Consider the following 144,179-nt stretch of genomic DNA (forward strand, 5'->3'; position numbering starts at 1 on the left):
GGAGCATGGCCAAAGGCCATGCTCCCAAACCAAGTTTGTACATTGTAAAATGACAAGGCACAGTGGTTCCAATATGCTGTGGTGTTTCTAGCCAGGACCCAGACTCTTGACTGCATGCCTAAAGGCCATGCACCCAAGACTGAAGTCATAAGCAGTGGAGTTACAAGTGAATATGGGTGTGGTGTAATGCGCTAGTTGTGTGGGCGCCCTAGTGTCTTGCCTGCATGGCTGCAGACGATGGTCTGAAAAATAAATGTATAAGTAGCTAATTTACAAGGACCATGGTTTTGATATGCAGCGATAGTTGTGGCTAGGACCTATACTCCTTGTACCTTGTTCGTAAAGCGTAGATGGTAGGTTACATACCGAAGATGCAAGGGACAGCCTACAGGCACTGCAGCATCTTAGTACCATAGATTAGACATGTAGATTTGCATGTGTAGAAAATGACTGCCAATATACTTACTCCTTACTTTGTTCAGAATCCACATACAATTTTAAATGGTTATCGTACTTGGCGGAAGTATCCATTTTTCCATTTCTGTGATAAAAGAAACAGGTATGTTAGTCTTTGCATTTTTTTAAAATTTTCTACATTGCTTAATAGACAGTTTACCTTTTTTTTTACCCTCATATTTAGTTTACAAACCAGTGTACTGTGCAAAAAAAATCCTTGTCGGATTAAAAAAAACCTTAATTTACTATGGTACTAACTACTTCCTTGTTTCCTTTGAGTGTTTCCTTCATTTTTCTGATTAATGTTATGTTTGCTGCCTTCCTGCCGATTTTTGCCAACAGTTAGATACCTGTAGGCGTATTCTACCTGTGCTTTGTTCCCAACGATCTGTGATATTCAGTTATTTGTGTCATTCTTACATCCTCTTGGGTAGTTAGATACCTGTTGGCGTGTTCCAACTGTTTGTAATCTTTCACATAATTTTTTTTAAAAATCTTGAAGTACACATTATTTTGTAAATTTTGGCTTTAAGAACATTAAATACGCATTTGTAAGATTATCTGGCAATCTTTGCTTTAGAGTAATGGTGCTATCATTACATTCAAACCATCCACAATTCCTTTTAATGTATGCAGTGTAGTGACCTGCATTGGTTGTAGCTCCTGCATGATAGATTATACCTACTGTTGTAAAGGTTCTCTGTCCAAGTGACACTTGACTGTGTGTGAATGCAGTCAGTTTGCAGTTGTTTTTGGTGCCATCTGCATTATAACGTAGAAGCATAAGTATTATGTAGGCACTATGAGATTGTATCAGTAAGGTGGAGCGATTGTCTGAATTGCAAATAGTACATAATCTGCCATGGTTTGCAGTTTGTACAAGTTGCCGAAATGGAATGCTCTCACAATTTGGTATGGAAACATACACAAATCGCTCATTTGGGATTTCTTCCTGTATCACTTTGCTACAGAGAGTGCATGTATGTTTCCACATGTACGAAATCTTGAATATTTAATTTACAGATATGCTTTTGTTTTCCAATACTAATAGTATGTACATTAAAAAATTCTTGTGGATCTTCTTGTGAGTTCATAGTGAATCTCACAATTCCAGCACAGTTGTCCAATTGTTGCCTTACTCCATGAACACTGTATGTGTTGTCAGGATTGCTTGTTGCATTTCTATGCAGCACTAACATTTGCAAACACAATTGGTCTGTACTGTGCAGGTAAATATTGTTAACAATTGGTGGCAATTGAAATAGAATATTCATTGCTACATTTGCATAGCAATTTACCCCACTTTCATTTGTAAATTTAAATGGTCCAGCAAGTTCTGTATCTAAGTGAATTTTTCGGAATTTCTGTTGCTTCTTTGCCGACGTCCCTGGTTTACATTCCCTAATAGGTTCTTCTATGTTTGCGGTAATTGATGAAACTTTAGCTTCTTTTCTTTTCTTTCCGGAATTTGCTGTTAGATTCTGTTGCATTTCTGTTTCATTTAGTTTTCTTTTACCACGTTTTACTTTATCTGGAAAAAGGTATTGTTTCAGATGAGGGGTGTACAGTGAATGCAATCTATTGTATTCTAGAATGCAAGCAGTATCAACTTTGACTTTACTTGCATCAAAGTTCATTACCAATAGATCGTCAAGTGTACGTGAGCGTGATAACGCTACGTAGCTCATGCCTTCCTTAAAGACTGTGTTTACTATATCTATCAATGCTTTGTCTAGGGTAAGACCTTGGGATTTATGAATGGTAACTGCATATGCAAGAGTTAGAGAAAATTGCTCACTACGTACATACATATCTTTGAAGAGAAGGAATCGAGCAATTGAGTGCCCTATCCTTTTCACTTCTGAAACTTTATCAAAGTGAATATTGACAAACTGAATGTTGCTATCACGTGGGTATGATTGAAAGCCAACAACTGTGCTGAGTGCTCCATTAACTAGCCCTTGCTCTATGTCAAGGTTACGTTTAAGCATTACTCTACAATTTAAGGATCATTTCAATATTTTTTCCAACCCAGCTGAGTTGGAGATTGAATTGTCTAAACAATTTAGTCTTGTTGTGGCTTGCTCACACATGGGTACTGTCATATCATGTACGTCTAGTTTGTCTGTGGTGCTAATTTCCAGTATTCGTTGCATTTCTTTATTTAACATTGTTTCATTGAATTTGAAACAGCTTGCAAGAGTTGGCATTAAGGCCATACAATTGACATTTTTGTGTGGTATTTGTCCCATAACATCAGTTGCACATGCACTGTTGCCATAAAGTGTATGTATGTTCCGGTCTTTCAATACAACTTGTGCTTCTTGTGATAATACACCAATTCTAATACTTTTTAAGATGTTGGCATAAGTGAGATCTGCAGATTGCCGCATGTTCTCAGTTAATTCTCTATATTGGAAATGTTGCCAAAGGTTAACATTACCTATGCTACCAACAGTTTTCCGGCAGAGTTTGTGGCCTAAGGTTTTCAAAATCGGTTCATCTTTCACTGGTGTCAATTGTAGAAGATCTCCGAAAATGATAATGTGTTTCCCTGCAAAGAGTTCTTCGTTGTTACTTTTAAGTACTTCTTGCAATCTGAGATGAATCAAAGCCAACATTAGGTTGGAGACCATGCTCACTTCATCTATTAGTAGCATTTTCATTTGTTTCAATACTCTGCGTAATTCCATTGCAGCTTCTGCAGAAAGTTTGTAGTAGTCTATTTTGATGCTCTACTGGAAGCAGTAGTAATCGGTGTAAAGTGACACCGCCTATGTTGTAGGCAGCTACACCTGTGGGGGCCATTACAACAGCTGACAGTTTGTTGTTTGTCAATTGTTGAAGGAACTTGCTGATGATTTTGATTAAGAATGTTTTCCCTGATCCAGCTTCACCACTGACGTACAGCACTATAGGTTTGTAATTTTGGCAGGTACATTGTTTATTTTCGTGTTGTACACCATGTACAATTTGTTTTGTTACGTCTTCAAAAATGGTGTGCTGATCGTTAAGTTTTGCTTGTTGTACAGTTAACTCTTCTGTATCTTCTTGATACTGATACATGGTGTTGTCTACTTTTGACATAGCTACTTCAGCCTCATTTGCTATTAGTGGTTGTCCTAGTGGTTCTTGACTTCCTGTTATAGAAGGTTGACTACTGTCGTAAGATCCCTTATCTAGTTGGGCCTGAAGTTCTTCTTCCTGTTGCTGCTCATTGTGTAACATTGTTTTGTACTGCGTAAAGTTCACATTGGTGATAGCGCTTTCATTTGCTTTGAACACATCTTCATAGCATTCATAGTTATCTAGTATGTCTTCCTCTTTTCTCCATGGTTTAAAAAGTTGTAACAGAGACATGTAATATAGTTCTTTCTGTTGAGGAGTTTTTAATGACAATTTTACATGATTAATTAAGTTTCGTTTGGTAAGTATCACTAAACTCTCTTCACAATTGGTCACTCTTTATCTACGTTTGCTTTCATCGGGTTTTACATTATTTTTGTATGCAAAGTTTTGAGGTATGTGGTATGGACACATGCTTTCCAGAGTGCTACTCCTGTTTGGATAGTATGTGTCTAGTAAATTGTTTTTTTATGATGTCTTGGCTGTTGGGATCATTTATGGCATTTGTTTCTATGTCCTCAAATGATTTTAGCACTTTCTAGATTTTGTAGGACCAAGACTGAGCCATACTATGTTGTCTGATTTTCCATACAAAGCAGTAACGGTTAAACAATCTGCTGCTTCATAGGTGCCACATTCTCCATGAGAGAGCATTTTTATGCCTAAGCTGTACAATTCCTGTGATAATGTTTTGTCTGATGCTATGTCATCCCAGAGGTCTTGAAGCTATGTTTTTTCTGCTTTTGCTAAGTAGGCTGTAACATATCGTGCAACAGCAGTTGAATTGTCTGCAATGTACTGCACATCTATGTTTGCATTCCATAAGAGGGCAATGATTGCATTGTAATCATTTATATATTTTGATTCTTCCCTTCTTTTTATGTAATCCGTGTTCTTAGGTGATTTACCTTTAACACTATGTCGAACTGAAGACATGAAGTTGCTTACTTCACCTGTTTCTGTAACTGGTCTAGGGAAACCAAAGCGGCATTTGGTGTAGTATACACCTTTGTTTTTGTATTTGCAGTGACAATATTTGCCACATTTGTGTCTTTGTAATTGTAAAATCTGCCCATGCAGGTCACTATGTCTCTGTTGAGAAGGGATTTCACAAGTGACATATTTCTGGATAAACTGCAAAACAGTGCTATCACTGTTGTGACCAGATGTTGGTGCAACTTTGATCCATAACAGCATGTGAATATGTGGTGCTCCTCTCGCTTGATATTCTTTTCTCCAAAAGAAGTGTTGCACTTCTCCAAGGGGAGGTACAGTTTTATTGCAAATAAAGTGTAGCTTGGCAATGAAACGATGATGGAAATATCTTGACACATTAACTGGATCTAGAGAGCAAAGTTCTCCAGGTGTTAATATATCTATGTTGTTTTTGTTGCTGTTTGCTATGCGTAGGAACTCATGTAAATCTTCCCATGCATATTCGGCACAATTTAGCATTACAAACCAAGTCGGTGGTCCAAGCTTTCTGATCATACAACGCACGTCTCTGTGCCGTCAGAACCAGTATTCCTTTGTACCACGCATGTTTGCAAACAAATTTGTTATACTTGATTGTAAAACCTCATCTTTTTCCTGTACTTTTTGCATTAACTGCGTAGCTGACATATTTTGAAAGTAGGTACCAGATTTAAGAATGTGTGCAACTCTGTAACATAGTGTTGCTAATTCACTTTCAAAGAGTAGGTGGAATATGTATTCCACATTTTGTCTAAATCTGGGATCTTGCGAATACATTTGTAATGAATGCTATTCTGATGCCCCAATCTGAGTGGGTCTATCATCATATCTTCCACCTTTGCCAGTAGGAAATAGCAGTGGAAAATGACATGCTTCTATACTTTTTTCCCATATACTTATTGGTGACCCTTTGGTTTGTCACATTTGGTAAGCTTCTAGTGCATTGTCTGTGCTTTCATTGGAATGCAATGGATGAATTGTGTAATGGTCCAAAAGAGTGGATACTGCAGCAGGATCCAGAAGTTCGAATTGTCCAGTTTCTGATGGCTCTTGAATTATTTCAGTTGTTTCCCTTAAGCTTTCATCAATATTTATTTCCTTGTAGTGCTCATTATTGTCTTTTAGATATTGCAATGCTTGTCTAACTTTGTGTAAATCCACTAATTGTTGCCAAATTGTGTTGTCCTTTGTTGGTACTCCATTTACCAAGACTATTAAAGAATGCTCTATTGAACGTTCCACTCCTAGAGTGTGTACATTTTCCGTTAGATCTAATGGCAAATAAACTACTTTGCCACAAATGCCTTTCACCAATTCAGAGGAAGGTAATGTTGCTGTTTTTGGATGAAGGCGTATAATTGCTTGAAATGGGTGAACTGTTTGAATTATTATGCTCTCATACAAATTGAGCTGTTACAGACTTTTTTGGTCATGGAAACAATTCCAAAATATTTGTAATAGTACGTGAAGGAGTGTGATTGTTGTCTAATTTTGTAGTACAGTACCTGCAACATATTAGGCGTTTAGTAAGTTCATATTTGCTTTCTGCTAAAAGGTAGAGAGCTAATTCAAACCATTTAGGATCTTCATTGTCTTCTATTTTGTATGCTATGTCCACATTTTTTGTGTTCCTTTTGTAAAACGTTCTGCTGCAACACACACACACATGGTTTGGTACTTCAGCCGATGACCTTTTAAATTTTACTATTTCTTTTCTGTATGCGTGTAATAGAAGGTTGCTATGTGCAGGATTGTTGCTACTATGTTCTAAAACTGTTGCATTTTGTAAGTGGCTCTCACTTCCAAAATACTTTCTCTGAATACGGTCAATTTCTTCTTGTAAATATTTGGGTGTACCATGCAGAAGAGTGGTATTTAATTTGCCAAAAATATCCTTTTGATATGATGGAAGGTGCTTTTGCAAATAGGCCCAGAAATGCAGGCTAATGAATGTCCTTTTAGTGCTGTGTATTTCTGCACTCGACAAATATTCATATTTTACAGCACTTTCATTTTACTTTTGTCTTTATCTTTTACATATTGATTGAGGAACAGACATAAAGGTTTGAACGCTTTGTTTGGAATGGTACACATTGATGTGCACGGCCATTTGTATACTGTACGGTGTGGTTCTGCTGACTCGAGAGGTAATTCCGAGTTTTCAGGGAATACATTTGTAAGCAGTGTTTCTTGTTCCATGATGGTAGTATTGATTTTCTCATACCCTCGTCCACTGCTATGGATGGCAATTGTGTTTGTTTGATTTTGCTTGTATGCTTCTTGATTAAAACATGGTCCTGTGGTTGTTGTGTGACTCCATTCACCACCACAAATATTTAAGAACTTATTTTTGTTCACATTCCGTTTATTGCTGTGTTTCTTTTGTAGTTTAGTACTTAGTTTTGCTAGTGCTTTCATCCTATTTAACACTAATATAAACAACTTCCTTTTGAGAAGGATTGCACTGTCCACAAGAGCTTGTAGGATTAACTTTCTACAGTAGGTTTTAAGGGGTGAGGATGATTTTGGTCCTCTTCTTAGAAGATTCTGAAGGACTCTGTGACAAAACATTTTTGATAAAATACTTTTTTTAGTAGGTGTTCTTGTTACACTGTCAGGATTATTAGGAGCATTTTTAGCTGTACTGGTAGACATTTTTTTGACAACATTTTTGTGTTTTGTGACACATTTTGATGGAGGAGGTAAAGTTTCAGTAGTTGAGACTTCCTTTGTTTTCCTAACCAACTGCATAAGCTGCTTTGTTCCAACATTCTATACAAACTCTACAACAGGGGGATGCTTACATTGGGCACTTTTATTTTTTTTATTTTTTTTTCTTTACTTTTGCATTCCTTTCCATGGAGTTGCTTTTTGGTAGGCATTCTTTGGTGTCTTTTGAAAAAAGGTCTGTTGCCAATGTCTGTGTGCTGTCTGCATGTGTGCATGCGTCTGATGGGGAAGCTCTTTATCATGGTGTGTCGATGTGCATTGGATTCTTGCAATGATTTGGTAAGGCTACTTTATTGTTTGTATACTACTACAATGTGCTTCAGATGAGAGTACAAAGTGGGGTACTGTGACGAGAACCATTATTAATAAACGAAATGCCATAAACTTGCAACAGCAACTTCTAACCTTCTAAGGATTACGTATGTTATTTGAGTTCCAAACACACATGGATTTGTGAGCCATTCTGCCTGTTATTCTTTGTTCAATAAATGTATATTTGTAGGTAGAATGGTTTAGAAATCAATGTTTACTTTGGAGCCCAAAATAAACAAATAACCCACACAGGCTCTTTGAGGAGTAGTTACAATATAAAGGTAGTACTGTACTTACTTTTTTTGCAAAATAACCAGGTTTCTTCGGATATGTCGTCTGCAGTGTAGATGCTGTTGATTCTCAGGAGAGTAGTCTTCACTGTGGTGCAAAAAAACAAAATCAATTACTTTGTGTGTTTACAGCAGTGATGATACTGCATACATTAATTGTGCTTCTTTCGTCACAGCATTCTATTTTCATATTTCAACACAGTGCATGTGTGCATTTCACTTCAGTCTGTGCAGTCTTTGCATGGTATTTGCAATATGGTACTTGAAAGTCCCTCAACATTGCTAACAATTTTAAGTTTATGGAAATGCCTTGTTTTTTACACATAGTATTATGTATAGGAGAGAGGTTTGTAAGCGATAGGTCACAGTAGTAGATGTGGAAAAATGTTCTACTTGCAAATCAAAAGTACGATGCAGAGAAATCGGGAGACCCTCAGAGGGAGGTGTCACCACAGCAATCGGGAGTGCTTACTTTTCTCATACGATTACATTGCAAGTAGCATTATTGTAGCCTGCACACAGTACACAACTCCGACATTTTCACATACAAAATTGAGTTCCGCCCTAAAGAGGCATGCTTGCATTGTATGTATAGGTTATGCGGAAGACAGTAAGCAGTCGTGCGGTTTGTCAATGATAAATCGGACATCTTGCAGGGGGAGTGTTGGTATGTATTGCCTATGCACATTTAGCGGCATTAATTTGTCTAAATGAAATCATAACCGTTGCTCATGATCTCTGATTACAATATACATACCTGTATTCTATACTCATGCATGTGTGCATGCATGGTGCTGTACGTAGAAATTCACAATACTTGCACAGTAGCTTGTGAAGTAGGTGCTTTACAATGATATGCGACTTCCATTCAGAATCATCGACAGTAATTTTGAAGTGCGCAATGTTGATGACAGAGTTAGAATTAGCGATGTTCAATGTGATTGGTGGATGGTTGTGTGACTGCTTAGTTGTGTCCAATGAGGGACTCGACTTGCTTCCGCTGTGGAAAGGGTGGAAGGACTGGGTAAGAGTTACGTGCCGCACGTAGGCAACACTTGTCCGCGGGTAGGGCGTGTCACATACGGGTTTCTACAGCAAATCCTGCATGGAAAGGGGACTGTAGGCATCAGCCAATCAGATGTTCATATTACTCTTTTGTGTCGAAAGACAGTGTGTACACTGAAGATGGCAGAGGTGGAGAGGGTCAGGGTTTTAGTGCTTGGAGACATTTTTGTGCATGGCTTACAACACTATGTTAAGAGTAAGCATGTGGCACACCATTTCGATGTGAGAGGAGTGGAGGTGCTGTGGAGTACTGACACGGATGCCAATGCTGTGGCAATTCTGCAAGTTTGCAGAGACATGCGTACAATGACCACTCCTCATGTGGAAATTTTGCGCCACGGTGCTTCCCATTTGGGATACCTGAGTTCACGTACTTTGTTGGAAGATTTGGCACAGTTGGTTGAAGCACTCATGACCATCTTCCCAACAACGAAAGTAATTTTTTCTGCTTTACTCCCTAGAGTAAAATGGGACAACAATTCTGTTTTCTGTCCAGATCAAAGTATTGGGAGGTGTATCATCAATCGCGGCATGCGTGCATTCATGTTACGAGCTGGTATGTTTTTCTGCAGCCACGATAACATTGCTTCAAGCAATGCAGATTATTTTGAAGCAGATGGTGTTGCGCTATCTTCTTTGGGAAATGCAATGTTCTTTTGGAACGTAAGGCTTGCTTTAGAGAAGGTCCTGTAATGGTTGTAGGAGTAAAGTAAGGGCAAAAAATAGAAAAAAATAAATAAAATAACAGATGTCTGTACGGTATCTGGCCAAAAAAAAAACACCTCTTTTCAGAGCCCACCTTAAGGGGGAAAAAGGGGAATACCACTTTAATGTACCATCGTCCCGCTCTGATCCTATACATGTCCGCGAACATGGTGGTACTTTGCAGCCAGCGCATATCACCAACGGGGATTCAGGGGTGGAGACGCATGCAAATGAGAATGAGCGGAGCTAGGGATTGGTCCATAAAGTTCAGTAGGTGTGTTCTGAATGGCGCACTTTAGTAAGACCATCTTCTCCCTGACAGGAGACTACACAGCCATGGCTTTCCATGCTCGAAAACAGATTATCTGGATTTTGGGAGACTCATGGATACATTCTTTAAAGGTGCATGCAGAATGCTGCAGTTTATCTACAGATCTCGGATTTCCTCATGTGGAAGTGTACTGGCATGGCGTGCGTGGCATGAGGTGGCTGGACTTGGTACCTCTCTGTGTTACTTTACTGACAGAGCGTCCTCCAGATATACTTATCATTCATTGCGGAGGAAACAGTTTAGGCCATGTCTCTGGAATTTCTTTGCAATTTGCAATGAAGGAAGGACTTGCGAAGCTCATGGACATGTTTCCAAATTGTCAAATACTCTTTTCCCGTATTGCACACAGACAAATATGGCTGCGTTCTTCTGCTTTTGGTCCACAAATGGAGAAAGCGAGACGCAATGTGAATAAGGCTGTTTGTGCCTTTTTAAGAGATGATGGCATGTCCTCCTTCCTTAATGAAAACATTTTGTTTCGCAGCTCTTTCATTTTCCGCAGAGATGGAGTCCACCTCACATATGCTGGCAATCAGATTTTTCTTCGCAATGAACAAAATGCATTGCAACCTCTTTTGAATTCACACTAACCTATCCGACAATCCATTTTCTCCAATCCACAGTTTTTGACCCACACAACACACCACCGAAAGGCTCTTTTCAGAGCAACCACTTACTCCCAGCGTACACTTCATTGTGTTTGCTCCGCTTGCACCCTCCCTTTTTTTCCCTACGACTGTCTGAGACCTTTTCTGTAATTTTTGTTGTTTTCACATTTATTGCTTCACAGCACATGACACACTAGGAGTAGAGGTCAAAGGAGGGTAAGGAAGGGACACCAGCCACGGGGATAAGAAAGGGCAAGTGAACAGAGAAAGATATAGGGTGAGCTTTATTTAGGTAAGGAGCAGATCTTCTGGTGCTCTGTGACCGTAGCCTCAAAAGCACTTTGAAAACTCTCCCCCTGCAGAGTACTGCGTCACAATAATTACACACTATTGTCACCTTTGAAAGGTAAGGGTCAACAGCATTGCAAATGGCTTGTGAGGCAGCTGGAGGGAGGCGCTCCCCCACAGGAGTGCCTCTTGTGGTGGGAGGATCAGACACGGAGGATGCTGTTGAGGAACTCAATCGACTACGCTCTTCACATGGCACCACCTTGCGAATGTCCGCAGAGTGGAACGAAGTGAGGTGTTGCTTCATGGTTGTCGTACCAAAGCTGTACAAACCAAGTCTCCTGCGACTCAGCATCACCTCGCACTGGTTACACTTCACCAGGTTTGCACGTGCTTTTGGTATGTTCCCATAAACGGAAAACAACCGCCACACCAACGACTCCCGGCGAGTGCTCCTAGTGCCGAGTTCCTCCACTTCATTCTCTTCCTCCTCTTCCTCCTCTTCTTCCTTGCTCTCTACATCCTCACCCATATATCTCTCTGCAGGCCCTTGGGGAGGTGGTGGTGGTGGCGGGTTTGGGGGTGGTGCAGAGGCTAATGAACCAACAGCAGCCTTGGAAGCCATACCGATTAGTTTCCTTTTGGTCACTACAGCAGTAAAGGCAGTACACCTCAATCTGCTATAGCTAGAAGGACAATGAAGATGAGATCAGGCATGTGTCCATTTGCAGGGGTGAGGGGTGTGCCTCGTGACCGTCTTCATCATTGCAAAGCGGTACAAAAATGTTACACACCAAGTCCTCAGGTCAGCTATTGTCTGGGATATGTGAAATTATATTTTTACACTCTACAATACTTTGCCTTGTGTCTACAAGTTCTTTTGGACTGTTGCGGAAGCACACAAACTACGCAAATTAGTCCACACGCTCAGCGTGGGTGTGGTCACATAATGACGTCCTGAACACATCCGTGTCAGAAATGGGAGTCCGCTGGACACCAAATGCAGAGTACCAAACGTGCACATGCGCGCAAGTGTCCTACGGACAGCGTTTGGGTTCTCAAACTAATTCAAAGTGCGACACAAGTGAGACGGACAGTTAGGGACAGGCGCGATGTTTGCTATACTTATGGTTGTACTCGCATGTGCATACATGATATGTTCACTGTACGGACAGTTCCAGTGTCCTTAGGACAACTCCATTTTGTTTGCCTATGAACTTGCCGGCCACCGCGCCTGTTCTACGGACGGCACCATTTTGGCTGCGCCCGATACGGACAGGCATACTGTCCTTCAAACCCTCCCATTTTGCTCATTTACAGCCATCCCGGACATCTGGTGTGTTCTACGAACATGTTTCATCTCGTTTACAAGCGGTACGGAAAGGTATAATGTCCTTAGGACGCCCCTTTCCGTTTATGTACGCACAACTTCAACAGATGGTGCGGTCAAACATCAAATCCATCTTGCTTGACATTAGTAAGGGTAGGTGTACTGCCTTTACAGCACCCACATTCCATTCCTTACGGATAGGTCGAACAGGCCGCTGTTCGCAAACATTTTACGTCTTTTAAAATAAAAATGTTTTACTCACACTCTTTCACTACAACTACTGTACAAAAACACACACACACACACACACACTTCAATCCAAAGAAATAGCGGGGGAAGCAGACACTGACACAAATATGGGGGAATTAGGATTCAACACGGGCTGGTTATGAGGAGAAGATTTGTGAGGGGAAGAAGGGATGGATATTTCGTCAAAACGTCTATTTTCCTCTTCAAGGTTTGGGGAAGGTTCACTACGGAATGGAGAAGCGGGGCAGGTATAGGTGGGGCAATGGTAACGAACTTTTCCTCTCACACAGTCCTTCAAAAACTCCCGTAAACTTTTAAAATTCTCGTTCAGTATGTCCATTTTCAGCTCAATCCTTTTTATCCTATCTTCTTCTGTCTCGTTTGATGCCCTGTCTTCTTTTCTTTCCTGGAGTGTTCAAAAAAAGATATACATATGTCAAATGCCTATAAAATACTGGTCATTATTTGGCATATGCAGAGCAATGTGTACCATTACTGTTGCTGTCTTCAGATATTTCCCCAAGCGGAAAATACTCCTCCAGCCACTCCAAAGTACTAGCCATTTCTGAGTCAAAACAACAGAAAGAAATTATTTCGCCACCACATACCAAAAAAAAAAAACACATATACAAAAAAATGACCTCCACTCACTCTTTTGATGTAATCTCCCTTCTTCCTACTGCGTCCGTCCATTGTTGTTCCAGGCTGCCGAGTTTCTGTGAAGTGATTACGATGGAGGAATCCTTTTTTTTATGGTACCATCCATTTCATTCTACATGCTTATTAAATGTGTCCTTTTCTTTTCATATGTACAGGTTTCCATATTTATTTATTACTACTTATAATATCTTTATGTCCTTCTTCTACGTTGTACACTTTTTGTGTAAAACAATAGTACATTTTCAGATACCCCCCACCTCTTTGAGTAATGTTGATCCTCTCCGCCCCCTCCGCAAACAGGCGCTCAGTCCGTCCCTTTCTATTATCAAGAGAGAGGGAGTTCTGTATGTGCTATGTTAAATGTATATCAAGTACGTAGATCATACTACTTATCTTCCAAAATCACATCATCACATATTGTAGTGTATATTCCACACAAATCCTTCATTGACACACTGTCATGATTAAGTTCCCCTTCCAAAAACCTCTACAATTCACTACAAAAAAACATTGTTGAGGGGACGGTATGGTTAAGTTGCCCTCCCAAAAACCTGTACAATTCACTACAAAAAAAACTTTGTTGAGGGGACGTTATGGTTAAGTTACCCTACCAAAAACCTTTATGGTTCAGATTAAAACCGAAAAACCCCTGAAATTCGACAGTTATGGTAACCTAAGCACCCAAACCTGCCACCGCCCCTGTGCACTGCTAACACTAACACCCAGACCATGAAAGATGTCATCTCAAATGTCACTGATGACATCACTGATGACATCACATGTTCAGTCCCTTTGTTTTCGTTCCTTGCCATATTACACTGCCACGATAGTGGCAGTGTAGTTATGGTTAAGTTGGTGTTTCCATAGGAAGAGCACTTTTTGGGTGGCTTATAACTTCGCCCACTCTGGACGAATCCTCACCAAACTTTGCAAAAAAAGTATATGGCCCACTCTGAAAAGTTTGGTGAGGATTCGTCCAGGGGGGGAAAAGTTATAGGGGGGGGTCCCAAAATGTCTGTTTTTTCCCATAGACTGAATGGGAAAAAAAATTTGCTCACGCCTACAGCCCAAACCGCTGGACGGATTTTCACCAAATTTGGACCAGGAGCAGGGCTTGGTCCCAAAAACGTGCTTTTGCATATTTGGTGAAAATCCGTCCAGTAGTTTTTTTTAAATTGACCAAAAAGTAGGTAAAAAAAATTAGTAATATCTGTGTTCGCTTTGCGGACACACTTCCCTGTTCGCTCCGCGGACAGGACAGTGATTGGGCAAGCAGCTTGCGTGATGTGTGCGGACATCTGACGTGCTCTCTCATTGGATGCGGTGAAAGCGTGCAGTGCGTCTGGCTTCAGAGACGCCCGCCATATTTCTTTCCCGCATGAGAGGCTTTGTCAGGTCAGCAGGAGTGTGTCTGTCTCCTGTTCCTCCCACTCATGCCCCGTGTGTCCTTTCTGTCCCCCCACCCCCGCTCATGCCCCGTGTGTCCTTCCTGTCCCCCCACCCCCACTCATGCTCCGTGTCTCCCCTGTTCCTCCAGCTCCCTGCTCACGCCATCACACACGGTGGCCAGCGGAGGGCCGAGGAGCGGGATCTGCCTCATGAACTCATGTCCGTGTTTTTGTTCGTCTCCTGACATACAAACCCCTCCACTCCCCTCTCATGCGCCGTGTGTCTCGCTCCCTCCCCCCCACCCCCGCTCATGCCACGTGTGTCTCTCTCCCTCCCCCCACCCCCCGCTTATGCCCTGTGTGTCTCTCCCTTCCCCCCACCCCCTGCTCATGCCCTGTGTGTCTCTCTCCCTCCCCCCCACCCCCCGCTCATGCCCCGTGTGTCTCTCTCCCTCCCCCCCACCCCCGCTCATGCCCATGTGTCTCTCTCCCTCCCCCCACCCACGCTCATGCCCCATGTGTTTCTCCCCTCCCCCCCACCCCCCAATCATGCCCCGTGTGTCTCTTCCCTTCCCCCATCTCCCGCTCATGCCCCGTGTGTCTCTCTCCCTCCCTCCCACACCCCCGCTCAAGCCCCGTGGTTCTCTTCCCTCCCCCCACCCCCCGCTCATGCCCCGTGTGTCTCTCTCCTTGCCTCCACCCCCTGCTCATGCCCGGTGTGTCTCTCCCCCTCCCCCCTACCCCGCCGCTCATGCCCCGTGTGTCTCTCTCCTCCCCCCACCCCCTGCTCATGCCCCGTGTGTCGCTCCCCCCCCACACCCCGCTCATGCCCCGTGTGTCTCTTCCCTCCCCCCCACCCCCCACTCATGCCCCGTGTGTCTCTTGTGTCTCTTCCCTCCCCCCCACCCCTGCTCATGCCCCATGTGTCTCTCTCCCTCCCCCCCACCCCCCGCTCATGCCCCGTGTCTCCCTCCCTCCCATCCACCTCCCGCTCATGCCCCGTGTGTCTCTCTCCCTCCCCCCCACCCCCCGCTCATGCCCCGTGTGTCTCTTCCCTCCCCCCACCCCCTGTTCATGCCCTGTGTGTCTCTTCCCTCCCCACCACCCCCCGCTCATGCCCCGTGTGTCTCTTCCCTCCCCCCACCCTAGATCATGCCCCGTGTGTCTCTTCCCTCCCCCCCACCCCCCGCTCATGCCGCGTGTGTCTCTTCGTTGCCCCTACCCCCGCTTATGCCCCGCGTGTCTCTACCCTCCCCCCCGCCCCCCGCTCATGCCCCGTGTGTCTCTCCCCCCCACCCCCGCTCATGCCCCGTGTGTCTCTCCCTCCCCCCACCCCCCGCTCATGCCCTGTGTCTCTCTTCCTCCCCCCACCCCCCGCTCATGCCCCATGTGTCTCTTCCCTCCCCTCCACCCCCGCTCATGCCCCGTGAGTCTCTTTCCTCCCCCTGCCCCCCTCTCATGCCCCGTGTGTCTCTTCCCACCCCCCACCCCTGGCTCATGCCCCGTGTGTCTCTTCCCTCCCCTCCACCCCCTGCTCATGCCCCGTGTGTCTCTCGACCTCCCCCCCACCCCCGCTCATGCCCCGTGTGTCTCTCCCCTCCCCCACCCCCGCTCATGCCCCATATGTCTCTCCCCTCTCCCACCCCCCGCTCATGCCCCGTGTGTCTCCCCCCACCCCCCCACCCCCTGCTCATGCCCCGTGTGTCTCTCCCCGACCCCCCAGCCCCCGCTCATGCCCCGTGTGTCTCTCCCTTCCCCCACCCCCTGCTCATGCCCCATGCCCGTGTCTCTCCCCCTCCTCCCACCCCCCGCTCATGCCTTGTGTTTGTCTCCTGTTGCCCCCCACCCCCCGCTCATGCCCTGTGTCTGTCTCCTGTTGCACCCCACCCCCGCTCATGCCCCGTGTCTGTCTCTGTTGTTTCCCCCCACCCCACCCCCTGCTCATGCCCCGTGTCTGTCTCCTGTTCCCCCCACACCCCTGCTCATGCCCCGTGTCTGTCTCCTGTTCCCCCCAGCCCCCGCTCATGCCCTGTGTCTCTCCTGTTGCCCCTGCTCATGCCCTGTGTCTGTCTCCAGTTTCCCCCCCACCCCCTGCTCATGCCCCGTGTCTGTTTCCTGTTCTCCCCATCCCCTGCTCATGCCCCGTGTCTGTCTCCTGTTGCCCCCCACCCCCCGCTCATGCCCCATGTCTGTCTCCCCCAGCCCCTGCTCATGCCCCGTGTCTGTCTTCTGTTCTCCCTGCTCATGCCCCGTGTCTGTCTACTGTTCTCCCCACCCCCGCTCATGCAGCGTATCTGTCTCCTCTTCCCCCCACCCCCGTTCATGCCCTGTGTCTGTCTCCTGTTCCCCCCACCCCCCGCTCATGCCCCGTGTCTGTCTCCTGTTCCCCCCACCCCCCGCTCATGCCCCGTGTCTGTCTCCTGTTCCCCCCACCCGCTCATGCCCAGTGTCTGTCTCCTGTTCCCCCACCTGCTCATGCCCTGTGTCTCTCTCTTGTTGCCCCCCACCACCCCGCTCATGCCCTGTGTCTGTCTCCTGTCCTCCCCACGCCCAGCTCATGCCCCGTGTCTGTCTCCTGTTGCCACCCTCCCCCCGCTCATGTCCCGTGTCTCTCCTGTTGAACCCGCTCATGCCCTGTGTCTGTCTCCTGTTGACCCCCACCCCATGCTCATGCCCCGTGTCTGTCTTCTGTTCCCCCACCCCCCGCTCATGCCCCGTGTCTCTCCTGTTGCCCCCGCTCATGCCCTGTGTCTGTCTCCTGTTGCCCCCCCACCCCCCGCTCATGCCCCGTGTCTGTTTCCTGTTCTCCCCACCCCCTGCTCATGCCCCGTGTCTGTCTCCTGTTGCCCCCCACGCCCCGCTCATGCCCCATGTCTGTCTCCCCCCAGCCCCCGCTCATGCCCCGTGTCTGTCTTCTGTTCTCCCTGCTCATGCCCCGTGTCTGTCTACTGTTCCCCCCACCCCCCGCTCATGCCCGTGTCTGTCTCCTGTTGCCCCCATGCCCCCTGCTCATGCCTCGTTTCTGTCTCCTGTTCTCCCCACCCCCGTTCATGCCCTGAGTCTGTCTCCTGTTCCCCCCACCCCCCGCTCATGCCCTGTGTCTGTCTCCTGTTCCACCCCACCCCCCGCTCATGCCCCGTGTCTGTCTCCTGTTCCCCCCACCCGCTCATGCCCAGTGTCTGTCTCCTGTTCCCGCCACCTGCTCATGCCTTGTGTCTCTCTCTTGTTGCCCCCACCCCCCAGCTCATGCCCTGTGTCTGTCTCCTGTTCTCCCCATGCCCAGCTCATGCCCCGTGTCTGTCTCCAGTTCCTCCCACCCCCCGCTCATGCCCCGTGTCTGTCTCCTGTTGCCGCCCTCCCCCCGCTCATGCCCCATGTCTGTCTCCTGTTCTCCCCACCCCCCGCTCATGCCCCGTGTCTGTTGTTCCCCCCACGCCCCGCTCATGCCTCGTGTCTGTCTCCTGTTCCCCCACCCCCTGCTCATGCCCCGTGTCTGTCTCCTGTTCCCCCCACACCCCGCTCATGCCCCGTGTCTGTCTCCTGTTGCCCCCCTCCCCCGCTCATGCCCCGTGTCTGTCTCCTGTTGCCCCCACCCCCGCTCATGCCGTGTCTGTCTGTGTTGTTCCCCCCACCCCCTGCTCATGCCCCGTGTCTGTCTCCTGTTCCCCCCAACCCCTGCATCTCTCTACTGTTGCCCCCCAAACCCCGCTCATGCCCCGTGTTTGTCTCCTGTACCCCTCCACCCCCCGCTCATGCCCTGTGTCTGTCTCCTGTTCCCCCCACCCGCTCATGCCCCGTGTCTCTCTCCTGTTGCCCCCCCACTCATGCCCCGTGTCTGTCTCCTGTTCCCCCCACCCGCTCATGCCCCGTGTCTCTCCTGTACCCTCCCACCCCCCGCTCATGCCCCGTGTCTGTCTCCTGTTCCCCCACCCGCTCATGCCCCGTATCTCGCTCCTGTTGCCCCCCACCCCCTGCTCATGCCCCATGTCTGTCTCCTGTACCCCCCACCCACCGCTCATGCCCTGTGTCTGTCTCCTGTTGCCCCCCACTGTTGTCCCGTGTCTGTCTCCTGTACCCCCCCACCCCTCGCTCATGCCCCGTGTCTCTCTCCTGTTGCCCCCCCAACCCCCGCTCATGCCCCGTGTCTGTCTCCTATTGCCCCCCACCCCCCCACTCATGCCACGTGTCTGTCTCCTGTTATCCCCACCCCCCGCTCATGCCCCGTATCTGTCTCCTGTTCCCCCACCCCTCACCCCCCGCTCATGCCCCATGTCTGTCTCATGTTCGCCCCACCCCCCCGCTCATGCCCCGTGTCTCTCTCCTGTTGGCCCCACCCCCCGCTCATGCCCCGTGTCTGTCTCCTGTTGCCCCCCACCCCCTGCTCATGCCCCGTGTCTCTCACTGTTGGAACAGGGCAGACACGGGGCATGAGCGGGGGTGGGGGCCCCACCTTGCCCTACCCCCGCTCATGCCCCGTGTCTCTCCTGTTCCCCCCACCCGCTCATGCCCCGTATCTCTCTCCTGTTGCCCCCCACCCCCTGCTCATGCCCCGTGTCTGTCTCCTGTACCCCCCCACCCATGCCCCGTGTCTGTCTCCTGTACCCCCCACCCCTCGCTCATGCCCCCTGTCTCTCTCCTGTTGCCCCTCACCCACCGCTCATGCCCAGTGTCTGTCTCCTATTGCCCCCGACCCCCCGCTCATGCTCCAAATCTGTCTCCTGTTATCCCCACCCCCGCTCAAGCCCCGTATCTGTCTCCTGTTCTGCCACCTCCCACCCCCCGCTCATGCCCTGTGTCTATCTCCTATTCTCCCCACCCCCCGCTCATGCCCCGTGTCTCTCTCCTGTTGGCCCCACCCCCCCGCTCATGCCCCGTGTCTGTCTCCTGTTGCCCCCCACCCCCCGCTCATGCCCCGTGTCTCTCTCCTGTTGCCCCCCACCCCCCACTCATGCCCCATGTCTGTCTCCTGTACCCCCCACCCCCGCTCATGCCCCGTGTCTCTCTCCTGTTGCCCCCCACCACCGCTCATGCCCCGTGTCTTCCTCTGTCCCCCCTCCTATGATGCCCCTTATTGACCTCTTGTTCCCCCCACCCCCCGCTCATGCCCCGTGTCTCCATTCTTCCCCCCCACCCCCCGCTCATGCCCCGTGTCTGCACTGTTGGAACAGGGCAGACACAGGGCATGAGCGGGGGTGGGGGCCCCACCTTGCCCTACCCCTGCTCATGTCCTGTGTCTCTCCTGTTCACCCCCACCCCCGCTCATGCTCAGTGTCTGGCTCCCTCCTTTTCCCCACGCTCATGGCCCGTGTCTCCCCTGTTCACCCCCCCACCCGCTCATGCCCCGTGTCTGTCTCCTGTTCCCCCACCCGCTCATGCCCCGTGTCTGTCTCCTGTTCTCCCCACCCCCCGCTCATGCCCCGTGTCTGTCTCCTGTTCCTCCCACCCCCCGCTCATGCCCCGTGTCTGTCTCCTGTTGCCCCCCACACCCCTGCTCATGCCCCGTGTCTATCTCCTGTTGCCCCCCACCCCCTGCTCATGCCCCGTGTCTGTCTCCTGTTGCCCCCCACCCCCCGCTCATGTCCCGTGTCTGTCTCCTGTAGCCCCCCACCCCCCGCTCATGCACCGTGTCTGTCTCTGTTGTTCCCCCACCCCCCGCTCATGCCCTGTGTCTGTCTCCTGTTCCCCCCACCCCCGGCGTCTCTCTCATGTTGCTGCCCACCCCCGCTCATGCCCCGTGTCTGTCTCCTGTACCCCCCCAACCCCCGCTCATGCCCCGCGTCTGTCTCCTGTTCCCCCCACCCGCTCATGCCCCGTGTCTCTCTCCTGTTGCCCCCCACTCATGCCCCGTGTCTGTCTCCTGTTCCCCCATCCGCTCATGCCCCGTATCTCTCCTGTTGCCCCCACCCCCCTGCTCATGCCCCGTGTCTGTCTCCTGTACCCCCCCACCCCCCGCTCATGCCCCGTGTCTCTCTCCTGTTGCCCCCCACGCCCCGCTCATGCCACGTGTCTGTCTCCTGTTGCCCCCCCACACCCCCGCTCATGCCCCGTGTCTGTCTCCTGTTCTCCCCACACCCTGCTCATGGCCGTATCTGTCTCCTGTTCCCCCCACCCCCCGCTCATGCCCCGTGTCTGTCTCCTGTTCTCCCCACCCCCCGCTCATGCCCCGTGTCTGTCTCCTGTTCTCCCCACCCCCCGCTCATGCCCCGTGTCTCTCTCCTGTTCTCCCCACCCCCTGCTAATGCCCCGTGTCTCTCTCCTGTTGCCACCCACCCCCCACTCATGCCCGTGTCTGTCTCCTGTTGCCCCCCACCCCCGCTCATGCCCCGTGTCTCTCTCCTGTTGCCCCCACACCCCGCTCATGCCCCATGTCTGTCTCCTGTACCCCCACCCCCTGCTCATGCCCCGTGTCTCTCTCCTGTTGCCCCCCACCACCGCTCATGCCCCGTGTCTTCCTCTTGTCCCCCCTCCTATGATGCCCCTTGTTGACCTCTTGTTCCCCCACCCCTCACTCATGCCCCGTGTCTTCCTCCTGTCCCCCCCACTCCTCGCTTATGCCCTGTGTCTTCCTCCTGTTCCCTCCCACCCCCTGCTCATGCCCCGTGTCTTCCTCTTGTCCCCCCTCCTATGATGCCCCTTGTTGACCTCTTGTTCCACCCACCCCCGCTCATGCCCCATGTCTCCCTTCTTCTCCCCCACTCCCCGCTCATGCCCCGTGTCTGCACTGTTGGAACAGGGCAGACACGGGGCATGAGCGGGGTAGGGGGCCCCACCTTGCCCTACCCCCGCTCATGACCCGTGTCTGTCTCCCTCCTTTTCCCCCTGCTCATGGCCCGTGTCTCCCCTGTTCACCACCACCCCCCGCTCATGCCCCGTGTCTCCCTTCTCCCCGTCCACCCCCCACTCATGCCCCATGTCTCCATTCTTTCCCGCTCATGCCCAGTGTCTCCCTTCTCCCCCCCACCCCCCGCTCATGCCCCGTGTCTCCCTTCTTTCTCGCTCATGCCCCGTGTCGCTCTCCCGGTCCTCCCGACCCCCCGCCAATGCCCTGTTGTGTTCTCTTTATACACCCTGCCTTCCCTTTCCCTGGTCCCCATCTTGGTAAAAGATTTTCCTTCCTACACCGGGACACCTGCCTGCGGCATCCCGGTTTGAGAAGAAAAATCTTTTTTTTACCACCCCGGGTTCCCACTTTGAGAACCTAGGATGCTAGTGGTTTGAAAAGGACGTTATGGTTACATTGCACTAATAAAAAACTATGAAATTCAGTTAAAAAAAATGTGTTAAAGTGACTTTATGGTTAAGTTGCACTAATAAAAACCTATGAAATTCAGTAAAAAAACTTTGTTAAAGGGACGTTATGGTTAAGTTTCGCTACTAAATACCTACGAAATTCAGTAAAAAAACTTTGTTAAAGGGACGTTATGGTTAAGTTGCGCTAATAAAAACCTATGAAATTCAGTAAAAAAACGTTGTTAAAGGGACGTTATGGTTAAGTTGCGCTACTAAAAACCTATGAAATTCAGTGAAAAAACTTTGTTAAAGGGACGTTATGGTTACAAGTAAAACTGAAAAACCCTTGAAATTCGCCAGTTATGGTAAGCTAAGCAACCATAACTTGCGCCACCACCGTGCACTGCTAAGACTAACACCCAGGACATCAAAGATGACATCACAAATGTCATTGATGACATCACTGATGACATCACATGTGCATGTACTTTTCATGAAATTTGTGTACAAGGGATTCTTATTATAATGTTGCGAAAAAAGTGTCAAGGATCATTGCAATAAATATCATACCCTAAATAGTGCATTGAACGATGCATTGATATAAATAGCATTCTATTATGGGGTTCTATCTAGTATACTAAGCTACTAATGCAGAAACATAGCATTGTGTGCAGCGTACAAGATGAAGGTATAATATTCGTAATGATAATATGTTGAATAATGAAATGTAATTGTTTTCTTAATAGATTTTTGTGTACTGTGAAATATGTAATAATTAGCTAATAAAACCCATATATTACATAATTGCATTACTATAGACAAAACACAAAGAGACAAGAACACATACCAATATACATATACATAGGGTAAATAGCAGCTTTGAAACAGAGCAATCATTTATTTGCATGAAAATAATGCTGTCTTTAAATCTTGTTTCTTCCCCTATGTATATGTTTCATATGATGTGACTGGACTCTAAGGGAATTACTATGAGATCCTACTTGTAGGATACGTCTACAAATAAAATACAATTTTTAGTTTCTGACTGTTACTGAAGAAAACCATGTGGCCTAGATATGTCAGCAAAAGAAAAAAGAGTGAGCCAGACATGTGATGTCATCAGTGATGTCATCAATGACATTTGTGATGTCATCTTTGATGTCGTGGGTGTTAGTCTTAGCAGTGCACGGTGGTGGCGCGAGTTATGGTTGCTTAGCTTACCATAACTGGCGAATTTCAAGGGTTTTTCGGTTTTACTTGGAACCATAATGTCCCTTTAACAAAGTTTTTTCACTGTATATATATATGTACATTCTGTAAAAAAAACTTCATTAAAGGAATGTTATACTTCACAGCGAAACCAAAAAAACACTGCTCATTCCCCCATTATGGTAAGCTAAGCAAACATAACTCACACCATCTACGCGCATTAATGATGTTTGTGATGTCATCTTTGATGTCCTGGGTGTTAGTCTTCGCAATGCGCGTAGATGTTGCAAGGGACTGAACATGTGATGTCATCAGTGATGTCATCAGTGACATTTGAGATGACATCTTTCATGGTCTGGATGTTAGTGTTAGCAGTGCACAGGGGCGGTGGTAGGTTTGGGGGCCTAGGTTACCATAACTGTCGAATTTCAGGGGTTTTTCGGTTTTAATTTGAACCATAATGGGGAGGTTAACATTCATTTTTTTAGTGAACTGCACAGGTCTTTGGTAGGGTAACTTAACCATAACGTCCCCTCAACAAAGTTTTTCTTGTAGTATATATATATATATATATATATATATATATATATATATATATATATATATATATATGTTTTGAATGCTTGTGTTTTAAAATGACTGTCAGTAATCTGGAACCATTATGTTGTATTCTTTTTAATGTACTCTTCCCGTCTTCCCGGTTGTTGGGCAGTAATGCACTGTGTTTTAAAGTCTGTTGCGAATATTTGCAGACGTGCAATCAGATCTAATGCCAAGCAGATTTACATTTAAAATCCTGACATGAGCTCGATATTTGGCAATGTAGCCATCATTAAATCACTGTGGCGGTGTGCCTGCATCAGGGAAGTGTAGGTCGTGTTGATGGATGAAAAAGTCTCTACCTGAGCGGAGCAAAGGTAAATTGGAAGCTCTATTGCTTTTGCTGGCATGGCCGCATGACTGTCGCGTTAGGGTGAGGAGTGAATTACTCCCCTGTCTCTTTCACTTTGCGTGGGGTTTGGTGATCTGCCAATGAGAGCAGATCTGCCTACACGACGCCCACTGATCAGTGAATCACATAATGGGTTTGTGGCCTACAGTCTGGAAAAGAAATGTATTGAAAAGAGGCAATTTCTCCCCAAAAAATAACAGCATTCGTGGATTGGCAAAGAAGAGGTCATAAGGATTTTTATCACGGCAACAGCAGAAGCAAATTGTATTTTGTACATCATCTTGCCGTCTGAAAAGCCTTATTAGCTCAAGAATTGTGTAAAAAAAGTACTAGTGGAGTTGATTCTTAATTATGCTGCAGGTTTGGGGAAACATTCTGAGTTTGTCGGAATTACCGTCACCGTCTGAATACTGTCTTGGAACTGGTGGTAAATATTCCACATTCTGAGGTGGTCTTATTCCCCATTTTGGAGTCCCAAAGGACTCCATTAGTGTGTGGCAGAATTACCGCCGGTGGTAATTCAAACAGTGGTATTTCTACCATTTTTTGGAGGTAAAGTGCTGGAGGTTTTCCTCCACTTTACCTCCAAAGTTGGAATTTCGCAGTATGGTAAAAATGGCAGTAATTCTGTTACTGTCACTTTTTCAAAACATGGCAAACCTCAGAATGATCTTTACCAGACAGTTTACCAATAAAGGTCTCCTTTTGAAGTTTCAAATATGCACAGTAGTGTAAAATAAAACCTGAACAAAAGTAACAGAAGTGTTCAGGCTCTGCTCCCAGCTCACCAATGACAGAGATGTACATCGATGGGGCTTAGATTATATTTTTCACTTTAACCTTGATACATTTGGGTGCAATTTTACCAATGTGATAGGTGCCTTGTTATATTGATTGGCATTTTCATTATTATTGTTTATATTATTACATATATTTATAGTGCTAGCCTGGCTCGGGAGCAACAGAATGCTGTCCAGGTCATAAGCAGATATAAGCCACTGTGGGGTCCTCGTAGCACTGTGCGTTTATCCTGGAACACTGAAGGCCGGAGGGTAGGTATTTGAGTGCAAGAGTGGGTGGCATAGTGTGTGGCGCCAGATATGTTTTACGATAATGCTGTACAATGGGCCTCATTCTAAGTTGGCCGGTCGATAAAAAAGTGCCGGTATTCGTGGATACTGGCACTTTACCGGACCGACCGACTATGGGTTTGCTGCTGGGGCACCTGGGTTACCTCCAGATAAAAGCTGAAGGTGAACCAGCCGCCATTCTGGCAAAAAAAGCACTCGTTACCTGCACCGGCAATGCCAGTGCCAGTAATGTTGGCAAATCCCCTCATGGAGTCCTATGGGACTCCATGAATGGAGATTTACACCATCACTCTGGTACTCGGAATCGGGGTGCCGGAACAGTATCTAAATTTGCTGGTATCCTGGGGGCTCTACCACCAGGATACCAGCAAACTCAGAATAAGGCCTACTGTCTTCTAAATGCAAGGTGCAGCAGTATACCTGCAGAAGGGTTTAAGGCAGCTCATAGGTTATGCTTGTCATGTTTAGTGCTTGTTCTCTGGCATTGAAGATGGTGAAAAATTGGCAGTAGTAGCGGAATGTCTTCGACTGGTTTGACCAATGAAATTCATGGACATCAGCGGCAATGGATTGACCAAAGGTATTCTCAAGGGTCTGTATGTGGGAATACTCATGTTTCGAAGTGCTTTCCAGATGAGGAGGTTCTATAGATGACTGATATGTGGGGAAATGTCTTCTCTGTGAAAAGAACAGTGAGCTAAAGACTTGGTTGAGACTCTCCCAGCGGCCATCCACCCAAGAACAAGCCAAGTTACCAGGGGACTCCAGACGTGGACCCCTTGCTCACTGCTCTTAGAGAGACACAGCTTCACCTCACTGATGATGCCCAACTAGGCTGAAACACGTGTATGGGGTTGCTGTGGTACTCTTGTTCAGAAAGGAATTGCCTAGCATTTCGGTGCTGGACTGACCCTGGGCAGGACAAAGACTGATATGTGGGGAAATTTCTTCTGTGTGAAAAGAACAGTGAGCTAAGGACTTGGTTGAGACTCTCCCAGGGGCCATCCACCCAAGAACAAGCCAATGGGCTGTGCTCGTGCTGGTAGAGAGTGTCCCAGACCCCCCCCTTGTTTTGGTTCTATAGATGATGCTTCAAAAATGGCAGAGAGTTCCAGAGCCTTACATATTTGTTTGAAAAGATAGAACTGTTCAGGCAGGATTTTGAAAATCTGGAGCTATTGATCAAACTTGGTATCTTGAGCAAAAGCTGTGCTTCAGTACTTGCACAATATAGACTGCAGTAACCAGTGGCGTCAGATAAAATTTGGGGGCACCCCTGCGAGCCATGCTGAGGGCCCCCCACCAACTCAGCAACAAATCATGGGTTGTGCCACACTCTGGGCCGGCCTAGATTACCACGCTTGTGCAATACACACAAATGTGCTGCTGCAGGGGTACAACACACACTGCACTCGGAGAAAGATATAAGTATGTTTATTAATACATTATACAAAACATTTTTTGCGAAAAATTGGCTAAAAGGCCACAGTGTTTGCAGTTGTTTTGTAGGATACCACCAATCCAAAAATGTTATACATGCAAGTCACAAACAGTGGACAGGAACATTAATGCGTTAATTAATCTAATGCTTTGCTATTAAAAATGCCATGCCACAATGAAAACATGCCCAACTGGCTGCACAATGTAGACCAATCTAGCCATGTAATAACATATTACAGTAAAGCATGCCAGGCCACATTTAGACATAACTAGACTGGTTGCACCAAAATGGCAATCGAAACAATAACTCTTATAATGGTTATTTTATCACAGTAGCCCAGAAAAATATACAATGCTGCAGTAGGAAATGACTAGACTGACAGCATCCAAATGCAGGTAATTATACTTAGCAGGACTGCTTTATCAGAGATGCCTAGTTAAAAAAAAGTCAAGCCAAACTAAAAGATGACTAGACTGACTGTACCAAAATGCCTCTCTAGCCACTAATACCACATTGAATGCCTGTTTAGCATGGACATGGTTCACCATTTTGATTTATCGCACAATCCTCATCCCACTCCTCCCCCCCACAAACCCCAGCTTCCTCCCACCACCTGTCCCAACCAGCAAAATCAGCTTCTTGGCCCAGAATTACCTCCAGGTCCCCTTTCCTTGTCCCAGTGCTTACTTATGAGGCTCCTTGCCTCATCGGTAAGTACTGTGTTTAGGAAGAGTGAGACTCGAAATAATGAAGATTACAGGTAACTAAGCCATGCATTACCTCCATGTCCCTCTACCTCATCCCAGTTCTTGTGTATGAGTCAACGTGCCTATACACAAGTACTGGGACAAGGAAGAATAGGGCTATGAGTAATGAAGAGTACCAATAAGTAACCAAGGGATTAATCACAAGTAGTGGCATAACAACATTGAGGTGACAGGGCTTCAGCCCTACCCCCTAAACCCCTCTTCTGAAATATTGGGCTATGTTGACTTGACCTCGCTGACTTACAGAGCCTTTGCCAGACAGAACAGATGATAAATGGCACCTGGGTTTCACTGTTAACAAAGGCCCAGCAATTACTAATGTAAAGCATGTAAGTGTTAGTACCTGCATTCAAATGCATACATCTTCAGGCAATTGAAATCTTAATGTGGGTTTAGTACTTGCATGCAAGGGAAGTGATTGAAAGGGTAAAGAGGGGACAGGAGACCGCTTATTCTCACAACAGGCCATAAGGGGGTGCTTTCAGACTTAAGGGAGAGAGTTAACTGCTTCTAACATTGATATTGCACTAGAATAGTCTCATGAGAATGCATAAATCAGTTAGCCCCTCCACCACCACCCCTGTGAAGTTAGCACCTACCCCAAAATGTGAAGGGTTAGCACCCCCCCCCCCCAATTTAGTTTTTGTTACGCCCCTGAACACAGGCACACACACCATTCACACACATGCACACCCAGCCACCCATACAATTAAGTGTGCACCCTTTCACCATATAGGCACAGTCATATATCCACCCATAAATTTAAGAGTGCACCCTTTCATCATGCACTCAACACACACACCCAGCCACCCATACATTTAATTGTGAACTCTTTCACCATAAACTCACACAGGCAGCCACCTATACATTTAAGTGTGTACCCTTGCAGCACACACACATGGACACGTGAGCCCCATTACTTACTCCAACTTCATAAACGAGAGCCCTATTACTTACTCTGACTTCATAAAGAAATAATTTCTGTTAAGGACCAAACCATAAAGGAAATGATTTATTTATGAAGGCAGAGTGGCTTCAAAAATAAACTATTTCTTTTTGATGTCATAGATCTCCCCACATCACATTACATGGAGTCCTCCAGCCTAGAGGCTTCCATGTGATGGGGTGGGGGGAGCCCTCGGACTTCAAAAATAAATAGCTTTTTTATTTAGTTACTCTGCCTTCAAAAAGAAATTATTTCTGTTATACTTTTTCATTTTTTAGTCCAAGGGCGTCCCTCCTCCCACGACATGAGGTGGTGGAGCCCTCCGTACCAGAGGGGCTGTGGACTCCAGTTGCACCAGTGGCAGTAACTTTGTTCTGATTACCAAGAGTGCTCAAGGAGTGATGAATAGAGCAGTGAGGGAGGTGGAATGAGAAACTGGAACATATTTATTTGTATTTTATTTTTTCCACGTTTTCATATACAGAGTGGTCTTGCCCTACATTACTTCTGAAAGCAGAATGGAGAAAACTGTGTGTGGCTACATTTAGAAATGTTCTGGCAATGAGATTTACATACAAATTGTGGTAGAAATAATAAAAAATGTGGCTTAAAGAAACATCTGAAAATATTCGGACGGAACCCACAAAACATCGTCCTAAATAAGCAATAAACACTGATGGCGGGTCCATTACCAGGCCATGTAAAGCCCTGGGCCAGTTTGCTCAGGCTTTAACGATAGCCCTCACCAGGAGGAGTTTATACCTATTAGTACCCTTGCACGTTGTACCAGGATATTCGTATTTCTCTTTTCAAGTTGAGAAACAGCATGTTTGCCGTTTCTCAACTTGAAAAAAACTACAAAACAAGATTGGCCACCATGGATCAGGCAGAATGTCACTACATGTCGTCGGGGATGCTCCGGGCCCGGTGCCAGGGATGGACTCAGGAGCACCAGGTAAGTGAAGTGGGGGTGAGAGAGACCAAAATATGTGGAACAGGGGGTTGGTGGTATGGGTATGTGGGGGACCACAGGAGCCACTTATCTTAGATGCAGTGGGGTAACATGGCGGTCTCCATCTCCCAGGAGGCACCAGTTAGTAAAGTCCATGCTCGGAGCCTCCTGGCTGGCTGGGAGGCCGCCACTCCCCCAGCGGGTTACTAATGGTAGATAAAACACCCGAAATGTGTTTCAAAATGCATATTCGTAGTTGTGGTTAAGTTTGTTTCCCCATAGGAGGAGCATTTTTTGGGCAGCTTATAATATTGGTGCTATTTGAGACTCTGCATGCAACTTTACCAACAAAATAATGACACAAATCATTTTGGAAAGTTTGGTGTTGGTTCATCAAGGGAGGGCAACGTTATAGGAGGGTCCTAAAACCTACAAAATCCGATTCACCTTAATGGGGAAAACAATTTCTGTCTCCCTTACAGCTCAACCACCTGACAGATTGTCAATGAACGTATGCAAGGAGCATTAGCCTTTTCCAGAATGTGTGTTTTTGCAAATTTGGTGTTTATCTGTAACATGGATTTTTTTAAATGGCCAAAAAATAGTTACAACAATTGTTAAATCTGGACCTATTAGATTGGGTTCATAACATTAGCAAACATCGCGTTCAGGTGCTAATTGGTCAATCGAGAAATGTGAGGTACGTCAAATATTATGAACACTGAGCATCAAATGGATAATAAAAGTGGTATTAGATTTCTAGCTATTGGCCAAATGTCATTAAGAGGTGGCAACAAGGAACACCACTTCAGAAAGGTGGAGGCCAGATACATCTGAAAACTGAGATCAACAACACAAGGGTTGAATACTAATAGCGAATTGGATGTTTGCTGTAATTATTGCAAGTGCTGAACCACACCATGTTTCAATGATCAGAGAGGAACATGAGAGAATGTAAATGATGCAACATTTGTAAACAAAATTACTTGTTAGATTAATTTGGATTTTAATTTTGGCTCACATATAATTTACACTATCATTTCGACTGGCTAGGTGTTCAACTTGCAAATCAATTGCTAATTTGTGAAGGTTACACTTACATTGCATAGAACACATTAGTTATTGGGCCTCAATACAAGTAGAGTGGTGTGGGTAAAAGGCAGCTGTATTATCATATAATACTGCTGCATTACTGCATCGCCAAACTATGATTTTGGCAGAAAGTTGGAGGATGCACTTTCAGGTATTACCTGGAGTTAAATCCACTGGCTTCCTGCTAAGTTTCATGGGAATTACTGGCGGTGGAATTGCCGCTGCAGTAATTCCATCAAAATCCCTCATGGAGTCCTATGGACTCTAATAAAATTCGGACTAACACTGCCTACCGTCACTTGTAATCCAGCGGTAATACCGCCGGACCAAGTGGTGGTAAGGTTAATACATGTTGGTGGTATCTCAGTGGATTTACCGTTGAGTTACCACCAAACTAGTAATGCAGCCCATTGAGTCATTGGGACCTTTGGATATACATCATATATATGGACACAAGTTAACATTTCACCAATTATTTTCGCATGGGCAATTGAGGATAATGCGGATATGAGTGTATGTGTCATGCGAGTATCTTTTAAATGCATCAACAAATTCTTATTTTTTCAGCATGTCTCCTTTAATTGTGCAGATACTATGAAGCTAGGGAAACATGAGCTGTTTAGCCACTTCTGCTGAATTGTTTGAATACATCTTAATAGAGAATTGTGCCCTATTTCTAGCTAAGGGCTAATATTTTTGAACTGATTTTATTATGGACGACATCGTAAACATCATGCATGTACACATGATGGCGTCAGGAATAATCTACCTGTTTGTCCATATACTTTTTGATTTAGTGGAGCTACAAGTATTAACAAGAAGGCCTACTTGGTTACATAAGTGCTTGTGAGGCCATCCAAACATGCATGTTACATCGCCCCATGTAATGGGGTGTGGCTCATTTAGTTCCAAAGAGTGCTTGCAAATAAATACAGATTGCCAACCCCATTTTACAGGTCAGCAGCCATATACAATGCAGAAGTCAGATTAAGTGGCATAGACATGATTGCATAACCACATGTTGCAGGGTAGCCACAGCATAAAGAGGCGAGGTCAAAGTAGGTGGCACAAAGCATGTTGCCTACCCCATTTTAGAGGGTGGAAGTAGCAGGAAAGTGAAAATGTCAGATTGGGTGGCACAAGACATGTTGAGTGGCCCCATGTTGAAGGGCTGTATCAGCATACAGATGCGAGGTCAAAATAGATGGCACAAATGTGTTGCCTACCCCCTCATGCAGGGTGACAGCACCAATCAATGCAGAAGTCAGATTAAGAGGCACAGACATGTTGAGCGGCCTCAAGTTGCAGGGCTGCATCAGCATACAGATGCAGAGTCAAAATAAGAGGCACAAATGTGTTGCCAACCCCCATCTTGCATGGTGGCAGCATAGGGTACAACCCCCCATCTTGCAGGGCGGACAGTTTGGGCGGGTGTGGCTAGGACAAGATGATAAAGAGAGGGGGAGGAGAGGTGGGAGGTGGGGTGAAGGAGGCGAGCTGGGGCAACATCTGGTGACCAATAGTTGGGGGGGTAACAACACACATACGGGATATCAGGGGGGTGGGGAAGAACACTCACAGCGAACAGCGACAAGCAGGGTGTGGGGAGACAACAAGCATCATACAGGCGACCAAGGGGGAGGTGGAGGCATAAATAACATACAGGCGACCGGGGGTGGGGAGGAGACAACAAGCATCATAGAGGTGACCCGGGCGGAGGAGGGAGACAACAAGCATAATGCAGGCTACCCGGGGGAGGGGCGAGACAACAAGCATCATACAGGTGACTAAGGGGCTGGGGGAGACAACACCCATAATAAAGGTAACCAGCGGGGTGTGGGAGGCATACATAATATACGGGTGACCAAGGGGTCAGGGGTGCAAGCAACACACTACTTCTCTTTGAACAAGGACCAACTGTAGCAAGCATACATAGCAATTACAATACATTTGACCCAGCATGGTCGATTATGATCGTGCAAAGCATTGTAGTGCGTCGGTAATATTGTCAATGAGGCATTCTGTGTGTAACCTAAGTTACAATAGTCTGGCTTCTCGTGATGGAAGAAAGTTATTGAGAGGTTAATCTTACGCTGTGAAGTATGATCAGCAGGGATTGCAGTGTCAGGTGAATGATCAAAGGGGAGGCATCAGGCAGGCACCGGCATCCTGGTAAGACAAGAAAGACAGGGCCCTTCCTCAGGGCCCTTCTCCTAAGGTTCTGCGTCGCCTCCCGGCTCCGTTGCTTCTGGGGATTTGTTGCCCTATGCAGCCAATTAGAAGGCTGCATGGTGCAGGGCCTCTCCAGGCAGCGCAGTAGGGCCAGGCAAGATCGAAAAGCCTGTGGCCATGTTTGGCAAGGTTACTGGGCCACTGGGGCCTCTGGTCATGGAGGCAGTTTCTGTAACCCGATGGTATGGGGGCACAACCTCCTGCTTGGGCAAACATCAGGAAAAGATAAGGCTTTATGCCATGTGGCGTGATGACATGAAGCTGAAAACGGCATTCCATTTAAGCAGCACACCAACTACAAGTCTTGGTAAGCAATGCACAGGCAATCATTTGCCGTTAAATTGTAGCAAGAGTCAACATGTTTATGCAGTTACAGCCGTTAGATGTATTTCATTCCCCTTTCTTTTTTTGTGAGAAACTAATTGGTGAAACACTGAATGACGTCACACACTACCTTTGGTATTTCATTAATATTGAAACATGTTTCCAAAGTGAGGTTTAACTTTGCATGCATTCATATCATATAGCATTACAGTTTGTTTCCTTTATAATTTTGAGCATTATAAGGAGTCCCTTCCATGCATTTCCTTTGTTCTCCTATATTACCCTGAGTATAAGAATGGACTACAATATAATAGCTTCGGTACCATTTTGTGACATTTAAACAAATGTGTCCTCGTTCTGTTACCTATGGGAAAACATTTGTTTATTAAAGCCTGTTTATAGATGAATCTCTTATTTTTACTCATGCATTTTTATTGTTTATTTTGTCATAGCATGTGTTGCTGTTTGTGTGTCAATTTTATGAAATGTTTCTTAATTTCTCTCTCTCTCTCTCTCTCTCTCTCTCTCTTTCTCGCTCTCTCTCTCTGTATCTCTCTCACTTCTTTCCTCCTCATTCATGTTTCTTATTTTGATGTTTTTCTATTAATTATCCTTGAAGAAGCTTGTTTGGTATAAACTCGTGGTCATAGAGTCAGCTACCTATGTTGTATGGCTATTTATGTGATGTTGTCAAACGATTTGGGCTGAATGAATCCTTGTTGACCTTACTAACTGCATGAAATGCTCATTTGAATTGTATGCATTTTTTTAGCAAAAGGCTATACAAATCTTTTCTATACAAGTTACATTTATTTACATAATCTCTAATATACCGCTCATCATTTGTAGAATTAGCGCGTGATATGTTGTTATGTTATTTAATTTATTTAGCACCAAAGCCCGTAGGAATCCAGGCGCTGTACAGATAGAGACCTCATATATAGGCGAAACTTTCATTCAAACAATCTAGTTTTTAGCAGTTTTCTGGATACCAAGAGATATTCTTCTTTACGAAGGCACTCTGGCAGGTTGTTCCAGATCTTTGCTGCTGAAATGGAAACACCCGGCCATTTCCTTGTGTTTTCTTTATTCGGTCAACTTTGAGTTAGGAAGCCTGGGCTGTTCTGAGGTTTCTGCGTGGTTTATAGGTACTTACCTTTTCTTTAAGATACTGAGTGTCCTAGCCATATACACATTTGTGGCAAACTGTAAGAACTTTAAAATCTATTCGTGCAGAGACGGGTAGCCAATACAACTCTTTTTGTGGAGCAGAGCTATGCTCATTTTGGCCATTTGATGAATTACTCTAACAGCTGCATTTTGGACTATCTGCAGGTTTTTTATATTTTCCTTATTAGCTCCACTAAGTAGGGCATTGCAGTAGTCCAATCGTGGGAGTATTATAGCTTTAACCAATTTAGTCCAATTTTCCTTGGTAACTAGTGAAGCTACCTGCGTAAAGACTCTTAGTTGATAGTACTCCTAACGATTGCCTCTACATGGGCCCTGGCATCCAGACTTGCCTCCATTCTGGTTGCCTTCGATATTGAAATTTTCAAATTTGTGCCCTAAACTCTCCCTAGAGTGATTGAACCATAGATCATAAGTTCCATCTTAGTTGCATTTAAGCACAACCACTTTTGTGGCATCCAGTTTTGTATACACTGGTATGCTTTAGTTTAATTTGTTTTGATCTATTTCATGATTTCCACTGAACTCCACCAGGATTTGAAAATCATCAGCGTAGTTTGTGAAAAAGAACCCAAGTTCTTCCAGTTTTCTGCATAAAGGGACTGTATAAATATTAAAAAACAGGGGGGATAGGCAGGCTCCCTGAGGGACTCCACAAAGAATGGTTTCTATGTCTGATGCAGAGTCCCCCCAGATTATTCTTGACTTGCGTCACTCGAGAAATTATTTTATCCAACTAATAGCATTTTCAGATAGGCCACCCACCAAGCTCAATCTGTGTAAAAATATTTTTATGATCTGCAGATCAAAAGCTGCCGAAAAGTCTAATAATACCAACATTCCCGAGCTGCTTTTCTCCAACTTAGTAAGCATTTGTGTCTGGAGATCCAACACTGCGCTCTCAGTCTCATGTTTGCATCTAAAACCTGACTGTTTCTTGTGCAAAATGGCAGCAGTTTCTAGTTGGAGCTGAAGCGGTGGTGGTAGCTTTGTCTATACATTTCAATAAAAATAAGGTGTTGGTGATGGGGCGTAAGTTTGCTGCATCCTTAGGATCTAGGCCTTCCTTTTTTTAAAAGCGGGGTCAATGCCACTTGTTTAAAAGCTTGTGGGATTTTACCTAAGTTAAAAGTGGCATTTGGGAATCTACATAAAAATGGGGCAAAAATGTCTTTGTGTTCGAAAAGTATTGATAGTATCAGCAATAGTCATCCTAGAGAACCTGAAAGCCTCTTTTGAGGATCTCAGGCTTTGATTGTCGATTGTATTTTCCTTGCAAATAGCTTCTTCCATGTCTCCATTACTGCCTGCTTCAATTATTTTCTGTTTGTCCAGTTCTTCCTTAATCTTAGTTTTGGCATGTATGAGCTTCTGTGCAAAGGCTTTTTTGGACATGGTCACAGTCTATTTTTGTGGGATTGAGAGCTTTTGGCTTCTCCCAGGATCTGAATAATTTAAATAATTATTTGGTTTGGTTTTCTGCTGAGCCAATACAATCATTGAAGTATTTTCTTTTTGCTTCAATTATTTTTTCTTTATACTCTCTTTCCCTGGTTTTCAATAATATTTTATTTTCGGGCGTACTGTGTTTGATCCATATGTGTTCTGCCTGCCTTTGGCTGGCTTTTAGGAGGGCTAAGGCTGGGGAGAACTACTTTTGGTTGTTGGGGGTGTCTCTGACTTTACGCGTTTTTAGCAGAGCCAGTGCATCCAACATAATCTTTAGGTCATCATTATATCGGGTAAATAGTGCATCTGGATCATCAGAATCTTTTGATTCCATCATCACTTTATTTATAAAGTTTGTCAATTCAATGGCCGTGATCGTCCAATAATTCCTACATTGAATTTCACGTGGAATTATGTGCTGTGATTTAATGGGTTTGGGAAGTTGAAAATGGCAGGATATGGTTAAATGGTCCGAACATATGCATGGATTTGTAACAACCTCTGTCTGTGTAGCATTACTACATCCTAACCAATCCAGGACATTGCTCTTGACATGTGTTGGCTCTGTGTTATAGATTGTAATATTTTCATTTTTTAAATATTTTTCTAACTCTAGGGCTTTCTTGTCCTTTGGGTTACCCTTCCAGAGGTTAAATCTCCTAATAGTATAATGGCAGTATTTGCTTAGTGTAAAGGGGACAGCACACTTATAAGGTTTTCATTAAAGTTTCCTGGGTCTCCTGGTGGTCTGTAGATCAATAAGAAATGTATGCTAAAGTTGAAATTAAGTGTCAGTTTAGCATGCATCATTTCGCCGTCTTCACAGTTTATGTTGACCTCGTAGATGCCTAGTTCCTCCTTACAAATAAAGGCGATTCCACCACCTAATCAACTTTCCCTGTGTTTGCCCATAAACACATATCCAGGTGGAGTTACTTGGTCGATGGTAGGCTCGTGTGCATCCGAAAACCAGGTTTCGGTAATATACATGATGTGGACCTTATGTTCAAGAGTAAAGTCGTGGACATCCACTGTGTGTTTTACAAGAGATCTGGTGTTTAGTAAGGTTATATTCAAGTGTGAGACTGTGAGTCTTGTAGATATCAGACTTTTTGCTGCTAACGGTAATTTAGATATTCTATCAATTTTATATGGATCATGTAGCTGCATGTTACTTACTGCTATAGTTTGGTCGCAACATACAATGGGGTTGCTTTCAGTTGCAAAAATAGGCATATCGGGCTGCACAGTATTTGCGGCCCTTTGTTGTGTGTGCACTTGTTTTTTCCTCTTTAGATAGAGCAGTTGGTTGTGAGCCTCCCAGACTACTGTCATCTGACCCAATATATGTGCTCATGCTCCCCCTTATTTTGGTTTCAATCACAGGGGACCCGCTGCAGCCCAACCTGGTGCATAGGGTACTGGTCGTATCTAGATGCTGGAGTCTTGAGGAATCATGAGTGGAAATTTGAATGTTAGTGTCATCACGGTTAAAAAATTGCACGCAGGATTCTTCCAAAGACATGGTGTTTGCTAAGGACTTACTTCTGGCCTCCTCGATGGCCCTGAAAACTTCCTTGAGTCCCATGGTACAAGGAAAGGGTATAGCCACTGGCTGCACCCGCACGTACATCCGCACGGACTGCCACAGACTGGCTTGTTCCGTTAGCGCCAACGGTTTAGGGCCTGGGGCGGAATTTCAGTTGTCTAAAGAACTACAACTCCCAAGCAAATTGCAGTTCTTCCATGACTCGGTTATGTGCCGGTAAGCAGGGTTCTCGGATTCTAATTACACGCTGTGGAATTATGGTTGCTAGAAATGCTTGAATCCAACTATTTAAGTGAAGATTGAGTCTTTATTTAGAAGGCACAATATGCTAAAACAAATAAAATATGTTAAAACACACTAAAGATCGCGATTTGCACTATATAAAATAGGTAAAATCCCAATTTTAAAATAAATCAAACATGAGGATAATATTATGCAGCTCCTTCAATTTAGCTATATCTGCGCTCCCGTATCAACCAGTTCTTCCTATCTCAAAACCTAGGTTGGAAAACACAAGTAACATATTACTGTATTGGTTTCATCAGTACCAGATTACAATTTAAAGTTTAATATTAAGCAACATAAGTGAACATCTTTTTGATAGGAGAATTATACTTCAGAAGCATTGTGGGTCTAGTATACTCTTTTACTGACTTCTCTTCTAAGGGCCATCTCCAATACATAAGAGTGATTCCACTTGTTTGCGAAAAATATACTATGCATTTTCAAATCTGTAAAAACAATGTGGCTTGTCAACAAACTTCACTCACCATTCCCACTAGTACTAATACACTTTCTTTAATGAATCCAAACTCACACATCACCATTGTCGGCTGTCTTAATAACTCAGAGACTTTGGACTCACTCTAATTCAATAACCATCCTGACGATATTGGCCACACACCTTCCAACATGTATCAGCTGAAGGGCAATGTTGCTTGCGTCCCTGCTTTTTTGAATCCTTGCTCCAGAACCCAAAGGACCTGGGATGGTGCCTGCCTTTAGAATGGGCATTGTCTGCGGTGGTATGGACCTAGTGCTGTGTTATAAGGACTGGTTCACAGCAAACTTGGGCAATACTCCATCATCAGGCCCATTATCAACTTCAGATCCATCATCCCATCAATCCTTTCCCCAGCCCAAAGAGAAGTATCTAGGAGGAACCTCCATATGTTTTAAACTGTTTGAACAAAATGTAGAATTCCTAAGTCTCATATATTGAGATTCCGAGTAACATTACAGTCACCTAACAGCAGCAGCCCTGAAGTCACGAGATGTACACCAATTGTTTCCATTGTACTAAAAAAACAAGGACACCAATAAAAAGTAATAAAAAACACACACAAAGAAAAGAAAATAGGTGCAATGAAAATTGACCGTTACAGTTGTTGACATGTAACTAAAATTACATATTAAAAAAGAACAAGTCGACCCAATAAAAATATGAGAAAGATTGCTCTAATACATAGAAGCAGAACAAAGGGTGATTTCACACAAAAGTAAACAACAACATGAATCGTTCTATAAATAAAAACAATATGTATATACTAAGTCAAAAACATTAATGTTTTCTAAGCTAAAAATAAAAAAGTTCTAGAAATAGCTTTGTGAAGGAGAAAGGGAAATCAAACACAATAATTTTGGACTAACAAATAAATGAAGAAAGAAGTTGCTGGAAATCAAATCCCCCAATCAAATTAGCTCAAATCCTACATCATCATTAAAACTCAGACAACTTCCTGAACTAATTTGAATGCATGCAGCAAGTTGGTTCCTCCTGATAAATCTGGGGAGTGACCCAAAAAGTATCTCGAATACACCCTCTGAGCTCACAGTATTTGTGGGTTGCCTTTTAAGGGACCTGTTAACCCAGGCCTTGCTAGCAAACACATCAATGAGGTCATAGAAAACTTGAAGAAAATGAATTGTGTTTTATTATTACAGGCATTCCTTTGAGTGCATGTAAAAGGCACATTAGCATCCGGTAGGGGGGAGCAGCCATTTGGGTGGCTAGGAACGCAGGCTTGAACCCCTGGTGTAAATCCAGGTCCAAGTTGCCTGAAGTCAGGCTCCAACTGCTTCCCTCTTCCCCCCAGCCCTGTCCCCTTTTTGAATTTTTAATTCCTTCGCCCCGAAATTTACCTTATTGCAGCTGCAGCACACCTTCCTCTCTGCTCAGAATGGCCACCACAGAATGGCAAGATGGGCTCGTACGGAGCCTTGCCTTCCCTTTCCTTTGCAGCCACATTGGTAAAGGATTTTGTTCGTACAACGGGATGCCACGTGTGTCCCGTTGTAGGAAGAAAAACACTTTTCATTAGAACCCTGGGTTGCTGATTTGGTAAACCGGGGTGCTAATGTCCTTAACAACCGATCTGGCCCACCGGATTGGGTGTTAACGCCACATTGTTGATAGAATTGATAAAATATATGCCCCATATAATGTGTCCTATGTATTCTGGCAATGTGGATACAGGTGGGGGCTCGTCCATTGTGTTGAGCAACGTTCTTAGAGAAAGATAAAAGGATGCAGAAATGTTGGAATAGTACCGACCAGTAATGCAAACTTTTGAAACTGAAACTTGGTATATTCTTAATCATGTTTGGACTGCCAGTCTGGCATGGTTTTAAAAATATTTCACCATCAAAACAGTCTATAATATTTTCTTCTAGCTATGATTCCTTTTAGAATAGTATGCATTCAACGAGCAATTTCAGAATAGTTCATTGAGCAATTAAGGTACACATTTGGTTCAAGATCAGAGACATTATTTACAAAAATCCATTACCAACAGCATTTACTAATTGCTTAGTTATTACTGATGTATACAAATGGTATAGCTGCAAAACCTTTTGCTTCAGCCTTCACTTACTCATTAGGTATTATTAGAAACAAGTGCATGCACTATAAACGTTATTAGTGAAATGTATTTGGAAACGGCAGGGTAAATGCACCCACGTTGTCAATTCTGGAGTGCTAGGACAAGGCCAACATGGCATGAAAACATTCTTCCTTTACCTGTTAAAAACATCATATGTTATGCTGTCTTGAGACTGTGTGTGATGGCTAGCCTAACAAATGGTGCTCATTCAGCCCAAATCGTTTGACAACATCACATAAATAGCCATACAATATAGATAGCTGACTCTATGGCCACGAGTTTCACCCAAACGGGCGTCTTCAAGGCTAATTGTCAGAAAAACATCAAAATAAGAAACATGGTTTCGTAAAACGAGTATGAGGGGGAAGGAAGTGCGAGAGAGAGAGAGAGATACAGAGAGAGCGGGAGAAAGAGAAATTAAGAAACATATCACAAAATTGGTATACATATCTGAATGTGACTCAGCTAAAACAGCAGAAAATAACGTGTGACAAAATAAACAATAAAAAAGCATGAGAAACAATAAGAGAATCATCAATAAAAAGGCTTAAATAAACAAACGTGTTCCCATAGGTAACAGAACAAGGAAGGATGCGTTTAAATGTCACAATGTGGCACTGAAGCTATTACATCACATTCCAGTCTTATACTAATGGTAATGCAGGAGAACAAGGAAAATGCATGGAAGGTACTACTTATGATGCTCAAAATTACTAAGGAAACAGAAACTGTAATGATAACCAAAGTATGCGAAGTTAAGCTGCACGTTGGAAACATGCCTTAATATTCATGCAATACCACAGGTAGTGCGTGACTTCATTCATTGTTTCACCAATTAGTTTCTCACTAAAAAGGGGAATTAAATATATCAACGGGCCACTATTGTTTAACTATTTTGAGTATTGCTAAAGATTAAAGGCAAAAGATTGCCTGTGCATTGCTTACCAAGACTTGTAGTCAGTGTACAGCTTAAATAGTATGCTGTGATCGGGTTCATGGCATCAGCCTACGGTATCCACAAGGATTTCTCCATCACTAACAAGGATGAACACGAGCATAGTTTCATGGACAGGTAACAAAGTATAGGCAAAGATAATGTCTTATGGTAAAACCCATATGTTACTTACCAAATAGTTCTAAAGCAATGGGAGAAAAAGTGCCTTGTGTTGTGTAAGGCAGCAGCCAATTGCCACTTCCGCAGGGCGTATTGGATTGGCGCAGGCCATATTAAAACCAGCAGCTGTATTCCAGTGACCCTGTTTTTCTTGATGCAGGGAAGGGACATCAGGCAGAATGTCCACAGAAAAGAAGAGCCACTGCAGTCCTTACCCGAAGCACTAACAACCCCCTCAACATAACAGGACCTCCAGTCCCCTAAACCATAAATTTGCAGAAGAGATTGTGCAGCTGGTAACATCTTTGGTTGCTGAAGTGATAGTCCAACAACAGGCCAGCCACTGTATTTCAAGCCACTGTACCTCTGCACCCCTCTGCAAGGAAAACAATATTCCTGGGGATTAAGGAAAATCCCCTCGGGAAGTTGATACAGCACATCCCATTATTAATGAAGGGGGCGGAGGGGGGGGGTTTACCGGGAAATATGTGAAGAAGGAAGAGTTAATGGTCATATTGCAACAAATGCATGTAACCTGAATTCCCTGTGACCACTAGGTGTGCTTAAAAGTAGCTTGTGACATTTCTTTCTTTCCTTCTCACAAAGACATAGAAAAGGTTTTATTTAAGGTGCGGGCGGATGCCTCTTCGAACCATACCCATCGATGGAATATGGCAAGAAGTATCCAGGATACTGCCATGTCCCCTGTACGTCTCAATCATGAATGACTTTGCTGTTACTTCCTGAAGCCAAGAGCTGGGGTGAAATCCGCCGAAGTCCTCTTTTGGCGGACCCTTAAATCTGGCGGTAATAGCGCGACCACCAGATTTAGGGGTTACCGCTAAAGTCGTGATGAGGCCCACAGTCTCAAAACAGCATACCATATGATTTTTTTAACAGGTAAAGGAAGAAAGTTTTCATGCCATGTTGTCCTTGGCCTCACACTCCAGTAATGATAGCGTGGGTGCATGTACCCTGCCGTTTCCAAATGCATTTCACTAATAACATATATAGTGCATGCACTTGTTTCTAATCATACCTAATGAGTATGTGAAGGCTAAAGCGATACGTGTACAACTATACCATTTATATACATCAGTAATAACTAAGCAATTAGTAAATGCTGTTGGTAATGGATTCTGTATTTAATGTCTCTGATCTTGAGCCAAATGTATACTTTGATTGCTCAATTAACTACTCTGCAATCGCTCGTTGAATGCATACTATTCTAAAAGGAATTTATGGTGGAATATTTTTAAAACCATGGCAACTGGCAGTCCAAACATGATTAAGAATATACCAAGTTTCAGTTGAAAAAGTTTGCATTACTGGTCTGTACTATCCCAACATGTCGGCGCCCTTTTTTCTTTTTCTGAGAATGTTGCTCAACACCATGGACGAGCTCTCATTTTATCCATATTGCCAGAATACATTAGACACATTATATGGTTCATATATTTTATCAACAATGTGGCATTAACACCAGATCTGGTGGGCCGGATCAGGTGTTAAGGCCATTAGCACCCAGGGTTACCAAAGCAGCAAACCAGGGAGCTAAAAAAAAGATTTGCCTTCCTACAATGGGACACATGCAGCATGCCATTGTATGAGGGATAATCCTTTACCAACATTGTCGCCCTGGAAAGGGAAGGCGGGGCTCCCTATGGCTTCCCTTTCCATGGTGGCCGTTCTGATGAGAGAGGAAGGTGCGGCTGCGGCGCCGAGTGCTGCCGCAGCTGCAATAAGGTATGTTTGGGGGTGGGGGATTCAAAATTAAAAAAGGGATCAGGGTGGGGGGAAGATGGCAGCAGGGGGAGCCTAATGTCAGGCAGCTTGGAGCGCAGGCTTACACCAGCGGTTCAGCCTGCATTCCTAGCCACCTTATTGGCTGGCTTCCCCCTGCCGGGTGCAAATGTGCCTTAACCATGCCTTAACCATGCACTCAAACGAATGTCCGTAGTAAAGGACAATTCTTTTTCTTCAAGTTTTCTATGACCTCATGTATGTGTTTGCTAGGAAGGCCTGGGTTAACAGGTCTCTTAAAAGGCAACCCACAAATTACAGTGAGCTCACAGCCTGTATTTAAAGCACTCCCCAGATTTATCAGAAGGAACCGGCTTGCTGTGTGCATTTGAGTGAGTTCAGGAAGCTTGTCTGAGTTTTAATGATTTACAATCATATTTGAGCCAATATGATTGGAGATCTTTATTTTAAACTTTATTTTTGGTATTTCCAACAGGTCATGCAACATTAAACATAGGAAAACAAAAGGCGATAGAAACAGAAACGTGTGCCCTAATGTCCGCGCCCCCACCGCGCCCCACCCCCGCCCTTGGTGATGGTCTGGGTCCAATGCATTTCAAGGTCGGAGGACTTTCCCGTTGCTGGTTTGGTCTACGGTGTGGACATCCTCACTGGTGTAGGCTCTTGGGGATGAGTCTCTTGAGGAGTTATTGCTCGAGGTGGACATTAGGTAGGCGATATACGGGCCCCAAATATCGAGCGGTCGGGTGTACAGTGGCAGAAGTCTAATGAAGTTTGTCTCTGTATCTTGGCAGTATGTTATGTCGTTTAGCCACTGTTGTATTGTCGGCAGATGTCCTTTTCCCCATGTCATTGCGATCCTCATGCGGGCCAGTAACAATAGCAATCCGCACAGTTTGCGTACTGAGGGCGGCAGATGTTTGGTTAGGCCAAGAAGTGTGATTTTGGGGTCTGGCTCAAGGGGCGTATCTATGATTGCTGCAGTCTTCTCGAGCACCGTGTTCCAGAATTGGTGAATTGCCGGGCATGACCATGTGAGATGGAGAAAGTCCGCTGATGGGGCGTTGCAGCGGCTACAGTATGGTGGGATTGTGGGGTGATGGAAGTGTAATCTGGCGGGGGTGTGATATACCTGGTGTACGTATTTGAGGTGGATTCATTTGTATCAGGTATGTAGTGATACCTTCTGTGTCTGGGCTAGGATATAGTAGCAGTCTTCATATGGTATGGACAAATGCAGGGCCTTCTCCCATCTTGCTTTTGGGGATGTGGGTTTCAGAGTGGTATCAGATAGCAGGGTTTTGTAGATTGATGACACAAGTCTACCCTCCCCTTGTGACTGGATTACCCCGTGTAATAGTTGCCAAGTTGGGGGTTGTTGTGGAAACGAGGGGAAGAGGGCCTGGAGAGAGAACCTGAGACAGAAATAAATGAATGTATCTAGGGCGGTGGTGGCCCCGCGGGCTCTGGCCTGTTCTGGAGTGATGAAGCTCTTGTCACTAAACAGATCGCCCATGGTGTTGAGCTGGAGCGTTTCTGCCCAGTTCAGGAAAACTCTCTCCGAGGTCAGTGGAATTCCTGGAATAAATTTTATCGGGAGGAGGGGGGAGAATCTGACTGGAATGTTGCATCTCTGCGCTATTCTCTTCCAGATTGCAATGGTGGAGAGCACTGTATTTAGAGTGTTGTGCAGTATGTGTGTCTGGCCTATGATAGCTGCCCTCAGAAAATTGGGTGATGCGAGGGCTCGCTCGAGCTGCAGATGCGGTCGAACGAAGTGAGTGGCGTACCAGTGGCCGAGGTATTGGGCCTGTGCTGCCCAATAGTATCCCTCCAGGTCCGGTAGTACCACGCCCCCTTTTATCACTGATTGGATCAATGCCTTATATGCTATTCTGGCTGGTTTTCCGGCCCATAGCAGTTCCAGGACCAGACTTTGCCACTGTTGGAGGAATTTCTGGGGCACTAGCAGCGGGAGATTCCCAAAGAGATACAGGAGTTTGGGGAGGATCACCATTATGACCAGCGACACCCGCCCCCAGAGAGTGAGTGGTAGTGTTTTCCACCTGCTAATTTTCTCTTGGAGTAGCTCGGTTACTTTGCCGTAGTTGTCTTGAAAGAGGTTCTGGTGGTTTCTGGATAGATGGATGCCTAAGTATCTAACGTTGGTATGTTCCCATTTGAAACCAAAGTCGTCTGGGAATTCTCGGGTCGCTAGGGTCAGGGGGAACAATATCGACTTGCTGTGATTTATTCTCAAGCCGGATAGGGTTCCGAATTTAATGATGTCCAGCATTATTGGGTTTAGGTTCTCGATGGGGTCACAGATGTAGAGGGCCATATCGTCTGCATATAAGGAGATTATTAGTTTATGAGGGCCGAAGGAGAGGCCTCTGTGCATGTGTCGCATGCTGGGGGCAGTTGCAAGAGGTTCCATTACTAACGCAAACAAGATGGCGGACATGGGGCATCCCTGTCTGGTCCCTTTCTGCAGGTCTATGGGGGCTGATCTGGTTTTTCCCAGGGTTATATGTGAGCGGGGTTGGTTGTAAAGGAGGTTGGTTAGCTTGATGAAGTGATTTCCAAGGCCCATTCGCCTCAGGATCTCGAACAGGAAGGGACACTCGATGGAATCGAAAGGCCTTTTCAGTGTCTAGGAGGGTTGCTACCGCCTGGTGTGATGGGTCCAGTGCTTCCATGATACCAAACATGCGCCAAATGACGTATTACGGCCAGGGATAAATCCTGCCTGGTCTGCAAGTACCAGTGCAGGCATCAGGGGAAGTAATCTAGTGGCAAGGATCTTAGCTAGGATCTTGTTGTCGAGATTGATCGTGAGATTGGTCTGTATGAGCTGCATTCTTCCGGAGGTTTCCCGGCTTTGTGCATTAGGATCATGTTTGCTTCTCGGTGGGTCGGGGGTAGGGAACCTGTCTCAAGCGCCTCTTCAAAGATCTGCTGTAATATGGGGGCCAGAAGGGGGGCAAAAGATTTGTAAAACTCACCAATCAGTCCGTCTGGGCCGGGAGCCTTAGAGTTCGGTAACTCTTTTATTGCTTGGAGGATTTCTTCCGAAGAGATGGGTTGGTTTAGCGGCTCTCTTAGCGAGGCATTTACCCAGAAGAGTTCGATGTCATTCAGGTATCGGTTGAGCTCTTCTGGGCTGGCGGTATAGTTGGACTTATAAAGTTTTTGATAAATTGTTCGGAAGGTTTCCGCAATTTCGGTATCTGTGTGCACCAGTGTGCCTTGTGCATCTCGTATCTGCTCTATCGCTGGGGGCTTTCTGTCTGCTGCAATCAATCTTGCGAGAAGGGTGCCCGGTTTCTGGCCTTCCCCGTATTGCCAAACACAATGACCTTCTGACAGGAATTTTATTTTGCGGTCGGCTGCTGCCCTAAATTTATCCAATTCCTATTTTAACGCCGCAGATATGTGTGGGTCGGTTGATGTGGAGTGTTGTCTTTCAAGCTCTTTTAAGTTGGGATCGCACTGGGAAAGTTCCTGTCTAATGAGTTTCAGTAATCCATTCTCTTTGGTCATGCATACCCCTCTGATGCAGCATTTCGGGGCCTCCCATAGTGTCCCTGCTGATGAGACAGAGCCCTGGTTGAGTTCAAGGAAGGAGACTATCTCTGTGCGAAGTTTGTCCGCAAACACTTGGTCCTGTAATGCCCCCGGTTTGAATCTCCAGTGTCGTCTCCCCTCCGATGAATCGGGGGAGTGCATTTGAGTGTGACTGCCGAGTGGTCCCATATCGTTCTTGGGAGGATATGGCATTGGCTCCATTGCAGATGGCTGTTAGCTGACACCAGGAAATAATCGAGGTGTGAGCTTGTTTGATGGACCCAGGAGTGGAACGTAAAGTCACGGGTGTCTCCATGTTGGCGTCTCCAGGTGTCTTTGAGGTCGTATGCCTTGCATATTTCTATAATTTGGAGCACTGCCTAGGGGGTGGGTGTGGCTGTTGCATGGGATTTGTCTTTCACAGGGTCCAGCATGGTATTCAAGTCGCCTCCCCAGATAATTGATGATGATTCTGCTCCCTCTAGGTGTGTCATTACCCAATCGTAGTTGTTTTCCCCGTCTGTGTTCGGGCCGTAGGAGTTAACAGTGATGACCTCTGTACCCTCCAGGATCTCGCGTACTAACAGTGCTCTACCTTCTGAGTCTTTGCTAGACGATATTAATTTGAATTTCAGGGTTTTGTTTATCATGATGGCCACTCCTCTGGAGTACGAGGAAAAGTATCTATGACAGCCCCATTCTCGTGCCCAGCGATTCTCCGTTTCAGGGACTAGATGGGTTTCCTGTATCAATGTAATGTCGACTTTATGTCTCCGGAGATATTGGGTGACCCTCCTCATTTTGGTCACGTGGTTGCCCCCTCTAATGTTCCAGGTAGCTAGTTTGAAGGCAACGGGCCGGTGCCATGTTTATCTCACGTTCGTGCAATGTTGGTGATGGTAGGGTTGAACCACTATTTAGAGGATTGGTGCATGGGAGCAAGTTTCTTGAGGCTATGAGCTGTTGTAGTGCATTTGTTGGGAGATGGTGAAGGTGGGCGGTGGGGCGCAAACCCACAGTAGGCAAATTTCCTAAACTTTAAACAACTTCCCTTCCCAGCACAGGCAACCCCCAACTTGCCTGTCGAATTTCCCCTCCCTAAACACAGAAACATAAACAAGGCTGCGCTTGGGGCGCTAGCGTCCTTCCAAGGTCCAGTGCACCCTATGCACTGTACGCTGTTAATTTTTTTTTGGGTTTCCAAGAAAACATTTGTATGGTCACGAGCTGGTTATTGGTGCTCAGGATGAGATGTCACGGCGGGGCGCCCCCGTTCCTATCACGTCTGGTGGGTCTCGGGTTATTGACAGCTTGTCTGCATCCCAGACTGTCGAGGAACGAATTTGCCTTCACAGTCAAGCTGAAAAAATGGGACTTCGCATCGTGTTGGATCAGTATTTTGGCCAGATATAGCATAGAGTAAAGCATTTGTTTTTCTTTAAGTCGCGGTTTTACTCCCGTGAATTTCTTACGTTGTGCCTGGACCGATGGGGAGAAGTCTGGGAAGAATTTTACGTTATCTCTCTGGTAGTTCAGGTCTCCTTCTCCCTGGCTAGGCGTAAGATTGTGTCGCGGTCCTTAAAGTTGAGGAGCTTGCACCAGGGATGGGGTGGTTGGAAGGAACCTGATGGGTTCTCTCCACTACAAACAGATTCGACAGCACAGAGTCTCTGAATATTTCTTTGCAGATAGTTTCTACAAAGTCCTCCATTTTCATTGCGGATTTGTGTTCTCTTACACCGATGATCCTGATGTTATTGCGGCGGTATTGCACCTCGAGATCCTCATTTTGGTTTCTAGTATTGCCAGCCTTGTAGACAGGGAGTTCGTGTTATCGTCGAGGTCGGAGATCCTCTGCTCGGCTGTGTCCAGCCTATCTCCGTGCTTGTCCAGGTGATTTTGTCGAGCTTGCTGTCTATGGCACCTATGCTTGTTTTTAATTCGAGGAGGATCACCCTCATGTCTATGGCATGAGCGGATTCACTGTCTTGGGCCATTGTCGCCTCGGGGTTATCTATATGGTCGGTCGTTTTAGGGGTATTGACCACTGCTCTGGATTCAAATGTTAGTTTCGTTTGTGCCTTGTCTGATTTTCCCATCTTGGGGGTTCCCCTGTTTGGTGACCGGTTATTTTACCCAAGCTTGCTCCTCCTGTTCTTGAGATATAGCCCGGTAGAGAGTCTATGGAGGATGTCCCCTGGCCTGGCTGGTCACCGGGGGACCCCGCTACCTGGGGAGGAGCGGGCGGCGCTGTGTGGTGGTATCTGCATCACCTTCCGCAAAACTCTGAAAACTACCCTCTTCACATAAGGCCCGACACATCAGCACGAATACTTATCATATATGTTGTAATATACGACCAAATGCAATATTTATAACAACAGTATGATGTCTTATAGTATTCATAATGTGTCAACAATCGCTATCATGTCTGTACCATGTAACTAAGTTATTGCAAGTAACAGCGCCTTAATGCCCCTGGGCTGCTTGCGCGCTATATATAAATAAATAAATAAATAAATAAATAAATAAAGTTTCAGTTGATAGCTCACGGGCGAAGCGGATGTGTTGAGGGTTGGCCAGAGGGTTGTGCGGCTGATAGCTGGCCGCCCGGGCCTCCTCGACGCCCCGGCACCCCAGGAGGTGCGGGTGGTGCTGCACGGCAGTATCAACTCGGTGGGGGATCCTTTGTTATGGTCAGTGGGCAGGAGTGCACTGGATCCCATACGGGGTTCATGACTTGACGTGTGTTGTGGACCGGTGATGGGGTCCTGTCTGACACTTTATGGAGTTTACTGTTTGCTAGGTTGGTGAACTCAGGGCCCTGGGGCCTGTTCCGCCCGAGATCGGGGCCGGGCACCCGTTTGAAGGTGCAGCCCGCTGGTGTGCATGAGTCTATGCCCAGTTAGGTTAGTCCAGGGGGTGTGGGGTCCCCAACTGGAGGTCTGCTCCCCTGCTTGCCTCCAGGGGCCTGGTGTGCTCTCCTCCTGTCCGGGGAAGGTATGGGGCAGATGTGCTGTCTCACCTCATGTGTCATTGTCTGAATTCGATGGATTATTGCAGCGATGTGGCTTCTGGATGCAAAGCTGCTCCGGGAGCACCTTGGAGCCCTTCTGGGCGCTCTCCATTGGGGTAGGCTGGTTGCACGGCTGTTTCTTGGGCCCCGGAGTGCCACGGCCGCGAGGCGGGTGCGTGGGAGAAGGGCTGCCGCTCGGGACGTGGACTGGCACTCCAGGCAGTGTCCGCACTGGGAATGTCGAATTTGTAGTGTTATGTTCTGCTACAATCAGACCGTTCTTGCCACCTCGATGTTGGGTCTCGCACACTGCTGGGGAGACCAGTTAGGTTAGTCTGAGGAGGTGGGGTCCCAACTAGAGGTCTACTCTCCTGTCCTCCTCCAGGGGCCTGGTGTGCTTCCTTTCTGTCCAGTGGAGGTATGGGGCAGATGTGCTGTCTCACCTCATGTGTCGTAGTCCGACTGCAGCGGTTCGTTACAGCGATGCGGCTTGTGGAGGCGGAGCTGTTCTGGGGCGTCTCGAGGTCCCCCTCAGTGTTCGCCGATGGAGTGGGTTGACTGCTCGGCCCAGCTGTTGGGCCCTGGAGCGCCTCGGCCATGGGGCGGGTGGGCAGGGGATGGGCAGCTCCTCAGAAAGCAGGCTGCGACTCCGGGCAGAGCCCGCACTGAGGAGTGTCGGATCTGGAGCTTTATGCTCCGCAGCAGTCAGCCCGCTTCTGCCGCCACAAGGTCAGGCCAGGCTCACTGCTGGGGAGGCCAGCGGCACCGGTCTTCCCCACGTCTCCCAGCATATGAGTCTCGGCCATACAGCGTGGATGTTTCCTCTCGCCCTCTTATTATTTTTATTTATTTATTTGTTTTAATTCTTATAAAGCCCATAGGCCTCAGGGCGCACATAGAAACTTAACAGGACAGACAAACATATAGAGAAGCCTAAATAGAGCAGAGAAGGAGAAAGGTCAAGGAGTTATTCCATATTGAACAAATGGGTTTTTACGGCGCGTTTGAAGATGGAGTAGTTCTGAATCTGCCACATCTGGGCTGGAAGTTTGTTCCAGAGCAGGGGTCCCTGTGCATCAAGAGTTGTGCCACCAAATTTAGCTGTCCTAATTTTGGACTGTTTGAGAATGATGGCCAAGGATGACCGAAGGTTCCTAATGTTTGGCTTAATGCTTATACGGTCTGACAGGTAGGTGGGACTGCTGAGACTAAGGCATTTATGAGTCATGGTTAATATCTTATGGGTTATCCGGTGTTTAATGGGGAGTTTTTTCCTAAAGGTGGAAATGTGTGTGCGGCAGGACTGAGTGAAGATATTGCGCACAGCATTATTCTGAGCCACTTGTAGTGATTGGATGTTGAGAGCTGTGGTGCCCGCTAGGAGGCTATTACAGTAATCCAATCTAGAATTAATTAGTGCGGTGGAAATAAGAGCGCAGTTCTCTTGTGATATGAATGAGCAAATGTATCCTATTCTCTTATTTATAAGACCACAGCTTGATTTGATGCTGGAGACATGAAATTTCATTGAGAGATCTTCGTCAAGAACAACTCCCAATACCTTAACCTTCTTCTGAACGAGAATGGTGTTATCAGCAATATGGAAACTAGCATGGCACTAGCATGCCCACCCCCAGTCACTGAGGGTGGGCATGGGGGGCGCAGGCGTCCCTCGGATTCCTTGTCCACCTGGTTCCGACACGGTCTGCGGTGCACTGGGATTCTCTCGTGACTCGGAAGGCTGCATGGCCGTATCCGGAGACCGCAGCACCGGGCTCACCTCGTAATGAGCTCCACGTGGTCTGGGCAACACAGATGGGTCTCTGGTGTCACAATCAAGCGGACTGATAGTGCTGCATGTCCCGGGATATGTTTTATGCCAGTGGGTTGCTGAATACTTCCTGGAACCAATGCTTAGCAGGATTCATTAAGGGTGCACTGTCGGAGCTCACAGGGGAGCCGCCACCTTGGTCGGCTCTCTAGCGCCCTCTCTTGATTGGAGATCTGATTTAATTATTATGTGTTTTGATTTCCCTTTCTCCTTCGCAAGCTATTTCTAGACGTTTTTATTTTTAGTTAAGAAAACATTAATGTTTTTGTTTTTTCGTATTATATACATATATTTTTACTTATAGACCTATTCATATTGTAGTTTCTTTTCTTTTTGTATGAAATCACCCTGTGTTGTGCTTCTATGTATTTCAGCAATCCTTTCTCATATTATTATTAGGTCGTCTTGTTCTTTTTTATATGTAATTTTAGTTACATGTCAATGGCTCTAGCGGTCAATTTGCATTGCACTTATTTTCTTTTCTTTTGTGTGGGTTTTGTACTACTTTTTATTGGTGTTCTTGTTTTTTCATTACAATGGAAGCATGTGGTGTACATCTCCTGTGGTTTCAGTGGTGCTGCTGTTAGGCGACTGTAATGTTACTCGGAATCTCAAGATATGAGACTTAAGAATTCTACATTTTGTTCAAACTGTTTAAAACATATGGAGGTTCTTTGTAGATGCTTCTCTTTTGGATGGGGAAAGCATTGAGGAACTGATGAAACTGAAGGTGATGGTGGGCCTGATGATGAAGTATTGCAAGGGTTTGCTGTGAACCAGTCCTTATCACACAGTGCTATGTCCATACCAGTGCAGGCAATGCCCATTCTAAAGGCAGGCACCATCTCTGGTCCTGTGGGTTTCGGTGCAATGATACAAAAAAGTAGGGACACAAGCAACATTGCCCCTCAGCTGGGGACATTTTGGCAGGTGTGTGTCCAATATTGTCAGGATGGTTATTGAAATAGAGTGAGTCCAAAGTCTCTGAGTTATTAAGACAGCCGACAATGGTGATGTGTGAGTTTAGATTCATTAAAGAAAGTGTATTAGTACTAGTGGGAATGGTGAGTGAAGTTTGTTGACAAGCCACATTGTTTTTACAGATTTGAAAATGCATAGTCTATTTTTCCAAAACAAGTGGAATCACTCTGATGTACTGGAGATGGCCCTTAAAAGAGAAAACATTAGAAAACAGCATACTACACTCACATTGCTTCTGAAGAATGAAGTATACTACTCCTATCAAAAAGATGCTTGCTTATGATGAGTAATATTAAACTTTAAATTGTAATCTAGTACTGATGAGACCAATACACTAATTTGTTATTTGTATTCTTCAACCTTAGTTTTGAGATAAGAAGAAATGGTTGATACGGGAACACAAGCGCTAATTCTACAAATAAGAGCAGCTCACCCGCAAAGAGTTGGAGGAGGACAAGCAGAGGGCTCTAGAGGGAGAGTATTTAGGAAGTGAGTGTTGTAGATAGTGTGGGTCCCAGCCCTAGAAAGCCTTGTGGACTACACAGAGGGTCTTGAACTTGATCCTCGCAGGCACAGATAATTCTTGCGGTTCGGTTCTGGATGAGTTATAGAGGACTGGGAGTAGAAGTAGGAAGATTGAGAATGAGGCTGTTGCATTAGTCCAGCCTAGAGAGAACCAGGGCTCTGGAGATGGTGACCCTCTGGGGGACAGTGAGAAAAGGTAGAATACCTCTGAGGTGTGTTTGATTTTTCTGGCTGGGGTGAAGGGGATGCATGGCATTGGGAGATGTGTGGCAACGTGAGCATGAAGGAGATCACAAAGCCAGCAACCTAATGGCACTGTAGGAATAGGGGCATTCACATGTAAGTAAGCAGTCCACATGGACACCCATATTCAGTGGCTTAAGACTGAGGCTCTGTGATTCTTACCCCTGAACCTCCACCAATAGTAATGAAGAAACTCTCTTAACAAGAAAGCAATATTATCCTATTCTTACAGTTTTACGGAACCCTGCCACTTCAAGAGTATGTAGACTCCTATTTCAGACACTATGAAAAAGGATAAAAATTGGCAAGGCTACATCCTGCTTGATGTTAAAGGATAGGCATCGCATAGGACAAAACACTGGTTTCTGTCACGATTGATAGAGTAATTTGCAAGTAAGGCACTGAGACCAAAAAGGAACCCAGTTCTTAAATCCTCCGGATGAAGTAATGGCAACAAAGAGTAAAACCATCTAAGAGATGAATTTTAAGTTTACTATGCCAACAACTCAGATTGCTAGAGTTGCTGTAGAACCAAAAACAAGGTGCCAAACAGGCACTTATACTCTGGTAGATGGCTGCTGTAGTTCAAAGTTCTTCAACCAATTGACAATCCGATCCAATATAAAAAGTGTGGAGACTGAGTCGCAAAAGGATCCGATCACTACCCATTTTGTTTTGAGAGATGAAACTGACAATCCCAGTTTAAAACATTTGGAGAAAACTCCAGTGTCTTCCATTGATCTGCAGTGCCTGGTTGACAACCCCCTTTGACACATCAAGATGAAAAAGAGGACTAATATTTGTAAGCCTCCAATGTGGACTGGCACCTGGTGCATTTGATCAGAGAGGCCACTTTCCCAGAGATGCCCAACTCCATGAGTGCACTTATTCCAGCTTTCAGTCCACCAGTTGCTAATGTCAAAGGGTTGTGGGTGGAAGAAACCGACTGAAAATTGACGAAGGAGATGCTGGTAGGTGGAATGGCATATCTGAGACTGTGGACTGCAGCAATGGGAATCATGACCTTAATGTCCAATAGGAAGCTAATAATATCCTGCTTCAACTTTCATGTTGTACATTCCAGAGCGCTCGAGATAGAAGAGGGAAAGGGGACAGGAATATGAAACGCACCCACCCAGCGGGCTGACAGAGCATTGACAAGCCACACCCCTGGGCCCAGCTGGGTATCTTCATACCATGGAAGAAGAGGATTTGACAATCAGGTGAACAGGTCCGGCCAGGGAAGACACCAATTATCTCTCAGGAGTGAGACAATATGAGAGTACAGGCAGTAATCCACTGATGAGGGAAACACTGTGCTTCTTTACTCTTTTTCCACATTCTCGCCCCATGGGATATTAGCATGTTTGAGATCCTGAACATGGTGTGATGCCTAAGAGAAAATCAACATGATAACTTTGTGAAGGGGTCCTGAGCTGGTGGCTTCTTACCAGTTGAAATAGGCCCTGGCAACCTAATTGTTGGTCTGGAATTGAATCTTCTGCCTGTCCAGTTTTGAGTGGAAGCCCATCAGAGCCCTAAAGATGGAAAACAACTCCATCCAATTTGGCAAACCTCTGTTCCTCTGCTGAAAGCTGGTGTCCCTGCAGGGGCTTGGAGTGCAATAATGCATGGTCTGTTTAGCTGGAATCCATTTTTAGCAGCCAAAGGGTCTCAAGATTCAGATCCACCCCCACTGGCAGTCCATAAGAGTCCCCCACCAGGCAAGAGACTCCTGAATTTATTCTGGAATTGAATTCAGATGTAATTGTTCAAGGAAAGGAACCAATGCTACAGCATATGCTACACCAGAGGCTTGAGGTGGAAGTGAGCTCACAGGGCCAATTTCTTTGCAAGCTGCCATGTCCCGAGTACGTCTCAATCATGACTTTGTTGTTGCTTCCTAAAGCACCTGTAACTCATGCAGATGCATCTGAACAACCAGCGCCCTCCTACAAAAAAGTACCATCAACATATTTTTCACAATCTTAAGCCACTGCATATGGGTGGCCATTTGGACTGCCGACTTACAGGTGAATACCTCGATTCCTACAATGCCATTAGGTTGCTGACTTTGTGATTTCCTTCATGCTCACTTTGCCAAACATCTCCCCACACATTCCTCAACACTGAGCAATTACACTATCAGCCAAGGCGCTTGACAAAATAGCCTGCCATGAAAACACACTAAAACCGGACGCATTGAACACAAATGCAAATACAATTAAATCAATACCATAGCCAATAGGGGAAAACATCAAGTCAATTTTAATGTTCTTTGGTGCTTTCATTTTGTATGTATGTATGTATGTATTTATTTTTTGTATAGCGCCGATAGCCCGTGGGCATCAGGGCGCTTAGGCAAACAACGAAAAACAAAACAATACAATAGGAACGTCTGCGCTAAGCCATGAGGTGGTCATAATCCCCCGTACCCCAGTTCATCATCTGAAAAGATGAGTCTTCAACCCTTTCCTAAAAACAGTAAGGTTGGTAACGGTTCTGAGTGTTTCTGGAACACTGTTCCACAAGCTGGGGGCCTGCACCAAAAAGGAACTGCCCAGCCCAGATTTCAATTTAAACTTGGGGACGATCAACAGGCATTTACCCTTTGAACGAAGATTCCTACTGGGGGTATGAAGCACTAAGCCCTTTTTCAGATACTCAGGAGCAGAGCCGTACAGGCATTTATGCACCAGGCAGAGAGCTTTGAATTTAATACGCTCCTCCACTCTGAGCCAATGCAAGGCTATTCTCTCTGCAGTAACATGATCTCTTCTCTTCAGATTTTTTACCAGCCTAACCGTGTTGTTCTGAAGCACCTGACAACTAGAAACATCCTTAGAGGAGGCCCCTAATAACAGGGCATTGCCATAGTCAAGCCTTGATAGTATAATGGCCCTGGCTACGGTGGCCATATTACCCTCATTAAGAAACGGCCTAATGGCTTTCATGAGCCTTAAGTAATATGCCATATTTTTCTGTAGGTAGCTAGTCTGGGCATGAGAATCCACCTGTGAGTTGACCATTATTCCCAAGGTCTTCACTTTCTGGACCACCTGGATAGTGGCATTCTTGATTTTAAACGATTTGTACTCAGCCCCCAAGTTCCCTAGCTGATGACTTGATCCAAACAGCATCAGCTCGGTTTTAGAGTCGTTCAGACACATCCAGTTTGTCTGCATCCAATTGTCGATTATCTTATAAACCCTGGCTATTATTTCACTGTCTGAATCATAGTGGCTGCCACCCACTTCCAGAATGAGTTTGGTGTCGTCTGCGTAATTAGTAAACGACACCCCCGCATTCACCAGTAGACTGCACAATGTGCGCATGTATATGTTAAACAACATGGGGGACAGACTGGCCCCTTGTGGGACTCCGAATAAGATGTCATACGGATCGGAAAAACTACTGCCCCAATGTACTCTTGCTTGGCGATCCGAGAGGAAAGACAAGAGCCAAGCAATGGCTCCTTCCGAGCAACCCACATTCTCTCTAAGCGCCTTGATAAGAAGGCGATGATCCACCAGATCGAATTCGGCACTTAGATCCAAAAGCATAAGTACTCCCAACTTGCTTTTATCCATTAAGCTGAGCATCTGGTTCTGCAGGTCCAGCATGGCAGTTTCCGTACTATGGGATGCTCTAAATCCAGATTGTTGTTGATGCAGGATCTCCTCATTCTCAACAAACTGCTGCAGTTGTTGTGTAGCTACCTTGTCCAATAACTTAAGAACAAAGTTCGAATTAGTTATTGGACGGAGATTCCCAGGGCCTTTGGGATCCAGACCTGCTTTTTTAACTAGAGGGGTAATAGTAACTTTCTTAAGATCTCTAGGCACTATGCCCTCTTGAAAAGATGAGTTCAATATTCTCTGTAGAATAGGAGCGAAGATGTCTTTATGTTGTAGAATGATATTTGGAGGCAGGATATTTTCTGCACAAGTGGTTGGCTTCATGTTATTCAGTACCTCTAACATCTCTGACTCTGAGATGGAGCTAAATATAAAAGACTGCTCTCTGGCAGAATTATCTGTTACTAAAGGGCAGCTGTCTAGATTAGCAGAGGATCTAGCTTTGATAATATTCTGTCTTGCTTTTTCTGTTTTTGCTTGGAAGGCATTTAAAGCCATATTACAATCCTCCTCAGATGGCGTAAATGGAGGGGTGAGAGAGTCAGGCTTTTCAATATTCTTCAGAATATCAAAAAGCTTGCTTGTCTTGTTTTCTGCAAGCTCAATTTCACAATTGAAAAAGTCGGCCTTTGCTGATTTAATCTTATCTCTATATTCCTTGTCCTTTTTTTCCAGATAATTTTCAAATGTTTTTATCATGGGTGGACCAAGATTCAATATTTCTCCTTTTTCTATAAATACAACAAATCAATGAGTGAGTCAATGGACTACAAAAGTCTTTTATTCATTTCTATCAGTAAATCTGCCATCTTGACAAAAATATTAATTGGATGAAAATTTTAAGAATATTGATGTGATCGAATTTGAAGCATTACACGTATGGGGGGGAAGAGCAGCCTATGAATTAACAAGCAGATGTGATGTGAAAGATGATTAATGAGGTGACCGTGATAATGACTAAGAGTCATTGGGCCTCATTAGGACTCCGGCGCTAAACCATGGTGCTATTAGCACCATGGTCCATGCCGGAGTCCACTATGGCGGAATGGGGAATTACCACCCCATTCCGAGGTTGGCGGGGCGGTAATTCCCCATGCCGCCATGGCCCTTCCCCATTCCCATTTTTGCCCCATAGGGGTCAATGGGAATGGGGAAGGCAGCAATTACGGTACCGCAAATTGAGGTACCGTCATTGCCATCAAGGTCCCTTTGCGGGTCCCTACTTTAACGGCTGGTCTAGACCAGCCGTTAAGGTCGGGTCCCGCAAAGGGACCTCGTAATTAGGCGCTAAGTGTTTAACGGCGCCGCAGCCTTTTACGGCGCCGTTAAACACTTAGCGCCTGGGTCGTAATGAGGCCCATTGTGAATAAAGAATTGATTGCAGTACAGTAACATGTGTATGTGGCAATGTTTATTACGGTGTGTAATTCTTTGCTATATATGTATATTGCACCTTTTATTTGCTGATGTGACCTACTGATTCTATAATATTTTTTGCAAAATACCAATAAACAAATAAAACACACACACAAAACAACTAAATGATCCTGAGCACTACATTTAAATGTCGCACCTGAGGAAGTGAGGTTGGACAGATTCTACGCAGTAAGATGGCCAGACACACACGGCGCTTGTAATAGTCAAGAAGTCCATTAGGCAGTCATTTTCGTACAGGGCATTTTCACTATGCGTATGTGCATATGACACTATTTGTAAAATAGAAAAATAAATTAGGCTGGACTTTCTTTGTGTTAGTTCCCACTCACCTGAGAATTGGTTTTGTCTAAAACATTGTGGTAATATTGAAAATTGGAATTTGTAAATGAAAACATGATTAAGACACTATAGGAACTATGAACAAATCAACAGTGGCTACAGTTTACACGATATAACACGTCTGGAAGAATGCACAGTGATTATGTGAGCTAAATCACACACATCTATGTGTGCATTAACGTAAGAATCATAAAGGAGTTCTGATTTTGAAATAGTGCTTCCTCTGATCTCCAACAGAAGCGTGTATGCACACCCACACAAGATTGACCCAAGTGACTCTAATGTAGAGAACTGGACCAAACAGTGAAACTGAGAACCTGGTGGTGAGAGAACTTCAGGTGGCCCGGACAATCAATTTCAGCAAACATAGTCAAAGTATCAAAGCATCCAAATGAGATTATGTGAGAAAGTGTGCAATGATGCTACATACTGTCAATAGTATTCAAAGTACTAAAGTGCATGTACGGCATTATAAGAGAAAGACAACTTGTATACTGCATTCTGTGAAACATGGTGAAAGTATTAAAGCATTTCCGGAAGATGCTATGCATTGAGAGAGAGATTGTACTGCCAAGACACATAATTCTGGGAAATTGAATAATTTTCCCAATTGCACCATCAAGAGACCTTATATGCCACCACATTTGCGGGCCGATTCATGGAATAAATGTGCGCTGAAAAGGGGAGCGCAAGCGTGAAAATCGCAGCGCATGTGTGCCAAAGCCGCGCACATCGATTCATGGAATTCAGTGTGCATGTAAATCCTGGGATGTGCCTAAAATCGTGGGTGCTGCACGCGGACGCACACATCATTAAATGGCGTGGCCTACGCGCACAGGGAAAGCGCACATGGCGCAGCGCACACAATAAAAGTGGGCGGAACACGGGGTGTAACACGCGGAATGGCGAACAACGCGTGAAAATGTGGGTGTTACGGGGAAGTACAGGAGGTAAATGCTTGCAATGCCCACAAATGCGCCAACAACACGTATTCATGGAATCGAACAGGGGAAAGGCGTGTGCCAAAAAAGACGCGCTAATCCGGAAACACATACGCCAGCAGGAAGTAGGCATAAGCGGCCCCGCGTAGCATAAAAGTGCACGCAAACAACAAACAAGCTCAGACGCTACGATGAATATACCGTTCCTTGCAGCAGTGGTCGTGGGACACCGCAGGAGGAGGAGGATAGCCAGGCCCGCATTTTTTTATCCCGGGCCAGCCTTTTTGGGATGCCTGATGACCAGGTGTATGGGAGGTAAAGGTTTCCACCACAAATAATCCTCGACCTGGTGAGGGAGTGGGAGGATGACCTCACATCACCCACCCTGTGCTCGAAAGCACTGAGCCCCTTAGAAAAGGTGCTCAATGTACTGCACTTCTTGGCTACTGGTTCATTTCAGCGGACAAGTGCCATAGTGCCATAGTGGGGGGTGTGTCACAGGCCATGCAGTCACGCTGCCTACACCAGGTGTTGGCCATCATGACTGCACGCCCCTAAGTCCGCAGGCACATATACATGCCCAGAACACCTGCAGAAAGGCAGGCCGTGGTCCAGGTCTTTTACGGGGTGGCACACTTCCCCAAAGTGCTAGGTGCCATTGATTGCACCCTTGTGGCTCTACATCCTCCCAGGGCCACTGAGCACATATATCGAAACCGCAAGCACTGGCATTCAATCAACGTGCAGGTAGCATGTGATGCTAAGGGAATCATCACTTCAGTATATGCCAACTATCCAGGGTCAAGCCATGACAGTTTCATTTTCAGAATGTCACCCCTAAACCGGGACCTGGAAGATGGGCGGCATGGCGGCACATGGCTGATTGGTGAGTATAAATGCCTCTGCACATGCATGCATGTCAGATACTGAGTAATGTGACAACCCCACTAATGATAGCCATCATCACCTCCCCAGGGGACAGTGCCTACCCTCCGAGTACCTACATGATGACGCCAATTCGGAACCCCTCCACACCACCCGAGGTAAGATATAACACAGCCCATATTGCAACCCAGGGCATAGTCAGGGCATAGTGGAGCGCACATTCGGAGTGCTCAAGTCACGCTTTCGCTCCCTTGACTGCTCTGGTGGGCAGCTGCTATATGCGCCCCCAGTAGTGTGCAGGATCATAGTGGCAGCATGTGTCCTGCACAACGTTGCAACCCGCCGGGGCGGGGCGTGCCAGTGGACATGGTGGTGCCCCCACATCCCCAACCACATGCACGGGCACTTCGCATGGGAGGTGAAAGGGCACGTGGTGAGGCAGCCCATACACAGCTTGTGGCAAATTACTTCACCTAAAATCCCACCCCTGTGGAGTGCACACAGGCCTGGCACATACCAGCTGACAATCAATGATGATGACAAAAGGGACAGTCAACTGTCACAACCATACCAGCCTGAGATTGTTCACCTGGAAGTGTTACATTCTGTGCATCCCTACCTACTTAAAGACACCCAATGCTGTGTCACAAAAAGACACACATTCATGCAGCAGAAATGACTACCCCCTTGCAAAATACCACATGAAAATAGTGCCATGTCTCCCAACCCCTCCCCATCTCAGCTACCCAACACACCATGGCATGGCATGCAATGTGAAAGCAACCAAATGAATGCACAACACATGACGCAAGTGACACAAAGTGCAATGTAAACAGGCCACATGCAATATGCTCTCAGTAATCAATAAGAAACAGCACACAGGAACAAATACTTACCAGCAACACAAAACATCAGTACAGGATGAAACCGTGGCAATATATGACAGCAAAAAATTAAAGTAGTGCAAGTCTCACAACCTGACTAAGGCAGCACATCGACCCCTTCCAACTGCAGAGTGTTGCTGTCAGGCAAATGTCTCAGTGTACTGCATACAACATGAACTGCATCTGCAAAGGAGACGGCCTTGTGAAGACATGAAGAACCTACATGTATATAAGGAGAAAGACATGGATGCACAAGCACATATCAATACACCATGCAGTGTAGAATACAACAACAATCCCCACTACGGATGTACACACAGTTTTCACTACAGACTGCCCACACACTCATGGGAGCCCAATGTCACTGTGTAAGTTACTGTCACTTGGTCACACCCTTTGCAAGCCCATGGAAAGGGGAAGTAGGAGGGGTGTGTGTGTCAGGAAACCAAGCATCTAACCCAAAGACAGGACAAGCCTGCATGTGCCCAGCTGGAATACAGAGTGGATGCCCATGGGAGCCACACAAAGCAACACACTGTACAAAAATAAATAAATAATAATAATTTTAAAAAAATGGCCATGTGTCGACCAGGGGGGGGGGGGAGGCCACCCAGGAGGGACGAGGTACAGGCTGCACCACAACATGCGTGGATGTTGAGGAAAAAAATAACCTCCATGGGCACATGGCCTGCACGGCTACGCTACAGTGGGAGAACTGCAGTCGCTGTCATCATCCTCTGCTGCTACATCAGGAGGTGGCCGTGATATGGGAGGCAGCCCACGCAAAGCCCTGCTATGGTCCTCCATGGCATTAAGCATGCGGGTCTGGAAGGTTTGGTCCTGCAGGATGATGGTACGGAGATCCCTATGCAGCACCTCATGGGTAGCACACATTTCTGCCTGGATGGCTGGAGCTCCATCTGCCTTTCAGGGGGGAGAATGGAAGTGGCCACCCTATCCATTGCCTGAGCCATCATTTCACATGATGCCCCCTGTTGTGCTGCTATACTGTACATGGAGTTCTCCCACACAGTATTGCCTGGTGGTGCACGGCCACTGCATTGACGGGCACCACACCTGTTTGGGGCAAGGCGATCTGCACCTTGCTGTGCTGGCACTTACTGAGGCTGCGGGACTGTGTTCCTCCTTTGATCTGCTGGCCCAGGAACAGGAGCAAATATTGTGGAGTGTGACCCTGCATCTGTAACTGCCAAAGGTGGACTTACCAACACTGAAATACCCATAGAGGGGTCTTCCCCCGGTGCAGGTGGGTTGGACAGAACAGCATCCCTGCCAGAAACACTCACCTGAAATGGCACATATGTCTCACTGTCCAATTCAGCACCTGATTCATAGAGGTCTGCGGAGGTGTACACAGAGACACCCATGGACAGCATGGTCTGTAGGACAAATGGGTTTTCACCAACCACCACCCCACGTCCGCCAGTGGTGCCCGGTTGTGGCTGTGATTCCTCCTGGGTCTGCACCATCTCCTCCTCCTCAACAGCATCAAGTGCCTCATCACCTGCAAAAACATGAAAGATAACAAATGGAAACAGGCATGAGCACCATAGCACACACATAGGCCTGACTGTTAAGGTTCAGGGCTCTGCGGTATCCCGAGGATTAAAAGGGTTAACCCGCCGGACACGGCGTAATCCATCTGTTGGACCTGGTTTTCATCTAGGAAATAGAATCCGGCGCTTTTCAGCACCATTCTATAGGCAGTGGAGGCTGCCGTGGAAACGGGCTATTTCTGCAGCTGTTACTGGCTGCAATACTAAAAGGACTACATGTCCCAGCATTCCCGCTCCATTCCTGGATACCGCCAATGGGAAACCGAAGCCTCTTTCTGAATCCTTCATTGCACGGCAAGACGAGCCGAACGCTGCTTCCTATTGAAGTTGTTCCCACTTTGTTACTGAAGTTTCGTCTTGCCTACTTCTGGTTCCGACCTTCTTTTCTCCTAACGGACTGCCTTTCGGATTTCCCTTGGCTTGACCTTACTGCTTGTGTACCAGATTCCTGCACGTTTTAACGGACTGCATCAAACTGCCCTTTGTTTTGGTTCATCCTTCTGTGTACCGGACCCCTGCATGTTTAAACGGACTGCATCGAACTGCCCTTTGTTTTGGTTCATTCTTCTGTGTACCGGACCCCTGCACGTTTAAACAGACTGCATCGAACTGCCCTTTGTTTTGGTTCATTCTTCTGTGTACCGGACCCCTGCACGCCTAGCGGACTGCCTTGAATGATTACCGCAAGTATTTCTTACTCTTTCATTTTCTACTTTAAAGTTGCCAGACTGCACAGTATTTGCTTTTGTTACAATTACCAGTTGCACGTTACCTACTCCCCGCACCATGCCTTGTGAGAAGACTGTTACATCCCTGCTTAAGGATTCCGTGCACACTCCTTCTACTCTGTTCCTATTTCTCGAGGAAGACGTCCAATACAAGTGCACTCCGGGACGCTTTGCATCATCGTGCACCATCCCGACTCCAGTGCGTCCCTCGTTTCGTCGGGATAGTCCCTCTACTAACCTCCCCATTTTTTATTTTATCCTATTCGTTGTTGGACTTATTAGTGACTTCTTAATTAATTCCACTGGTAAGAACTTCCCTTCTCTACATTCCTTTTTTCTTTATCTCAAAGAATGCCCATCATCCTCTAGTGATCTGCTAGTTACAGGGTTGTTCTTCCTTTTAGGTATCGGGGTAGGGGTTGTCAGAAAATAATCATCACCATAGCTCAGGTATATCTATACCTTCATAAAGATCTAATTCCTCTGTACTATTGTTATACAACTAAACAGTGTACCTTTTCTTTTGCAGTTGGTGATCTTAGCGGGTGTGCTATCCGCTCTTTTAAGTGATCGGCCTCCTTGACTGTTACCTAACGGTGGGGGGGCATATCATTGAAAAGAGTTTATTCCCTCAACAGAGAGGAGACCCCGGTTTAGGTCTAACCGGGGTTCTACAATCAAATCAGGTCCGGGCCGTCTTGAGTTCCTCCGGGAGTAGACATCCGGTGAGTGACACTGACGAGGCAGAGATCCAGTACATAAATTACACATGTCCCACATGACTATAACCCTGGCATCCATGCACTGTCAATGAGTTGGAATGGGAGGCAAAAAGCAGACACTGAGGACTCCAAGATGGAAAAGCAACACATGTGCGGCATGCTGGATAGCACTGGCATCACACATTAGCCTGTGAGTGGCATGTTCAATACACATGCATGACACATGCCAGCACACAGATGGCACGTAGCATAGCCATGGTACATTTGACAAGTGCAGCCATATGGTAGGAAATCAGTACTGTCACCAATCCTTGTGAGATGGACATCATGAGATAAAATATGCAAAATAGTGTGACAAAACATGCATGTGCCACACACTGCAACAGATCCAGTGTTCACTGATACAGTGATGGCAGGCAGATGAATGCATCAATGGTTGGTTACTTCAACATGACAGAAGACAACAGTCATGTTCAACATTCAAACAGGGCCCAAAAATGATTGTGTGCAGGCCATTACTACATCAGCCTGAATGGTTAAATCATTCCCATAAAAAGGTAATAAATGTGGGCCATTGTGGGGTGTAATCTATGACAGAAGTAGTTACATTTGTGGCAGTACGGCAAAAAAATGTGTCCTAAAAATGGCAAGGATTGAAACAATCAGGCTGAATTAAAAGGAAAATATTTTGAACAATGTTGTTGCAAGATGACAGTTGAAGGGCAACTTCAGTAATCTGGTGCAAATTGGCAACTGTGGTCAGAAGGGATACTGTCATACCCAAACCCAAGGCCGGGGAATGGTTTGGAGGGACCACATGGGTGACCCATACCATTCATGACTACACAGCCTCACCTGGCACTCAATCAGAACACATCACCCAAGCAACATACACATGGATTGCACACACATGCATGGGCACTCACCGGACAATGCTTCAAGATCTGGTAGGTCTCCCACGCCTCAGATCTGATCCTCTGTGATGAAGCCTCCAGCGACAGACTCATGTTCAGTGAGTTGGTCGTCCTCTGGTGGAGACCCAACGCCAGTCACCAGAGTAGAGGCATGATTGGAATCCAGCTTGTTCTTTGCTCTGTGTTTCAGGTCATTCCACCGCTTATAGCAATCATCAGCTGTGCGCCTCACAAATCCAAGGGCACTAATGTGGTCCGCGATGGTCTGCCAGTGAGCCCTACGTTGAGCAGGCGTAGTCTTGCACTCTGTAGTCACCACCATTTCGCGGCTATGTGCCAACACATAGGCCACAAGTGCATCTAGTTCGGCGTCATTGAAGCTAGGCTTCCTTCATGTGCCGGAGTGTATAGCCATGTCTGGGGTCCCAGCCTGTAGTGCAAGAGCACCCTTCTTCTTCTTGGAAGGTGGTGCGGATCCTGAGTGGCTTACGCCGCTCTGGTTGGTAGGGGCAGAAGTGCAGGTGGACTGGGTACTGGAAGTTTCCAAAGGCACTATGACCAAAGGTCTCACTGCAGGCATTGGCTGCAGGGTGATTTTGGCAGGACCAACCTCGGTGTGATGGACTTGGACCGACACTGTCCCGGCTGGGAGACTCAGAGCTGGGGTGGATTGAGCTGCAGCTGCCCCTGCAGCCTCCTCACCCTGGCTACTTGGGGCAGCAGACGTCATTTCTGCCCCAGATCCACGTGGCCTGGTGACAGCAACTTTCACCGCCACACGTGGCTTAGACTTGGTGACACAGAAGTCAGCCTGGGAGTCATCCTGTGCCGGTTCAGTTGACAATATGGGCTGGTTTAATAAGGGCTGAGCTGGGATGGTGTCAGCTACATTTCTCCCAACCATTGGGGGTGGTGGGTGGGGGCATAGGTGGCCCCGATTGGTCCTCCACACACTGGCCTCTTGGGCCACCCTGCACATCCTGGCCACGTCCCCTACCACGCCCACCTCTTTGAGCTCGTCCCCCTTTGCCTCCCTTACAGCTTGGTCGCCTCCCAACCCTGGCACTGATGTTGTTGTGCGTATGGGAGTTGCAGTAAACAATTGTCCTGGGCAATTGGGGTGAAAGTGGTAGGGTACTAGATGGAATTCGTACCCTACTGCTCTAGCAAGGCTGTCTGTGATCCCTGGGGGAAGATGACGGGTCACACAATGCCCAGGCACCCCCAAAACAATATTAAACGTGCACACTACCCCTGGTAGACCACGTGCATGGAAAAATGAACCCGCACTACGCCGTGGCACCCAGAAACACAAAAGTAAGCGTACGCGTGATACACGCAACCTACAATGACCTCTGAAGGGGTATGCAACACACGGGGGCAAGCACAGTTGGAAAATATGTGCGCGACTCACCGTTTGCCTGGAAAAAGAACGTGAAAAAGACGCACGTGTGCGCGTTGGCAACACCCCCGCCAAAAGAACAATTGAACTCTGTCTGAGTAAACTTAAAAACTTGACCCAAATTATGCTTCGTTTAACATTGACAATAATGGCATCAAAGTGTTGCCTGCAGTCAAAACCTTGGGGGTTTATCTGGACTCAGCACTCATTCTTAAGAAACAAATCAATTCCCTAGCTTCCTCCACAGCCTATACTGGCAAACTGATCCGAGCATGTAGACCATTCCTAACAGAGGCTAGCTGTATTACCTTAGCTAAAGCACTTATCATATCGAGATTAGACTACTGCAATGCACTTTATGCGGGATCTAACAAGTATATCCTTAACAAACTCCAAACACTCCAAAATAACGCTCTTAGAGTAGCCTTAAACATTCCTAACAGAGCCCATGTCTCTACTTCCAGAAGGAACATCCACTGGCTAAAGATTAAAGACAGAATTACCCTCAAAATTCTCTCACTCACGTCCAAAGGCCTTAACATAATATCTCATCCCTACCTAGCAAATAGAATTAACAAAAGAATCTCAAACCGCCCCACAAGAATGACTAACGCTTATACACTAATGGTGCCTAGATACAAAAAGAGCACAGCTGGCGGCGCTAGCTTTCCCGTCATAGCAGCCCAAACATGGAACACACTCCCCTTGGAACTTAGAAAGGACCAACCTTATCCAAGTTTCAGGCGCAAGATCCTTTCATGGATACGATCGAATGACATCTAATGTAATCACCCTCTCTCACCAGAACAACTCGTACTGAGTGTCACCCCCGTCTATGCCCTTTGTTAAACCTGACCCCCTATAGGGATTTCCGTCTACTACTGCTAGTATCTAGGAATCTTACTGGATCCTCTGGGACTACAATACTTTGGCTGATTGTTACTTAGCACTTCATGCTCCTGACACCTGGCATTAATTGTTACTTACCACTTTATGCTCCTGACACCTGCCATTAATTGCATTGTATAGCATATTCAGACTGTAACGCTGCTGAACTGTCCCACTGCCTATTCTGTTTTCTATTGTAACTAAGTTCTCAAATTTCCTTGTAATGCTTGCGCCCGGCTACCTGCGGGTTTGGTTTTTGCGCTATATCAAATAAACAAACAAACAAACAAACAAACAAACATACAGGGAGTACGAACTGGAACCGTTGTGAAGTAATCGCGTGTGAACCGACAAGAAGTACAAGAATCACCCGCTTGCTCTCCACAAAAAGCACGTACAAGAAAATGGCGTCCTACGCATACCTTTTAAGCCAGCCAACACGTGCAACGTCACTTACGCACACACATGCTAAGGGCCTTTCCTCCAATTACACGTAGTGACACCCGGACGTGCAGTTTTTTCACGTGTACAATAAACATGCACCCGTGTTGTGGGAAACGCCCATGTGCGTAACGTCACAGACAGGCTTACGCGCGAAGGGCCTTTCCTCGAATTTCACGCTGACATGCACTTTTTTCACATGCCAAATCACTCCGTATCAAGCTGGCCACCCGACAACACACGGAAGACCACGTTCCTGCCCAGAAGGCCATTTTCCTGCCCCCCAGAACCCTAAGCACGCTCCCACCTGCCATCTGCTGCTGCCTGACTGCAAAAATCCTACCCTGCTCTTTGGTGCCTGCACGTCAGCCATCTGCAGGGGCCCAGTTGCTGTGACCACCCCTGCTGGAACAGAAGACTCCCGACTGGGATACCATCGCTCCACAGCCCAGCCCCAGGACCCAGTTGCCCACCCACACCTGCCTCGGGGGTTGCCATGTCGGACACAACACCATCTGGCACCAGTGGCAACCCCCCAGCAGGGAGGCAGAGGACTACCAGCTTCAGTGCCAATGAAGTTGGTATCCTGGTGGAGCAAGTCCTGGGGCAGTATGATGCCATCTTTGGAAGTTTGCGCGCCGACTATGAAGGATGGAAGAGGATCTGGATGGACATTGTGGCTGCCATCAACGTGGAGGAGGTGACAGCCCGCGACATCAAACACGTCCAGAATCGCTGGGAGGACTTCAGGTCCAGGACCCTCAACAAGGCCTGGTGCCTCTTGAAGGCAACGGATGCTGAGGGGTGCCAGGTCCACCTATCCAACAACCAAATGAGGGTCCTGGACATATACGCACAGTGCTCCCCGTCCAGGTCCTTGAGAGGCAGACCCGTCTGGAGCTGGATTGGACGCTGTGCGTGTTGAGGTGTGGCAGGAGTGTGCAGGTTGCACATATGTCTTTGTAGAGCCATGTATGGATGTGTATGTACAGGGACCTGAACCTGCCACATGTGAGCCCTCTCATGTTTGAGACACATCGATGGTGTATGTGTTGTTAAGCATGCTGGCCAAATGCAGGTGTGGGTGCACACATTTGTGATTTTCTGTGTATGTACTGTGGCATGGTTGTGGTGTCACACATGGATGCTGGTTCCACCTGCATGTATCTGCACTATGTACATGTGCATGTGTGTGTATATGACAAGCGTGCAACTGTGATATGCCATGGATGCATGTGACACTGACGTGTAGAAGGCTGATTGTCAGATGTGACATGGATGGCGATGTTACCACTGCGACAGGTGGTGGAGATGTACAGATGCATGTATGTATGGTGGCGTGTGTGCATGTGTTCTGCACTCCCCGTTTTGCATGTGATGTCAGGCTCACCTTCGGCTACTCATGCTATTGTTTGTGTGTGGATGGTGCTGCCTGGTGGAACATTCCTGTTTTTTTGCTCATGTGTGTGAGTTGAAATGACATGTGTGTTGGGGTGTGTGATGCCATGTCTGAAGTCTGCGACTGCCACTCATCTGCAACTGTCATGTGTGTATCAGACCATTGTACATTGCCCTGATGCCTGTGTTCTGTCTCTCCCTGTCTGCAGCGTCAACTGATGAAGAGGGCAGAGACGGTGCTGTGGAGCACAGCAGCAGGGATCCCACCGCCAGCCGGAGACGCAAGGCCAGCTCCCCTCACAGGTTGACATCTCTTCAGTGAGTGAGGAGTCTGGTGCTGCGTCCGCAGCTGCCGGGGGTAGGTCCAAGAGGTGGAGGTCGGAGGTGGACTCCTAGGCAGCAGAAGGGTCAGCTGAGACCCCACATGGGCCTATGGAGGAAGATGGCACAGAGTCATCCAGGTTGGTGGGGGGTTTGGTTGAGGAGGAGGCCGTGGAAGACACACGCATGGGGTCTGGAGGGGGATTCCACTGGTGCCAGTGGTGCAGTACAGGGGCAGGGACAGGAGGCAGCACAGGCCGCCGCAAAGGTGCCTGTGTGTAATCCTGTCCACGATCCTCTGACTGCATCATCCGGCGCCAGCAGGGATGCCTTCGTCCAGACCCATTTTCAGGGAGGGGATAGCCGCACAACAACTGGCCTTCCTCTCCCTGCGGATGTGGCAATCCGGGACCGTGTTCAGCCTGTCCTGGCTGGGGTGGCGTTGTGGGTTCGTGACATTCGGGGTGACGTGCAGGGTTCTCGTGAGGACAATGCATGTCATTTCGAATGCCTCGAAGACCACGTCGACCGGTTAGGAGGGATCACCGGTGCTAGGTTCCTCCGTATGCTAGAGCTTCTCCCGACCCCCTCCTTAACTGAATCCCCTATGTGCCAGTCGTCCTCCGTGCCATCTTCATGCCCAAGTGTCACCCGGGCCCCCTGAGGAGCTGGCCCTGACCCAGCGGCCAGGCTGGTGGAGGACACATCCCTGCCACAGTCGGGAGTCGTAGGTCCAGCAGGGGTGGCCACAACACCAACAACTGGACCCCAGCAGGAGGAGGACGTGCAGGCATCACAAAGCAGGGGACATGCACGGCAGCAGCAGGCTCAAGGTGGGAGTGATGATGGCTCAGGGACATCAACATCAGAGGGGCAGGCATAGGCCAAAGGGCAGGAGGACCCTGGATTGGGAGTGTCTTCCATGTGGCGGCGGTTGGACCAGGCCATAGATGCGGAGAGGTGGCGGGCGGAAGAGGCACGGCTCACCATGGTCAGGGCGGAGAACTCCATGCGCAGGGTGCTGAGGCGGGCTGAGTGCCTCGAGGGAATTCGCAGGGATTTGGAGGTGAACATGGCGTTATCCCTGCGAGACCTCGGGGCCAGTGAACAGGCCCGCCTCCAGGACATAGAACAGGAGTTCGATGATGCCCTGCCCGGGAAATCGGCAAGTGAGCCGTAGGACTTGCCCGCCACCATTGTATATAGTTAGTTAGTGTTAGGTTTCATTTATGTTTTTCTTTCATTTGGGGCGCTTGGACTATGTCCCACCTTTTTGTATAAAGTTCTATATTAGGTAGTTTTTTTTGTAGGTTTTATTTGAATGGTTGGGCTCATGGACCCTGGATTTGTTATTTGTATATAGTAGAACAGTGGATTCATCGTCATTTTTTTTTTTTCACCATGGAGCAATGGATTTTACTTATTTCTTTCCCTTTGGATTTGCTTTGTTGGACAGAGACTTTGGACACATTTTCATTTGGATTTCTTTGGATTCTGATTTCAGTTTATTCTCATTTCGGAATATGCAGCATTTTTTTTCTCATTACCATTATTGTGTGTTTTCATTTGATTCACGGCATTTTGTGTTGAATTCATTTTTGTTTCATACTTCAATGTGTGGTATTCTCTGATTGGTTTCATGCGTGTCACGATGTGGGTTTTCACATTCACTGGCACCCATTGTGTGTGTGTGTGACGGACATGTGTTGATGTACATACATGCAATTTGGGTTGTTTTATGTAATGGCCATTTCAATGTGGGGTGTCTGTAATACTTGGTTGGTTCTTTGGGCAGGGATGGCGTGCGGTGGGATTTGGGTGGCATGAGGGCCATGATTGTGGATCATGATGACGTGTTGGGGGGACATGAGTTGGGGCCTGCTGGCAGGTGCCCGTCACTTGGGTGGGGGTGCAGGGGGACATGATTCGGTGCCTGCTGGCAGGTGCCCGTCACTGCTGGGTGGCTGGGGGTGCAGGGGGACATGAGTCAGGGCCTGCTGGCAGGTGCCCATCACTGCTGGGTGGGTGAGTGGGTAGGGGGACATGAGTCAGGGCCTGCTGGCAGGTGCTCGTCACTGCTGGGTGGGTGGGGGTTCAGGGGGACATGAGCCCATCACTGCTTGGTGGGTGAGTGGGTGGGGAGATATGAGTCGGGGCCTTCTGGCAGGTGCCCGTCACTGCTGGGTGGGTGAGTGGGTGGGGGGACATGAGTCGGGGCCTGCTGGCAGGTGCCCGTCACTGCTGGTTGGGTGGGGGTTCAGGGGGACATGAGTCGGGGCCTGCTGGCAGGTGCCCGTCACTGCTGGGTGGGTGGGGGTGCAGGGGGACATGAGTCGGGGCCTGCTGGCAGGTGCCCGTCACTGCTGGGTGGGTGAGTGGGTGCAGGGGGACATGAGTTGGGCCTGCTGGCAGGTGCCCGTCACTGCTGGGTGGGTGGGGGTTCAGGGGGACATGAGCCCATCACTGCTGGGTGGGTGAGTGGGTGGGGAGATATGAGTCGGGGCCTGCTGGCAGGTGCCCGTCACTGCTGGGTGGGTGAGTGGGTGGGGGGACATGAGTCGGGGCCTGCTGGCAGGTGCCCGTCACTGCTGGTTGGGTGGGGGTTCAGGGGGACATGAGTCGGGGCCTGCTGGCAGGTGCCCGTCACTGCTGGGTGGGTGGGGGTGCAGGGGGACATGAGTCGGGGCCTGCTGGCAGGTGCCCGTCACTGCTGGGTGGGTGAGTGGGTGCAGGGGGACATGAGTCGGGCCTGCTGGCAGGTGCCCATCACTGTTGGGTGGGTGCGGGTGCAGGGGGACATGTGTCGGTGCTCACTTGTGCATGGTGACATGTGGGCTGGCTGGGGGGCATGGCCAGGGTGGATGGGCTGCCTGCAGGCTCTGGGGAAGGGGGAGAGGGCTCACCTGGGAGGACACACACTGCCAATTCGTGTTGGGGCACCCCAGGAATACACGTATCCCACTCGCCCAGCGAAATCACGTGTGGAACTCCGGGCACACCCCACAAATACACGTACCCCGCTCGCACAAGCCCTATCACGTGTGACACTTCCTGCACACCTACAGAAATACACGTACCCCGCTCGCACAAGCCCTATCGCATGTGAAACTTCCGTGCACCCCCAAAATACACATACCCCGCTCTCACAAGCCCTATCGCGTGTGAAACTTCCTGCGCACCCCCAAAATACACATACCCTGCTCACACAAGCCTTATTGCGTGTGAAACTTCCCGCACACCCCCAAAATACACGTACCCCGCTCGCACAAGCCCTATCTCATGTGAAACTTCCTGCGCACCCCCAAAATACATGTACCCCACTCGCACAAGCCCTATCGCGTGTGAAAATTCCCAGGCACCCCCAAAATACACATACCACGCTCGCACAAGGCCTATCACGTGTGACACTTCCTGCACACCGCCCAAAATACACATACCCGCTCGCACAAGGCTTATCGCATGGGACACTTCCCGCACACCCACCAAAATACACATACCCCACTCGCCCAAGTCCTATCGCGTGTGATAATTCCAGCGCACCCCAGAAATACACGTACCCCGCTCGCCCAAGCCCTATCGCATGTGATAATTAAAGTGCACCCCAGAAATACACGTTCCAGGGTGAGTACGGCCCTTTGTGCTGCATTGGGGATTTCAATGGCTTTTCCTTGCGTAAGGGGCATTCTTGGGGGCGTAACTGGCGCTGCGGGATGTTCTCTACGCCAGCGCTCATTATGGCTTGGGAATTCCATGAATACGCGGCGCGCCAGAATGCTGTTTAGCGCACACGGCTGGCGCACGCTCCCTCTCTGCACTGCTCGCGTGCACTGCCTCTGCGCTGAAATCTATGAATTACCCCATTGATTGTGGGAAAATGAGTCAATTTGCCAAAAGAATTATACAAATAATTTTATACCAAGACCTTGTATTTAGAGAAATGGAGAAAACATTCCAATAAACCTCCAAGATACTGTTATGGCAAACACCATTTTGATGATTTATTAAAGAGATGTAAATCTGATAACAGGATAATGAAACTGTAAAACTGCAACTACATGCAACACACGTTTTATTCAGTGGTTAAAACATTTTGGGCCTCATCACGACCCAGGCGGTAAGTTACCGCCTGGGCCGTGACTTTACCACCATGGCGTAAAGTACGTTTACGCCATGGTGGTTGGCGGACTTACCGCCCCATTCCGACCTTGGCGGGGCGGTAAGTCCCCAATCCCCATTTACCCTTCCCCATTCCCATTTTTGCCCCATAGGGCATAATGGGAGTGGGGAAGGCGTTAATTACGCCACCGTAAATTACGGTGGCGTCATTAACTCCATGGTCCCTTAGCGCCATGGATTTTAACACCTGCTAAAAGCAGGTGTTAAATCCGCCATGGCGCTAAGGGACCTCGTACTCAGGCGGTAAGGGTCGGCGCTGTTTACGGCGCCGTAAACCCCTTACCGCCTGAGTTGTAATGAGGCCCTTTATGTATATTGTGACAAGCCCCATAGAATGTCTGCCTGTCCCTGTGTTCCCAGAACTGAGGCCAGATACAAAAGTATATTTCAAGGCTAAAGACTTTTTAAACTGCAACACGAACTTTGCGATTTACGCCATCAAATGCGCATGCACTAAAACCTATATAGGGAGTACCATCAGACCCATGAAAACAAGAATTTATGAACATATAAGAACAATTAAACTTCAGGATACACGTTACCCATTGAGTAAACATTTTTTGGAAAACCACAAAACAGCAGATATTGATATGATAAGATTTTATGGAATTGAACAGATCAACAGTCATGAGAGAGGAGGAAATAGAGAAAAGGAACTACGAAAACATGAAGCATTTTGGATATTTTCCATGGATAGCATCAATGGGGGTATCAACGCGGACCATGAATTGCATCATTTTTTGTAAAACTGTATTGTATTTATGTTACATATGACTGTCATCTGCAATGTGTCTCCTCCCATCTCTGAAGTAAGATTTGATTTATTTAACCTCAGACCACACCAAAGGTTACTATAATTATTAATATCACATTTTGAGAATAGGTTTCGAAAGACGAATTTCGAGTAAAACGCTGAAGTCTAGAGAATCTAACCTCCAGACTCCTTGAGCAACATTAATAACATAAGTTTCATAAAAACTCATGTTAATCTTATTAGACTGAATTGGATGCCCGCTCTAACTAAAGTGGATCAAAACAAAATTAGATAAGAGTGATTTTCTATAAATACATTTTTTAGTGTGGTTATGTAAACTTCTTGAATTATCGGGACAATTATGCTCCCATTAAACTTACGATCACTATCATAATTGTCAATCTATACTAATGCATAAACAAAAGAGGGAATTCACCGATCAAAATAATTATTCGCATAAGCAACTTTGGATTAAACATGACTATTAAAATAATTATATATATAAGCAACTTTGGAGCAAACACGACTCCAAGATGGCGCCCCCACATCTACATGGCCGATAGATGTGGGGAGTAGAAACGCCATCACGATGCCATAGATCGCCGTAACGTGTGACGTCATCACACTTGAACACGTGACGTCATCACGCTGAAACGCGTGACATTATCACGCTGCTTTTCAAAAACGTATAAAAAGCGGGCACCTCTTCACAGACAGCAGCAGCCCGAGATCCAGATCAGAACCACATACAAAGCAAGAGCCAAAAACAAAGAGGTAAGACCAGGAAGCTTTGAGTCTATGATAGTAGATTCTTATCTTTTTTTTAAAAAAACAGCCACTTTTTTAACTTGGTAATCTAATTGAAAGTTAGCTCAATGTAACTTTCTAAACAAAATAATGTTGTCCTTATTTGTAGGGACTGCATTTAAAAAAAGGAATATTAGAAGTAAAGACTTCAGCACCCTTTCTGAAACATTAGAATTTCAGCAAATCGGCACAGGAAACCGATTTCTTGACAAAAACGAAGCATTCTAGAAACAAGATTTACATAAAGTAAGCTCTCTTCTTTTGTATTTAATCTTTTTGGATCATAACATTTTTTCAAATGAAACTTTTTAAAATAACATTTGAGACCATTTATATCTTGTATAAATGATAGGATTCTTGCAATATATATAGAGGCTTAAATAACTATATAACAAATGTATGAACATATGAGATGAATCAAAATCTCCAACACATGACTGAAATGTATTTCTTTGTTTATTTTTCTTTTATTTCTTGTTCGCTCAATTGTACTCAAAATATGAAGCTCACCTTCTGATGAGCCACTGTATAAGCAAGTGGTGAAACACGTGTAGAGGTCATTAAACAAAGCACAATAAATAAAATCTACATTGGAGCGCCAGTCACTACAGTGTTTTGGAATTTCTTTTGGTAACCTTATGTCAAACTCCCACCAGCCCTGGGAGTTACAAAACACAGACCAGGCAGCACTAATTACAAGCAAGCGTCTCATACGTCATAAACTAAACTTCCTACGACTCGCCTAGTCCACTCCAATCAAAGGCTGGCTTACCACTATTATATATTTCAAGGCTAATAATAAAACACATATTGAAAGAAATATAGTGTCATAATGGTGGCAACACTCACCAAAGGAGGTGAGAGGATGGAAGCTTCCTGTGTCATCCATAATGTGAAGGAAAGGGCCAGTTGGGATCCTGTACAAGTGCCTTAAATAACAGGCAGTCCACCTGTTGCTGGGATCGGAAGGGGGAGGTGGGTAGAGGGAACTCAGGAGGGGGAGACATAGGCTTGAGTGGAGCAATCCGTGATTGTCAAGATATTTTTAGTAGACTAGGGTCTTTCATGAAGGTAGGTTAGCGGGTACTATTCTCAACTGTGTTGATAACTTGTTCCAGAGACAAGACTGATAGCAGTAAAAGGCCTGTTTCTTAGTATTTCTCTTTTGCATTTCTTTTTATCTAGCCTGGTAATGTTGTAGGGTCTGGATGCTGTAGCATTCTGGCAATGAACAGAATTCTGGAGAATGGGAATTTTTCAACCAAATACAGTGGTGCTTTCGTTGTGACTGGTTACTAGGTGATGCAGGCAGTTTTGGACATTACATATGTTTGAAGGGGTTGCTGTTGCAGCTCCCTGAGGATGGTAATGATGTGGTTGGATTTTCTTCAACCTCTGATGAGTTGTGCTGCAGCATGCCGGGTGGTTTTCAAAGGGTCAAATGTGGCATCTGGAACTCCTGCAAGTCGAGCATTTCAACCATACTGGTTGGAGATGGCCAGGGTTTTGACAATTGTTCTGGAATTTGGGTTAGGGATAAAAAAAGCTTGACTTTGCAGATGAGCACGTGTCAATACCATGCTGATTGGTCTTCTTGGCAAAGTGTGTCCAGTTACATGACAGTCAGACAATTCTTGACTCGTGCATCTAGCACATCATCTATAACTCAGATGCATCTTGGACTTACTAGCAGGCCAATAAACAAACTGCCCATTCCGAAAATTATCTCCCAATGTGTTAATGTGGGCAGAATGCCATGCCACCGGAATCGATTTGTCCATGCTAGGACACATAACTGGAAGGAGCCATAGAAGAATCTTATTTTACACAAGAGTTTCTTCCATACAGTTAGTGTGATCTTACGAGGGTCAAGAGGACAGTCTGTATTGTAGTGCACTCCTATTAACAAAGATCTAATATTTGTACTATTGACTGCACAGTTTACTAATTTAACATGTAGTGGTATGGTATGGTATAAAATGTATAAAGCACGATCTAAGGTCAAAGGCATCTATGCGCTAGAAGAGCAGGTAACCACCATTTGTGGCTTCTTTGTGTTACTTAGGTGCACCAGAGTACAGGTGCTAATGTCCATATCTGTAAAGGAGCAGGATTTGTATTTGTATTTTGTTTTTTATTGGGATTTTTAAAGCCCTTTAACCAAAGGAATAGTAAGTACACATAGGAAATGGCAGAGGATCAAGCACAGAACCCTAAGGGACACTGTAAAGGAGTGAACGAGAGAACGAGGTGTGACCCACCCAAGAGACCAAGTAGGTACTGTCAGAGAATTATGAGAGAGATATGACTAAAGCCAAGGAGTAACAGGATCACAACATCCAGTGCATTGAGGACAGGGAGTAGAGTGGGGTTCTCAACATTTTCAAATGCAGTGGAGAGCGCCAAGCAAATAAGAGTAGGAGAGGATTTATTGAGTTGAGCAGTGAGGAGTTAGCGTCTGGATTTGTCTTGTGAGGAATACTAAGTATAATATCTAGTCATTGTGCTCAAGGCCTTTGGTTTTCCAAATATGTCAAACCAAGAAGTCAATGAAATTCATGTAGATTCAGTATTTTCTACTACTTCTATCTGGGTTATATATGCAGATCAACAACATAATCTGGAAATCATGTGAGGCAATACCTAGGATCAAACATGCATCCGGAGCTCACTAAAGCATTATCAAATGTTCTTGATGTTTTCGTAGGATTTTGACTCAGAAGCTATACATTTGCAATTGTTACATGTATTCTATCCTAGTTCCAATGAGACAAGGACCCATGCCTTCATAGTCTTATTTCATGAGTGAAGACTTCATTTATTTTCTGTGCTATAATGAACACCTCCTCTGATGTTGTTTACATAACTGCTACTAGATGTTTCTCTTCCCCACTTCCTTCATAGTTTATGTGCTTCTTCTTGAATGTGCAGGATTTCCTGTAATTGTGCAATGTCTACTTAGTTATGATAGACATATGATAGAATATTTAAGGACACATCAAATATATTGAATTGTTAAGTAGACAATAGGACATTTGATGTAGTATAGTCTCTCTTTCTCTTTCTCAGACACACACGAAGACAAGGGATCACACACGCACTCTACAAATGAGGACACAGAATGGAAGTAAAGTTGAATCGTTTACAAAGAGAAAGTGTCGCTGCTTGTTACATTAACTTCATGCAACATGTTTACTTTTTACTGCGGAAATATATTTTAGTATATTGTAAATGTAGTCACAGGTGTCATCTAATATTGAAACCGATTATGAAAAAACACAAATGAAGATACCAAATATCTTCTGGGAGTGACAAGTTACACAATGTATCATAAGACAAATGTATGTGCCTATCTCCAAGAAACGCCAATCCTTTGAAAGGAATTACCAGGCAAATGCAGGCTTTATACATGATGACATTCTTCTACCTGTATCAACCAGGCTATTTTCTTTAAGGGGGAATGGATACACTGTACATATTCAAACGTGTGCTGGCATGTTTGTATGTATTTATGCATATGGGTGAGTTGCACTGAGCACACCTAGTGAGTAGCAGTGCTCTGTACAGTATGAATAAGAGTATGTAACCGATAATGGAGGAAGAAAGGAAGGAGTGCCATCATTGGTATTTTCTCTTCATTGAATACATTTTTTTAAGGGAGTGATAAATTATCTGAATTCTCAAAAATTGTAATGTATGTGGTGTACATTCAGACTGTGCATATTATCTGTCCCTTGCCCTCATCAAAACTATCTAGCCAACTTGCTTATCCCTACCACTACTGAATGTTCTATCATGCTCCTCCTTCAACTCTCTGGCAGGCAAAAAGCTTCAATGACATAAAATATGGAAGGAGATCATTTTACATGATCTCTCTGCTACATTTGACACTGTCAACCATTCATATCTGATGCCATTTTATCCTGGTTCAGTTTCTTTCTGTTTGACCGGACTCAGTAACCCTCTCTCCCCCTTTTCCGTCCATCCCTTCTTCCCTCACTTGTGGTGTCCCTCAAGGCTCTGCCATCTCACCTATTATGTTTATTATCTACATTCATCCTCTGGCCAAACTTATATTTTCCCACAGCTTCCTTTGCTATTCCTATGCCGATGATACTCAAATTGTTGTGTGTCTGGATCTTTCCTCGGGGGACACAGCATCCCGCTTCACGGCATGCCTGGCAGCCATGGGAGAGTGGATGAGTAGTAACTGGCTCATGCTGAATGGTAACAAAACTGACGTGTTGGTGGTGGGCCCTCTCACTGCAGCTTCTCTGTGGACCCTGTGTTCTGGCCTACTTCTCTTGGTCCCTTTCCCATCCCTGTCCCAGTTGTGAAAGACCTCAAAGTTCAAATTTCTGCCACCCTCGCCACGGATAAGCAGAGTAGCGGTGTGTGCCAGCAAGGCCATTTTCAGTTACAATTCTGAGGATGGTTCTTCCTTTGTTACTTAAGCAGCTCATGGCCTTGGTGGTGGCTTCTCTTGCGTTTTCCACCATGGACTAATGTAATGCACTGTAATGCACTGTATCTGGGGCAACCAGAATACCTCATTCACCGGCTCCAGGTCCTTCAGAACTCTGCAGCCAGAGTGGCTACTTTGGCCCCCCCCGATATTCGCATGTCACCCCCATTCTCCACCACCCGAATTAGCTTTTGGTGGACAAGGGATATTTTTATTTAATCTCTCTGGTCCAATTGGCCTATTATGGCAGAGGCATTGTCTATTTTCAACAGAAATTCGATCACTACGCCCATGTCTGGGCCTTGCGCTCGGCTCAGTACTGCTTAGATCCCCCGTGCTAGGTATGCGCAGATTGGCAGCCAAACGTTTTCTATCGTGGCTGCTAAAATGTGGTATTTCTCCCTGTGATTCTGTATTATTGAGGACCACCTACCCATTAGGTGTTCTCTGAAAACTCATCTGTTTTGATTCTGGGCTGCCCGCTGGTAGTGCCTTCCTGTGTTGCTTAGCGCCAAGATGCCCTTGGGAGAATGCCACGTTTTGCAAGTTTTAAAATCAATCAATCAATCAATCAATCAAGGAGGCACTATACACATGCACAATAACATAATATAACATGACACTGTGGAAGACACAAATGTCTGGCCAGAGTGGAGCCAATTACATCCTTTGGATCCTTTTGGTAAATACAAAAAAAACACTTTTGGTATCAATGATTTTACTGGGGAACCACCCCAAATAAATTTAAAGTTATTTTACCTCGCTTTTGAGGCACCTGTTGAAGAAAATGTGCAAATTCTGACTTCTGACATACAACCCCCCTACATTGTTGGGGGCCCCAGGGAAGTAAGCAGAACGGCTTTGCTATCTGTGTTTTATTGGTAGGGCTTCAATATGCTCATGCTCACAGTGACATTGTTGAAGGCTCAATAGTCTGACCAACGCGGAGCCAATTACCTTGATTTGGCTCCTTAGGCAAGACTACGGTTTGGTCAAGTAAAATGAATACATTAAATAAAATGTAAAAGAAACCGTAATTATGGAAACCACCAATTGTTTCAAAGGATGAACCATCACTCTCCCACCACAAAGCACCCAAATGTTCCTCCCTCTTGCCAAGAAAGATAACACCTTTAAATCAAGGTGGAATGGCACCCCTAATGAAAGTAAACTGCAATTCGTCCGAGGGCAGAGTAAGGGAACAGTTGTGAGGGGTGGAGTCCCTTGCCTTTGAAGGTCCAGGGCCTTGGCCTACAAAAGAGCAGCCATTTCATCTTGAAGTCAGTCCACCCAAGCGCAGCAGAAGGTAAGTCTGCAGTAGAGTTTGTATGTATGTGTGCGTGATTAGATATGTGCCTGTTTTATCTATGCCCAGCCTTGTTTTAAAGCTCTACACTGTGTTATGTTATGCAACGCCATGTCACGTTTTAAGCTGTAAAAATATGTTTCTAATGTTTTACTCTGCTGGGATCAAAGTATTCTTTTCCCAAAGCTAAATATATGTCTACTAAAATCTTCCTGAGTGCTACTGTATGTACTGCGGTGAGCCAGAAGAAGGACTCAGGCTATGTTGGGTCATAGTTGAAGATGTTTATTCAAAATACAGAAAAATGAAAAATGAAAAACGCCTAACTAGCCCTATCGCTATGAAGGAAGTTCCCTACCTTGCAAAACTAAAACTAAGGGTGAACTCCCTGGCCAAAGTGAAAGTCTTCTATCCAAAGCCTAAAGTCTAACTGGCCCTACCACTTTAAAAAACACCTAACTAAAGTAAAAAGGGGAGGCTTGCACAATAGCCTTGGTGTGGGCTTTTTCCTGGCATAACTTGTAGTAGACTTGCTCTCAGTCTCAAAGTTCCTTTAATTCACTAGTGCATAGTTTCCACAATCTTCAAATTAGTGCCAATTATAATTAACTCCTGTATAGGTTTCACTCTCCTCCTTGATAAAGAAAACTGTTTCTTGGACTTTTTCTCAGGTTGTATTCAAATTTGCAAATCCCTCCAGGATTACTTTACAAGACACCTCTCTGTCTCCCAAGTTCGTGATATTGCGACTACCCCAAAGTCATATGATTCTCTGGAAGGTGTATTTATTTCCCAATACAATATTGAATAGCTTGGTGTGCTATTCCAGGCTTGACATACAATGTTCGCATCTATTTCACTTTGTTTTAGTGGGGTGGTGTGCCCATTACATTCTCTTACATGTGTGTACTTCTAGCGGCTATCCCAGACTCGATATACAAAGTTTGTATACCTTTCCCTCTGATTAAGTGGGGCTGTGTGACTGTTAGCTTCTATTTCGTTCTTGTGCCTTTGGCGGCTATTCAAGCCATGGTATGTAAATGTTCATATCTATTTCCTTCTGCTTTAGATGGACCGTGTGCCCATTAGAGTCTTTCAAGTTCTTGTACATCTGGTAGCTATTCCAGCCGTGACATACAATGTTCGTATCTCTTTCACTTTGTTTTCCATACCTGCAACGGTTTTAGTACTCCATGAAATCAACCGTTGTAGGACTCACTGGCGCCCACAAATCAATAGCATCTGTGTTCCCAGTGATACTACTTTCAGTGGAACAGGTGCTTCCCGGTTAGAGCTCTGTGACCTGGTATCCTCTCCAGTCTCTTGTCTCTGCATCAGTTTCTGGTGCCAGGCCCACCACAGCTCTTCAGTGGTCACACCACCAACAAAGATGGTTGTCTTCCTGTTGATTTAGAGAGAAGGGGAGAGCACCAGGAACATATGGCTGCCGCGCTGATCTTGTCTAAATAAGAGTATGATGTAGAAGTAGCCAGTTGCAGGAATCCGATAGGGCAGTGCTCATGTGCTCCAGGCAAAGGATTGGAGAGTGAGTTTTGGATTCCCATGGTATTGGCGCTTTGTACACAGTATGTAAGGTTTTTGGAAAGTTCCTCTTATGTGTTGGATTGAATGTGTTGAAAAAGGAGTCCACTGGTTATGGAATTGTGCCATTAGGTCTTTATTGTCACTGTGAGTGCCGACACGTCTTTCGACCACTCCAGGGTCTTTATCAATGCAAGCTGTGATATTTCCTGGACATAGAGTTTGTGGGCATGTTGCCCGGAGTAGTTCAGTGCACTGAGTTATGCTTCTTCGAGGGAGAGTGCCTCAGTTGTGCGTATTTTCCTGGTCGGAGATCGAACAGATCACCGACACATCAGAGGAAGTTTCCAAAAACCTTACATTTTGTGTATGAAGCACCAATACTGTGGCAATTGAATACCCACTCTTCCTGTTGAGTCTTGTTCCCTGATCAGAGACTCTTGCTCGGTCAAGGCACCCACCATCCAGCCTCCTGCTGGCTCCACGACTCAACATGGCTCTGTCCCCCAAGGACGTTGTTGCTACCAAGGCTTGCCTCTGCATAGCGGTTGCTCTCCTTCCTCTATAGGAGTCTCTCCTCCATTCACAGTCTGCAATCTCTTTATAAAGTTTAGCATTAACTGAAGCTAATAGAGTCGAAGAAGGTTCTTTGTTAGTTATGGTTGTAACACGGAATGCCATAGTCTTCACAACCTCCATATATGCAGACAGGGTGGTTTGGACTGGGGGTTCCTTGTTGGCATGTGAGTCCTTGTCCCCAAGAGGGAAGTCACTCCAATGCGCTCACCTCCCTAGCCTTAAAGAGGTTAGCTCCCCTATAGAGAGAAGGGACACATTGTCTAGATTTGTCACAGTACTCATTCACTCCTTTTGGGGGTGGGGGCAGACTATAATGCCAGTTTCCTTTATACTACCAGTTAAGTCATGTTATATTTTGTTGAGGTTTCATTATAATGTTTTGCTTAAGATTTCTAATTTTCAAGCACCTTTGAAACAGCCAGAATACACCACATAGCAACATCCTAAACATGCAAAAAAAGTTTTTAAAAAGAAGGTACACATGGAAATCTTATCTTCTGTTAACTAGATCATACTCCCCTGTTTTTGACCTAACTTTTGCATGATGCACTCTATTAACAATACACAGTAACTGCAGCCCAAGGTGAGAAGGCTAGTCATAGGCTAGATTATGTAAATGAATTCCCATAAGCCTCCAGCCTCAGCCTAAGAGGATTCCTGCCCCACACACCAATATAGTAATTATCCTAAAGGCTCTAGCATGACTCAGCAACCTCCAGAAAGGTTAGTCTGGGCTTCTGCTGCCAACGAAGATATGGTTGAAATACCACCCTCAGTTAAATGTGCACATATTTCCTTCCAGCTTTTCCATATATATTCCCTGGCAGTATGTGGCTGTTCAGGGTTTAAGGTAGTAAGTATAGGGGATTCCCATGTTGTGTTTTCGTGGGCAATGATTTCTACATGTGTGTGGGAGGAGAGGGTCTTGGAACCCCCCCACCATTCTTCACACTTCCTGGGTAGGCCCAGCGGCAGCTGCTCTGGGTCCAGGGACCTGTCCCCAGAGCCCTCGTGCGGGAACACCCCTAGGAACTGTGACCCTCTCAAGACAGCATGAAACCAGAGTTGAACGAGACTCTATTTTGAAAGTTACCGACTCCATTTTGTAATGACAAAACAGTCATGAAATTAAAACGCAGGCCCGCAGTTCCCCCAGTCGGACGCACACAGCGAGCAAGCTACTCACCTCACCTCCTCCCCCCGGCCGTCTCTGCAGTTGTTCAGTTCTCATGAGAGACTAGCCGCGAGAATGCAACAAACTCTACACTGTATCTTCTGCCTTCCGTCTTACTTCATTGACTCTGACATGGCCCAGCACAAGGGCCAGCACAAAAGTCATTCATCTCTATAAACCTGCCCCCCAACCAGCAGACCGTAGCCATAAAGAATGCTGGCCCCACATTCCTTAAAACAGGATCAAACAGTTGAAGCAACCATCAAGTCTGTTTGATTGTTCGCACCTTGGTAAAGCGAGAGCCAAAATGGCTTTTTTCCATGCAATCACAAAATACTGCTCATGGGCCTGTTTTTATCTCATGCAAAACAGTGTAAGGGTTATAGTAGAATAATAGGTATGATAACGCATTGTATAATATGTGTGTAGTAGAAAGCCCTAACGGTAGAATTCAATTATAAAAGTGTGATGTATATTAACGCATGGTATGATGATGCTAATGGAAATGGATTGCCGTAACGACATGCATAGCCAACATAACGCTGTACATGCCAGCATAAAGCTACCTCATCTTTTAGTCTAACTGTAAATACATGAATGATATTGTGTGAAATGAATACCGCAACCAATTGCTCTGACTACAATGTTCTTGAACAACCGGCCCCTAACGCCCCCCCACAATGAGATTCATGTCCATCATGGTATGTGTCTCTTGTGACCTGTTTTTAAGTATAGTTCCAGTCTTAAATTTAGAGCCCTCTTTGTTGTTTATCAGATGGACATTCCAGACCATGCAATGACCTCAAAGGCTGCATCTCTTTAGCCAATACATCTTGCATTGTATCAACACACAGTTAAAATGCCTACCAACAGATCAAGTGCCGCATTTAATGGTAATATTCTGACCTATGCCCACAGATAAATAAACCTGTACTTGAAAAACATTCTTCCTAAGTGTCTAAGCGTACAAGCCTTTGAGGTCACCGGACAAGTGGATTATGGTAGTGAATGAATGAGAATGTGTGGGCACAAGGGCAAATGTCAAATGGTTATTTAATATTTAAGCAAGTTGCTGGTTCCACATGTCAACTCGATGAGCCCAGATGACCGATTGACCTGAGAAGCATCATCACCGCACCACATGTTCCCAAGCCAACCAAGCTCCACCAACCCTATGGCACCTATAGGTGTTCGCCCCTAGTGACCAATCCCAATCTATTATGTGCCCCTTAGGCCTTCCCCTGTTCGATGACAATATTGTTGTTTCAAAGCAATTTGTAACATGTTTTCTGCAGAACGCTCTCGGCATGAGCAGAGTAGATTCTGCTTGCCCTATTTAGATAAAAGCCTTTTCGTAACACCAGCACTTGGTTTTGGTCTCATTCCCTTCTGGGATGCATCTTGATTGACTCTATTGAGTGAATTGATTGTATTTTTGGGGGCCTCTCACTTTCATTGGTGACCCAGACGCAATAGCGTTCTTTCCGTCCTTCTGGCATGAGACGTCTCCCTGTCCATGATCCGGAGCGCACTCCCTCAAGAGCTACCCGCCAACGGCAACTGGTACACCTAGTCGTGCGTACGCAATAGGGCGAAAGGGTATGGGATCCCCCTTTACAAAACCCACTGTACCACTCGCCGGAGCCGGGCATAGTCTTTGAGCGAGGAGCGGCGCACTGACCGGTCTGGTCCAGTGGGTCTCGGATCAAGACAGACACGTGAGTATCAAGTGCGGGTGATATTAAAAGGAGGGTGGGAGTCAGATTAGAAGGGTTTTGGGACAAATCGTATAATTTGGGATGAACAGGTGCAGAGACGTGTAGCATAGAGTGGAACCTGGAGGGTTTGGGTCTTTTCTATATTCCGTTCTACTTTTATCTCTCGCAAATGGCCATTAGGACGGTAACAGAGAACAAGGTGAAAAGTGGTTAAAGGGATCCTATCTCCGTTGGGGGGTGGAAGGCAGTGCCGCATAGTGCTATCTCGACTAGTACAGGATAAGTGGATATGTGAAAACTGAGGTAAAAGAAGAAAACATAGGGGTCTCAAAGGAAGACCCGGAATAGTATTTAGAAACGCTTTTTTCCGACTTCATCATATCTATTTCTTTCTCGCTCCCTCTTGGGTGGATCGAAGCACAGTATAGGGGAGAGAACTGACCAAGGGAAGTGTAATTAAGCAGGAGTAAAGGGGCATTAGGGAAGGCGAAGGGCAGTTTATGTTGTTTATGTTTTCCGTTGTATGTGAAATTTGTTAAGTGTTGGTCTCTTTATGTAAGCATTGTCTGTTGTTAAAGAACATTAATGAAATTGGTCTGATGTTGTCGAAAAGAATGTGGTGCTCAAATTAATGTGATTTAGAACTATTGAAACGAGTAAAATGTCATTTCTCTGAACAGGTTTGCATAACATACTGAGATGGTCATAAAAGAGGTGTGAGTGTTTAGAGAAGAAGTGTCAGTTGAGTAATACACGTACAATGGGCGCAGAAATGCCCCTAGCGCAGATTTGTAAGACTCTGCCAGGATACGCAGAGAAACCAGTACCTACCATGACCAGTGGATCACGGAACTGAAGGGAGAATGGTTGCCCCAAGTCTGGCCACAAGGGAGGTCCTTCGATTAAGCAATGTTAGACATGGTTGCCACCTGCCTGTTCATAAAATACAAAGGTAAACAGCTACAAAACAGGAAGGAAATATTGGACCTGTGGCGGCTGTTTGAGGAAGTGCCCCCAGAGAAAAGTGGCAAGTGTAGCACACCTCACCTGACAACTGGCAGTGAAGGGAAAATTACGCAGGATGAAAATAAGGTAGAGGCCACACGTGTATACCCTTTGTTGACAAAACCAGTGCCTGCAGAATGATATAGTGATCCTGTGTACGTAGCACAGCCCCCATTACCCTCCATACCTAAGCCTTCTGCCACAGCATCACCCCCGTATGAGAGTCAAGGAGTAGCAGGACAAGTAAGTACCCCTACAATTGATATTGAGAAGCTTACACAAGATCTAGATTCACGATTAACAACGGCTCTGACTGAACTGTCCCGCCTTAGGGCCATGGGAGAACAGGGAGGGTCACTCACCCCCTGCGAGCAGAACGAAACGCTATGTCTCGTCCGAGTGAAGGGGAAGCAGAAGATGGATGGAAAAAGGGAGAAATACTATTATGAATAAATGATACCCCCACACAAATTATAGAAATAAACACAGCTGGTACTGAACGCGAGATAGAAGAAGGAGGGGCGGCTTCAAAGAGACAGAAAGAATACTGGTGTGACATAGAGGAGCAGGATGAAGAAGAAAGGAGGTTGGGAACTGCCACAGGTGGGGCTGCATTTGGGGACAGATTGTCCCCCACGGAAGAATGGAGAGGGAGGTTAAGGTCCAGAACAGGACGGGAAAAAAGGGAAGGGAAAAAAGGGAAGCAGGTGAGTACCAACAAAGGGGGGAAAAACCTACAGCTGCCACTAATACACAGGGGGGCAGGAAGGCCCAACTACATGCTATGGGCCCAAATGGATAAGGCAAACCTGCTCAAACAGTTACCCCCACTGTCCGTAGGCGCCAGTAAGTGGATATATGCATTTGAGAAGCACACAGCGGAAGTGCCCTTGGCGTTGGGGGATGTTAAAAGCTTGCTGGTATCTGCAGTGGGAGACCAGGCAAACAGGGTCTGGGCGAAGGCGAGGTTTCCCAGAATAACACTAGATTGTGACCGCCATGATGGGGCCTCCTTCAACACCGTATGAGCACAAGTGTGGGAAGCCCTACGAGAAACATTTCCAGACACCCCAGATTTGCAGTCAGTCATGCAGTGCACAATGGAAGATGAAGAAGATGCAATGTCTTTCATTCTTCGGGTGCAGGACATGTGGAGTGTGGAAATGGGTATGGCCTGGGACCAATCAACTTCCCTGTTTTACTTTATTATAAAAAGAGGGCTCCCAAAGGAAGTACAGAAGGCCCTTGATAAAATAGCTTGGATAGAAGCCAAGGGATGGCCTGAAATTCAAAGCATAATAGTGCACCACTGTAAGAGGATCAAAGAGAAAGAAAAGGAGATAGATCAGCAGCGTTTGGCAGATGAAACTAAATTAGTGCAAAGCAAACTGTTGAAGGTTAGTGCAGTAGCATCAACCAACACGGCAGGAAGGGAGCGGGAGGAGGACGACAGGCAAATGGGAATACCGGCGCAAATGGCAGCAAACTGGACAGGTAACAGCCAGGATTCATGGCTCGGGGATGACCAGTATGAGGGGCCACAATGGCTGTCGAAAAGCGGGCAGAGCAATAGGGGAGGATTCAGAGGGCCAATGGGAGGGGGTGCCCGGTATGGAGGGCCCCAAGGAGGAGGCCAAGGACAGTGTTGGAATTGTGGGAGGGGGGCACTTTATGAGAGAATGTCGAAGCAGACCCAATAATGCATACCCAAATGAACAACAGAATGGACATCCCCACCCAGGGAGCCCCTATGGATTACCAATAGGTGGGAATAGAACGGATAGTCAGCCCGACCCTAGGTAAATGAATGAGCGTCAAATGCTCCCACAAAACACATCTCCAAACCCCCAGTTTCGCAAAGGTACCATGCGTAATAACACTTATGCCACCACTGCAAATGGGGCACCTACACCGTGTAGAGGAACAGCAATGGTAACAGGAAATGTTTTTGATGTAGATGAACTTCGGTTGCATTCAGCATAGGACAGCCCACAGGGAACACTCGCGTTTCCAGTACGGTCAACGACCCTTAACGCAGCAGAGGAACCACTGGTAGGGTCAGCGATAGGAAACAAACAATTCATTTTTATGGTGGATTCGGGAGCCGAAAAATCATGCCTCAAAGAAGGCAGGTTCCCCCTTTCTAATCAGACTTTGGAAACACAAGGATTCTCTGGGGCGGTGGTCGAGGTTCCATACACTGAGGAGTTAGACATAACAGTGGGGGAAAAACTTTGCGGGCACCCCTGCTGTATTACAAAGAGTCGCCCATTAATATGCTGGGAAGGGATCTTCTCAGCAAACTCAACATGACCATATCCTTCACTGACTGGGGGATAGTGTGCTCTACACCAGGCATATGTGAAATCCGCGCCATGTTAGTAATACGCACACACGGCAACTTTCCACAAACACGTGGTATAGCTGTAAAGCCTGACATGTTCATACAAGGGTTGAGAATACTAGCGAGAGTGGTGCCAGAATTGAAAAATTAAAAATGGAGGGTGCCTTCATAATTCATTTTCCGCCCCATCGTAGACCCAGAAATAGTGCCAGGCTCAATAGTATCCTTAGACATATATGCAGTACAGGTGTCGCCACAAAGAAAAGCAATAATTGCAATGGGCATGCAGGGATGCCAGTGGAGAACAGTGCTGTGCATTGATGCCAATATGGCCCTGCGGGAGTTAACAGACGAAGAACTTTTTAGTGACACAGAAGATGACAGGGATATAGCAATCCCTTGTGACATAATGATTCAAAGAAGGGAGGTGCCACTACCTTGCGTAGCAGTCATCAATGCACCATCAGAATACCTTGAGGAAGACCTGTTCCAAGTACCGCAGCAGTTGTGGACTACAGGCCCACATGATGTAGGGTTGCTGCGTTAAGTGACACCTGTAAAGATAAAACTCAAGCCCAGAGCTCTACTGCCCGGAGTGAAACCATACCCCATATCCAGAGAAGCTGAAGAGGCTATAAAAAGACATGATATGTGCATTGATGAAGCAGGGAATAATAGTGTCATCCAACTCGCCCTGGAACACGTGCATTTACTCGATCAAGAAAGCGAAGGGAGGGGCGTGGACGATGATCCAGGACCTACGCCCCTCAATGACGTAGTACGGAAATAGTTCCCTCTTGTTTCAAATCCTGCCTCAATACTATGCAGCATCCCAACAGAAGCTACCCATTTTACAGTAGTGGACCTGAAGAATGCCTTCTTTTCAAATCCTCTGAACCCAGGTTCCTAGTATTTGACAGCATTCACGCTAGGGGGCAAAAGATATGAGCACTGCAGATTGCCCCAAAGGTACTGAGAAAGTCACAGTATTTTTAATAGGCTATTACATGAAGATCTCGGAAACATACATACAATGAGTCCAATAATTCAGTACATGGACGATTTGTTGGTCTGTGGAAAAGATGAAAAAGAGTGTAGAGAGGATTCCATTATCCTGTTAACACACCTAGCACAGAAAGGGTACAAGGTAGACAGACAAAAACTGCAATACTGCTTGACCGAAGTTCTGCACTTAGGCCAGTTGTTATCTAAAGATGGTAGGAGAATAATACCCAACAGGGCAGCAGCAATAAAAGCAGTAAGAGAGCCTAACACAGTAAACGAGATGCAGAAATTCCTTGGCATGTATAATTATTGCCGAGTGTGGATACTAGATTATGCAGCATACACAAAACCCCTGCTGCAAGCACTCAAAGAAGCACAGCGAGAGAAGACTAAATTACAATGGACACAAGAGATGCACACAGCTTTTGACACACCGAAAGAATTGATATCCACTGCCCCAGTTCTTGCAACGCCTAATTATGAGCAGGAATTTTATTTGTTCTCACATTGCAACGGCACACTCATGACAGCTGTACTGACACAAAAGACATTGCTGGGTCACAAGCCCCTTGCATTTCACAGTGGAACACTAGATGCCATAATGCAGGGACATTTCACTTGTGAACAGGCTCTCGCAGCCACCAGATTCGCAATCGAAAAGAGTTCTACAATCGTGATGGGATGCTCTGTCACGTCATATGTGGAGCATTCTCTTTTTGCCATTCTGGAGTGATCAAAAAGCATGCTAACTACTCAAAGAGCCACTGCATATGAGTTGATCATATCCAGCGCGAACGTTCATATCCTACGGTGCAAAAGCGTAAACCCTGCCATGTTTAACACAGAAGCATGCACAGTAGAAGACATACAGGAGCACGACAGCTCCACATACACAGGAGATGATGATGGCGCACCCAAGCACATGAAAATGCACTGTCAGAAGGAGAAATTTATTTCGTGGATGGGTCTGCCTCTATAGACTGTGAAACAGGGGAAAAACACGTAGGAGCTGCTGTAGTACGGGTGGAAGATGGGGAATTTGAAGTGATTGTACAGAAAAGATTACCATCGCACTTCTCAGCCCAAGCAGAAGAACTAGTGGCGCTCATAGAAGCATGGAAGGGAAGAAAATGGAGTCAAAAGCTACCCTAACCCAAAACGTGACAGGGGGTCACAACAATTGCCGCGAAGCTAGGTAGTTGCTAGCTTGAAAAGACAAACATGTATTGCTTGGAATCACAATACGATCTTTGACAAAACGATTGTATTGCGATTCCAAGCAATACATGTATTAATTCTTCACTCTGCCTACTAACCCACAAAAAAGCAGATATTTATGTGCTCAATGATGCACACTCTCAGTGCAATGGCACTCTTTTGAAAATATGTCTCGTTGTTGAAAATATGTCGATTGTGTTAGTGTTAATAAACCTTTTTCTTGATACACTCTTCCTTTTTAAGGTGTTTGTCTTTTCAAGCTAGCAACTACTTAGCTTCGCTGCAATTGTTGTGACCCCCTGTCACATTTTGGGTTAGGGTAGCCTTTGACTCCATTTTCTTCTCTTCCATTGTACCCACCCTCAAGAGTCAGGCCCCCTTTACAAAAAAGATGGTTCCGCCCATTTTTTCTCTCACAGCTCATAGAAGCATTACACACAGCAAAAGGATGCGCAGTTACCATCTATACCGACTCTACCTACATGGCAACAACAGCATATAGAGGATTAGCAATATGGAGGAGGAGAGGATTCCAGAGGGCAGACGGGTCCCCAGTACTACATGAAATGTTACTAGGGGAATTAATTGACACGCTAAAAGAACCTACACTTGTAGCAGTTGTGAAATGCCAGGCCCACACACGAGGTGATGGCGTCATCTCATTGGGAAACGCAGCAGCAGATGCTGCCACAAGGAGCCTCCTATTTATTAAAACCTGCAAAAGGTGAGTACATATTACTAAAGGTGGTAGAGGAGATACATCCAGAAGGATTCAACTCATTACCAGTCTCTCAAATCATTGAGCTTTAACACAAAATGCACCCAGTGAAGAAAAGAAGACATGGGTGAAAAGGGGGTGTAGCCAGTCATCCACTGATCTATTATGGAGAGAGAATAACACTGGTAAAGTAGTGATGCCCGCAAAATTACTAGAGGCGGCATTAAAGCAGTTGGACTTCCCAGCCCACAATGTAAGGCAGCATATTATTGCAGACATACAGGAAGATTGTTTCGCCCCAGGACTACAGGAACACGTAACAAAGTTAATAGTAGAATGTATCAAATGCCAAACGTACAACTCTGGCATGACACTACGAACACTCAGAGGAACATTACCGAAACCTGAAGGGCCATTCAGGGAACTGCATATAGATTATGCAGACATGGGAGAGAGGTGTAATGGGGCCAGATATTTGATTGTTGTGGTATGCCCCTTTTCCCGGTAGGTGGAAGCATGCCCCTGCGCGCATCCAGATGCACGGTGCGCCACCAGGTTTTTGGTCAGGAAGTGCTCCCCCATTGGGGCATCTGTGATGTCATACATTCTAAGAAAGGGACGCACTTTATGAATGACATGTTCAAACACATCACTACAATGCTAGGAATAACTCATAAGCTCTGCACGATTTATCATACGCAATCGAATGGAATTGTTGAAAAAATGAACGAATTGCTCAAGAGTAGATTGTCAAAATTGTGCCATACATTCAAGAAGAATTGGGTATATTGCTTACCCATGGCACTGTTTGAAATGAGGAATCGGCCCAGCAAGGACCACCACCTGTCACCCCATGAGATTGTGACAGGTAGGAGGATGCACTCAGCCCACCCACCCTGTGCAGACAATCAGATGCACACCAAAGTGCCACAATCCTAGGAGAAGAATTCCATGAGTATCTTAGGAACTAGACAAGAGCTGCACAAGCCATAGCCAAGCAAATAGCACCACCCTTTACACAGGAAAATGCCACAGATACAACCACCCCAGCCACAGATAGCCCAGACTGCCAGTTGATGACAGGGGACATGGTATACGTAAGGAGTTTTGTGCGACGGTGGAACGGGCTAAGGTTCCATGGTCCATATAAGGTAATATACTGCATGCCAACAGCAATAGAAGTGCAGGGTTTATGGTATTTGTTTAGTGCATAACTGGGACAAAATAAAGAGTAAACAGGAATATTGAAAAAGATGTATAATATTGATGAATAATGAAAACAAGTGTGACAGGATCATACGAAACTAACTGTTAAATGTAAATAAATGAGAATAGATTTACCTCCATGCTCTTTTTCTTTCTCTCTCTATCTTTTCCTTTTTGATATGTACATATGAACCCATGTGAACATGTTTTCTTTACTGCTGATTCTGAAACTGACAGCGAATCGCCTATCTTGGTTCCACGTCCCCAGACGCAAGGTGTGGGGAGGGGGAAGGAAGGGATGTGAAAATATTTACTCATATTATGAAACGAGAAGAAAGTTCAAGAAAAACCAAAAACTGAAATAATGTAGGCGTGAGCAGTGTAAATATTGAAAGCTTAATATACATGATTAACAAATGCTTGTATCTCATTTATTAGGAGGTACAATGGGCATGTAAGAGGCCCCAGCGGCAACAAATAGTAGTGTAGATAGGAACAGACGACGAGGACATGTGTATCCTAGTTATTCATATGAGTTTGTGTTGTTTGTGTGCCCAGTGGTATTCTTTTTGACACTATTTGGCTTGTTCTTGTATTGGACAATTACTTATATTTCAATTGATGTGAGCGAGAGGGGTGTGGGCATTTAAACAATCAAAAAAGGAACTCATTTAATTTGGGATGGTGTCAAGTTAATTTGGGCCCACAGGAGTGATGGAAATGAATCAATGTTACTTCAAATGCCACACTTAAACAGGCAACTCAAAAAACCCCATATGTAAATGAACCCGACTTTAGCATTTATACAATGAATGACAGAACACCTTCTGAACTCACATGGGTACAAAATCACCCTTACCCAACCACAATACAGGTGCCAGAAACTGTATCACCAGGTAATATAACAACCAGCGAAGAGAGCAGTGATAACAAACATATGGCCATCATCTACTATAACGTGTACACAGAGTGGGAGGGAAAAGAGGATGGCAAAACGGAAAAGGGGAATGAGGGAGGTGGATTTAGGAGGAAAAAGAGAGAAACACAACAGGAAAAGTGGTAAGAGCATTATAAATTCGGCCTAGACACAGTTGATGATCCTCAGCACCCACACCAAATGAACAAATGGTATGCTGACATGAGCAACACGGCAAAGCAAACAACTAACAAAATTTGCTACGTGTGCTCACTAATACCCCATGCCTCAGGCACCCCAAAGGTTCTATTGCCACAAGAAATCCCATTTAAAGAGGCTCAGTGTCTCCTATATCTCGCACTGTGTTGAATTAAAAATACTTTTCAAGCACACACAGTTTCATTTGAACTGTTGCAAAACAAGCGGACTTTCTACTCCCGGACACAAGGAGTAGTGTGTGTAAAGGAGCCTTTTCTGGTGATAAAAGGGACATTGCACTCGGACAATAAGTGGCAAAACGAAGAAATAATGTGCAAAGCAGAAGCATAACGAGGGCTGTCTGAAGAAAAACTCTTATGGGTCCAGAGAACATGTGCCCCCACATGGTCTGAACATATAACAAAGCTCACTTGGGTTACTACCATTGAAAACCCTTCAAACTGCAGAAAGACATTTCTTACAAACTCTGCTTCCGTGGGGAAGGTAAAAAGAACATGGGGGGAAATAAAAATTGCAGTAAAACTCTCATAATACCGGACATGAAGAAAGGCACAGCAGCCATGATGGATACATACTGGGTTTGCGGCAACATGGCATATGTGCACCTCCCGCAATCATGGAGGGGCATATGCTTATTGGCAACGCTGCATTCTGCGCTGATGGTAATTCCAGAAAGCCATATACAAGGTGGAAGCATGCGTTGACCGAATCCTCCTCAACCTCGCCTGAAGGAGTTCCTGAGTATACAATGGACAAAGCAGAATTGCAGCGCACAATGCGAATGAAGAAACGAGCATCGAACTATATCTCTGCCAAATCATCAGAACTCTTGGCACAGATCCCTGATCGATTCCGATTGTTCAGCTTTGTTGAAATGTTCTTCGCGTCCCTCGTTCCCAGTATCCAAGCAAGAGCGAATGCAAAGTGGCTTCAGATCACCAGGTGGGAGCTCATCCAGCTGGCCAAAGACACTGAAGAGGGGTTTAATGTCATCAAAGTGGAGCCCTAGGACTAATGACCATGCAGAACAGGTATGTGCTAGACCTGTTAACAGCAATCGATGGAGTTGTTTGCCGAAAAATGGGGAGCGCATGTTGCACTTTCGTACCCTCTGCAGACGCGGAGAATGGATCACTCTCACACGTGATAGCAGCGGTGCATGACCTCGGGGAACGTATGAATGATGAAGGAGGAGCCCATTCTAGCACCTGTCTTTTTTCCTGGGTACCCTCGTGGCTTGGAATGACAATGAAACTCTTCATACCACTCAACGTCTTTTTGCTCTTAATTATTTTTGTGTGCCAATTAGGACTCAGATGCTGCGCTACTGCAGTTCCTAATGGTGCGCTTATGATGGTAACAATGGGCCGTGCAAATGGAGTGGCGCAAATTAAACATGAGCCAGAAGTGCAAACAGGAGATAGTTCGGAGCCCAAATATAGAGTGACTGCTATATACAATACAGGGCATAGAGTGGATAATCTATATCACACAACCATTAAGGTGCCCAGAGAGTTACAATGGTAAAAGGAGGTATGGGTGGGCCTGGAGGGATATGGAGAGTGTATTTATATGACCTGTACCCCGGATGAGTATGCTAGGAGGGGGGGAGCCTTGGAGCGGTATGCAGAGCATGGATGCCAATAAAGGGAACACCAGCATGGTATGAAGCAATAGCTGAGGAGCTAGAGCGTAAGAGGTTGGGACAGTTACAATATTCGTTACTTAAGTAACGAAAGGGGGGAATGTGTGGGAGGAGAGGATCCTGGAAACTCCCCCTCCATTATTCACACTTCCTGGGCAGGCCCAGCAGTGGCTGCTGTGGGTCCAGGGCCCAGGCCCCAGAACACTTGTGCCGGAACACACCTAGAAACTGTGACCCCCCTCAAGACAGCATGAAACCAGAGTTGAACGAGACTCCATTTTGAAAGTTACCGACACCATTTTGTAATGCCAAAACAGTTGTGAAAATACAACGCAGGCCCGCAGTTCTCCCAGTCGGACGCACAAAGCGAGCAAGCTACTCCCCTCACCTTTTCCCCTTTGCCGTCTCTGCAGTTGTTCGGTTCTCATGAGAGACTAGCCACGACAATGCAACAAACTTTACACTGTATCTTATGCCTTCCGTCTGACTTCAATGACCCTGACATGGCCCAGCACAAGGGCCAGCACAAAAATGATTCATCTCTATAAACCTGCCCTGCACCCAGCAGACCTTGGCCATAAAGAATACTGCCACACTTTCCTTAAAACAGGATCAAACAGTTAAAGCAACCGCCAAGTCTGTTTGATTGTTCGCACCTTGGTAAAGAGAGAGCCAAAGTGCCTTTTTTTCCATGCAATCACAAAATGCTGCTCATGGGCCGGTTTTTATCTCATGCAAAACAGTGTAAGGGTTGCAGTAGAATAATAGGTATGGTAACACATTGTATAATATGTTTGTAGTAGAAAGCCCTAACGGTAGAATTCAATTATAAAAGTGTAATGTATATTAGCGCATGAATTGATGCTGCTAATGGAAATGGAATGCCGTAACGACATGCATAGCCAACATAACGCTGTACACACCAGCATAAAGCTACCTCATCTTTTAGTCTAACTGTAAATAGATGAATGAGATTGTGAGAAATCAATACCGCAACCAATTGCTCTGACTACAATGTTCGTATTACGACGATATGTGTTAAGGCCACGTGTGCAGAACCTGAACCATGAACTGTCTAGTATAGAATGGACACTAACCCTAGCATACGTCTATTTTCCTAATGAGATTTGTAATAATGAGGATATTTAGCTCAATAGAAATATAGTATGCTTCAAACAAATGTAACCAGCATGTAGAGTAATAGGCAACGTGTGAAGATCCTGTATGTAAAACTTGTGTCTGAAGGCCCTGTCTCTTTAGGTAACGCAGAATTATACTGCAAAGGTGTTTTGATTCTCCTCCACCCTTCGTGGCATCAAAATAAATTAGCAAGCATTTAATGGTGTCTTGAACAACCGGCCCCTAACCCCCCACAATGAGATTTATGTCCATAATGGTATGTGCCTCTTGTGATCAGTTTTTAAGTATAGTTCCAGTCTTAGATTTAGAGCCCTCTTTGTTGTTTATCAGATGGACATTCCAGACCATGCAATGACCTCAAAGGCCTCACCTTTTTAGCCAATACATCTTGCATTGTATCAACACACAGTTAAAATACCTACCAACAGATCAAGTTCTTCATTTAATGGTTATATTCTGACCTGTGCCCACAGATAAATTAACCTGTACTTGAAAAACGTTCTTCCTAAGTGTCTAACCGTACAAGCCTTTGAGCTCACCGGACAAGCGGATTATGGCAGTGAATGAATGGGAATGTGTGGCCACAAGGTCAAATGTCAAATGGTTATTTAATATGTAAGCAGTGCAACAAGTTGCCGATTCCACATGCCAACGCGATGAGCCCAGATGACCGATTGACCCGAGAAGAGTCATCGCCACACCACGTGTTCGCAAGCGCCACCAACACTATGGCACCTATAGGTGTTTGCCCCTAGTGACCAATCCCAATCTATCATGTGCCCTCTAGGCCTTCCCCCTGTTCGATGACAATATTGTTGTATAAAAGCAATTTGTAACATGTTTTCTGCAGAGTGCTCTCGGCGTGAGCAAAGTAGATTCTGCTTGCCCTATTTAGATAAAAAGCCTTTTTGTAACACCAGCACTTGGTCTTGGTCTCATTCCTTTCTGGGATGCGTCTTGATTGACTCTATTGAGTAAATTTACTCTATTTTTGGGGGCCTCTCACTTTCGCATGCCTTGGCTCACTGTGATATTTTGGAAGCCTCAAAGTTTGTCCATAGACAGGTTTTAGGTCTTTAAGCACTTTGTGCACAAGCCTAGGGTTTTGTTAACCATGCCAAAAATGAGGAAACCAAGAAATGTGAGTTTTTTCAACTCTCTTTTCAGGAACATTTTGCAAACGTAGTACATTCACATTTCTGACATGCAACCCCTCCCAAATTTTGTTGGGGGCCTGGGTAAGTAAACTAAAGGGTTTTACCATCTGTGTTTTTGTGGGTCTGGCTTTAACATGCCCAGGTTCACTACTCAGTGAGTAACTTCCAGATATACCTCCTTTGCTCAGAGAACACCTCCTCTCCAGCTATCCCTCCCCTTAGTAGTGCACCCCTTAGAATACAGTTGAGTCCCACTATAAGTTTGGTCCAATTGTACACCTAGCTCCTCCACCTTTTCCTTCTCATGCCTTCCTGTCCATCTTATCTGTCCCACACCCTCATGCCAACTATCAACCCGACTTTGCTTCAACCTACCATTACTGAATGTTCTATCATACTATTTCTTTGCCTCTCTGATGGGCAAAGCGCTTCTACACCATAAACTATGACAGGAGCCACTATACAAGTGCGCGGTAGCATAAAATAACATACCTGTGCATGTAATTTAAGGTCCAGTATCCATTAGATCAACTTTACAATGCATTCTTCTGACAACATTAATTTAATTACCACATTTAGATCATTATTGGCCCCTCTCAGCCACTCACAATGCTCAGAAAGAAACTACTGATATTGACTGCATTCCAAACATTCTGACTTCAGAAGCAGAAATGGCATGGAAACAGAAAGCATTTCTCTTTGATCAAGAACGGAAAAAAAAATGTCTTGTCAATTTTTCTTTCAAAAAGACACTCCTTTGATTAGAGATCATTATGTATCACTACACTGTCAACGTGATGGGTAACATTAGTTTTAATGCATCAGAATTAAGCATAACCATGGAGCAATACTTTCATTTTCTTAAAGAGAACACCATTACATATAGATCACACAAATAAAATGCTTCTCTTATACAGACAACCTTGTCTTTTAATATTAAAAAATAAAAACACATTTAATTTACTAACCTATATTGTGTGTTTACTTACATTTCTGTTGATGTAATGTTTTCACTTCACCACTACAGCTCCAGTACCTGTATTGGTATTGCCACTATGTGTTTGCAGTCTTACAAAACTCAGGAGCCGTCATTGTCGCTTGGCACAATGACCCTTCCCCAACCTATGGCACTTTTCTTTGCCTACTGCTTAACTTGCGGTGGGCTAATTCTTCTGCAATAATGACCCCTCCATTAGTCTATAGGGCTATAATAAAAAAGTATACACATCACATACATTTGAAGATCAAGCATGTCGCTGTCATTATATAGAGGAGCAGCCGAATGCACCTGCAGGAAGTCCCGCCCCCTACTGCCTGTATGTTGGAAGGCTGAAACTGCACCCTGTTTGACACAAGTATTTATGACCATACTGTGTAGAATGTGAGAGAAAAGGTATCCAGTAAGAAAACTATACCTAATGTACCCCTGTAGAGTTGACAATCTCTTGCAGGAGATCCCCGAAGGAACAAAAGAAAGAGAAGCAGAAGATGTCACACAAGATGAGCGTGGCACATTGAGAAGAGTGGCTAAAGAAGAGGATGTACGGATCTTATAGAAACTAATGACGAAATAAGGAATCAAGTGAACATCCTTATGCAGAAATGAAGATTGCACGAGTAAAGAGCACTGCAGAAAATGAAAGCCATTTAATAATTGTACAGATGCAGCCATGCAAGTAGATCAAGTAATCCTAGAAGCTAGCTATATGTAGTGAATAGACTGCAGGCAAATCTGCCATTATATAGTGTCTGGACATTGGTGCCATAATTCTAATAAGTTCAAATCCACAGAGAAAGAAGGATCGAGAGCTGTGTGTGTCACAGCGAAGAATTAGCTGAAGATCACAGACTTGAATTGTGGAGCTGTTTGCCCTGGTGTCAAAGCTGAAGCAGCCAGAAATGGGTTATCTATCCAAGAAGAACAGAAACCGTGAGTTGTTGAATCATCTTGTGTTAAGGTGCAAAGAAGGAACACCATGAGTGCCTAATTTATTAATTAAAGACAATAACATGCTGCAAAACAGGCCGAAATACGGTCTCCTGTCACATGAGCCAAGGATGGAAATAAGAGTTGGGCATGCAGACCAGAACTGTGATAAGCGTGTGCCTGTACTTCCTTTTATTCCCAAGAGAAGAGAATCTACTGCAAGGCCAAGTTCAAAGACAGTCTGCATGGCAGAAGGCATGGGCGCTGAGAGATGAGGGGCAAATTGGGAGGGAAGCAAAAGTCATGCCCACCTCCCGGCACCTGGGTATGAGCTTACGTGCTGCTAAGGAGCCGAATGTTCCAGACATGGCACGAGCATGCCAACCAGTTACAGAAGGCTGTATAATGAAGGGCCTTGTAGTTTAAGAGCCAATAGTATTCTGTATTATATGTACTTAATAAGTGTTGAAGATTCCTTGCATTAGGGGTGGGCATAAATTGTGCACCTGACTGTAGAGAACCTATCACAACCCGTTCCTATATAGAAAGTATACTTAGATGTTCCCCTTGACCCAACCACAACACCCCGTAGGTTTCTCTTATTTGCCACGTTGTATGACATCACTAATGATACATTGAAGTCCGTTGTAACTTCCTGTTTTAGACAATTGATATTAAAACAGTCAGATGAAACTTTTGCCAACTTCCTTATTCGGTCTGATTATTTGGTATAAGTGTTATGCTGCATCCCATCCATGTGTGAAAACAGAAATCAAAATATCGAGGCTGAGTACCCCAAAAGGAAATACACCGAACACGGGTTACAAAGGAACATACAAAGTACTTTATTTTATACTGAATCCAGTTACAAAAACAGAGCAAAATCAGATAGCTATAGGCCCTCAGTACAACACAACGAACTCCAGCGTGGTTCAGTGTGTTCAGTGAGAGACGTTGTACATTAGAATGCATTCGCTTTTTATACACATGGTGGGCGTGATGTCCAGCCCCACTTTGGGTTAATATTCTTTTAATACATCACCGATCTAGGGTTCGTGCCAAGTCTCAAACAACCACATTTAACTGGTTTGCCTTTAATACATGTATCAACAAACCTATGCAATAACTGTGTATTCTAAGATTTTCCATGCAGGCCTTCTTAAACATTAATACAATGTAGTTTAAACAGATGTTCTTCGTTCAGTATTTGAATACATTGTCTCAACATATGCTCGTGGATTAGTTTCTTTGCACGAGTAATCCTTCTACACATAGGTCAACCAAGGACCAGGTCTCAGTTCACGACCTCAACAAGTGGCCTGCAGGCAAGTTACAAATTAGCTATGTACAGAGGTCAAGACGGCCATGTTGTATTCAGGAATGACATTGTCCACCATTTTAACTCACAGGGTGACTTTTACACAACGAATTCTAAAATGGCGGTTTGACCTAAAATGGCGGCTTACATGGATTTAATGTCAGGACCTTGCAACACAGATTTCTTTCGTAAGCGACTTTCGAGCAGCTTGGCGTAGGCCAATATTAATATATTTATTACAATAGGAAGCACAATATACTTTCTCTTTCGACAAACCCTCCTTTTGGTCGATGCCAAGTGCTAAAAACTACTTTGGATCTCCTGGCAAATAACTCCATGCATCATCGTCCATGCACCCTGAATCACTATCGGAAATATCTATTGCCATTAGGTCATTTGCTAAAATATCCTTCAACACATATTCTTTGGAAGTCTTATCTGTGGCATACACTTTATGTCCTATCGAACCTATCGCTTGTGCGCAACATCCTCCTATCATCAAACACATACCAGGTAGACACTGAATACAGCAACAAAGAAACAACAGGATTCCCAAAATAATTAGTAAGACCGAAAGTACCTTCCAACCCCAAGATCGCAAGAAGTCCCAGAGCCAAGCGCTTAGATACCAGTTTCCCTCGGGAACATGCACTTCGGAACTAAGGACGTGCAGATTCTGTATTGCCTTGAAGATAGTTGGGGAGGAAACTGGTAGGAAAACACAGCAAGCGGACCTCACTAATTTGCACACTCCACCACGTTCAGCTAAAATGACATCTAATGCCATTTGGTTTTGAAGTGCTACTAATCTTATCGCCTTTTGTTCTATATATATATCTCGCCAGATTTGTGCTGGGGTGTCACCATTCTCATCCCACCATGGACGAGCCTTCGCAACTTCTTTTGTACTAGCTATAAACACCCCAGGTAACAGGATCCCTAAATAACAGGTTCCCTGCCAATCCCTGGGCAACCATGGGAATGATACATTACCGCAGACAAAGTAGACAGGTTCGCCTACATACAAAGGTCTGTTCTCCCCAGTCAAAATTGCAACGTTGGCACAACCTAGAAAATTTCCCATTGACTGGGTTCCACTCGTCTGTATGCAAAAAGAAACTAAATCGGGGCTATGGTTAACAGTGTAAGAAGGAGGCATGTTGTCCTTATTGCCTATTGGAGCCATTTTAAGGAAATCAAAGATTGGAAAGGACGAGACAGTTTATCAGAAGGCCTAATAGAAGCAACATTCGGTTTACTCCTATTTGCAAAAAGCGAGCATCCCAGGGGAGTCAAAACACGTTTCTCAAAACTATTCGAATTGGTGCCATCAAAGTTCCCTGAGATGCTATCATTCCATCGGCCAAAAAATAGTGCTCTAAGAGAAGCATAGCAAGCAGTTCACAACGGTAAAGGATGAATATACCAACCTAGCCCCTTTCCCCCGTGTTGCGGTAAATGCGAGGAGACGCAACAGTTAGATTTATTAAAAATGGCATGTGTAGCATTCATGATAAGCAGTAAAGTGTTATTGTGGTAGCTTTGTCTGTGCTGGGAATCCTGAGGGGATAAAGTATGCAAATGTACAAAGGGAGTAGGAACAATGGGCACACTTTCAGTAGGCAACAAAAGTTCTAAAGAGTGAGTTCCCTCAAGGTACCACAATCCTAAGGCAATGATTATTAAAAAACAAAATATCATTATAAGAATACAGCAATACATTTTCGGGGCTCAGGCATTTTGTCCATTGCCCCGGTTGGTCACCCCCTTATTATATAATAAGTCCCATACGAGCGGTAGCGGTGGCGGGCATCGTAGTCTTCAAACGGACACTCCAAAGTTTGTTGCTGGCGACCTCCCGGTCGAGCGACTTCTTAGTCCTTCCACTACCCTAGCCAACAGAATCCCCTTTCTCAAATTTGGGCAAGAAGCAAGCCCTCGATGTCTTTTTCCCTTCTCCAAATGCACATCCAAACTGTGCCATAAGTCTATCAGATGCACAGCAAAACCGTGCCGTAAGTCTATCAGATGCACAGCAAAACCGTGCCGTAAGTCTATCTTTGTGGTCGTAGATTATATCATACTTTTCCTGGTACTGATTGATCCGGAAACAATATGTCGTCACTTCCTGCTGGAAGCAACGTGTCGGAGGCAAGTGAAGGGGCTGAATTCCAAACAGCAGTTTCCGGGTGCAAAATTTGTGGAAAGTGCAGAGACAAAATGGCAGCTTCCCCAAGCCCCCCGGGCTCAGAGAGATTCTCTGACACACTCTCAATGCTGCTTACTGCTTTGGGATCATTGGTTGCAGTGTCAGCGAGGGGTTCTGTTTCTTCTGTAACGTGTGGCACAGGGTGAGGAAGTTTCTTGATGTGCGACGCGTGGATTCAGTTCTTTCGCCCAGCGACCCACACCGCTGTCTGGGTGACCAACAGGACTTGGAATGGGCCACGCCAACGAGGCACAAGGAAGGAGGTGCGCACAAACGATTTGACGAGCACCCAACTCCCAGGCCGTATGCCGTGGCCCGGGCCCTCGTATCGCACAGGTAAAGCTTCTCGTACCTGGTGATAAATCAAATACAGGTTTTCAGTCAATTGGCTACAATAATCTGAAAGTACTAAATTTTCAACATTTCTTAACGAGTTACATTTAGGAAGGTTCCAAATATTGGCAGGTCTCCCCATTACCACCTCAAATGGAGAGAGCCCAGTCTTAGTTTGAGGGGTTGTGCACATAGATAACAACACGATCGGTAAGGCGTCCGGCCATTTTAGTTTGGTGCCGGCACACGTCTTAGCGAGCTTGTTCTTGATGATACCGTTGTGTCTTTCCACTAGTCCGGTGCTCTGAGCATGTCTGGCCGAATGGAACCGTTTGTCAATTCGTAATGCTGTACATATCTGTAGAATTACAGCGGCAATAAAATGTGGACCATTGTCCGACCAGATAACTCTTGGCAAACCGAACCATGGAAAGTATTCTTTGAACATGATTTTTCCAGTAGTCATAGCTGTAGCATCCTTAACAGCGAAAGCCTCAACCCATTTACTAAAAGCACAGATAACCACCAGTACATATTTCTTATTATCGCATCGTTCCATTTCAATGAAATCAAATTGGATCACTTCAAAGGGGACAGAGGGTGGCCCAAAACTACCCCTTGGAGTTACTGTCCCCTTTTCCACGTTGTGCTGCAGGCAAATCATGCACTCCCGGACGTAGCGCTGGGCAACTTTCGAAATTTTTTCGATTACCCGAACCTTCTCTAACATTTTTGTCATTTTCTGGGCACATAAATGCCTAGGACCATGGGCCATGATGACCATCATCATGACATACATGTCAGGGAGTAGCCATTTCCCTTCTACTATGTCCACCCAACACCCGTCATCATCAAGTTTCCCCAAGCCTTCAGCCCACCTTTTGGATTCTTCTAACATGGCATCAGCTTGGATATCCCGTACAGACCCAACACCCTCATCTAGTGTATAAGCATCTACAGATTCCCTTGAAACATACATCTCCGTAAGCGCTGAGAGTAGTTGTACTATTAGGGAGCCATTTTGAATTTTGGTGCCATGCGAAGTTAGGAACCCTCTCTCTGACAAAAGTCTCCCAAAGTTTTGGACCACCCCAAAGGCATACTGACTATCAGTATATATATTTACTGCAAGCCCATCGGAAAGTTCACAAGCTCGGGTCAATGCTATAATCTCTGCGGCCTACGCAGAATTATGCGTGATTCTCTTAGTTTACACAACCGTGCTCAATGTAGTGATCGCATAAGCAGCTGTGGATGTACATCCGGAAGTTTGAAGCAGGAGCTGTCACAAAACAGCTCTCCTTGCGGATTGTCCAAGGGAGTATCTTTCAAATCAATTCTACCCTTTGTCTCTTGTTCGGTCGTATATAAACAGTCATGTGGCACCTCATCACCGCAAGTAGCATCTTGCGGGAAAGGTAGGAGTTCAGCCGGATTAAGAACAAAACACCTCTTAATTTGAATGTGAGGAGCAAACAAGATCAATTCATATCTTGTCAACCGTGCAGAAGTGAGGTGTTGCGTTTGAGTTCGGTTCAGTAGAACATCTACAGAGTGAGGCACCATCAGGATTAGATCATGGTCTAGAACCATTCCCTCACTCTGTTTTACAGATGCGGCAGCAGCAGCGACAGCGCGCAAACATCTTGGCAAAGCGCATGCTACAGGATCAAGGGCATAAGAAAAGTAACCACACAGCCTATTCTTCCCTCCATGTTCCTGCGTTAATACAGCCAGAGCACATCCATCACATTCATGCACAAACAACACAAAGGCCTTTTCATAGTTTGGTGTGCCCAAAACTGGTGCAGAGCATAATGCAGTCTTAAGCAAGTCAAACGACTGCTGGTGTACCGTGTTCCATGGCAATGGCGAAGAAATGCCCTTCTTCGTCAAAGCCAACATCGGTTTGATCACTAGTGAGAAATTCGGGATCCACAACCTACAGTAAGAAGCCATACTTATCAAGGCTCTAACTTCCTTCTGTGTATTTGGGACAGACATGCCAGAAATGTGTTTTATTCTTTCAGGTGTCAATCTTCTTCCCTCCTTTGACAGAAGATAGCCTAAATAGGTGACCTCCTGACAACAATCTTGACATTTTTTAAGCGAAGCTTTGTGACCATGCTTAGCTAGATGAATAAGCAATAACACAGTGCCCTCCTTACAGGCACTCTCAGAGTCAGAAGCTAGGAGCAAATCATCAACGTACTGAAGCAAAGTACAGGTAGAGGGCAATTCAAGGGTACCAAGTTGTTCTTTCAAAGCCCTACTATAAATGCTAGGACTCTCTGTGTACCCTTGAGGTGCACGAGTAAATGTAAACGAGCGTCCACCTAAGGTGAACGCGAACAAATATCGACTATCCTTGTGTATAGGAATACTAAAGAATGCATTCTTTAAGTCCACAACACTAAAGTAAGTAGCTGTAGCTGGAATCATGGTTAGGATTGTCGTTACATCAGGCACTATTGGAAATTGTGGTGCCACAACTTTATTAATGGCACGTAAATCAATTATGAAACGGAATGGAATTACATTATCGCCTTTCTTGTACACGGGTAAAATTGGACTGTTACACAAACTTCCTGAAATGTCTTCAATCACCCCGTGATGCACAAAAGCGGAAACAATACATTTCAAAGCTCGCTCACCCTCAACCGAAATCTTATACTGGGGAATGCGTGGCAGCTCAATTCCATGTTTCAAAACTATTTTGATAGGCTCAGTCTGTAAAACACCGACATCATTGTTGTCAACAGCCCATAAACTCTCTGGTACATCAATGAATTCTGGAGGCAAAGGTCTAGTCAAGAATTGCGAGGCAGAACATTGCTGTGGTGAAATCATCAAGCGCACTCCATCAGAAGAACAATAAATCACTAAAGACCCAAAGAAATAGGTACCGGCATAGAAACCGGACAAACAACTGGTCTACCAGAAAACCCTAGAGAAACATTGGTTTGCCCTGACAGTGAAATGTTTGGAACCCGCGAATGATCAATGGAACACTTTTGTGCTCTAGTGTGTATCAAAAACGGATGTTTCCTATTTGCCACCACCATTTCAACGTAGGGACCTTTCTGATTGATGGGAATAGGTGTAGGTTCCAAACCCTGCTTCGGGCAATCCTAACGAAACAGAATATCATCAAAAGGAAGTTCTTCAGATAAATATGCAGCGGAAGGATGATCAAATATGTTCCTGGTGTCCACACTCGGAGTCTGATTGTCCTGCGAAAAAGGTTGCTGAGGGTCCTGTGTAAACTGACCTCTACCAGGGCCCCCTATGCCCGGGCGACCTCTGGATCGCCTACCCATATTACCAAATGTATTATTCAACCTTTTTTGAAGGACGGGGCATTGTGCTTGCCAATGACCCTCTCGACGACAATAAGCGCACTGGTTAATGTTCACAGGACCCAAGGACACATTCCCCTGCGGGACATACTGACCTCTAACCTGAGAACTACCCCCGCTGGGGCCCCTAACAATTTGCTGCAATAGCACTTTAGTTTTTAAGTCGCCTTTCTGTTTTTCAATCCTATCTTTTTCATTATTGACACGGTTCTCATAGTACTGAGCCATGTGCAGTACTTCTGACTGTGATTTTGCCTGCCAAGCGCTCTCAGAAAACATAATTTGTGACTGGATGTCAGGCAGACTCTGTGCCTGGGTCTTGTCCACTGAAATCCGAGAATACCTGTTCGAACCAATTAAAGAACTCGAAAAACCTATTTCAAATGTTGTGCCTACAGCCGCCCATTTGATAGAGTTTGGGATTACCTTTTGTTCCTTGTCCACTGATATATATATGCATATTTATGTATTTATGTGTTTCATTTAGCATAAGCCTAGCTAGCAAGCAGTGATGTACTAGTTAAAACAGGAAATATAAAGCTGCTTGCACGCCCACTATAAATGATTTATTGTGTGGCACCTTGATTGTGGAGGAGAACTCACAAGGTTAAGGGTGGTTTCTCGATATCTCGTTGCACACCCTACCCCCACTCTCTCTACCCCCACCCACCCAAAACTAACTCTCTCTACCCCCACCCACCCTACCCTCACCCTCTCTCCTACACCAAACCACCCCCTAATCCATACATCCATCCACCCTCTCTACCCACTCTATCGCTACTCAACCCTACCACCTCTCTCTTTAACCCCACCACAAACCCTACCCCATCCTACCTTCTCTTACCCCCTCTCACCATCCCCTCTCATCCTTCCCCTCACACTTTCGCTTTATTTCTTACCCTCTCACTCATACACGTTTACACTCATATTTCCTCCTGCTCATCATCGATGGCACCCCCTATCAATGGCGCCCTTCCTTACTCTATTCCTCTTCTCATTCTATTGCACACCTGCACCCCTTCTTGCACATCTTTCAAACTTTGCACTCTCCTTGCACCTAGGTGCCTATACACCTATGAATGCAAAATGCAAAGAACACCAGCAAATGCCAAAACTGTTGGCATTGCCAATGTTTGTTTTTAAAATGCTCTGTAGCTTTTATCGCAGAATAGTCTGCAGTGAGAAATATCTGTGGTCAATATTCACCCATAAACTCACTGGGCACCGTCCTTCACATTCAGAATGGAGACCTTAAGGGGTTTCTGACTGAGCCTTTTGTGCTGTGATTAGTGTTTTAGTCTATGGGCCTCATCATGAGTTGGGCGGCTGGACATTATCCCATCAACGCGTGTTCGCAGCCGTGCTTTACATAAATGCACAGAATGGTCCCAGGAAGTCTAATTATAAAAGTCTGCAATGTTACAAATTCTAGGAAAATGTACGCAGCGTAGTCATGGACCAACAACATCAATCTGACCTTAGTTGGCAAGGGGATGAGGTTGCAATTACATTCAAATGCTTCATGGTTATATTGAGGTCAGTAGTTTTAGATACAGTAGAGAAGGTCTGCGAATGCAGCAAACATTTGAAACATGATTATGCAAGAAACGTTTTTTTGCAAACAATACAATTATGTGTTTCTCAAGCAAGTGTTCCTGTCAGTAACATTTGGTCATATCACTTTTTTTATTGGGTGACTCGGTCACATCATCCATACATTGTGACTCTATTTCGACACCAATGTAACTGTACTGTCATGTACAGCCTTTCAAAATGCTGGTCACCACTTTGCTTTTAGGTGGCTACTACTGCACCTTCATACACTGACCCTGTTCCTAGAAGCATGTTGAGGGGGAATGTGTGTGACACAGGCATTCTTTCAAGCACAGAGGCAATCAGATGCCCATCACTCTCTGTAGAAGTAGCGGCCGTGGGGTTCAACGCCTACCCAGTGAACTCCAAGTAGGTTTCCAACTGATCTGAACCTCATTAATTGGGTGACCGCCACATCAATTGGGTGAACACTCAATCAACTGGGTTCCAGAAGTCGCAGAATTGGGGTGTAGTCTAACCTCATTCCCAGGCCCAAGGAATGGCCCTGGCCTTGCCACACCACCTCTCCTTCAGCCTGGTGGGGTCACTGGTGTTGTTTTCAGCTCAACTAGTACATACACACACACACACACAAGCACAGCATGGGCAATTCTGTCTGTCACTGATGACAATGCCAGCTCAGCCACCACATGGACAGCTGCTGCCTTGGCCACCATTCATCTTGCCACCAACCAATCGGAACCAGCAGCCTCAAATGGCATGCAAGTCCACTGACAGGAATAGCTCAGGCAGGCCTCAGAACACTTTGGACTATTGCGCGGGCATCATGTTAGGTAAACCCACTTATTGACAGTTGTGTAAATCTAGGCTAGGGTGACCAGACGTCCGGGTTTTCCCAGGAAAGTCCGGTGAAATCACCGGACGTCCCAGGGTCCAGATAGTTTTTTTATTCTATAAACCCCGTCCGGGGTTTTGGTCATGGTGCCTTTTTTTGCCGATGCACCTCTTTAGCGCGAATGGGGCCGTGAAATGCTTTTCACGCCCCCATTTCCTCTCCCTTCCCGGGGCTCTCCTCCAATGAGAGGAGTGTGCAGGTTAGCCTCCTGCAACGGGCCAGCGACATAGAAGTAGGACTAAAGTTATAGGTGCATCCGCTTTCGTCGCTCTTCTATTTCAATGGGCAGTCCGGGTTTTTTTTGTATTAAAATCTGGTCACCCTAGTCTAGGCCAAGGAAACCGAGGGTAGAGGTAACAGGGTCACACAGGGGAAGAGACATGGCAAGCTCTTCCAGCACTCCTCCACAAGCTGTCCCTCCAACTGTGCACACCAAAACCCTGTTAGCTCACATGCCGCATGCCAATAACACACACTGGCCACAACGTCCCGCCTACTGCCTACAGTCACTGTTATTATTTCATGCACGTATATAATTCCTAGCAAACACAATAACTTAATTATGCTACAGTGCGTCCGATTATTTATAACACCTCTGTTGCAGAAAGCAACGTCTGAGCAGGAGGCATGCGTGCATCCAGCCCTGCAAACCCTCCCAGCACAACCACATAGATAACATCATGCAGAGATTCACGCCGACTGTTTATGAGGTGTCATTTGTCAGTTCTAGTGCATCTGACCTGTTATTATGAAGGATGGATCGTGTTTGTATTCGGTTTATCTACAGTGGTAAAGATGATATACACGCACATGCACTGTGCATACGTAATACAGTATCCACCAGAATAAAGCAGCTGGGACGGTGGACCAAATTAGCGTGAAGTGAATTGATTCAAATGGCATGATACTAAACGCAACACATACACCGACCTTGAACATTGGCGAATATTTTTTCAGGTAATAAATTAGCATGGTGTGCTGCCATTTTTAACAAGGAAGCAGGAAAGGTATGCGCCTGCTACACATACTCAAGCAAATCTGTGGGGGCATCAGTTTCGAAACCTTGGTTTACTTGGATGTGCTATGAATGTGTTGCATAGGAGGTCTGTTGCTGAATCCCCAATCCCAGTGGATGGGAAACGGATGTCCTGTCAATTCCCTGATCTGATCTCCTTCTTCATGTCTGTCTCCCATTCCTCCTGATTTCAAAGTTAGTGGCAAGAGTCAGGGAGAAGGGCAAAGAATTAAAGCCTCTAAATCTTACCTGAGCGGGGGAGGGCAGTACAGTTGTTCTATCTACTTGGCTTAAGTTGGGAAGTAGAGAGGGTGTTCCCACCCACCTAAGCGATTCCAAATGAGAAACAAACTGTAAACCGCACATCGAGGGAGCAGGGGGCAGGGGGATGTACACAGGGAAGAGTGTAGGAGCTATATAGTAGAGGAGAGTGTAAATTCCATCTTAGTTACTGGCAGCCATTTTGGAACATAGGTCCAAGCGCAGCGAAAAACACCAAACATGTTAGTATTAGATCTGCACTGCCAACACAGACAAAACCCCCACCACAAATGAGCGTTGGCGAGTTACAAGCCTGCCATTGTCTCAGAAGCTGTAGGCCTTCGCGCCCCGGAAAGAATGTATTATGCAAGGCCACGAGAAGGGAACAGAGCGCCTCTTGGCAGTTACCATGCCACGATACAGATAGCATGGCCCCTCAGCCCCAAAACCCCCTTTCCAGAGCTGCAGCCCCCTTATGCTATAATCCTAAAACCCCCACATGCCATGGTGCCAGCCAGGCCCAGACCACTGACCATTAAGTTGTTAGACCCTCGATCGATCACAAAGATCAGAAAGTACGGCTATCTTTCCTTCATAATTGGGTCACGTGATTTGTGCTGCGAGGTGTCAGGGAGGGATGAAATTGTAGCTCAAAGCGAGGGTGGAAGGCCTTGGGAGGCTGCAGGCACATCTGTGAGTGAGTGAAATATGCAAGTTGGTATGACCCCTGGGCCCATCTCTGTGTCTGCCAGGTACTCTATTACGGTGATAGAGTAGCATTGTTTTCGAAATGAGTAATTCCTTGTTAGGCCATGGTTTAGCATGTATGACGAGCCCAGCAGCACCCATGTAGATGAAGGCGGACAAGAAGGCTGGGACCAATGGTCTATTATCTTCTATGGAGAGAGCCGCCCATGTTTAGGGTCACTCCAACCAGCCTTGTGGGTTTTTACTGTATGTAATTACGACATTGATGATGCCAGGTGTCCTTTGAACTTGCTGCACATCCCAAATTTGGCAGAACGTTTGGTGGCAGCAGAGTTATTTGCTGATGCACTTCTATTTTGCAGAAATAAATACTTGTTATCCTTGCAAGCGGTGTCTTGGGTCTTTTTCCCTAGCGGGTTGTATTTTATCTGGTGTGAGCGTGCAGGGGTGTGCCTTCACTTACTCACCAACTATTTTTCCCCTTCCTAGTTGCACCCTGGGAACTTGTAACAGGTTTATCAGTAACACATTTTATGTTCTGGATACAGGTGTACATTAAATCAGAGGTGTTGCATTCCGGGTCAGACTGGGGCATACAATTGCCTCAGGCACCAATGAAAAAGTGTACCACAGTTGCACATGACAATTCATTGCTTTAGTAACAGACTGTTCGAGTAGTACCCAAGGGCTAGATTTGTGATACAATGTAATGCAAATTGTGCATTTTAAATATTATTAATTCAGTAACACTGGTCAAAACTACTAGCCACGTGGTGAAGTAAGTTATCAAACTGACACCCATGGGCCAAAAAAAGTGGCCCACTTTGACCCAAAAAACTGTCCCACACTAGCATTTTGCATTCTTGGTTCGGGCACTGCCCTTTTGCCCTGTAGGCCAGTCCGAGCCAAGCTGTATTTACATTGCTGTTTGGTTGTCTATTTGTTTTCACCCAAAACCTCCAGCTTTGATCTGCTGCATATTGTAAAGACTGTGACAAGGAAGAGGAACATGGAGTGGATACTCTTTATTACTTCTAGTTCTACACTTCCTCGATGTGCATTCTCACAAGTGCTTATTGTTATTTGCCGGGTTGTTCACTTTTCCCTTTGGAACTAGTGCAAGTGCGTTTTACCGATGGAATCGAACCCGAGCCGTGATTTGTGAAAGCAAGGCAGGGGGTTGCTTTAGAAAGCCTTTACAAGGTGAGTTCATCTTACCCAAATCTAACTCATTAGAATTGTACACTAGTTTAAAACATCTAGCAGTAATGAACCATTTGATCTTCCTCGCACATAAAATGTAGTTTCTATGCAAACATTGGTGAAACATGCAGCAACGAGCTTTCATTTATTTTGGCCAGTCTCCCCATAAACTTGAATGATTCTCTTTTTCTTGAACCCCTCCTTTCTCTGTTGTTTTATCTAAAGGCCTCCTCAAGTCAGACCCGTTTATGTGCTTCGCTTTTTTATTCTAAAACTGAACAGTCCATTTTTAAGAAGAAAACAAAGAAATGACATATAATAGAGTTCTTATTTCTTTTGTTTTACAATGTGATACTGAACTAACAAATATATTATGTTGGCTAGCCTTCTCGAACGTTATCACTCTCCATTATAAGAAAATTATTTCTGAAAATGATACATTTACAATAGCCACTCTATGAAAAATAATTCACTTTTTGGAATTGAAAGACAAGATGTCAAAATGCAAAAATATGCTGTACATGTCTGGACATGTGAGATGTGTGTTTGAATGTCCTATTGGGCATGAGTCATTCCATATGGAACTGGTTTGAGTAACAACAAATCAATAGGACGCTATAAGTCAGGGCTGGTAGATAGTGTTTTCTGTGAATGACTAGCAGGCTTGGATAATGTGGACATTTCTATGAAACATGAGCTGGCATCCAAGTCATCACTTTGCCTCGCATAGTTCCACATGCAGATCAATAATCGCAGGCGTCCTGTGATGAACTCGTTACTATTCAGCGGCGCGTCCATTGATCCTCTGTGGAAGGGATTTTCAAATTTGTGTGAAAGCACTTAAAAAAATAAGGTTGGCTGTCAGTTTTAGAAAGGCAGTCCAAGTTAGCAATTCCATGTTTAATTGACTGAATCAGGTCAAGTTAACCGTCGCCTAAAGGGCCAAAGTCATATTCGCAACAATGGAGCAGCTTCTGCGGACGGATACTCTAAGTCGACCTACCTATCACCCGGAATAACTTTGGCTTCGATTTGCGCATGCGTGTCAAACTGCAGTCTTTATGCTGTGCAGAGCAACCGTTCCAGTATTTGCATGTTCAATGCTTCGGAATACAAGCAAAGGGCATGTTGTCATCTGTAACCACCATTTGAGTGCTTACAGAATGCCTTGCATAATTATTAATATAACATGTATTGAACTGCAGCGTATATGTACACTATTCTTGTTTGGTCACACTATTAAGATGGCAGCAATGAACATATATTAAAAAAAATCAGGCAAATCAGTCTTGGCTGCCGTATGCTAACAGTATGGGCCTCATTACGAGAATCAAGGTAGCCATGGAGCTATTAGCCCCATGGCTGCCTCAGTTCCGGGCTCCATTACCGGGTTCCTGCAATGGGGACTTACCGGGTTACTCTGACATAGGAGGACCCGGTAATTCCTCCTTGCAGGAACCCATCCCCATTCCCATTTGAGCCCCCATAGGGCTCAATGGGAATGGGAAAGGAGGTAATAACGGGAAGATTACATCTGGCCCTTTATTGCCTCCCTCTTCCCCTCGTGGGACCCAGAAATCACGCCTGGCTTTACCAGGCATGCGATCCGGGTCCCACGATGGGAACCTTGTAATAGGCGCTCCAGGAATGCGCCATGACTGCCTCCAATAACAGTACCGGCACTGGTCTTGTTCAATGGGGACTTACCGGTGTAGTCCGACCTTTGCGGGACCGGTAAGTCCCCATTGAAAAAAACATTCCCCATACCCATTTGAGCCCCCATAGGGCTCAATGGGAATAGGGAAGTAGCTAATAATGGTACCACAATTTGCGGTACTGTTATTAGCTCTGAAGTCCCTTAGCGGGTCCCATCCATAACGCCTGGTAAAACCAGGCGTTGAAGGAGGGACCTGCTAAGGGAACTCGTAGTAGGGCGGTAAGGGATTACCGGCACCGGTCTCCTTAACGATGCCCGGTATCCCTTACTGCCCTACTCGTAATTAGGCCCTATGTCTCAAATGCGTATCTGTATGTATTATAAGTAATGATGTGCTTTCACCAAATCCCTGCATAACGGTACATTCCAAAATGGAACATTAATAGAAACTACGAGTAAAATAAAGCAGGGGATTAGCAAGAGAAAAATGAGAGAAAGAACGAAAAAGATATTTAATTAGAGAATAAAAAATTCCTAGAGAAGAGGCATGCAGAATGTGGGAAGTTAAGCCATTCCAATAGAATCATGGAGAGAGAAAGCACACAAACAGGATTGAGCACGCGGAAGATGAGGGACAACTGAAAGGTATTGACAGGCTGACAGAAGGTGGAGCGATTGAGTCTATCTAGAGATACAAGCTGACAGGTAAAAGCCAGACCATTAACGCATGTGCAAACTATACAAAGGAAAACATATATGAAAATGAAATTTAAGCCAGTCTAACAAGGCAATTGAGGAGGTTGTGGAAGACCAAGATGAAAGGCAAAACAGGAGACCAGTAGAGGAATTAAAAAAGATTGTTAGATGTGACTGGCAAAACAGGATGTGATGAAGGAACAAAGAATATTGAAAAACGAACTTTAAGAGTACCCTGTGCACCATGTGAGGGTGCTGCCTACAACACCCATAATCTGCCTGCGAGTGTGGAAACCATCTGGAGCACCTTTATTGGCTCCCAGGGGGATATGACTGCCACCCTTATTCAGTCACCTCTCTGTGTCCAGCTCAGGCGTCTGCAGCCAAGGACCAAAAGCAGCAAATGCCAGAAAGGGCCTAGGGCCAGAAGGGCTGCTCAAGCTGGGACTTTGCCAAGCTCACGCTGCAAAAGGGCAACTTAACTAATTGGTTTCTTGGTGATAAGGGCAAGAACTGGATTCAAGATAAGCATCAGTCAACACTGTCGGAGGCTATGGTTGTATTGTGGAGCTTGTACTAGTCCCTTTCACTGGAACATATATGCTCGGCAATGTTGTCTCTGCGGGTTCATTCCTCAGCTCCTCTAGTCTCTTCAGGGGTTCAGCTTCTTCCATTTATATTTTCACTTAGCTTGTAGTGGGATTTCTCATAGTAGGCAGTCTTTTCTTCTCCCATGCTTTGGATTGTGGTTTTGCAGTCATTGACACTAGGCATGGTGTATGTGTATTCAGTGTTTGCATGCGTGTGATTGTTAGTAACCTTGTCACATTCATACTTTGCCAACCCTGTCTCCGGCTTTTCGATTTGTCTGTTACCACAAGTGTGTGTGTATCATTGCTAATCACTTCCATCTCAAGTTCATCCATTCCACCATCAGGTCTTCTGGGGACTGGAATGACTGTAAGGTCTGGGTACTTTTGTAGGTTTCATGCGTGCATCATTAGGTGGGTGCACCGGAATAGGAACGCTCTGTGCACCAATAAAAAATGCAGTTCTTATCGATAATGATGGATGAATATAATACATAGATACATTATGCCTCTATAGGTCAGGCGGCAGCATTTACTTCCTGAGAAATATGGACGTCTTTCCTCCTGCGGGAGGGCTAGATCACTGCTCTGGATCCCCATCTCGATCATTCGTTGAAATGTTAACTTTTAATATAACCCTTTAACCAATATTGTCTTCCGGATTCTGTGTGTGAGTTTCAGGTGTTACACAATTGTCCCCTGTCGTTTGAATAATGACTTGTCTATTATTTCGGGATACAGTTCTCTGACTTAGGCTACGGGAAGTGTCAAAATCAAGCAAATTCAGCAAGTCTCTTTACTGTGCAAGCTCAAAATATATCAGCTCCCAGTCCACGCCTTTAATCTGTCTGTCTTGCTCAGGTCCAGGACTGTATGCTTTCACTTCCCTATGAACAATGTCTGTACGTACCGTTTGCATGGAGTGCAGCTAAGATCACAATGTTATTTAGGATTATGCTCAGACGTTCTGTATTTGCTGGATCTCGAAGAAACAAGAGTATGTCTGTTGTTCTCCCGACAAGATTTGGACAGTCTTCGATTAGGCGAAAGAACAATACGTTGACAAGCTCATTTACTTCCCTCTTTGCTTGGGACATTTGGGTTTTCCTCGCTGTACTCTGAAAGTAGGAGGAACAGCTCGGCAATCACAGTAAGCAATTGCTTTATAATTTTTTTGTTTTCAGGATCTTGAAGAAAGTCAGTGACACTGGTGAGCCTCCCCACCAGTGACGGGTACAATCTTAGCACGAGATCGAAGAATGCCGCCACATCTTTGGTGATGTCCCTACTGTGGGACACCATAAGTGAATCCGAACAAGGTCTCTGTGTGGAAGGAATCTGGATACTGTATTTTCTTCCAATTTATGTGTCCTTGATCAAAATTTGGCAAATGATTTTCTCGTCACGGTTTTAGTGTGCCTCTGTCCAAAGTAAAGAGTCAACAGACTATGTTGTGGTTTATAAATGAAATTTTCTTCTTCACCCTGCAACTAGGATGCACAGAGTGTCCTTTTTACATGTCCTTATCCTCATTTTTGCTCAGAGGGATGTCCAAAGTGAAACCAGAACTGTCTCACAAAAGTTCTTTGTCCTTGCTTTGCTGCTGCTCATGCGGCCTTCTTCCTCGTCATGGATCTCTTCTGCACGTGCTGTGGTTCTTCCCCATTGTCTGTATTCCCTTCGCGTTGGGGTGCAGATAGGGGCCTTCTCCTATGTAGGGTTTGATATTGCCCAAAGGCGGAAGGCGTGCAGACTGCCACTGTAAAGGGACCGTTAACCTTGGTTCGTCCCACCTTTTTCTCGTATGGTTCTTTACCAGGACGGTATCTCCAGGGAAAATGGATGGTACACAAAGGACCTCATTCCGAGTTTGGAGGCAGCCATGGCGCTATTAGCGCCATGGCTGTCTCCAAAATCGTGTCCGGGTCTGGTCTGGTTGTATGGGGATTTACCGGGTCATTCCAACCTTGGAGGACCCGGTAAGTCCCCATTGAACCAACCATTCCCCATTCCCATTGATCCCTAAAAGGGCTCAATGGGAATGGGGAAGGTGCTAATTACGGGCCTGCTAATAGCAGGCCTGTTATTAGCGCCCTGGTCCCTTAGCGGGACCCGTAAAGAACGTGTGGTCAGACCACACGTCCTTTGCAGTTCCCGCTAAGGGACCTTGGAATTGGGCGGTAAGGGTTTACCGGCACCAGTCTCCTTACCGGTGCCCGGTATCCCTTACCGCCCAAGTCGGAATGAGGCCCAAAGTCCTTGAGTTGTGCCTGTAGTAGTATCTCCTTCTTGATTCTTTGCTGCCCTGCACCCTTTTTGTCATCGCTGCTGCTGGTCTGAATTACAGTAAGGCAAGATATCACGCAGTTCAAGTAATTTTGCATTTAGAGACCCTACGATTTCTCCTGTTGACTGGGCATCACATCTAGCTCTATCTCGGGGTCTCAGGGGAGTACGCATTCTTCTTCTTGTGGCTATTTCGTGCGGCGTAAGATGATGGTCGGAACCAGGTTGGTTCCTGAGGGCATATAGTGGCAAAGAAAGGCAGTACAACCATCCCTTCCTTAAAGTAAGCTTCAACTTGGCTATCCTCTCCTTTAATAGGCCGTTGAGCTTCTCACATATCTCGTTACCTTGTAGGTGATACACTGATGAAAGTTGTGCTTTATACCAAGCAGCAAGCTAATCTGTTCCAAAACCTTGTTTACAAAGTGGGTCCCGTTATCTGATCTCATGACTTCACATACCCCCCACCTGGGAAATACCTTCCTCACAAAAAATGTGCCCACACTGGTAGAGTCTGGGTGTATACATGGACCTGCCTCTATCCATCTAGAGAATGGACACACCACAACAATTAGGTATCTGTACCTGTTACATACTTAAATCATGTTGACGTAATTGACAAGTGCTGAAAATGCCAATTTTGGCCTTGGGCTGACTCCTCTCATTACCTTTAATGTGTGCCCAGCTGTGAATTGTTGGCAGATTATACAGTTCACTATAAAAAATGCAACATGCTCGGTTAAGTTCGGTATGAACCAGTCTTCTGCGAGCATTGCACTAGATTCTCTTTTGTCATGTGGGCTGGGTAGTGTAACTGTTACAGCGCACATTTTAGCAGGGCTATAGGCATTACTGGTTTACCAGTGCTGTCTTGTTGCCACAAGCTGTCAAAGAGTTTTAAAGAACACTGTCACGCTCACCTGATTCCCACGGAGGCGCAGGTCTGGCTTCGAGTGCTGATGCTTCTTCAATGGTGAAGCGCAGGACTCTGAAGATGGACAGGAAGGGCCCCTCTACTCTGGCTTTTCTGGCTCGCAGGAATATTCCCCTGTGCATGAAAAGGGAGTATTACCTACTGACGGAATGCTCAAGCCTCCCACTCCCTTTCAACCCTCCGCGATACCCTTCCACGATTCCCCGTGAAGTCTCACCTTAGAGTCTGGAAGGATGAGTTCTCCATCCTGCTTCTGATGCAGGGGCGCGTTGAAACCAAGTTACTTCACTGGATTGAGGTTTGATGGGAGTTCAAAATAAGCTTGACTATTCAGGTGAGGCGCTGTAAGAGTTCTGTTGCAAGTTCAAAAGTTCAAGCTTAATAATAATGTTCATTGTCTTATTGCAGCAAGCGCTAATGCTTATGTCTTTTTCCCGTTAGGGGCCGGGGTTCGGAATGCAGGAGATATGGCGCCGACCCGAAGTGAAACGTGCAGTTCCAGTAAATGACAGGTAAGTTCTGGATGAGTGTTCAGGTAATGTCTTTGCATTCTCTCATTCAATTTCTTTGTCTTTTTTCCCCATAGGGGCCGGGGTCCGGAATGCCAGGAAGCGGCAGGACCCGAAATGAAATGGGAATGACCCAACAGGTAAGTCTTAGAAGGAAACTAAGCTTTTCCTATTTCCCTTCCTTCTCTCACCTTGTTTTCTTGTCTTTTCTCTCTAGGCTCTGGGAAGTGGGTGCGGATCCGGATGATCGCTGCTGAAGATGGAGGCGCCCAGGAAAGGTGAGTGAAATGCAGCGCTGCAGCGATCGAAGCGAAATGCTTTTAAAATGATGTCTTCCCTTTCAGGATTGTCGGTGTGATGTCTCCATGATGCAGCTTTAGCAGGTAAGGTCTTCTTTCTCTCCAATTCTCTCTTATCTCCCTTTGCAGGCGACCCAGGATGTTGACAGGCATGGCTGAAGTCCAGATGCAGGAGCTGACACGGTGAGCATCCAGCTGCGAGGAGCAGAACAACGCGAAGCGTGAGTTGCTGATCGGGCGTGGTTTAAATAGCTTTGGAAGAAGTTCCAGGTATGTATCCTTTCACCGATCAGGTATGCTTCCTTCCCCGACCACACCCAGGTGGAAAGTAGTCCCACAGGTAAAGTAGTTCCATTCAGGCCTCAAGAGGGCCTGGATGTAACAGCATGGTCTTGCTCAGGTAAGTGCACATTAAAACACTTGAACACATGTCTAGCTTTATGAGCCTGGCGCCTAAGGCACCAGGACAGGGGTCCAACATGAGCCTGGCGCCTAAGGCGCCAGGACTGTGTGTCCAAAGGGCCCCAGCTTGGGCCCGCTGGCACTTCCCTGGGGGGAATGATGCCTGCCTCTGGGGTTGCTGGGTTGGACCTGGCTCCTTGGAGGTAGGCATCATGACAGTACCCCCCTCAAGGCCCCTCCCAAGGTTGTTCCCTCCGGGGGTTTTGGCTTGTTCGGAAATCTCCGGTGGAACCTTTGTATTAATCGAGGTGCGTGAACATGGTTACTAGGCTCCCACGATCTCTCCTGAGGTCCATATCCCTTCCAGTCAACAAGATAGAAGAGTTTCGACCTTAACACCTTGGAGTCTAAAATGTCTTTAACTTCGAATTCCAATTCCCCTTCAATTTGAACTGGGTGTGGAGGCTTGGACAGTCGGGTCCCTGGTTGTACTGGCTTCAAAAGTGATGCATGAAAAACTGGATGAATACGCATGTTTGACGGTAAATCCAGTGTAAAGGCCACGGGATTGATTATAGCCTTGATGGGATAAGGTCCTATGAATCTGGGATTGAAGGTTTGCGGGCCCTTGAGGGGTAAATGTTTTGTTGCTAGCCATACCTGGTCTCCTACTTGGTAAGGAGGAGTTTTACTTTGGTGCAAATCAGCGTTTTCTTTATACTTTTTCTTGGCTTGCTGTAAATGAGTTGCAGCTTCTTTGAAGGCTCGGGTTATTGTGGAATGCAGATGATTTACTGCGGGCATTTCCAGGGTCAGAGGTGGATCTAGGTCAGAGGTCCGAGGATGGTGACCATACAAAGTATAAAAAGGAGTTTGTCCGGTTCCAGAATGCACTGAATTGTTGTATGCATATTCTGCGATCCAAAAGATGTTTTTCTAATTTAACTCGGATTGGTGTAACATGCACCGGAGATATTGCTCGAGAGTCTGATTAGTTCTCTCGGTTTGTCCGTCGGTCTGGGGGTGGTCGCTGGTAGATAACCGCACATCTATTTGTGCTAGTTGGCAACACTTCTTCCAAAAATGGGAGATAAATTGACTTCCACGATCCGAGACTAATATGGAAGGGAAACCATGTATGCGAACTATATTCTCCAGAAATTCCTTGGCCAAGGTGGAAGCTGAAGGCAAACCTTTTAAAGGGATAAAGTGGGCCATTTTGGAGAATAAATCCACAATTACAAGGATAGTGTTGTAACCAGCACAAGGAGGCAGATCAGTTATAAAGTCCATTGACAAGGAGTGCCATGGTGCCGGTGGAATATCCAAGGGTTGAAGTAGGTCGGCTGGCCTTTTCATTTGACCCTTGTTTTGGGCGCAAATTCCGCAAGACAAAACAAAAGACTTTGGGCCTCATTACGACCCAGGCGGTAAGTTACCGCCTGGGCCGTGACTTTACCACCATGGCGTAAACTACGTTTACGCCATGGTGGTTGGCGGACTTACCGCCCCATTCCGACCTTGGCGGGGCGGTAAGTCCCCAATCCCCATTTACCCTTCCCCATTCCCATTTTTGCCCCATAGGGCATAATGGGAGTGGGGAAGGCGTTAATTACGCCACCGTACATTACGGTGGCGTAATTAACTCCATGGTCCCTTAGCGCCATGGATTTTAACACCTGCTAAAAGCAGGTGTTAAAAGCACCATGGCGCTAGGGGACCTCGTAATTGGCGGTAAGGGGTCGGCGCAGCTAACGCTGGCGTAAACCCCTTACCGCCAGGGTCGTAATGAGGCCCTTATGTCTTTTCTCCAAGAAGGCCACCAGAAGTGGCGTTTGATTTTTTCCTCCGTTTTAGCGATACCAGGGTGTCCTTCCATTAATGAATCATGATGATAGGCAATAACAAGTTCTTGCAATTCTTTACTTGGCAGAAACAACCGCTCCTGGAAGTAGGGTAAATCATCCTTAACGGTGTAATGAGGACCCTTTTGACTCCATTCCAGTAATGCTGAAGAGTCTAGACATTGTTTTACTTGCGTTTGGATGTCCTCAATAGTTTGCAATGAAGTTAGGCCTAAGATTCATTGTTCAGGTATGATTGGCACAGGTTCTAAACTCGAATTGGGTTCTTCCATGCCAATCCGGGATAAGGCGTCCGCTTTACCATTCTTGCAGCCAGGGCGATAGGTAATTACAAAATCAAATTCTGCAAAGAATAGAGCCCATCGGAGTTGTCGTGAAGATTGAGTTTTAGCCGTCTTTAAATACTGTAAATTTCTGTGGTCCGTAATTACGGTGATGGTGTGTCTTGCCCCGAGAAGGTAGTGACGCCAAGCCTTGAAAGCAGATTTAATAGCCAGTAACTCTTTGTCGGTAATTGCGTAGTTGATTTCAGGAGGAGAACATTTCCTGGACCAAAAGGCCACAGGGTGTAGTTGGTTAGTTTCTGGGTCTCTTTGCGACAGGACAGCTCCCATGGCCAAACTGGATGCGTCGGTTTCCACAATGTAAGGGAGATCTGGGTGTGGGTGCTTCAATACAGGTGCAGAGGTGAATTTGGTTTTCAGGTCCTGAAAGGCTTGTTCGGCCTCAAGAGTCCATTCAAAGCGTTTGTTTTTCTTTAGGAGAGCTGTGATGGGTTGGACTGTTCGGGAAAATTCCGGGATGAATCTTCGATAGAAATTGGCGAAGCCGAGCATGCTCTGAACTCCCTTCACCGAGCTAGGAGATGGCCATTTGAGGATGGCATCCACCTTTCGCGAGTCCATTTGGACTCCTTGAGGTGTCAGGATGAATCCGAGAAACTCAACTTCTGTGGTATGAAAAACGCATTTTTCGAGCTTTGCAAATAGTCTGTGCTGGCGCAATTTCTCAAGAACTGCCCTAACATGTTTTCTGTGATCGGATTCTGAAGAAGAGTACACCAGGATGTCGTCAATATAAACAATGACACAGACATCGATAAGTTCCCGAAGAACATCATTCATAAAGCATTGCACAACTCGAAGGGCATCACCTGATATTCGAAGAGCCCAAATTTGGTGCGGAATGCAGTCTTCCATTCGTCGCCTTCTTTTATACGCACCAGGTGATAAGCTCCTCGGAGATCTACCTTGGTGTACACACAAGCGTCTTTCATCTGGTTGATAAGCTCAGGGATCAGGGGCAGAGGATAACGATTCTTAATCTTATTTGATTTAGGGCGCGATAGTCTATACATGTTCTAAGGTCGCCCTCTTTTTTCGGCACGAAGAACAGAGCTGAGGAGACAGGAGACTTGGACGGGCAAATAAAACCATTGGCTAGGTACTGATCTAAATACTGACGCAAATGCAGGTTCTCAGGTTCCGTAAGAGCATAAATCCTACTACAAGGTAGTTGAGCATTGGGTACCAGATCGATTTGGCAATCATAAGACCGATGGGGAGGTAACGTGTTAGCCTGTTCCTTATGAAAAACGTCTTGGAATTCTTGGTATTCTGACGGTAGCTGTACAGGGGTGGAAGTTGCTGAGGCTAGACCCATAGCTGGATTTCTTGGATAACAAGTTGGTTCACAATCAGGAAAACTTATCTTCTTTGCTCGCCAGTCAATTCTGGGGTTATGTGTTTCTAACCAAGGAATTCCAAGAATTACTTGAAATTGTGGGGCCTTGATCACATCAAACACGATTGCTTCCCGATGTCCATCCTGACCCACCAGTGTCACTTCAATAGTGGAATGCGTTACAGGCCCTGAGGCTATTTCGGTTCCATCTACTGTAGTAATGACATCTTGGGTTACTTTCGGGCGGAGAGGGAGCTTAATCCTGGAAGCCAATTCACGGTCTATGTAATTTCCAATAGCTCCACTGTCGATGTATGCTTTTATAGCATGCAACTGCTGAGGCTGTTTTGGGTCCACGAGCACCATTGGCATGACAAAATGCAAGGTCAAAGAGTTTGTTTTCAAGCTCGGCAAGCGGACCCCTACGCTTGTCGGGCTAAGTCGTTTCCCGAATCAGGTGTCAATAAATCGTTATCAGTGGCTCCAACCACCTTCTTAGGTGGTTTAACTGAACAATTTCGAAGAAAGTGACCGGAAGTCCCGCAATACAGACAAAGTTGCATTTGCCGCCTTCTCTCTCGTTCCTTCTGCGTTAATGGTCCTTTAACACCGCCAATTTGCATAGGTTCGGATACGTCGGTACTCTTGGAGTTAGCGTGGGTTTTGATCGGTACTCGGGTTTCGTACTTGAACCGATCTGCTTTTCTATTTTGAAGTCTGTGATCAAGTTGAACAACCAAGTCTATGTAGTCTGCGCAGACCTGGGGTAGATTTGCTATTTGAGCTAGAACATCCTTAAGCTCTCCGCGCAGGCCTCGATGAAACAATGTGATCCTTTTGTTTTCTGGCCATCCAGTTTCCACAACCAGTTTATTAAAGGTGGCAACGTAGGACAGGAGATCCTGATTACCTTGTCGTAAGGATAGCAGTTCGTTATCAAGGGCCTGTCCTTGAGAGTGTCGAGCAAACAATCTTTCCATGCTGGCCTGGAAGCCCTGAAAATCCTGGAGAATGGGATCATCCTGATTTACCAATGGAATAGACCAATCGGCAGCACTGCCACTGAGGTAAGATAGTATAAAGGCTACCTTGGTCTGGTTGTTAGGGAAGGCCCCGGGTCTGCATAGAAAGTGTAAATGACATTGGTTCATAAAGACGGCATATTTCTTGGGATCCCCCGCAAAACGTTCAGGCGGGGCCAAAGGCATGTGTCCAGGTAGATTGATTTGTACCGGGTTATTCAAACCCATTGATGTGGAAGTACCTCCGGAATTAGGTAAAGGAGTATGCCCTGCCTGGGCCTGCAATAACCTTTTGGCCAGGTCATCTGTTCTTTCCTTGGATAGGATCAGTTCTCTTTTGAGAGCGTTAGTCTCCTGGCGGGCTGAGTGCACTTCTGCCCATAATTCCCCCAAAAGCTGGGCCAGCTGATCTGTCTCGGAAGTCTCCATAGCGCCCGGGTGGGAAATTGTGGGTAGTCTTCGCGTTCTGTCACGCTCACCTGATTCCCACGGAGGCGCAGGTCTGGCTTCGAGTGCTGATGCTTCTTCAATGGTGAAGCACAGGACTCTGAAGATGGACAGGAAGGGCCCCTCTACTCTGGCTTTTCTGGCTCGCAGGAATATTCCCCTGTGCGTGAAAAGGGAGTATTACCTACTGACGATATAATGCTCAAGCCTCCCACTCCCTTCCAACCCTCCACGATACCCTTCCACGATTCCCCGTGAAGTCTCACCTTAGAGTCTGAAAGGATGAGTTCTCCATCCTGCTTCTGATGCAGGGGCGCGTTGAAACCCAGTTACTTCACTGGATTGAGGTTTGATGGGAGTTCAAAATAAGCTTGACTATTCAGGTGAGGCACTGTAAGAGTTCTGTTGCAAGTTCAAAAGTTCAAGATTAATAATAATGTTCATTGTTTTATTGCAGCAAGTGCTAATGCTTATGTCTTTTTCCCCTTAGGGGCCGGGGTTCGGAATGCCGGAGATATGGCGCCGACCCGAAGTGAAACGTGCAGTTCCAGTAAATGACAGGTAAATTCTGGATGAGCGTTCAGGTAATGTCTTTGCATTCGCTCATTCAATGTCTTTGTCTTTTTTCCCCATAGGGGCCGGGGTCCGGAATGCCAGGAAGCGGCAGGACCCGAAATGAAATGGGAATGACCCAACAGGTAAGTCTTAGAAGGAAAATGAGCTTTTCCTATTTTCCTTCCTTCTCTCACCTTGTTTTCTTGTCTTTTCTCTCTAGGCTCTGGGAAGTGGGTGCGGATCCGGATGATCGCTGCTGAAGATGGAGGCGCCCAGGAAAGGAGAGTGAAATGCAGCGCTGCAGCGATCGAAGCGAAATGCTTTTAAAATGATGTCTTCCCTTTCAGGATTGTCGGTGTGATGTCTCCGTGATGCAGCTTTAGCAGGTAAGGTCTTCTTTCTCTTTCCAATTCTCTCTTATCTCCCTTTGCAGGCGACCCAGGATGCTGACAGGCGTGGCTGAAGTCCAAATGCAGGAGCTGACACGGTGAGCGTCCAGCTGCGAGGAGCAGAACAACGCGAAGCGTGAGTTGCTGATCGGGCGTGGTTTAAATAGCTTTGGAAGAAGTTCCAGGTATGTATCCTTCCACTGATCAGGTATGTATCCTTCCACGACCACACCCAGGTGGAAAGTAGTCCCACAGGTAAAGTAGTTCCATTCAGGCCTCAAGAGGGCCTGGATGTAGCAGCATGGTCTTGCTCAGGTAAGTGCACATTAAAACACTTGAACACATGTCTAGCTTTATGAGCCTTAGCGCCTAAGGTGCCAGGACAGTGGTCAAACATGAGCCTGGTGCCTAAGGCGCCAGGACTGTGTGTCCAAAGGGCCCCGGCTTGGGCCCGCTGGCACTTCCCTGGGGGGAATGATGCCTGCCTCTGGGGTTGCTGGGTTGGACCTGGCTCCTTGGAGGTAGGCATCATGACAAACACCCTCTCCGCTTCCACAAAATGTTTTCCTCCTGTGGTGCCTCCCCTTGGAGTTCCATCAACTGTGTTTGTCCCAGATTGTTATAGCTTTCAGGTGCAATCCGTGCAACCATAATTTTCTCATTTGTGTGGGTGACTTCCACTTCCATGATCATCTCACTCTTGGATGCCATACGCTTGGCTTCCGTGTCTGCTGCTTGGTTTCCACGTGAGATAAAATCTGTCCCTCTCGTGTGAGCGGCGCACTTTATAACTGCTGTGCCCACTGGGAGCTGTAGTGCCTTGATCAGTCTGTCCATAAGTCTGCGTGCTGTACTGGCGTGCCGTCTGCTCGGAGGTAGCCCCTCCTTTTCCAGCGTGCTAGGCCTGCGTGCACTGTTGACGTCACATAAGCGGAGTCACTGTATGCTGTTACATCCTGGTCTGCGTAATTCTCAATGGCGAGTATCAACGCCAATAATTGTGCAGCCTGTGCTGAATAATGAGATGGTATTCGATCATTAAGGAGTACTCAAAATTCTCCATTTACTGTGTGTTTTGTCGCAGCGACCCCTATATATCTTTGCCCATCGCCTTGATCGATTCTCGAAGAACCGTCAATGAAGACACTTTCTCCTTCTGCTAATGGATTTTCTTATATTCTGGGAATTTGATCATAGAATTCTTTATAATTTGCACAGTCATGTATTGGCTCTCCTTCAGTGACTGGCTCTGCTATAAACATAGCTGGGTTCACTATCTTACATCAGACTATTTTAATTGATGGATTCGATATGATCACTTCATAAGCAGAAGCTCTCCGAGATGTCAGCGTGCCCTTTGGTTTCTCTAGAATAGCAAATAGCGAGTGCTCAACATGCAATGTCATTGAGCATCCCATTACAATGGCTGTACCCTTCTTGATGTCGAATGCTGCGGCAGCTAAACTTTGTTCACACGGGAAATGGCCTCTCATTACAGGGTCCGAATTTCCACTATAGTATGCCAGAGGCTTGTACCCCAATGGGGTTCTCTATGTGAGCACTGCCGTCATAACGCTGCCATTTGTGTGTGAGAACAGGAAAAATTCCTCTGCATAATTGGGGATTCCTAAAACTGGTACCGTGCAAATGGCTCTCTTGAGTTCAGCAAATCCTTCCTCAATGGCCTCAGACCATTCAATCTTTTCTTTCGTCACTTGGGCTTTCTTTAGGGCCTGAAGCAGAGGCTTGGTGTACGAGCTGTAGTCGAAGACCCATGCTCTGACATAACTGCACAGGCCTAAGAAGTTCTACATCTGTTTTACTGTATGTGGCTTGGCCATGTTCAGTATGGCTTCAGCTCTTTCTGGGGTAACTCTTTTCCCTTAATGCGAGAACAGTTGGCCTATGTATAGCACTTCTTGTTGACAATATTGTAACGTCTCTTTGTCAACCTTATATCCTTTCTCAGCCAATATAGTCAAGAGCTGAATAGAATCGTGTCTGCATTGCTCCTCTGTCGTGCTGCAAATTAAGATGTCATCCACATATTACAGGACAACACTTTCTAATGCAACTCTTCTTAGGTCCATCTGCAGGACTCTGTTAAAGATAGAAGGAGACTCACAGTACCCCTGGGGTAGCCTTGTGCTTTTCAGATGCATCTGTCTGAACGTAAAAGACGTCAGATATTGTGAGTCACGGTGCAACTGGATTGAGAAAAATGCTGTGAAATATTTTGCATCAACGGGTATATTACATAGAATTGTTGCCGGGTTTGGGACTAAAGGGAACTGGGCCTCAACAATATCATTTATTGGGTGTAAATCCTGAATTAGCCTCCAGGACCCTCCCTTTGATTTTTTGATCGGATAAACTGCAGTATTGCATGACGGCTCTGACGTCACTAAGATGCCTTGTTCCATCATAGCAGAAATTGTCTTAAAAATTCCTTCATCTGCCTCCCTGGACATGGGGTATTGTCGTACTTTCGGTAGAATTGCTCCTGGCTTCAGTTTAATCTTCACTTCTCCGACTCCTGTTCAATAAGCCTACATCATAGGGGCCTGTATATTCAGGACGGTTCTGTGCCAACATCATTCTCTTGGGCACTTCTCTTTTGATCATTCTCACCCAAAATGTGAGGCTCACCTCCACTGTTTTCTCTCCCATATCTGCTTGCTCATCAAATAGATCGTCATCAGTGACGTCAGTCAATCGGCATACTTCTTCAATGGCGATTACTGTGCACCATTGTCAGCCTTCATCGTCATAACCATCAATCAAAGCCATTTTCCCTCGTACTGAAGCTGTGTGTATCACCAAGGAAAATACCTGTGCCTTTTCATCGTGCATCGGTATTATTGGCCAAAATAGAAATTCATCTGGGGTCCTCATGATCTGTCTGCAAGGCCTGGAAGCCCTGCCATTAGTACACGTATTCCATAAGCGAATATTTTGTGCTCTAATGATGTAGCCCTCATAGCTGTGTGTCCTGCGTATGCTCTAATAATTTTGCATACGTTTGAATAGTGCATACCTGGAGTAGAACATATTATGCCCTCCTCCGTGAATGAGATTGTCATATTTAACTTCGTCATTAGATCTCAACCCAAGATGTTTACTGGGGTTTGTCATGAATATAATAGAGGCACATTCATCTCACATTCTCCTATAGAGACTGGAAGTGTGTTTGTAAAGGGAACACAACTTGTAGCTCCTGTGAGTATTTATGGCATTGCCAGAAAAGGAAAACTCCCCTATAACAACATCCACCCTAGGTTCTTGGTGAGGGTCTGGTGTCACTTATAGGATATAACACATCAGGGTTCCCAGTGAGCTGTCCTAGTCCATATATAGTTTTGGCCCACCTTGTGCTGATGGATTTCCCCCATTACCAGTGTTACCCCTCATTTCAGGGTTCGCAGCCTGTCCTGTACTTACTGTCTGTGACAGCTGCATAGGTGACTGTTGAGACTGTCCTTGTGGGAGACTCACCATATTTTGAGGTTGTGGGCCTTGCTGTGCTCCTGATGTCTGCTGTTGCACTGTGTGATTCTGTGCAACTCCCTGCTGTAAAAACGCAGGTGGATTCACCATGCCTGCTCCTATTCCTTGGCCGTTTTGCATCATGCCTTGATTTCTGCATTTGAGAGCTAAATGCCCTATCATCCCACACAACCAACATACTGGTGGTGGTCTGATCATTTGCCCGTTTGACATATCTTGATTGCCATGTTGCATGTTTTGAAAACCTCCTTGATTACTCTGCCATCCTCTTCCTCTAAATCCTCTTCCCCTAGGGTAAAACCCTGTGCTGCCCTGATTATTTTGCTGTGGAGTATTCACCTGTTGCATGCTCAACCCATCTCTGCTAGTTATCATTGCTCCTTCGAGATCATATTTTGATAATTTCTTCTGTATTAATTTTGCCTCTTCACCCGTTCGTGCAGCTTCTTTTTTGTGATTCTTTTCTTGCAGCAGCCTGCAATAGTGTGCGATGGTCAGCTGTATTTCTGACCATGGTTTAGCCTCGATTCCTACCAATTTCTTGAGCTGTTTCTGTACCGGCTCTGGCAGCCCTTGTCACAATATATGGTAGAACACAGGTATAGATTTCCCCCAAGGTTCATGAGTCTCAAGTACCCATGTGTCTTGAAAATTCTGTATGTAAATCAACTGATCCTCCAACTCCTTTATTTTTCGTGCCATTATAGCTCCCATATAGGAAGTATCTGGGTATAACCCTCGTAGTGCTTTCCAAACCGCGGCTCTGCAATTGTTAAATGGAGCTCCATCATGCGCGGTATTATCTGTGGTCACACCAGGGTAACCTGCCTGTTCCACACATCATCTTCTTTATCACCAAGTATGGCGATTAAGAGGCCCTTGATATGCCCTATAGCTAACGTGTTCCCTACCGTCATTTTTTCTAGCTCGTGTATCCATTTTACAGCTCCCAATGTCAACATTGGAAGCTTGTTTTTCAAGTGTTCTCGATCCACGTCTGGCCATGGAATATATTGTGGTCTTGCTCCCCTTTCTCGATTAACAGAAATTGGGATGCAGAGCCCTCTCTCTCTTCTCTCATTGTTCTCCTGTCTATTGCAGGGGTAATGTTCCTGCATTGCCGCGTAGCTGGCAATGGCCTTAGCCGGCTCACATAGGTTGGTGTTGACACCCCCCTCAGACCGTGAGATATTTCTTTGCGTTGGTCTGACTGTGTGACTGACTCTGATACCCTCGGTGCAGACTCACTAGTGTCTGACCATCTTATCCCTTTGTCCCTCGAAACTCGTCTTTCGCATCTCCTCTCTGTCTCCTTTTCCTCACGCTCCTCTCTTTCGGTGTCAGACATTGTCTGTCCCCAACAAGTGCAACTTCTTGCGTCTTCTTTGTTCCTGCTTATTTCTAATCTATCTAGGGATAGTTCCCTATTCCCACTACTTCGGGAGACACCCTCAGTGTCGTAAAGCATAGTGCTCTCTAGGCGCTCGTCTTCCCCCTCCCCTTGGGGTATTTGTTCTAGCCCCATTTCTTCATATATTCTATCGATCGTTTCTCCGATGCTTCTGGTGTCAAAGTCAGCATCAATGTTCGCCGTAGACGTGCCTGATACTGAATTGTACTCTGGAAATAATTCTTCGATGTCTTCCCAATCTACTACTGGCTCGGGTTTTTTAACCTCACATTCCAGATATTCAATATCGCGTGCTCTCTGTCTTCATTTAAGTACTACATCTTCATCGAATTCTCTGCGCTTCCTCGCTTCTTCTCTGACTCTATCTTCTTCCTCTTTCTTTGCGTTTCTACGTTCATTTGCCCTCTGGATTTCCTCATCCCTTCGTATCGTTATTCTTTTCTCTCGTATTCTTTGCTCTTCTTCTAACTTACACTGCTCCTGTCTGTCTTGATCATTGCTGCTCTTTGTTTACGATCGTGCTGCCTTTCTAGCTCTTCACGATATAACTGTTCTCGTCTCTGTCTATATTTTTTCCTTATTCTTTCGTCTCTCAATCCTTTTTCTGTTTCCTTCTCCTTCCTCTGTACGTCATCTAATCTCTCTCTTTTGTTTTGCATCATCAATGCCTTTGCCAGTGAGTTTCAGTAAAATCTGCCCTCCCCTGCATTCGTTCTTTACGAATGCTATCTCATCAGTTCTATTCTCGCTTCCTTTCCATCTTTTACCTTCTCTCTCCTTGTCGAGAGATGCACTTGTCTGTGTCTGGCCCCTACTTTCGTCATCACGTCTCTCTGTATCCCTTGGGACTATGGAGGTGATATCCTTATCTTTATCTTTACCTTGATTTTCGTCACTACTTTGCGTAGGTGACTCATATGCCGGGTTACTATACCCTGTGGCTGCTTTAAGTTCTCTCAGTGGGTGTAACCCTTCGTCCTTATTTCCTTCAATCTTCATTTCAGATGGGGCGGGTGGCATGGTAGACATCCCACCACCCTCTGTGCAGACATTAAGTATCCAATCTATTGGCGGCTCCTCTTCCTTCTCCTGTTCATACATTTTCCAAAGCTCTAGAATAGCTAGGCGTTTGCCCAACTTTTTGCCTGTGTATGTGGCTGTTACGCTCACCTGGCTCCCACAGAGGCGTAGATCGGAACTGGACAGCTGCGGTCTCCACCAATGTGACGCGTAGGGCCGAGATGACGGATTGGACTGGCCCACCTAGCTTAATTTGCTTGGCCCGTAGGAATATTTTTCTGCAAATGGAGAAAGGGAATTAACCACCCGTGGAGTTGAGCGTAAATCCCCCACCCCCGCTGTTCTCCCCACAGATCACCTTTGATGTCCCCTCTTATAGTCTCACCTGATGGTTTGAAAAGATGAGCTCTCCATCCTGCAGTGAGCGCAGGGGCGCGTTGATAACCAGTTGCTTCACTGGCTCGAAGGAATTGGTGAGTTCCAGAACAATATTGACTCAGAGATTCCCAGCAAGATGCCGTAAGTATAAAGTTCGTAAGAGTTCAAATGCCTGACTTTCAGTCTTGTCCAATTCCTTGCAGGTTGCAGCTTGACCCTAATGAAGAGTTCCTCGTGGCAACCGGTGGTATTCTGGTAAGGGTTTGTATTTTCCAACACAGTTCGATAAAATAATGTCAATATGTAACCTGTTGCTTTCTCCCTTATTCAGGCACTGAGAGAAAGTATGAAGTCTCGGGGAATAATACCTCCGGCGGTAAAATCAGGTAAGTCTATTGTGGTGAGGAGGGTTCCCCTTGTTAGTCCCTTTGTTTCACCTTGCTGTCCTTTTGTTTCCCCCTAGGAGCCGGGGTTCGGCGAAGATGCAGTGGAAGCTGCGCCGACCCGTGAAGAGGAATAGTACCCCCGGTGGTAAAATCAGGTAAGTCTATGGGGGGTAACTAATATTCCTCTGTGTATTCCCTTGGCTCACCTTGCTGTTCTTGTCTTCTCCTTAGGTGCCGGAGTGCGGCGGGAACATGCAGGAGGATGCAGTGGATTGTGAAGATGCTGCGAAGGCTGGTGAGTTCAGCGCGGCGCTGCAGCAGGCGAGGCGACGCACATAAAATAACTTCTTTCTTCCAGCTCGAAGGCGCAATGGATTGGGAATTCAGGTAAGGATCAAAGGTATTGCTCTTGTTCTAACCTTTTCTCCTTCTTTCTCCCTTTTTCTAGGAGCTCCAAACTCAAGGCGGGCGTGGAAGAAGGCTGGATGCAGAGTTGCAGGCACGGTGAGCGTTAAGCTGCTGGATGCAGAATAACGCAAAGCGTGTGCTGCTCTTCGGGCGTGGTTTAAATAGCCTCCAAAGTAGTCCCAGGTAAGTATTCCTCCCTAGCCCCGCCCGAGTAAAAAATAGTCCCTAAGTAAAGTAGTCCCTTCCAAGCCTCTTTTGGCTTGGAGCTCTTGCAGCATGGTCTGCATCAGGTAAGTTTGCAGCATGGTCTGCATCAGGTAAGTTTTAATCTATGAGCCTGGAGCCTATGGCGCCAGGACTGACTCTCCATATGAGCCTGGCACCATAGGCGCCAGGACTGGACCCAAATAGCCCCTATCAGGGGTTCTTGGGCTTGCTTAGGATAACTTGATGCCTGCTTCCAGGAATGCTGGACTTGGTCTGGGTCCCCGGGGGTAGGCATCATGACAGTGGCGTGCAATTAGGTCGTCTTGTGTTGCAAAACAGCTTTAGATAAGGATCTGCCTTGTGGCCACGGCATAAACATTTTGTGGGCGGTTCCTTTAACCCACGCTGTACTGTATTTTTTCAGTTTAGGTGCATGTTTTGGTAACTCTTTGCACAGGTGTGCTAATGGAGTTATGTTCTCCTTGCTTAAATCGGTTCCCTTTCCCTTTATATAACACTTGTCAAAGCTTCACATGATTTAAACAATTTCAACAATATGAGCGAGCACCAATCACCGCAAGTTCCAATCCTAATTTTTCCACAACATTTTATATCTCTTTTTTTTACTCAATAAACATGAATTTGTATACTACAATATCTCAGTTATTTAATCGTGCAAATCTTATATCGGTTCTTTCAAGAAAATTTCGGACTTATGACATCACAACAAACAGCACATAAGACAAATGTTAACAGACTAGATGAACACCAGCTGGCCACATGTACCTCTGCCTCTAGTATTACCCCGACATGGAGTTTAAAGTTATCCCTTTCACAGCGTCTTTAATCGCTGTGGTGCCTATTTGTTCCCCTTTATTTGGGACTCTGGATACAAGTTTCTTCTAGCCGATTGCATAAAAAGCGTAGGAATAAGGCGGATCCTCTCTCTTCTCGGGTGTCCTCCCCGGTATTCTCTCTCTTCTTGGTTGTCCTCCCTGGTATCTTTCCTCTATCTACTTAATTATTCTTGAGTCATTATTCCCTTCCCCATATATATATACATTCTTCTCTACTTCTAACTATATTTTGTTTTCCCGCCTCCCTCCGTTACCTTTTCCCTTACTTGTTTCTAAGGCATGTACTTTTGCCAAAGCTTTAGTCTTTTTCACTCAACGTTCACATGTTTCCTCTGTGGATCCTCGGGATCACCGCCTTCGTCACTGCCTTCTTCGTCTTTCTCCCGCTCAGCTGCCCATAGGAGTGGGAAGGGGTTGTGTGGGGAAGCACAGATCCCTTCAGACTTCGTTCTGTAGTTTCTTGTTTTTATTCTACCACTGTCTACGGGGAGCTTCACGGTCTACTCAGCCGAATTGCAAAGGACTTGTGATACTGCTGAGGACCTAGAGTTATTTTATGTTGACTGTCAATGAGTGTATTATTCTACTCGATATTCGATAGCCATTCTCTGCTACCAAGTGTGCCCCGAGACCCCCAACCGGCCCATAGAGTCGGGGTTTGCTCAGAAGCACTTTAAGACAAGATAGCTGCACCCGTGAGATGGATGGGGGTGCAGATTTATACTTCAACACCAATCAATAAGGACAATTCAAACGGTTTGGCAAAGGGAGTCTGTTTAATGACAAGTACAAAAAATGGGGAGTTATGAATATCAGCAATGGTGCGATCTTCTTTCTCGCTTCAACTCCAATGAACTTCATAAAAATTGTAACATTTATACTAAAAACTTGTCATCATTGATGTGTAACACTCAAAATTTAACATGCAATTGTACTGGTTAGGAAAAGGTAACTTTAATATAGGTACTATATCTGTATATGTTACCGGAGTGAGGGGATTGGGTAAACACTGTCAGGTGGGCATCTAAGCCCTACCTTTAAAATGACTACTGCAGACGTCACTAAAAGTATGACGTCCTATTGGTTCCACTAACTATAGGGCCCTAGATTATTTGGTCCATTGTGATTGGGTTGGCACCAACCCCATGCATACTTTTCCACTTTGCTTAGCAGCACGCAGAATGGTTGGCCAGGTGCGAGGTGCCCCTAAGTTACCCGGCCTTCCTCCAGTCATTGCTACAATCAATCATTACTTTAGTAGCCTTGTGTCAATTATTTCACTGTGGTTGGCCTCGAGACTGCATCTTCTGTCTGGAAAATTCCTGATATCTTCACCTGGCCTTGTGCCATGCATAGGTGTGAACTCTCATTTTTCGTCCGGCTCGGCTGTTCACATGGTTCAGACACTGTGAAGTTGCTTCTTCTTCCATCAATTTGTGTATTTGACTCTTGTTTCACCCACCACCTGCCTTCAGTTTCTTATCTCAACCTTTCAGAGGCAGGATATTCTGTTCTTAGTTTCAATTAGATGTAGCTACTGTTCGTCTCTTCTATTGGTATGGCCTTGTCGTTCCTGGCACAAGTTGTCTCTGCTGAGTTTCGTTTCAGCCGTCGCTTCTCGTTTTTGCTAAATATGAAGCTTTTCCCGTGTGGCCTTTAGTGCCTTTAGTAACCTGGGTTGATTCTGCTTCTTGTGCAAAGTAGAAATATACTTATAATAAGGTGCTTTGTTTGAGGTTGATTATGTATAGTGCCAATTGCCGCACTATTCTTCTACTAATCTTAGCAAGCCGCACTGTTTTCTTAGCTTTCTTGCGGTTCCAAGCACATTTACAGGTGTAAACGGGTTGAATATCTTCATCTTGCTTACAGCTTAAGATTCTTATATTTTGACATCGTTCTCTCACTTTAAGTTCACGATATCCTTGTTCATGGCATTTCGGCTCTTTGCGTCTTTGTCTGGTCATCATTTCTTTTATCTGTGAGTCCGTCCGGGCCCTTGTGACGTCACCATTCGTCTTCTATTAAGGCCTTTTTGATTTCTTCAGGGACTGTACACAGACAATCTTCATTTAGTTTAATTTGTTGATATGGTTTTCTCAATGGATATCTTACTGCCCATGGTTTTCTTGGTACTGGTACGTCAATAGGTGCTGGTCTTCTAATAGGCACTGGGTAGAGCCCTACCGCGGCTCTCTGCTGGTTTATTTGCTCATCATACGTCACATATCTTGGTGTGAACATTCCTGGTACTTCAAAATGGATGATTGGAGTGCAGGCTTTATTAGGGACCTCCTCTACACTTTTTGAGGAACACCCGGGGGGTGCATTTAAGAATATCTGTAGCAAATGATACATTTTGAAGAAACTTAGGGCCTCATTTCATAAGAAAGAGTACATAAGGCTGACACGGAACCCAAGCACACTTTCCAAAACCATGCTGCCATTAGCAGTCGCTAAGAGGCAGGTACAGCAGCATAAGGCACATGGCACCGAGAGGAGGCGGAGGAGGAGTTGCCATGGAAGGCGAGCACACATTCCCTAGGTAAGGCCCTCAGTCTGGGCATTGCCTTAATAGGGAGACCATGGCAGAGATACTTGCCATGATCCACGACAACATCCAGAGCAAGATCAGTATCAGGACATCCCTATCACTGCTGCTAAAACATGTTTGCCAGTGGCACTTTGCAGCACACTTTGGGCATGCTGCATAGGATGTCCAAGCCCACTTTTTCGGTTGTGCTCGAGCTGGTGCTCGAGGCATTCCTGTACCATGCATCCCGGCACATCTCCCTGCTCCGATAAAAGCCACAAAGGCACGTTTCTATGCTGCAGCCCACATGCCCAACGTAATTGCTGTGCTTCACTGCACTCATGTGGCATTGGTTGCCCCAAAGGCATCAGAAGATACCACAATTGGAAGCAGTTCTACTCCATGAATGTGCAGGTTACGTGTGTCACTGACCTGACAATAACACACTGCGCCTGCTTTCCTGGATCCACCACAATGGCCTGACTACATGGAGAGATACAGAGGGCAACAGACATGGATGCTAGGTGAGTACAAGTGGCATCACACAATACATTCTTGCAGTACAAGTTGAATGGCATGTAAAGAAGGGGTAGAACATTACAACTATTGATCAATGCACACCCTTCAAGGCCCCGTACATGCAGAACGTCTTCTCGCACGCCACACATGACACCCAAAGACCCACAGGAGAAGGCCCAGCAGGACTATACAGTAGTATGAGAGGCATGCAGATTGTCCAAAAAAGTAACGCTTGCCCAAACAGAACATTACAGTAACCTCAATGCATTGGGCACACATACCTACACAGCCAATGCAACAGTTCAACAGTGCACAATGATAATGCAGCACTGACAGTCAATAATGACTTGTATGCTGCACACCATGAATGTGATTCCATTTTGGGAGGAATCCACAAACCACAAAAATGCACAAGAACAACAAATCACCCAGTAGGTCACTACTTGACAACACAGCACAGGTCCAACACAGACATCAAACACATTTGAAATCCTATCGCTGCCCATGTCTGGCACAACATGTTTGTGAACTGTGTGCACAGTGTATCTCTAAGTGACGGTGCATATGTACTTCGTAAGACATCATTGCATTACTGGAAATGAAATGTATTACAAATGCAACATGCTACACATACACAATGCACAGTGACTGACATCTGTGTCCTATGCCCTTGCAGGTGACTCTGGTACCTCCAGCTCCCATGGGTGATGACACCTGTGCCTAATCCATGTATTCCGCAGGAGGTGGCTTGCAATGAGGCACACATCAAAAGCAGACTCTGCATTGACAAGACCTTTGGCCTGCTAAAGGCACATTTCCGGTGCCTGGACTGTACCAGAGGGCCCCCGATGTACAGGCCAGAGAAGTTCATCAGATATTAGTTGCTTGTGTCATGATGCAAAACATCTGCCTCAGGCAAAATGTCCCCCTGGCCCCTCATCAGGACATGCCTCCACCAGCAGACAATTATGCACTGTCTAAAAATTCAGTGCTGGCACACATTGAGCATACAGAAGCCAAGGATGGATGCCTAGTGCAGCAAGAATGAATTGAACACATTTTCTGGACACATTACTTTTCACATCCATCACACTTTTGTATATACACACATTTTGATATATTGTGCTCACATTTCTTATAGTGAACTTTATTCACAACTGTGGTGAGGATCCAACCCCAACAGCCCTTTGCACCCACCTCTCTAATACCCAAGCACCCTTCCCACCCAGCTCCCCAATCCCCAACAGCCCTTCCCACCCACCTCCCGAATACCAGAATGCCCTTACCACCCACCTCCCTTGTGCACAATTAAATAGTGTCATGTATAGACAAGTAATTTACGTGGCCTCTTGCCCTTGAAAGCCTGCTTGGGCAGTGTACAGGCCCCATTGTGGAGGGAGTGGCTCACTGGGCTCACAGGCAATGGACCCTCGGTGAGAGTGATGGTGGGGGAAGGTTCTGAATCCTACTCCCAGATGTGTTGCAGAGTGAGGATCATACTAGCGTTCATAGACTTGCCAAAAGCCGGCATGCCCTTCATGTGCTCCCACATCCTCTGGCCCAGAGCGGTGATTGCAGTAGTCACCATGGACAACTGCCACCACTGGCAATGCAGTGACCTTGCTATTCTCAGTGAGGAGCCCTGTACACTCTCATATTGCCGGCAGATGCTGCACCTGCATCTCTGCCAGGGTTTTGATAGTGACCTGGCTGTACTCCATGGCATCCAGTCCACCCCAGATGGCATCCACTGAATGTTGTTGCACCGTCTGTCAACTATGGACAGGGCCAGGGCTGAAGCAGGGAGACCCTAAGCCAGTGGCCTTTTCATCAGGGGTACCACTACCATCACTCCCTGTGTCCAGCTCACCCTGGCGATGGGAAACCCTGTCTGCCTCAGGTGACAAGGGAGAGAAAGGGGGCTGATGGGTGGGCACAGGTGCTGTGCCATGCGTGACACTGACCTCAGGGATCACCACAGGGGCTGGCTGTGGCGGCACAGTCGCAGCTGCAGAACCTACATGAGGAGTGCCGGTGGAGTGGCCACTGGGCACCCTTGTTGGGACTGTGGTTGTCTCGGAACTTGACAGAGCTTACATTCTGCTGCTGTGTTCCAGCCCTGGTTCCTTCCTCCTGCTCTTCCTCCTGCTTTTCACATGGCTGGTCTGTGTTGGGGTGGAGGTTGGAGCTCTGCCACCAGTGGAGGTCTTCTGTTAAGTGGAGGGCCCTGTCTCATCAGTGTGATTTGAATGTGATCCTGTTGGGTGGGTAATGACAATCTGTTAGTCATCACGTATACTAGTATGAGGGCTAGCAAGACCCACATGCAACATAAGTAATGGTCAGACATTTTGTCTGATGGGCAGGGTTGTTTGCAGGCCAAGGAGTACAGCTCATGTAAGGTGGGATTAGTGTCTGCTGAGAGTGTTCTTGGCTCACTGATGAGCACTTTGCCTGTTGGCATGCCAATATGACGTGTTGATGGGTTGGCTCATGGGGGTCACTTTGCAATTTGGACTTTCAGAGCATACATGGGAGCTTCTCATGTTTTCATGGCTTCACATGCTTGTTTTCTTGAGATTTGGTATATTTGGGATTCAGTAGTACCAGCATTTTAGAACTTTGCTTCAATCTACTCCTTTTGAGCAGATCTCGGTAATGTGCTGATGGAATTTGTTTGGGATATTTCAAAGGTTCATTCAGCTTTGTTCTTTCCCAAATTATGTTGATAAATAGCTTATAATTATTCCTTTGCTCTAAATAGTTGTGCCAATCATGATCTTTCAGTCTTTTCTTCACTTTGAGAGGGTCGATCTTTAGCATTTCCTCTGTTATATGATTTTCTTCTAGAAATTCACTGCATCTCTTCTTCCAGTGATGTAAGTATTTATCATTGTTCACGTGTAAGTTATTCAAAATGTAAAATGGTACCGGAGGAAGGTCCATTATGCATTTCCGGTACAAAGATAGAGTTCCCCACATCACTGTCGACACCAAGGATTGAAGTCTTAGCTCAACTCTTATCATGTAACCCAGTAGTGAATTTGGAAGCCTCAAAACCCTTCACCAAAAAAGATCCTTTGCAGGTATCCCATACCTTCGAGGACAGATTTAATATTGTCTCTACTCCATAAGAAAGGACTGCCACCACCTTTGGCTTATAGAACGTTAGTATGCAATCATAGAATAGGTACCATACCGGTTATAGATAGCTCTACCTTCGTTTATCAACTTAGTTATTTTCTCCTTGATAAGCTGATAGGGTCCAGATTGATTTATATTTTTGTTAATTTTTACACCCAGGTATATAATGGTGTTAACAATTTCCAGCTTTTGTTTATTCAGAAACCATGCTTGGGATTCTTCCTTCTTCTTGTTACCAGAGGCAGTCTTCATGATCAGGATTTTCGATTTTTTTACATTGGCCTTCATTTGATTATCTTCTAGGAAGCCTTGGAAAGTATTCAGGCGTCTTTGCAGAGCGATAGACGTCTGGTCGATGAAGACCAGATCGTCTGCATATAATATCCATGGAATAATTCCTTCATTTATATTCGGTGGGAATGCTTGTACTTGATTTTGTGACTCTCTCATGTCTATCATGTAAAGCACAAACGGAAAGGGTGCCAAGGCACAACATTGCTTTATACCACAGTGTGTATCAATTCTGCTTGACAGGAGGCCATCTTTTGTTAGACAGATCCGAATAAAGGTATCCATATATAAGGCTCTTATTGCTTCGATTAAGTCCTTTGGACAGCCCCAAGCTTCTAGATTTCTCCACAGTTGGTTGTGGCAGACTGCGTTCTAAGCCTGCTCCAGGTCAATAAACACGAGATAGATTTGGGTCTTGGTGTCAATGGCCCTCTGATTCAACAGGCTTAATATAAAAAATAATCAATGCTGTTCCTACCCCCGGCAGAAAGGCTGTTTGCTGCGGTTCCAGTATACCCGCCATATGTGCCCATCTCTTGAGGTCCCTCAGCAATAAAAGGGCAAATAATTTGCCTATAGAGTCCAAGAAGGCAATAAGGCGGTAGTTCAGAGGATCCCCCTATCACCCTTTTTGTAGATTGGGATAATTATCCCTTCTTTCCATGATAGCGGGACTGATTTTGTTCGTACTATTTGGGAGAATAGCAGAAAAATCATTTCACTCCATTTCACTTTATTTGTTTTTATTTCCATATTCGAGATCCCATCTGGGTCAGCTGCTCTTGAAGTGCTGATTTTTTGAATTAGCAGTTCGATATCAAGGTGGTCAAATTTTATATTCCATGGTTCTAGGTCTGTTCTAACAATACTGTTGTTAAGATCCAGCTTTCCTTTATTTTTAAATAGGTCTGTATAATGTTCAACCCATCTGGCCTCCGATATCTGATTTGATGTAAACGCTGCCTGGAAATCATCACCCCTGTTGATTATTTCCCATAGGCTTTGAGCATTGCTGGTAGATATTGCCGCCAGCATCTTTTCAGCTTCAGCTCTATTAGCCTTAATTGCTGTTATCCAATTTGTGTATGTTTGTTTGCACTTTCTAATTTTCTCCTTCCTAACCTCCACATCTTCTTTCCGGAGCCGTCTTATGTCCGATCTGTATTTTCTTCTTCTGGTTACTACCTGTTTATCATATGCGTGTTTTCTTGACACCTTCGTCTGGTTTAACAGCTTTTTTCCAATTTCATAATCCTTTAGCAGCCACCGATATTCCACTGCAGAGGGATTTCCCTTTACATTAGTTGCGTAACGCTCGGTCACCATTGATATTTCCTCAGTCTATTTAATCCCCATACAAGTTCTACTTGCCCCATCCATCTTTTATCTTCATTGAGCAAGGGTATAGATGTTTCAATTTTCAGAAGGGCATGATCGCTTGCTGCTTTCTTTATTACTACAAAGCTTTCAATCCAGTCCAGCATTTTCATAGAGACATAGCAATAGTCCAAACATGCTCTGCTTTTTCCCCTACCCCATGTGTCAGAGCCAACCAGACCCCATTAGTTTGGCTGTTCAACATTCTCATGTCTCTTATTGACATTTCATCTGTCCAGCATTTTGCTCTGCCCTTTAATTTGGAATCTGGGACTTGTTGACCATTTTTAGAGAGTAGCTTGATGTTTAAGTCCCCAGATAGCAGGATTAGTTGATCTTGTTCCTTTATCATCGACTGGTCAATTTCTTTCATTATATCGTTCAGGTAGGCCCCCATATGGGCTCCTTCCATTCCAATACGTACTAATAATTATCAGCTTGAGGATCCGGCCATCTAAAGATTTAGTAATTTTTAATATCTGCACGTCAGGATTTGGATTACTGCACTCTGTTACCTTTAGATTAATATTTGTCTTTATTAAGGTTAGTAAGCCTCTGTATGGTCTACCTTGGCTCCCTTTTCTTGCCAGATTCATAAAGACTTTGTAGTTTTCACAGATAGGTTTTGTCCTTAACCAAGTTTCTTGTAAACACAAGACTGAGTACTGGTTAAGAAAGTCATCCTCCCTTGAGAACAAATGTACAAAGCCACAGGTATTCCAAGACACACAGGCTTGGTTTGTCTCTTCTTCTTTCATCACAATCTAAAGCTTCTTTTTCCATGATAATGCTTCTGCCATCCAATACCAATCTCCTGATTTCTTATTATCTTGTTGTTTTGCTTTTACGGGTTTGAGTTGCTTCCTTGAATTGTCATTTGTGAACTTCAGCTTTATCCCCAAATCTTTTCCATCTCTTTGATAAGTCTCATTTCCTCTTTCAATAGCTGTAGTTGATCAACTAGATTTTTTATTAGCTGATTCTTTGTGGGCGTTTCCAGAGTTCTTAGATGATTTTTCAGGGGTTCGTTCTTTGGTTTTACCAGATTTATCTTTGGATGATACTCCTTAATTTGCTTGCCCTCTTCTTCTGGCATTTGTGTCTGGTCTCTTTGATATTATTTCACCAGGTTTCTTTTGACTTTCATTACCATTTCCTTCGCTTAGTTCATACCCTAATAAGGCTATCTTCCCACAGGCTTCCAACAATGATTCCTTAATTATCTGTGACTTCAGGTTCAGTGTGATCCAATCCATCCTTCCTTCATTGACAAACTCCACTATCTATATATCATCTGATAGTATAAATCTATTTGCCAGGATTTGCTGAAGGACTTTCATCAATTGTTCTCTATTTAGTATTAACCTTTTAGGTTCCTTAACAGTTCTTTACAGATTTATTTTATAGCCAGATCCTTCTTTTTTTTCCCCCCACTGTTTTCTTTAAAGTGGGGTAGGGCTTTCTTTGGCCTCTTGTCCCGCCCAATAATTCGGCCATCGTCTTCATCTGACTGCAGGCTTAATCTTCTTTTCCCCCTGTGATGATTTTTTTTGTA

The sequence above is a fragment of the Ambystoma mexicanum genome, chromosome 7p (genome assembly GCF_040938575.1).
Source record: "Ambystoma mexicanum isolate Mex_15411 chromosome 7p, UKY_AmexF1_1, whole genome shotgun sequence".
Classification (NCBI taxonomy): Eukaryota; Metazoa; Chordata; class Amphibia; order Caudata; family Ambystomatidae; genus Ambystoma; species Ambystoma mexicanum.